Here is a 142,825-nt window from a genome sequence, read left to right as displayed (position 1 = left end):
TCCTAATTGTTTTCTTATTCAAAGGTTTAATCCAATTCCTTGTTTAAAAAAGAAAAGAAATGAAAAATGCAGCATAAGACCACTGGGGTGCCTTTCATTATAGCAACCGAATTACACAATATAAAGAACTTCAATCTTAAGTACCACTCAAATAAGTTTACCAACATTTACCAAGCTGAACAGCACAGTCATTGAACTTTTTTCTTTTTCTTGGGTCATGTACTCTATCTTTTGGCACATCCACTTATCATCATATAACTATGACACTTTCTAGCTTACTGCGTCTTTGTGTCCATTACTTGCAAGAATGCAATAATTGTTTAGACCATTCAATATTGGTCGAATATGTATATGGTGGTGTTGTTGAAATCTCTATGTTCGTCTAGCCAGGCTTTCAGAAAAATATGTGTCTGTATTGTGTTCGTATTCTCTATCTATATCCATGCTTTTTAGCTTCTATTTACTTCATTCTCATGCTTCACCTTTTATCTCATTCAACTTCTCATCTTTGTCAGTCATAGGCATCCGACCACATGCACATCTTATTCACAACATTACGTTCTTGCATCTTTCTCTTTCGAGTTTGTTTTTACTTCTTTTTCCCTTTTTTTCTTTTTTTTTTTCAAATTTTTCAAATTTTGTTTTGCAATATTTTTCAAGTAAACTTTTGACAAAAATTCAATACTTTAAACTAATTTCTATGATATTTACTCAGTCTTTCTTCTTGCATTATCATATCTTTTCCCCCTTAATTACAACCTTTGTAATACAATGTACTAAACGCAAAATTTTCATTAGAGTTCGACAAATTTGAAAGTTATGTAAACTTTTTGTATTTAAAATCCCTTCTAAATGATTAAAACATATTAATCCTGATTTTAACCCCAAAATATGCTTCAAATGCAATGAAAATATTCTTTGTTTATTTTTGAAGGTAATGTTTGTTTAAATGATATTTTGAACATATGTTTGAATTAATACAGAACCAAAAGATGCAATTTTTTTTTTTAATGAAAGGAAATTTAGAGAGTATTTTTTTGTTGCTGCTTCTAGTTTTAAAATCTGTTTAGATTATATGGAATCAACTTTAATTTTTCTTTCAGATAATCATTTTATTGTTATATTACTTTAAGTTAAGACCATGTTATAGTAATAGATGTGGTCAATCGTAATTGTAACGAGAATGAATTGAAAACGTATCGATTTTTTTAATTGACGATGATTCATCTATAAACAAAATAAGTTCAAATTAGAAAGGAGATAAAATAAGTATAATTAGCATGATGCGTTTTTAAATTTGTAGTTAATTTAGAAGATACCGAAATATTTTTATTTGTATTTACTTTGGTCGCTAACAAAAAAATCAATACATTTTTTTTAATAATGAATACATAAAGTTATGAAAAGTGAAATTCCTACCCTCATTAAAATAAACATATTCTACTTAATATATAGAAGTAATTAACAATTAAAAGTTCTATGATTTAGTTGAGACAATATATTTTTCTAATTAGATAATAGTTCATTATTAGACCCCATTAAGACAAATTAATTGGTTCCAAATTTGCTCACTATTATTGTTGTTTCTTCACCTTGATATGACTTTGGAATCAGTTTAATTTCTTTTTTTTTTTGGTGGAAATAAAGATTGTAAATAAGAATTGAGAGAGAAAATAACAGAAGAGAGGTAGCATAATTAAATGCTACATTAAACTTTAAGAAACCCTTTAATTTTTTTTTTTTTTTTTTTTTTTGTTTTACTTTGAAAAAAAGAAGCAAGAAAGGAAGAGAAAGATGGAGATTAAACAAGAAGGGAGAAAAGGTAAGAGAAAAGATTGCCGTTGAGTTGGATGAAACGAGAAGGAATCGTAATTTTAGTTCATATCTATTAGAAGAAATTGAGATTATTACATGTTTGAGAGTAATAAAAATAGTAGAGTTCATAGTTGATATATATTCAGCGAAAAATTTTGTAAATGTCATTTGAATGGAACGAGTCTTACAATTTTTGTATTCTTATCTCTAATAATGATGAACGAAGAGCTAAACAAGGCATAATATTTCCATTGGTCAAATATTCGTACCTCAAACTTAATTATATGGTTTGAAATTATGACTATAATTAACTCAAACTATGTTATTAGTTTGTTAAAAGCAAAATAGAGATTAGAATGGAAAGTTTAAGTATGAAAAGTACAATAATTTTGAATAGTAATAACAAAAATAAGCATTTTGAAAATTGAGAATATATTTGATAATTTGGTTTTTTTTCTATTTAAGTTAAAAAGATGATTGGAGGGTTGATTTTGATTTTTTGTTTTAAGTTTTTGAAAAAAACCTATAAACATTAATTTCATCTCTTTGTTTTATTATCTATATTTTACGAGTTTTTTTAAATTAAAATATACAACAGTAGTTTTTAAAAATATTTTTTTTGCTTTTAGAAATTGACTCAAGAATTCAAATGCTTAATTGTTTAAAGAGGAAAAATATAAAAAAAAACATGAGTAATATAATAGATTATGAAAAATCAAGCATAATTTTTAATAAGTAAAAACAAAAAATAAATGAAGTTTCTGTTAACTATTTTATTTTTTTGTTTTTGTTTTTTAAAATTAAGTTTATTTTTCTTTCATTTTTACGATCGTTTACATTGTTCCTAAATAACATTAGTAGTTAAATTCTCGGTCAAATTCTAAAAACTACTTTTTAAAAAGCTACTTTCTTTTAGTTTTCAAATTTTGGTTTGATTCTTTTAACCATGGGTAGAATATAGATAACAAATAAAAGACAGTTGAAAATGAAAGTAGAGTTTATAGACTTAATTTCTATATTAAAAAAAAAAAAGTGACCAAAACGGAATTCAAAATAGGATTAGTGCAAACTTAAATTTATTTTATAAACGAAATTGGGAAAAAGTAAACAACAATCTAAATAATTCATTATCTAACAATATTAACTTTTAAAAACTAAAAACCAAGAAAAAGAAAGGCCAATAATTTAGGGTCTTAATTTAATAGGACAAAGTTTTGACTATAATAACTCATTTAGGCACGTTTGGGACGTGGAGTGAATTATTATAAGTATGTGGTTATTATAGTATGTGAGTTATAATAGTTTATGGGTTATCATATTATGTGTTTGGAGTGCATGTTATTATAGTTTGAATTATTATAATCTGTGTTTGGGATGAGAAATAGTGAAAGGAGGGAGTGAGGAGTAGGAGAAATAAGGAAAAAAGTAGAATAATATGATAATCCTTGGAGCAAACATAGGGTGTGCTTACTCCTTCATAATCTGAGGGCCAAACGATGCATCATTTTTTAGACTTCTAATTATAATAGCTAGTACCATTTCCAACCATTATAACCCACGATTAACTATACTATTACGTTTTCGTTATTTACTATTCGTTCTCTCGTACTTTTTCATTAATTCAAATTCAAACAATATATGTCAAAAACACAGACTATTTAATCTACAAACTATGAACATCGTAATAAAAATAACACAACGTCCAAACATACCCAAAATTATTACATAATTAGGTCACAAAAATAGAAATATTGAAAATGGAAAACATTAATAGAGGGGATGGAGACTTGAATGAATGGCTATGATTTTGACACCTCAAATTCAATGACTCTAATTGTTGAGGGAGAAGTTTGGTTTGAAGTGGGCCTCCAAATCATCAAACCTAATTAGCTAACAAATGGGAATGGGAAAACCTCTCTATTTAATTAATTTCCATTTCCCCCTTTTCAATTGTTCCATTTTTCATTAACTCCAAATCTTTTATAATATATATTATATATTATTGATAATACCCCATTTAATGCTCTTTGGTCCAATTAAATTTTTTTAGGTTAGAATTGTCAAAATCATTGTTATTAATGTATCTACAATTATTGCTCTCTATTTTTCCTCCACCAATCCCAATAAAAAAAATAAAAAAACCAAAATCAATCCAGTTCAACTAATATTAAGTATGTACTATTAACACATATATCTATCTATTTATATGATCGAGTCGTTGTATTTTTTTTACACTAAACTAAAATTTTCATTCTATCGAAATTTGCCTCTAATTAAATTGTAGTTAGAGATTTCATTCCTTAACTCAACGATATTATTATAGAAGATTCACTAACACTACTACCATCTTAATCTAAGATGAGGCTATTTAGTTTGATGTTGTTATACCTTAATTACATTAGGACAACCTAGAATTAAGGCATCATCTAATTTGTAAGACTTTAATTATAATATAATTATTATTAATTTTAAATAAACAAATACAATTTGTATCACTTTTACCCTAAACTTTCAATTCTATTAAATTCCACCCAAAAATTAAACATTTTTTTTCTTCTATAATCTTAACTTTAATTAATTTTAAAACAGTTACAAGTACTTTTACTCTCAAATCACTTTAGGTTTGAAAGTTTGATTATATGAATATTCTCTTATGATTTTAGTAAATTAATATATATATATATATATATATATATATATATATATGCCACAAATTTGACAAGATTATTTTACAAAACAATATTAATAATTAAGCTACATTTTTGTTTCAAACGTTAAATTTAGGTATTAATCAAACTTGATTTTTGGAAAAGTAATTTTATAATTTTAAACTCAATAAATTGAAAAAAAAAAACTTACATATTATTGATCAGTAAAAAATTAGTACATAGTAAAAATTGCAATATTTAGCTATTGAAGTGTAGGTTTCAACTTTATGAAATTAAAATTTTCAAAATAAAAAACGTAACAACCAAACTTACTTTAGGTTCAAAAATTGAATTTTTAGTTAATTAATTAATTATATATATAATAGTTTTTTCATAAAAAAAAAAAGAAACTATATTATGTGCCAACGGTAGAATAAGTACAAAGATGAAAACATAATTCAACTAACATATTGAAGTTTGTATAATCAACTTTAAACTTAAGAACTTGATTTCTGTGTTCCACAATATTATGAAAAATAAATACACTAAAACAATGTCATAATCTAAGATAAGGCTATTTAGTTTTTGATGTTAGGATGCCCCAGTTAGATTGGGACAACCTAGAATTAGAGTAACAACTAATTACAAAGACTTTTGCTATAATATAATTATTAAACAATTAAATATATTAATTACTATTTAACACATGATACAATTATCAACTTCAATCATTCAAAGTTCTCAACCACTTAAACATAAGTGATGATGAAAGAACTTGATCCTCATTTAATTAGATTTTCTATTATAATAGTTTATTATTCCAATTCACCTATTTATTTATTTATTATTATTTTCCACCAATTTAAATTATGTTATCATTAGCCAACCCTAATTAATTATATATTATCATTCAATTTTATCTCTCTTAAATCGAGTATAATCAATAAATTTATTCTTTTGACTATATTTTAAATTTTGTTAAATTCACTCTTTTATTTTCAATTGTTAAATTTTGGTCTATATATACTTTTAAAAAATCTTACAATTAGTCTCCACAGTTAATTTTTTGCTCATTTTTCCCCAAACAATTTATTCAAATTCAAATATTTTAACAAAAAAAGAAAAATCAACTACAATAGTTTTCTTTAAATAATTATTATTTAAAGTATTTCAAGACTCTCTTTATAATTTATTGTTATGTAGTATGAGATGATAAATGTAAAGCGACTGAATTTTTAATAATTTATGAAAAAGATACAAGTACATAATATTTAATTATTAAAGAAAAAATACAATAGTTATTCTTAAGTATTTATATTAAATAAATAACAACAATAATAATGGAGTGTAACTTTTTTTGAAAAGAAACAAATATGCTAAAATGAGACAAATTTCTGTTTTGTTTGAAATGAAAATGCCCAATTTCACTAACTTTTCTACAATTTCTTTGGTCATTGACAAATTTTAAAAATAAGAATAAAGAATCATTATGACCCAATAATAAACCTAAATTAAGAATTCACTAATCAAGGTTGATAAAAGGTTTGATTTTAATAATAACTTATTTTAGAAAAGATTAATTATTCTATTTTAAAAAGTTTTAAAGAGGTTGATGATAATATTATACATTGTGTTTATTTAATTAATTCTTCATAATATTTATAAATTTTTTAATAAAGTTATATTAACTTTTGGGGTCTCATGTTGAATATGTTTTCACCTACAAGTGTATAACTTAATTTCGATAGATTACCTAATAGTTTAGTGTAATTAGCACTGGTATGTATTTGAAGATTAAAAAGTTATGTGATGAAATCTTTTTTTAGAACTAATTAGATTTTTGTTTAAAGTATGTTTATAAACACACTATTTATCTATCGTTAAATAAGTTATTCCTATTTTTTTCAATATTTTAATTTTAAAAAATTGAATTAAAAATTGAAAATTAGAGACTTATTTCTCTCCATCCTAATCCATTTTTACCAATATTGTAATTTGTGAAGCAAGTTAAAATTTGAAAAGTAAAGAAACATAGTTTATTTTTGAAATTTGAGGAAACATAATAAAGAAAATTTGTAAAAGAAAAAAAAAAGAATATGAATTCAAGCTTCATAAATTTTCAATTAAGATTTTCACATTCATTAAAAAAAAGATTGAGTTCATATATACTTAAATTCTAAAAACAAAAATCACTATATTTGAATAAATTATACGTATATCTTTTAAAATTCTAAAATTGAACTTGATTTTTTTTAAAAAAAAAAATAGTAAAAAGTGTATAAGAAATAACACATAGAAACCTAAAGATAGAAAGAACTCAACGTAGTATTTATAAGAACCATGAAATTAGATTAACACAATTACACGACATCAAAAAAAAAAAGAAAGAAAGAAATTCAAACAGCAGAAGAAGAATTAGAAGAATTGAAGAACTGAATACAATCTTTGACAGCTTCAGCTCGGTGAGACTCTTCCATAGAATCTGAAACCGAATGCGATCTGTTGAACTTGGAAGAACCATTATTATTTTTCAAAGACGAAGAATTAGTAGACGAAGTTGATCTCTTTCTCAACGAAACATAGCGTAGAACTTTAGCCATTTTAGCTCCGAGCCGCCGGAGGAACTTTTCCGGGGAGAATCTGGCGGATTTGGGGAGGCGAAAAACCCAAAAGACGATGATCGGCCTTTTCCTAATTCTTGACTTGGCCGCCGCCGCTTGATCTGAGCTGAAACTCACTCTTCTGCCTGAGCTTAATTTTGTTGACATTTCTTTTTCTTTTTCTTCTGGGGGAATTTGTTTTGATATTTGAAGAGAGAGAGAGAGAGAGGGAAGGAAAAGAAAAAGAAAAAGAAAAAGAAAAAGAGAAAGAGTAATTTAGGAGTGAGTGAAAAAAGAAAACAAAAAAAGACATATAATGTATAGTTTTTAATTTTATTATTTATATTTTGAAAGGTGCCTTTAAGTTAGCTAGCTGTCTCTGACCAAGATCTCATTCATTTATTTATTTTTACAAATATATATATACATATATAAATTTATGGATGGTGTTGGCCTTTTGGTATCTTATATTACATTCAAATTATTGTTCTTATAGATCTATGGATCAAATGATGTTATTCAATTTTCCTTTATTGAAAATTGGTATTATAATTTTATTTTCTATTATATTTATAAATTTTTATTTTTTAAAAATAATATGTTTTAAAATAGTTTTAATCTTTCAACTTTTTAACTTTTATTATAGCAACGCCACATAAGGGTGTGTGAGTCATTAACTTGATTTTGGTGTATAGTATCTTTCATGTTTTGTTCTCTAATTATAATTGTATAATTGTTGGTATGTTTCGATTATTATAGCATGCAGTTAATTACAATATTGCTATTTCAAAATTGTTAGTTTTTTTTTTTTTTTATGACTAGTTTTTAACACGTGTGATGCATAGCTTGATTTTTTTTAAGTATCTTCGATTTCAATGGATTAATTTTCCTCCCAATTGTTGTTTAAAATTAAACTTATAAATAGTTTTTAAAATACTATATGATTGTTAAATAATTCTACTTTGTAATTAGAAAAATAAATTAACTATACTACATTAGTTTACTATACTAAATTACATAAACTTTTTGAGAAGAGAGTTGATGAATGAATAAAATATACAAATTAAGAGAAGATGATAAACTAACTAAAAGTTTTTTTTTTTCTTATTCTTGTATAGGTACATATTTAGATATTCCTAAAGATGTCAATTTATAAATCACATACTATCAATTAAGGATATATTTTTCTAAATTTTATTGTTGTTTGTATTGGTATTCGGATATGTTTTCATTTTTTACCGATCTTTATAGATTTCTTGGATCAAAGCCAACAACTTCTCGATTTGATCATACTAACTCCTTGGTAGAGAGATCGATTGAACAATTGACAACTAATGGAGATGTTCTAAAGTGCATATTTTAGGTATAAATTGAAATATCGATGAAATGTAAAAGATTTTCAAAAGCATGAAAAACCAAAAAAGAAAATGAACAACCCACGAAAACATGCAATGAAATTAAGATATTCAGCTATTTGGAAGGCTATCCAAATTGTATGCAAATTGACGTAGAAAAAGAACTTTTATAAATTTCTAAAGCCTTATTCATTGTATTTTGTATAAGAATTAATAATTAAATGAATTATTAATTATTTTCATTGGTAAAAGTAACTTTTTGACTTCTGAAATTGTTCTTTAGTTACAAATTTTAATTTTAGCTAATTTTATCGAGCTATTATAAGTTGGAAAGACTTTTTGATTTTTTTAAGCTATCATTTATTCCTAAGTTACTAACCTAATAGATTCGTAAAATATCTCTTTTTTTTTTTTTCCAATTAGTATAAAAATAGAAAAGGACAACATTGTCATCTACCTAGTTATAGAAGTTTTTATATATACTATCTTTTTTCTCTTTAAATTACAACCTTTATTATTTTCTACCAAAATTAATATAGTTTATTATAACTAACTATTTTTTAAAGAAATGTTAAAATATTAATCCGAAACAATTTAGTCTGTAATTTGAGCATTAATATTTAAGTTGTTTTTAGAGTGTTTTTTTTTTCTTTTTATTATTAAATGACACATGTAAAGTTTAAAACACATATATATATATGAGGAATGTGAACTACTAAGACATTTCGCTTTAATTTTTATTTTATTTTATATTTTGAAATATATATGAATTACTAAAGATATCAAAGTTAAATAACAATGTAACTTTTTCTAGATCTTATATGTCTTAAATTAAATTATTTTAAAATAATTTATTAAAGATTATTTTTAAATATAGTAAAATGAATGAAAGTATTTATAAAATATCATCGTTTATCTACGACTCGTTGCAATAAATTACTATATATGTCTATTTGTATTAAAATAGATACAAAAGTAACAATCCATCTTGATTTATGACTTATATAGATTGTGATATTTTGCTATACTGGTAAATATATTGAGAAGTTTTATCATTTAAAATAATTTTCTCTTTTTCTTTCCATTTAATTAACTTTGTCATTTAAAATAAATTTATGGTTGAAATTTTATTTTAAATATTCCAATTTCCACAGTGTTTTTTTTTTCCTTATAACTTTTTTTAAAAAAACTGATGCTCTCAAATTTAAACATATTTTGTTCATAGAAAAATTTCTTATATTTTAGAAAACTTAAAATTTGAAAAAATTAAACTTACACCAAATGTCAATTTTAAGTGAAGTAAAACAACAGCAAGTTAATCTATTATGTGATAAAATCTAAAATTATGGTAATTAAGTAGGGTTTAAAATTTTGAATTGAGTACACAACGTGGATGATTTTCCAACCCTACCTTTGTCACTATTTTCATCTACAATCTTTATGGTTGCTCATTAAAATAACATAATTTTTAGAAATTCGAGAATGAGTAAAGTTAATAACATCATCCTAATTAAAATATATTGAATACTTTTCCTTAATTATCAAGGTTAAGTACAGTATTATAACACAATAACTAAGGCATAGAAAAGATTCTATAGATGGATGGTTTGAATTTTATCATTCCATAGTTAGTATACAATTTAATTTAAGAGAAAATGAAAGATGATAAAATTGAGGGCTCTCTCTGTCTCTCTCTAACTAGGTGGTGAGACATAAGTAAATTTTACCATCCCTACATGTCTCTATATATTTATTAATTAGTTTTTTTTATCTATTTATGGCTAGACAATAATAAATAATTTTGTTCAAAAAAATTAGAAAAAATAATAAAGATTGAGTAGGTAACCAATATCAAAATTGCTACCTCTCATTATTTTTCCTTTTTCATTCTTTAAATAACACTTGATAATTGAGAGTCAATTTTTTATTTAAAAATGGAATACTTTTAAAAATAGCAAAACCCTATTTTGAAAACAACTTTGGTTTTGACTTTCTCCGAAAGATTAAAAAAAAAAAACTAAACTAAACTACTTAAAAAAATCAAAGTTTATCTTTTTATCATGATTAAAAATATTTACCGGAAACTAGAATTTCTCTAACATTTTTAATCTAAAATACTTTGTTAAAAAAATTAAATTCGAACTTTAGAAATGTATAAAATGTGGAAGGTATATTAGACATATAATTAAACTATTAGATACTCATTATAGGTCAAAATAAGTTTAACCCACTAGTAATTGACATAATTTTTAATACTATAAATGAGAAATTCAACCCATCATGTAATCATTAATGATGGAGACTTGTTAGATATATAAATTAGAAGTTAAAAGTAACGTAATTAAATTTTAAAAAATTGGACACGTCAACGGTATATTGTAAGTTTAGACATTAAGCTGAAAATGCATAGATTTAAAAAGAGAGGCAAAGGTACAAATTTAAGGTCAAAAGATGAGAGATTTTTGATTTGTTGAACAACCCCAAAAGAGGGAAAATAGAGAAATTCTTTGGAAGGTAAAGGACCTAAGAACTTTTTTGGGGAAGACCCACCAAATAAAGTTAATAAATCTAGAGTTAATATACTGAAATTAGTAAGCAGTTGTAAAATAAAATAATTTTATAATTGTGTAAGTAAAAGAATCAAAATTACTCGATAAATGTGAAAAAGTTAAAAAGATAAAAAATATGAAGTTAAGTTTTTTATCTAAATTTATGAACCAAACTACTTTAATATTTAAAGGATAATGTCTACCTCAATCTTCTCGATCACTAAAGAAAAAGAAGAAGAAGAAGAAAAAAAAAAAAAAGAGGTAAGAAAGACAATCTTCCTCACCACATTCATCATTTTTTAATATTGCTATTGAAAATGTTCCAATTAAGAAAAGAAAGTTTGTTTGGTGAAATACATAATGGTGAGAAAAGAGGTAATGGAGTATGTCCCAATAAGTTAATGGGCCTGTTTAGCATCTGATGGGCCTTCAATTTTGAGCCCATGAAATAGCATTTGGATTGTCATTAAATAATGGGCCCTTTGTTGTTGGCCTTTTCCAACCCTAAAATCTTGAAGCTTAGAAATAGGCAAATGAGAATAAAAGCCAAAAATCTTAACAATTATAGGAAACACTTTACTCAATTACTTTTAGATAGATTGCAACTATTTTACTAAATATCTAGTAATGTCTTTTACATATTTATATTTATCAACTAAATATTATATATACGTTCATTAAATTTATTTACACAAATTTTAACCCTGGTGTAATTTCAATAAAAACTCAATTCCTCGCATAATTGTTGTAAAAGTAACGTGAAGTTTATCATCACTCATTAAGAGAAATGTTGTTTTCATATTGTTGGAAAGAGGAGGTTATATTATGTTTATGGTGAGACAAGTATAGTGATTAGTGGGAGGAGAGATGACTCTTAGCAATAATTATTTGGTTGAGACTTTGTAGAGTTTAATAGAATCTTAGTTATTATATTATAAATTTTGTGCTGCTCACTATAACAAAAGGGGATGTAGCTCAAATGGTAGAGCGCTCGCTTTGCATGCGAGAGGCACGGGGTTCGATCCCCCGCATCTCCATATAATTTTCTAACTTTTTATTTTTATAGTGAAACAAAATCTACATAAAAGAAATTAATAATAATTCAAGGGTGCAAAATATATCCTATTGAATTTCTATTACCTATCACTTTGGTATGCTACATTTTATAACATTAAAGTTATAAGAGTTGCTTTGCTAAGAATAAGTAAATAAATTAATTTAAACATAAAATCTCAAAATTTAATAATTTTGAAGTCGAATTAGGTAAAATATGTTGAGCTATGAGGTTGGTTTTCGTTTTACCTTCCAACTTTGAGCACTTTCATTTTAATTTTAAAAATTCGATAAAAACAATATTTGAAGGCTTTTGTTGTTAAATTCAAAATTGAAAAAAGTTGTCAGTGAAGAAATATAAAGTTGGGAGTGATGATTAACAAAAAGAAAAAAAACACATAAAATTGACTGTACGAAGTTAAAAGAAAAAGATGTTGAGTTCACATATGTGTCAGCATGTGTGTTTTATTTTAATTAATTATTTATTTTTAAAAAAGAATTTATTCAACAAAAAAAACCTTCTTTAATTATATTAAATTTGATTTATAGACGGAGTCGAGAACGATAACCAAAATGTTCTAAAAGAAGAAGAGAGGAAGAGAAAGACGCTCTAACGATACTTAGTGTATGGTTGAGTAATTACAAGAGCACTCCAACACTTCAAAAACCAAATATTACCCAAAGAAGAGACAATGCTAAAATACAATTAAGTTTATAGGAACATTTTAGTTCATAAAACTTGACCATGAATCTCGAGATGTACGAGCACCCAAACTAATGTATATTTGAAATTACTAATTTATTGATTAATTAATTTAATCAAATTAATTATAATAATATTCATAATGGCCAATTCAACGTCAAAATCACTTCTGCAAAAGAAAAGTAATAGAGATGCATATGAGTTGCAAGGTGGAGAAGCACTCACAACACACACACACACACACACACAAACATTTAATCATGGAAAGAAAAGGAAAAGTAGAGGCAACAAAAGCACTTCACTTATGCACACAGTTACACATGTCCCCTTTCACTCCATACATGAAATATTTTTTTAGTAAAATAACAAAATTTATTTTTCCTTTTGATTATTTTATACTATAAATTAAAAAAAGGCTGCCAAAAAAGAAAAAAATAATAAAAAAATGAATATTAGAATATAATTGTTAGTGGTTTGTTATTTTTCATTCAAAGTGCCCAACATATTAGAAAAGCAATCACATAATGTAAAGCCAAATGTAGGAAATGGGACAAATTATGCATCAACTTCAATGTCCATTTTTAAATTTATATACATATATTAATTTCTTTCTTTATTCCCTTTGATACCTGTAAAATGTTGGTTGTATGTGGGACTATAGTCATTGTTTTTTTAAAATTTTGTTTTAGCTAAGATTGTTATTTTAATATATAAGACTATAATTATAATATAAGAATGTACTTCATTCCTACCTAACCCATTAGATCTTGTTTATGATTAATCATCAACTTTTAAACTCACTTTTAGGGTCATTAATGCCCCCATAAGTACTATGAAAATCTCCTTTTTCATCAAACCACCAATGGCATTTCCTCACTGTGTCCCTTATTGTTTGGAACTCCCACACTCTCCAAATCCCTATGTCTTAACTTATCAAACTAATAATATATCATCTAATTCATTTCTATTTGTAAACTTTAGAGATTACATCATTTAATTTAAATCCTAAACTTTTGTAGTTGTATTAATTTTCACTTTCATCTATAATTGAGTCAATTAATTATACTATTAATTAAAATTTTCTATCTAAACCAATTTGGACATTTCATTACAACAACCTTTAAAAATCGTTAGTGTGCATGTTGCATTTTTAAAATGTTTGTTTAACAAAATAGATGATTATAGTAAATATATGGATGAACAATATTCTCCCATAAATGTTTTACTAAAAGTATAATTAAATCGATTCAATTGGAGGTTTGAACAATGAATTAAAATTATAATTTTTACATGAACTTTGTTTCAAGCATATCATAATGAATTAATACAACCTATAAAATTTAGGGTATGATTTTTCGATATTTTCTCTATATAAATTGTAGTAACATCGTTCTTATTTGTAGCCTTCAATGTAATTTAAGTGATAACGTATAAGTTAGTTGCAAGTTCAAATCAACATTCTTTATTGCACTATGGTATCTTTAAAAAAGTTGTTTTTTTAACTAACTTTTTTTTCTTTTTGAATAACTTTAATTATATGGGTGTTTTTCTTTTCTTTCTTTTTTGTAAACCATAAGTTTCTTGATGAGAATTTCAAGTATATAATATGTCATTTGGCCCAGAAATACTCCACAAATGTGTTCTTGAAACAAATTGACAAAGATTCTTAATTATGTACAATGTGTGAAAGAGAGAATTTTAATTAGCTTTTTTTTCTTTTCTAATTTTGCAAAAATTAGGGAAAAAAAGAAAGAAGAGAGAAAAAAAAAGTCTAGATTCTTCTCTATCTTTTTGGGTTCTTTACTCTATTGGGCAATAGTGGTTACAATTATTATAGCCACCTTTTCATTGGGATTCCATTTTCACCAATATCTATTTAATTTTGCTATAAGCATTAAACAAGTGGATGTGAGATTAATATTATGTAATATGTCTTCTTATATTTGAAGTTTTGTATCAAAATTTTTATAGAGCCAACAGATTTTGAAGAAAAAACCACTCTACTTTTTAACCTAAATTCACAGCCATGTGATGAGGGATGTCTCAATACAATATAGAATGGGTTGAAAATGGACATACTTTGGTTTAATTAAATGTCTAACCTTCCCTTCAACTTTTCAATGATGTGTTTTAACTTTACTTCTAAAAAATAGGTTTCTTTTTAAAACATTTTTAAATATAACAAAATGTCATATTAAAATTTATAAAATAACTAAAACTTAAAATGTTTATTTATTAATTTAAAAATATATTTTTTAAGATTTGTTTGTGTAAATTTTCAAAAGATACATTCAGGTAGATTTAAACCTCAAATTCATATAAAAGAAGTGAGAGTTGAAGTGGAGTATGGTTTGGATTTGAGATAGGATATTTTAGAGTTTAGTGATGAGAAGCAGCATTTTGGTTTGGAATGGTTTGGCAATTGGCATCTCTTTGTGTTTCTTTTTATTTTCTCTCTCTAAAAGCTTTTGTGTGAAGAATCAGCTCCCACAATCACCAGACCCACCAATTACAACTCAACACTGTTGACCTTTCATTTTCACTCTCTTTAATTCTCTCTGCATTTCATTCCTCCTTACATAACACAACCTCTCACACTACTCAAAAACTCAACCCCCAATTTTCCCCATCCATTCTCACTCCCATCACTACCTACAACACCTAGGGTTTTCTCATTCTCATACACCTGAATTTCCCTTGCATTTTTCACTATTTCTCCCTTTTAAATCTCTTGGGTCTTCTTTTTTCCATCTGGGTCTTCTTCTTTCCCATTGATTTTGCCTTCTTCGTGCTTTTCCTCTAATGGGTCGACCTCTATTCACTGTTTTTTGATACAAAATAATACCCTCTGTAATCCTCTTCAAATCCCAGCTTTAACTATGGCCATGAAGGATTATTGATTTACTGTAATTGTGTTTTGTTGTTGTATTGGATCTGAAACTGAGCTTCTAGGGTTTTGTTTTGGTCCTCTCACGAATCTTCCTAGGGCTCTGAAAAGTAAAAGAAGTCTTTTCAAGATTCCCCAAAATTTTCTTTTCTCTGTTCTAAGTGAAAAGGCTTCACTGATTCCTCTCAGATGCTCTTGTTTTTAATGCGTTCATGACCTAAAAAGCTCTGCATTTCCTCTTTGGGATTTTGAGAGTTTTTTTTTTTTACTATGGAATTTCTTTCTCCAGCTTCCTATCTTCGAAATTCTAACTGGCTATTTCAAGAAACTAAAGGAACCCAATGGACCCCCGAGGAAAACAAACGGTTTGAGAATGCTTTGGCTTTGTACGATGAAGATACTTCCGATCGATGGTTTAAAGTTGCCGCCATGATTCCCGGCAAAACCATCGGTGATGTGATTAAGCAGTATCAAGAATTGGAGGAAGATGTTAGTGATATAGAGGCTGGTTTGATTCCAATTCGTGGATATGCTAATCGTCATTCGTTTACATTGGAACGAGTTGATAGCAGCCACGGATTTGATGGGTTGAGCCATTTCTATGGCTCTGGTGTTAAGAGAGGAACCTCTACTAGACCTTCCGATCATGAAAGGAAGAAAGGAATTCCATGGACAGAAGAGGAACACAGGTAAGTTTTAGCTCCGTTCTCTGCTTTGTTATCATTGAATGGGAATTTTCATTCAGATTGTTGTTATCTTGTTTCTTGATTCTAAAATGTTATATGATTAGAGGATTGTTATCTAGTTTCTTGATGAAATGTTATATGAATAGAGGGCTGTTTAGGACATTTACCAAGTTAAAATAACTCTAAATCTTTGATCGTTCCAAATCAATTTAACACTTAATTTTGAAGGGTTTCAATACATGTTTTAGAGTAATTTTAAACATGAAATAAAAATTAATTAAACCATTTTATAATTATCCACAAACATGCCCTCAGTGTTTTGTCTTGCTCTGTCTTGATTAAGAAATTGTGTAAATGAATATACATATATATATATATATATATATATATATATCCAATAGTTTCTTGTCTTTGTCAGTTGAGTTTGTGCTTTGTTGGTTATCTCATGGCTGTTCAGCTTTTTGATTTGGGGTTGTTTTACAACTACAGGCAATTTCTGATGGGTCTTAAAAAATATGGTAAAGGTGACTGGAGAAACATTTCTCGCAATTTCGTGACGACAAGAACACCAACACAAGTCGCTAGTCATGCTCAAAAGTACTTCATTAGACAGCTAAGTGGTGGAAAGGATAAGAGAAGATCGAGCATCCACGACATCACGACCGTCAATCTCCCCGATATGAAATCTCCATTAGGAGATAGTAACAGACCTCCATCCCCAGATCCTGCTGCAATGGCTACACACCTCCATCAGCTGTCAAAAATGGTTGACAGCACCGACCAGCAATTCGACTGGGAGTCTTTGAACCAAGTTCTTGATTCGTCAAACGGTAACATGTTTATGGTTATGCCTTCAAATGGAACTCAGCAACAGGAACAGAACTTGCTGAAAGAAACCATTATTGAATCTCCAATTGCACCTTACTATACTATTTTTCAGATGCAACCAATGCACCAACATTATCACTGAACTTTTTCCTTTCATTTCTTTTTCTTTTTTTTGGGAGATTTTTGATTGTTAGAACTTAGGATATGGTTATTAATTAAAAGAATCGATCTCATTTAGCAATCATGGATTGCTCTATCATATGATTATTGTGTATCATGTTGCTCTGATGTGAATATGTTGATGAGGAGAACTAGACACTTAAAGCTAGTGCATTGTTGTTAGGCTTTACTGAGAGATTTGCTTTTGCAGATCATGATTCAGGGTTAACTTTATGAATGATCATTTCTAGTGATTTTGTTTTTCCAACATGTCGAAAATCCAAGGCTTTGATCGAATATCGATTGGTCGAGAAAACTGATTATTGCTACATGCAATTAGCCTTTCACCGTGCCTACTCAAGGATTTCATATAGGAAGCCATCAAACAAGAACCAATCGAATGAAAAATTTCTGAAGGTACAGTAATTAATGTGATCTTCTTCTCTATCTCAAAAATGAAAACTTTCAAACACTGCATTTATGGCCTAAAAATGACCATTGACTTGAACTCAATTATATTGTTCATCATATGCCAATCCATATATATATAGCTATTGCTGGGTCAAACTACATATTTTTTTCACTCATTTATTGTAAAGAGGCAATTTTTAGACCCACATTGATTATTAGTTAGGCTAATACAAATGTCTATCTCCATCCTTTGCTAAGAAAACAAAAGAGACTATTTTCATATTAATATTAATATCTAATAAGAAAGTACTAAATGAAGCTTAGTAAAATGGAATTATGGTTTCTTTAGATGTTATATAATTGTCTTATATTTATTTAATTTGTGGGTCGTCAATGCCCACAGTATGCATATCACTTTAAAATAATAATAAATTTTTGGGGAAAAAATCAAATTATACATCCCAACTATATAAATAAACTCCAAACTAATAATTGTTATTAATTTAAAAACTAAAAATATATAAATAAATTAGTTTGGACTTTGTGATTTATTCTCTTTTCAATTAAATACAATTATTTTAAAATGCTATTTTTTTAAAAAAATATTTACAAATATAAGAAATTAGACCACAATTGATCAAAATAGTCACCAAGTCTATTTGTATTTGATAGACATATTGTAGTCCATTATAAATAAACCATAATATTTTGTAAATTTTTTTATTCATTTTATTGTATTTAAAAATAGCTCTTAAATTGATATAAAATTATCTCATAAGTCACTTTATATTTATACATATACATACACATATATACTAAAGGTCCTACTAAGTAGGCTAAGTTTTCTTTTTAATATCTTGGGTTAATGATTGCATTTACACAAGCTATAAGGATATAGAAATGGATTAGTAATAACATTCTTTTAAGAAAAGAACAAAGCTAAATAATAAAATCTCGAGAAGTAGTTTGGTCGTTTTTTTGTGTTTTATGGACAAAAATAAATAAACAAAGAGTAGACTATTGTGACTAACTCCTTGTAAATTTGACTTAGTGGTATTGACCTAACTCAATTATCTGTAGATTGACTTAATACATTTTATTATAGCAATATTTGGAGTGGAAGAGTAATAAGAAGCACTTATTTACTTTTTGTTACAAGAACTTCAATAAAATATGGAAGTGTTCTGATCTTCATTCTACCACACTAAACATTATTTTGAATGATCATCTAAAAGAATTAATCTTTCCTTTAATCAACCTAATTGAGAAAAAGAAGTTTAAACTTTAAACTTGGCATGTAAAAAGTCGAGCATCCAATACTCAACCCCCTCTCTCTTTCTATATATATATGTGTGTGTGGTCATATTAATCCACAAAGGGAAAAGGAAAAATGCAATTTAAATAGTAATCTAATCTAAATGGAATATTCCTAATAGTGGTTTTAAAAGAGAAGACTTTCTTTTGTTTATTTGTTTGACAAGACAATAACAGTTGTCTCTTCTATGCCCTATTAGCCTCTCTATACTATACTATATATATGTGTGTGTGTATATATTATATGTTCTTCTTCAAAAGGAATCAAACATACCACTTTGACTCCTTTTTAAAGTTTATGAAGTTTCAATAACACATTGAAGAGTTCTAAAAAATGAAAGAATGGTCTATATGTATGTTTAATTATTTATTGCTTGTTTGACCAATGAAAAAATTAATGAAATTTATAGGTAAAAGAAAAAGAAATTTGCATTCCCTACTCGAAAAATTGTAAATATTCTTTAAAGATTAAGTTCATTGAAAGACTTCTTTATTGAATTTAGAAATCGGCGTATAATAGTGAGATCAAACGTTATCTTATAATAATTTTGTTTGGGATAAAGAAATGCTTCTTGACTAAAAAATGAGTATATGGACTAGTAAAAATATTAAAGTTTAGATATATAAAATGAAGTTTTATGAGTGAGAATTAGTATTACTTTCATTTGTTATTTGACATTCTTTGTTTATGGAAATTTTGGTCTCCCTAATTTTTAACATCCATCTTTGTTGGAGTAGTAATATAATTAAGGGGTAGTTGTAAATTTAGTAATTAGATTCAAAATAATTAAGTATATAGCAACACTTTAAAAAATTTGCAAATATAGCAAAAATTTGTCAAATTCTATCAATGATATGAGTCTATCAACGATAGACCATGTTGCAAATATTGGTCTATCACTGATAGATTATACGAAGTGTATCAACGATACAAGTCTATCAGTGATAGTTTTGCTATATTTGCAATTTTTTTAAAATTTTGTTATATCCTTAATTATTATTGCTGAAATGGTTATCCATTCCAATTTCTCTATAATATTAATATATTATAAGTCTATCATCTTTTGTTTTTCGAATTTCTATAATGATTGATGTTACGAAATCAACAAATAAAGAATATAGTTAACGTAAAGAATAGAGAATCAATAAACAGATTTACTTGGCTCGTTAACAATGTGTTAGTTATATCTATAGGATATAGAAGAAGAAAATTTTTAATTTATTAAAGAGAATGTCACATAATATAGAACAATAGCGCATTTAGGGATGAAGAGTTTATATAGTGCATTATTTTAGATTCTAAGATCTAATTGTGTCAGATACAAATTCTAAATAGGGTTACGAGTCAGTGTTGTTCCTTATCATTGGAACCACCATATAACAAATTCAAAACATTCCAATAAATTGAGCACAACATAAGACAATATACAATGCATTCAAATTCCAATAATACTATTTCATCTCTAATTAATATTGATTTTAATTTGTTAGGTTTCCACGACTCAAGGTGACAAGCAAAGCAAAGTTTTAAAGGATCGATATAACCAAGTTTACTATATAATCCATCGGATTAAGTTTCTTTGAAACGAGTCGTTGTGTGATTTAATGCTCTCCTACCGTCAACTTCCGACACGATACTCTATTTGCTCATCATTGAGGCAGCCCTGGTTTACCCTTATTCTATTTTTTCTTTTTAAAAGTATCTTTTCTTATGCTCCAAACCAAAAAAGAAAAAGTAATAGTAGTGCAATATAAAAGGAGTATATAAAATGTTAGGGTTCATATTTAGTCACTATCACTATTTGAATTTAAAATGGAAGTTTGTTGAAATGATAGTGGGAAGGCCCTTCTTCCACCTTTATTGGTTCTTCATACTATTTTCTTGCAATCAACACCACACAATAATCCTCCAAATGTTCCTTTAACTTTTCTTAAAGCAATGAGGCACTGTTTTGTTAAATGACTACAACTCTCTCTCTCTCTCTCCCCTCTCGTTTTCAATAAAAAAATTCTCCATGTAGGGTTTTAGTTGAATTACATTTCGGGTTAAGAATATATATATATATATATATATATATATATATATATATATATATATATATATATATATATATATCTACTTAAGTTAGTAATTCTCAGCTAATACGAACATAGTAATTCTTTATACTCATTTTTCACAAGGGTCGTTAGAAACCTCAATTTTCATATTCTATACTTGTTGTATTCAAGGAAAAAAAAACCAATTGAACAATGTTTAGATCGACAAACATAAACTAAGTTTCATCATAACACGGCCATTATGGATTGACCTAATGATAAAAAGAAAAAAAACATGATCATAAATGACTAAGTTGATTGTCACGTGGAGTAGGTTCGAATCTTTACCTTTTAACTTTAAAATTTAAATATTCTTTACAAAGGGTAGTGTGGTGTGGTAGAACTTAGGTTTTATGCTTTTATTGAGTATGGTGAAGTGAATATTCAACTTCCCAAAGATGTTAGTTCATTAAAAGGAATAAATAATAATGTTGTTTAAGGGTTGGATCCAACTATATATTTTCATATATAAAATGTAAGAGATGGCCTAAAATGTATTATATATATGAAGATGTTAATTGAAATGAAAGTCAACTTGGAAGGTTATGAACAACATAATAAAACTAATAATTAAAGTATTATTAATTGTTCTTTATCCGTCTAGAGTTCATAAAATTCGAATCACCACCAAAGAAATTAGAGTTTAAATTTTGATAAAAATGATTATTAGATAATCAATATATTTTAATTGTTAATATAAATTAATTAGTATAGGTGGAATTGTGTAACTTTATGGTAGTTCTAGAGCAATGCTCTTTACTCATACGTATCTTGAAAAATTTTGAAATTTGTTTGAGAAGGTCATTTAATATATGATTGCTCAAACCTAAGTATGTTTAACTTTAAAGTTTTTATAATTGAGTTATCGGATAGAAATGTACATTTTATTAGTATACAATTTCCATTCTCTTTTAAATCTTTATTAATCATAACTTTCATATATATCTTTTGAATCCTTTTCATTCGAATGTGGTATTCATTCATTTATGTCACCTTCTAACTACAAGGCATATTATATAATAGTTTAGAAATTTGTTTAAGTTTTATTAGTATATGTAAAGAAACACTTAGAAATAATGGGCTCACGTCATGATGAAAGCCTATGGATAGGTAATATTTACTTTACCTTAGTTTTTTATTCCTTTAATTACCTTTAATTAGACACATGTTTATAAATTTTCCTCAATTTTATGTATCTTATGATTATTAGAAAATAATAAAAAAAAATACATATATATCATGGTTTTTCTCCTTGTACTATAGGGTTTCCACGTAGATCTTGTGTTCATTATTCGTCTTTATTTGTTGATATGATATCAGAGTAAGATATTGATTGAACCCTAGACCACACAATTCTTGATGGAGACCAAAGAAAGGAGACAACCACCAGTATTAGCGTCGTCGTCATTGATGCTCGGATAAACACTACCATGGATATGAGTGGTTTCGGTGCCTTTAGAAAATGTCGGCCAATGTGATTCTGTCACCCTTTCCGTCATCCATGCCTCTATGTGCCGCCATTGGAGCTCCACACATAGTGGTCGGAAACCTCTAAACTAGCTTAGTTCAAATCACGTCGGCCAACCCTTTTCTGTCTCCCTTGTCTTTCATTTGTAACTTGTAATGCCACTAAAGTGTGCCGCTCCATGTACTGCCACCTAATTCCATTCAGTCACTTGCTACTTCTAGAGTCGAATCTGTATGCGCTGCTACACACTGCTTCTTTTGCAAACCCTAGTTATTATCCCGAGATTAGGAATCCTTAAATTCACTCAACATTTGTGGTTGGTGAATCTTCAACACATTCCAACCCTAATATGCAAGCTTCTGCCTCTTCTTTGAGTATGACTCACCATCAATTAGAAGAGCTTCAACAACAAATTATAGCACCTTGAGGCTACCTTAGGGATGACATCCAACACTCTTGGTCATGGCCTTCATGCACCTTTACCGATATATTCTAAGAATGTGGTAACCTCGTTCCCCATTTTATCCTCTGCTTATGCGAGTAATACAATGACACAGTTTACAAGATATTTTTCAGGAAAAAAATTGAATGATTATAACTATTTTTCATGGTTTCAGTCAGTGAAAACGATCATTGAAGGATGACACAAATTTTGTTTTCTAATAGGAAAAATACCTTGTTTGTTTCTTTATTTATCAAAACCAAAGGGGGAATATTTTCCCGCGGGAAACCCAATCCCTACGGAATACCCACCTTGTTCCAACAGGAAAATTTGTAGGGATGGAGAATGGGATAGGGGAGAGGCATCCCTTGCCCCGTGCCTTGGCCGATGGACATCTCTAATTACTAGTGATGATTCGCAGGTCATATCTATTCTCTAACATTATTTTGGTGAACATTTTGAGATGAAAGACCTTGGCTCTCTCAACTATTTTATTGGTCTTGTAGCTTCTCGACGGTCTGGTAGATACTTGTAGCCCACTAAAAAATCACTGACTCCAAGACTGCTTCGACACTGTTAATCCCAATGTTCACGTGAATCCTTTTGATAGTGTTTCTCTAGAAGATACCAGCATATATCGACAACTTGTTGAGAGTCTCATCTATCTAACAGTGACTCGTCTAGACATGCTTATACTCTTCATATTGACAATAGAACATAAATAAAATATTTACGCACATAGACTATATAGAATTAGTTAGTTTTTATATCTATAAACAGAAATTAGTTTTATGAATAAATTTAGTAAAACAAACACATACATGCAACTCTCTACCATGCATATTCAATCATAGATATCAATTATCTCAAACAGTTATTATCCATAGGTAAAAGAGAACTATTGAAAAATGGGTGTTGTAGATTGATATATGAGGCGAAGGCCACAAACAAGAGACATACAACAGAGTGGAGGAACAAATATACATATAAAGCGTTGATTTAGAGAGAGAAGAGGAGCGTTCAACAATCACACAAAGTCCTTTTTTTTTATATATATTTTCATGTATTTTTTAAACATAGGATATGACTTTTTTAAACTTCAGATGGATTATTAACTCTGGGGGGAGTAAACGTGGAGTGGAAAGAAACCCAAATGATTTATCAATTCACCAACTTCAACATAAACCAATCAACTACAATATTATATATCAAACCACAAAATCATTCAAAATATTTACAAATATATATATAAAAAATTATAGACTTTAGCTATAAATTTGCTCAATTTGTTGTAAACAACATGCTTGAATTTTCATTTTCAAAAAAGAAAAGAGAGAAAAAAAAAAAAGAGTTTTAGATGGGCTGAAGCCGATATTTTATGGGCCGGATAATGTTAAGAAAGGCTTCAACAGCGAACCATTTGAAAAGGTGTTTCTCTTCCAACCTTTTTTTTTTCAATAACAATTCTTTAATGATTAAATTAAATTATTTAACCACTAACCTCCAACCATATATAATTTCTATGATATTTCAATATGAATATTTACCAAAAACATGGGTTTAGATAAAAATGGTTTTTTTTTTTTTATCATTTTAATTCTATAAAGATTTTGGTAATTTGATGACTTAAGACAACGATTAAGCTAATAAGTGAAGTAACAACAACGAAAATAATAATCATAACACAGGAGAATTAGTAACTTAGTTCAATAATACAACATTTACACATGGAGGGTTTCAGACTCATAGGAAGAGAACATTTATTGTCTTATGAAATAGTTTATGAGTACATGATAATTGTAACTCTATACATATAATCATGGAAGAAAATATAATGGTGTACGCTATCATTCCAGGATTACTGATACTATATCTTTGAAATTTTTCTGCATTGGAACTCGCCGCATATACACCATGGTGTTCTCCCTCAAAATTCTAAGAACAATTATCGCGGTAGCTAGATCCCATACATGAAAAACTCATTGAATTCAGATATACAGTCATATGTTAATTTATGTATTTTTTTTTTTTACTCAACATACACCAATTAAAATAAAAATACAAAACTAACACATTTAATCAAATAAATAAATAAAAGGAAATGGGAGCAACTAACATAACAATGAGCTAAGACAAAAATTTGAAAAATTGGATCAATCAATTGAAACCAACCAAACCCAAAATAAAATAAACTTATATCCAAAATACTATTATTTGCATATCCTCTCATTGGAATAATAACATTTTGAATCTATCTTTTATTTCAAAGTTTCTTCATTTCATCTCTTTTTTTTTTTTCTCTGTCTTCTCTTCACCCTTTTCCCACTTTTATGTTTGGAGTTGTTAAAACAAACAAAAATCAATCGTTCAATGTTACTAATATCTCCAAACTCACATGTTATAAATTAGTTGACATAAGTTTGTAAATCAAAATTAATGTGATATCAACTCAAATAATAAAAAACGAAAATCACACATCATGTAAATCATAGAGGTATTTCTCCTTATCTTTAACTTTAAATTTTGAACTTTAAATTTGGAAAGTTAAAATAGTTAAATGTAGTGATGGTTTTTTTTATTAGAAAAAACAAGAGTGAAAAATGTGTGCAATTAAACTTGACACAGTCAAACTTACAATTATCAACTCAATGATTAAATAGTTCAACTAAGCCAAACAAAATAAAAGGTTTTTTGTTTTGTTGTTGTATGGCAGCCACCATTTTTCTTTTTAAGTATACACACATACATTCCACAAGTTTTCACCTAACCAATATTAACCATTTTTGTTTTGGTTTAAATTATACAAAATACATACATATATATATATTCCCAAAAGTCTTTAAAAAATAAAATATGAAAATGGTGTCAATTAAACATGAGAACGTTAAAAATTTGATTCCTATAATTTCAAGCATGAAAAGCTAAATGGTGAGCCATTATATCATATATGTATTAGTTGTACCGTTACACATATATTTTATCATATATATATTTTGTATTTGATATCAATTTTTTTTGTTTCAATTTCAAAGCCCAACAAAAAAAAAAAGATAGGTTTTTCTCTCTCTCTTATAGTTTCAACATTTGATTAATTAGATTTCAGAAACATTATAATTAATCTAATTAACATGTGATATTCATTGTAATTCTATGATGTAAATAATAATTGTGTTATATATAATTCATATAAATTTGTTCTTTTATGGTAAACATTATTGTAAAATATTGAAACCCACGAACGAAAATGGGTCACACAATTCTCTTTTTATACGTAACTAAAAAAGTTATAGCAATTAAATTAAGGGAAAAGAAAGAGATAAATAATAATAATAATAATAATAATAAAGAAAAAGAAAACAATAATAGTATTTTGCTCCAACAAATTCCACATTCATGTATGGGAAAGTGTGTGTATATACTTGAAGTAGTTTGTTGTCCATTTCAACATATCATCATCAATACTCTTACACACATAACCATAAAATTATTATTACCAACTTTTCTCTTTCAGATACACTTCATAATTTTCCTTTCTTTTTCTTCTTCCAAATTAGGAACAGAGGGGTTGATTCAACGTACACCTTATCAATTTTAAAATTTCAAAAGTATAAAGATTAAGTTATTGTATATATGATCTTTTATTTTTAATTATAAATGTTTTTTATATGTATTTCTTTTTCAATCCTTCCATGTACATTTCAACCAAAATATTTACTAAATATATATAAATTTTTTGGATAGATTTTGTATGAAGTTTTATTATATTTTACCTACTTTTTACCATTTAACCATTTACTATAATTTTTCTTCATCCATACATGAGTTGATGTTGTAAATCACGCTTACAATTACGTGCCATTGAACTTTTGGTTATGTTTGAGTGTAATTTTTTTTTATCCTTGGTTTTTTGGTAAAGATTCTATCGGATACTCAGGCAAATTTTAAAATTTACGTTTTTAGTCACGATTTTAAAAAGTATACATTTTTCTTGGTTAGTGTTCATATCCATTAATTAAATAATAAAAAATTAAAAAATTAATAACTAATTAATTTTCACACATGTTTATCACAATTAAAATTAAAATTAAAATCAAATTTCATAATTATTTGAAGTGAAGTATTTTCTAAACAAAGTATATTAATTGTTTTCATTTGAAATTAATGATAAAAATATTCTTTTAAAAGTCATTATACTATTTATGTTGTTTGAATTTGGTTGATTTATTATCAAATATTTAATTTTAATCTTTGTATTTTTAAATTTAATTAGTCTATGAAAAGTTAATTATCCCATAAAAATATACTATGAAAACGTGTTTTAGAAAATTAGAGTGAAAATGATAATAAATAACAAAAGATGAAACCACTCAATTTAAGATTTATTTAGATTAAAGGAACTTTAAACTACATATAAAAATTAAAGTAGTAATTTAATCTATTATATATAAAAAAATAATATAGGGTTCAATTTATTAAAAAAAGGTATGTGAAAAAGAGAGAAAATAATGTGAAGTCTTTGCATGCACCTACATGTTGAAAAAAGTAGAGCAGCCTTCCAAGTCTTTGCCTCTTCTACTCTCTCTCTCTCTCTCTTATGTTATATATTTGCTTCAATTTGTTGGCCAACAAAAATTGACCAAACATGATCTAACACTTTCTTTTCCTTTTCTTTTCTCCATGTTCTTTGGTACATTCATCTTCCCAATCTCCTTTTTTTTCCTTATCCCCACATTTTATACTTCCAAAACATTCTTTTAAATTTATTCTTAATTTGTTTCAAATTGACTAAGCCATATATGAATTGTAAAATATGGTTTTAAATGATTTTATTAATTAGTTTGATCAACATGAATAGATGTTAAGCATTCTAATTGAGTTCGGTTTATGAGCGATTTGGCAAAAATTCAAACAATTAAAATAAAAGATTAAAAAATAAAAATGAAATTGTGTAAAAAGAATGAAAAGCCTAATTATCTTTAATTGAATGGTATTGTTAATGAAGATTTGAGCTTCTAATTAACTATATATATATATATATATATATATATGAAAAGTTGATGAAGAAGATTGGGTTATCTCTTCATGTGAAAGTTCTTCAAAATATGATATTAATATTTGTTCAAAAGACAAATTTAATTGATACATTTCATATTGGAATGTATTTGTGATTTTCAACTCTTTTTAATGGATTTGTCATTTAATGGTGTCATTATCAAATAGTACAAAAGTTGTACAATCTTTGTAGTGAAAATCAAGTCAACATAATAGTTATAGTTTTAAAAATGATATTGGTTTTTTTATTTTATTTTATTTTTTTATTTTCATTTTCTTTAAAAAAAACCCAAAACCTACAATTTCACAACTTTCGAAATCAACTTTATAGTTCATCAATTTTGAGATGTGCTTTTAAATAATTATTAAAGATGAATCAGTCTTAATATCATATTTTGTTGATTTTAAAAATGTATTTATTTTAATGAAATAATAATATGATATAATTATGGATGGATGAAGCCTAAAATATATAATAGATTCGAGAAAAATGAAATCTTAAATATTTGAAGCTCAATTAAAATATATATATATGAAAACAATAAATCATGTTAAGAAATGGAAAAATCTCATAGTTTTATTAATTAAGTTCCATCTATATGTACGTGATTTATTTTCTTAATATACTTTGGTTGTTAAGATGTCGTTGGAATCTTAACTTAAAATGAAAAAGAAGTTTATATTAGTTCATCTAAATTAACTTTGTAAATTTAAATATGACACAATAATTTTGGTAAAGGGATGATGGGATGGACACATACATTGAATAAAATTATTGGATGATTAATGTTATGAATTCACACATCTCATTTATATTAATTGTCACCTCAAAGATCAGCATCAATTTAAACGATAAGAAACTCTCTCATTAACTACATTTGTTGCTTTTAAAACTTTATAATTTCAACTTTAATTAGCTCCATCATTAATGACTACTATTTCTGTTTGTGTTGCAACCCTTTAAAATTAACTCAATTCTTAGATTATTCTTTTGTAATAGATCTTCAATAATTTTTCTCTAAAATAATATTGTGTTTTTTTATGTTCATTAATCTATATTATTATGCTTCTTTAAATCATATTACATTATATTTTGCATTAATTGCTATTTTGATGTTTAATTTAATATATATTTACTTGTTTCTTTAAGTTATATCTTTTGTAATTCTTTTTAGTTATATCTTTTGTAATTCTTTTTATCGAGCATATTATTTTTATAAAATTTTGGATAATAAAATCTATAAAATTTTGATTTTCTAAAATTTTTTAAGAGAGCAAATCAATCATTTGGAAGGTTGGGATAGATCTTCTATAACTTATATTATTTTTCTTAGATAAAATACTACGACGAAACCTAGAGTCTAACTTTTTAGAATTTATGAGGTGAGGGATCACATTTTTGTGAATTCGTTTGGTCCTAAGAAAAAAAATGATTTTAGTTAATATTTTTTTAAAAAATCCCTTTATTAGAAGGATATTCTTAAGATGGATTTTGAGAAATTGTACTAATTTATCATATTTTCTTGAGGTGAGTATATTTTCTTCAATATAGTCTAATTGATGTAATGCTCTCTTAATTTATTTTATGAGATCGTCATTGTTTTAAATATTAAAATAATGAGAGTACGTAGAATAAGACATTATTTAAAAATATTTTAAATTCAATATTGGTCATAGTTTTCTCAATTGGTGCTGTGAGATGTTACCACATTCCACAAATGACTCTTGAACTTTCAAATATAGTTTTCGCAGATCATTTTTTATATTTCTTTTAAAAAAATGTTTACTTTATTTTGGTGTTCAATCACACCATAAAAAAAGTTTGGTGGCTGACTCATGTTTTTGTTTTATTTTAAAATTAGTTCATTTTGAAGACGTCAATCACTTTACATCGTCTTGAGTCTTGAGCACGTGACGACATGAATTTCTTAAATCATTAGCTTGTATATATAAGAAGTACACTTGTTAAACTTTAATTACAAATTCATTTTGTTGGATATATAATACATTAATGGCCAATGACTCATCTTCACAACTTAAATAAAGAAGGTTATATCATTATTAGAGATGATTTTGGGGCAAAGGCATAATCAACAAAAAGTAAAAATAAAGAGGTACTAAGATAAAATAATTCAGATCGAAGGAGGCAGCTTAGAATCAAATGATTAGAACCTAGAAAAAGGGATTGACTTGGGCAAGTGCTTGGTCTCGACTGAGCCTCATAAAATACCTATTGGCACATTTCTAGGTCTAAAATATAGCTAAAAGAAGGTGATCGATCTTGGAAATACCAAATGGGGCATACCCCAACCCCCTTTTCCCCAACAGATACTCTATGTAAGTACTCTCATGAAGACTATCCTCTGGTGGAGTTCTCCAGTCGTATTGCTTCGCTCCTACACCTAGAACTTCTCTTTAATGCATTTCTTTTTCATTCCCACCTCTCTTTTGGAGTTTGTCATTTTCTCTATAGTTTTTTGGAATGAAAAATTTGACTAATTCTCAGGGTTTCAGGAGTCACAAAACAGTTTAACAAAAGAGCTACAACGTGTGAATAGATAAGACTTAAATCAATCTATCTATATATTTTCCTTGGTGGGAATAGTTTCTCTTTTCCTCTGCAACTCCAAATCCTAAAGGGAAGGACTTAGGTAAACTACACTTTCTTTTAAATATATGTAACCATAGCTCCAACACAGATGTAAGTTCATTTTTGTGCTCAAACTCTTTACTTGCTGAGTAGTTATACTTTTTAACTTAACCATTAAAGCTCATGTGGCAAGAAGCACTACATTGATGTGCACATCTTTTCATATTACATTTATTTTCAAATTACAAGTTTACCATTATTGTCACGTGAATGTGATCAAATGTGTTTTTTCTTGTCCAAATTTTGGTATAAGCAAATATAAATCCTACCTCCAATCTTATCGTTTATCTAAAAAACACTCATAATTTCAAATTTTACAACATTCTATAAACCGTTCACTTCAAAACCATTTTTTAGAAGAAATCCTTACATTTTTTGGACAAAAATCTCATGTCATGAATTGTTAAACTATTCTAAGGTTTGACTCATACTTTCGCATCTCAACTTTCCTCTAAACTTTTCAAGTGAAAAGTACACACCACTTAAAAGATGATCTTGCAACTTACAAAAGAATGAGGATATATTTTAAATAAATGATAAAATATGATGATATATTGTTAAAAATCTAACCAAAAGAGAGAGAGAGAGAAATTTTTTGGGAGATATTCATGGATGTTAGGAAAATTTTCAAATTTTTGTTTGGGTTTGGAGAAAAATCACCAAAAGTGTGGACATGATAATATTTTCTTCTTCCTTTTTGGTTCTTCACATCCTTTCATATTTGAATTCATGCATCCAATAAATAGCCTTAATTTGGCAAGTGTGAAGAAGAGTCCAACTAATCCCAATATTGTAAATTTCATCAATTTTATCTCGCCAAATGTAATAACTCTCGTTCGATATCTTGAAACCGTATTTCAATTTTGAGGTCACGGGTTTGAGTCAGTATATAATAAGAAAAATATATCACTAGAAAAAGCTTTCAATTTTTATCTCTAAACTTTTAAGTTTGTCAAATTCGATTCTCTAACTTTAATAACATTTTGAAAGTTTCAATTTAAACTTATATAAATATTACTATATTCATTTTAAACTTGAATCCACGTCAAAATTGTTCAAATTTAAATATAAAAATTTTATAGTCAACATTTGATTGATAATTGTCTACCCATGTCTATCAACATCTATCGATTATATTTTATTATATATATATGTATTCATTTAGCTATATTTGAAAATTTATTAGCATCATTAACCAAATCATATAAAATCTATATTTTCTTAAAATAAACGAACTAAAATTTGTCACATATGTAGATGCATATAGTAAAGTTCCAATATCTCTTCCCAATTATCTTTTCACATTGCTTTTTTTTAGAAATTAAATAATAATAACAACAAACCATCCTTATTGATGTTCTTAAAAAATGATTTTCTTTTTTTATTAAAAGAACAATAATTTGGATTGAGTCACACAGAAAGACAAAAATATATATAAAGCAATTATTTGATAGAAACATAAATACTAAAAATTTACAAATAAATTCCCTTTTATCTTAAAAAGGCAAGTTGTTAAATCGTCAAATTCATACAACTCCCTCAACTTGCATCAAAGTTTAACTATGAACTTCATTTCTTTTTTAATATTTTCGAAACACGTGTAAAACATACTAACTTTGTATATATATATATATATATAGTATAGCTAGAAAGTTTGAATATATATACACACACATACACTTGTAAGAAAATCTAATAAAAAAACTTTTAACCAATATGGTATAAATATATATTCTTATTTTTATGTTTACACGTTATTAAATAATATGTTTATTGTTTATTTATTTACGGTGTGGACTCTCTATATATTGGTTATTGTATATAATTAGAAATGGTATAGATTGAATTTAATTTACCATGCAAAATTAAAGAGAGAAGCAAGGACAGTTAGCAGAAGATGAAGAGACATGTGTATGATATATTAAAAGTTTGAATATCCTCCATAATTTGTGAATATGAAAAAGAAAAAAAGAGCAAAAGGGGTTGATTTGAGTGGATAAGTTTGCAAGTGAGGTAAAAAAATGTTGAATGTAAGTAAAAGTATCTTGACATTGACATTTTTAATCACATAATGATATGATCTTGGATAAATTCATTGAAACAATATCACATGTAGAAAAGGGAGAAGCATTTAAATTTATTGATGTTGGATTGTCCATTTCACTATTTATGTATTTTGCTACATATATATGCCCTCCCATCCACCTCTCCTCCTTATCCACCACACACTTTCTTTCCTTTTTCTTCTCTTCTTCCTACAACTCATCTATATTCTATAATTTGATGATATGGTCAAACATATGTATTGTTCAAGATGCTCCTAAATATTTTTCATGTCCTAAATATTTTTCGTATCTATATCTATATGTCAAGATGAACATGATTCAACAAAAATAAATATAGATATATTTTAAGCTATTTTTTTGTGTGTGTATTTTACTAAGTTCTTTGGTCATATAATGAACTTGACATATTCTTCTTACTTCTTTTTAGGTTTTTTAATCTCATTATGACTAGCTAAATTATGATGCATAAAGTTTGGTGTATGTTAGAATGTATCAAGTGTTGTTCTAGGTCAACTAGTTAAATATGTATTAAGATCTAAGGATTGGAGAATTGAATTCTCTCCTCTCAATTAATTAATTGTGTGTTTTAATTTATTATATAATAAAAATTATAAAAATTGTTTCAAATAGATTTTGAGAGTGTTTTAAAATTTGCTACAAGTGAAGACAACTTATTTTTTTAATAAACTTAATTTCAAATTAAAAACTAAACCAAATGCCATCTAGAATAGTACATAATGTATTTCAAGTAACATCTATCTTTGTATATCTATTAACTTCTTATCTTCCCTCCAAAATATTTTAATTATTTATTTTGGTAATTGATAGCAGTTTTAGGAATAATAATGAAATTATATATAAACCAACATTTTAAAAGAATTAGAAAGAGTGGATTAAGTTAGAGTAAGCTTAAATATGTATTTACTTTTTGTAAGAGGTAAATGAATTCCATATTATTGAATTTATGTATGTTATAAAATATAATTGGTATATGTAGTTAATTTATTTATTTTGTGGTAGTGGACCCATAGGTCGTCATCTTGCTGATAGAGAATAGAGAATACATATCATCCCTTCGAAACCTGTCGACATTACCACTTACCCTCGTGTGCACAATGCATGAACTAACTACCATTTCTTCTCCTATATAAACCCTCAATTCTCACTCCTCCAAAATTCAAATCATAACTCCCTTTTAATTACTCCCCAATTCTCTATTTCTATTTCTATTTCACAATGCCTTCTTCAACCACCGCCATCCTCTCCAACTCCACCGTATTTCCCGATAGTAAATCCACCATTAAGAAACTCAAGCTCTCCGTCTCCGACCTCCCTATGCTCTCTTGCCATTACATTCAGAAAGGCGTTCTTCTCCCCTCTCCTCCCTCTTCCTTCCCCGACCTCATTCTCTCTCTCAAACGCTCTCTCTCCGCTGCTCTCTCTCACTTCCCCGCCCTCGCCGGCCGCCTCACCACCGACCCCGACGGCGCTATTTTCCTCTTATGTAACGATGCCGGCGTCGATTTCATCGAAGCTAAGGCCAAACACCTTTCCCTCCACTCTCTTCTTTCTCCTCTTGATATTCCGGTTTGCTTCAGGGCATTTTTCGCCTTCGATCGGACTTTGAGCTATTTAGGCCATAATAAGCCTTTGGCGGCAGTACAAGTCACCGAGCTAGCCGATGGCCTCTTTATTGGATGTACAGTCAACCACGCCGTCGCCGACGGCACTTCGTTCTGGCATTTTTTCAATACGTTTGCAGAGATTAACTTCGGAAAGGGGAAAATCTCTAACACGCCGGATTTTACCCGGGACACGGCGTTTAACTCGCCGGCGGTGTTGAAGTTTCCTCCCGGTGGTCCGACGGAGACGTTCGCCGGAAATACGCGGCTGCGGGAGAGGATTTTTCATTTTAGCAGAGAAGCAATTTTGCGGCTGAAATACAGAGCCAATGGAGTTGATGTCCAACGGAAACGAATGAGTAACGGAAACTGCGAGGCCGTTGAGTATTTCGGCAAGCAATTGAATGACAGTTGGAAAACCGTTAACGGAAAGCGAAATGGCGACGTATCTGATGGGAAATTGGAAATTTCGTCTTTCCAATCTCTCTGTGCGCAGTTATGGCGTTCAGTGACGAGAGCAAGAAAATTGAACGCAACCAAAACGACGACGTTTCGAATGGCCGTGAACTGCCGTCACCGCCTGCAGCCGCCGATGCCGTCGCTTTATTTCGGAAACGCAATACAGAGCATTCCAAACGTGGCTCTGGTGGGGGAGCTTCTGTCCAAAGATTTAGGCTGGTGCGGCACTTTGATCCACCGGAATGTGGCAGCGCACAACGATGCGACCGTGCGTGGTGGCATTGGTGATTGGGAGAAAGCGCCACGGTTGTTTCCGCTCGGGAACGCGGATGGTGCGTCGGTGACGATGGGAAGCTCGCCGAGATTTCCGATGTATAACAATGATTTTGGATGGGGGAGGCCGGTGGCGGTTCGAAGCGGGAGTGCGAATAAGTTTGATGGTAAAATGTCGGCATTTCCGGGGAAGGAAGGGAATGGAAGTGTGGATTTGGAGGTGGTTTTGTCGCCAGAAACAATGGCGGCTCTTGAAAGTGATTTAGAGTTCATGCAATATGTATCGATTAGAGTGTGAGGGATTTTATACTTTCTGTTGTTATCATACCAAAAAACTTTATGAGTGTTTTCATAATATTTATACAATTTTTAGTATAAATATAATTAATGGGTTTTTTTAAAATATAATAAAGTAGGAACATATTTCAATAGTATATAACAATTTTATTTTGAAAAACCACATGTCCACATTCGTTAAAATAAGTTATGATTAATTGATCACAAATGTTTGAATTTTATTTTATAATAAGTAACAAATCTAAACAATCTTATACACAGTTTTGACAGTTTTGTATCTTTGTACTAAGTCTAAATGATATTGCATCTTTGTATCAAGTTTAAACGTTGTACTCTTGTATCCGGTCTCTAAGATCTTGTACCAAATCTAAACAATTTATTAGAGCTAAACAATCTAATAGTGATCTGATTGTTTAGATATTGGTACACGGTCATTTAGATCATGTACTACTATCGTTTGGATCATGTATTACTATCGTTTGGATTGTGAACCAAGAAGAACAAAAGAAGATGAGAGACGAATGATGTGTTTGGATTGCATTTTGAGGTGTTTAATTTAGAAAATAAGTTATTTTGAGAAAGGAAGCCACTCATTTCTAGGTGTATTTTAAACAATTTTTTGAAAAATGAGTTTATTGAAAAACATTTTTTTCTTAATTCAATCCAAACGGATTGAAGAATTAGAAGAAATTGCAAACAAGGAGTAAAAATATAAATAAAGAGAAGTAATAATATGAATAAGAGAACTAAAAAATCGCAAAATCGCCCGCAATAATAAAAATCCAATAAGGACAAATATACAATTTATGAGAAAGTGATTGACTTCGTGAGTTTTTCTTAACTTGTTGCACCGACACTTTAATTATATTTATGTAAATTTACCTTAATTCATATCTTAATTTCTTTAAATATGGTTAAAATTAAAAGTGAAATTAATTCAATTATAATGCTGGTATTACTAACAAATTAAGATAATCAAACACTAACTAGGAGAGTAGTATAACCATAGAGTTAAATTTTCTAGTTAAATGAGTTCGAGATTAGTAGAAAACAAGGTTAAGTGAGTTTCTTTGAAGTATGGACAGGCAATAAGGCAAGCTCCAATTGGTCTTGCTCAACCTCAAAACTAGAATTTCTATGCTTAATGGTTACTGTTGCTATCGGTATGACAACCCTAGAGGGGTGAATAGGGTTTAAATAAACTTTTTGACAAATAAAAAGTAAAATCAACTAATTAGCAATTTTTTAATTTAAATAAAGAACTTTGTAAACTTTGTTAAATAACAAGATTGATAAAAAGATATGAATGAAAGTATGCAATCAAACTCAACCAATAAGAATATGTAACTAAAATTGAATTAAAAAATAACTAGAAAAGAGTTTGAGAAGAAGACACCGTAATTTTATAGTGGTTCGGTTAAACTCAACCTACATCTACTTTTTCAAGCACCTCTTGGGATTTTGATTGAAAATCTTTTTTTGACTCTTTCCACGAATTTGAGCCGAACCGATTTTTGCTCTTTTTTCTGGTTCAAGAGCAAACCCGATCCTTTCCACGGGTTAAGATCCAACCGTTATAATATGTTGAAGTTTTTAAATCACACAAAAGAAAACTGTCTAAAGGAGTGAGTATACATTTGAAGCTCACAAATTTAATCCTCACAATACAATAAGAAGCTCTCAAGAATAAGATGAAAAGAATAAAAATTGGAAGCTTTAGTGAGAATAACAATGTTGGCTTTTTGCACTTTTTGAGAATCGTAAAAAATTTAATAATCTTGTCTAATTTAAAATTTGGGAAAAAATTTAATAATCTTGTCTAATTTAAAATTTGGGAAAAGTGAAGTATTTAAAAAGAGAGAAAAGATAATTTCAAAATCATTTTGGGTTATTAGATATAAGTAAAACAAAAATGAATGAGTGAGATTTAAACTTAATTAGCCGTTAGACACAATACAAATAATAATATAATAATATGTCTTTTCAAAATACTTTGTTTAAAAAGAAACCAATAAATCAATTTCACCATTTTTAAAAAAAAAAACTAACCGTCAGACACAAAGAAAAGTAATAATATTAAAGTCATTTTTTTTTTAAAATTCATTTTCTTTATAAAAGCTAATAAAACATAACCAAAAACTACATTTGTTACTCCTCGATTGCTCCAAGTGGCTTTTTCTAATTGGTTCAAATTGAATGCTTGGTGAACCATCTCGGGTATTTTTCGTTAAGCTTCTTTTAGCAATATTTCATTCGTTTGAACTTCGATTTGGGTGATTCAAGAGGCGTTAGAATCATTTTTCTAAGCTCTACGATATGGTCTATTCAAATTAATAAAATTGTCAATAAAAAGAAATCAGATTTGTTGTCATTAAAACATAAATTAACTATAATTAAAATAAATTAATTTAAGATTAAGGGACAAAAAAACCAACAGCTACGACATAATTGTAAACAAATAAAATCTTCACTTCATCCGCTTTCTATACTCATTCAAATACGAAGGATACATATCCAACCTAGTCCATCACTCCAAGAACAAAAGCTTCTTTTATAAGTTATGACTTTATTTCAGCATCTACGATTAGATATGATTGTGAGGTGAGATTTTTCTCAAAATATTGAACGAAACGAGAAAACATTATTCATTAAATAGAAATTGTGCTTCGAGTTTTTTTTTTTTTTTTATCTTTGGCTTAGTTGCTTTATTCAACTTTTATTCATTTTTTACTCTTTCAATTTTTAATGAAATTAGAGCTATTAATTTGACTATGAATGTAAGTCTTTTAAGAGCTTTGCTCTAATAAATATCCTCAAACCAGTAAGATAACTTGGGAGGAAATAAGATAACTTGAGATAATAAATTGCATTGCACTTTTTTTCATTGTTGATTTTTACAAAACATTTTGTTAATTTAAATATGTCATTTAAGTTAGGCATGTACATTTTGGTTTAATAACGTTGAGGATGCTAAAGAAACGTACCAACTTCATAAGAGAATATGAGACTAAGGATCTAGAAAAATAAGACATCACATAATCTAATAAGATATATAAGACATATCGTCAAGACGTATTAAAGATCGATCAATGGTTACTTATATAAATCATAATTACTCATGTAGGTTTAATTATTTAATCCTCTAAGGTGCTTGAAATCCAAGCAAAATAGAAGTTTTACCTGGTTTATAATACGAAAATCGATGTGAACATTATACTTGAGTTGCTTTTATTCTAAAAGTTTAAATTGCGCATTGATGAACCTCCAACTATATATTTTTAATTATCATCTTTTCATTCCAATCCATTTTTTTTTTTAAATTCAAAATTTCTTAAAACGATATCTTGATATTTGATGCTTGTTACTCATACTATTACTTACTGATAGTGTATATACTTTCACTTAATCATCTTTATTTTAACTTGCTTTTAAATCGAATAAAGTGGTACACATTTTTAGTCATCAATTCATTTGGGCACTTGTAAAGCATTTTCTACTTCAGTAAAATTGTTGAATGGTAGTATTAAACATCAACTTGATTTGTCATTGGACACTTCTAAATCAAACACACACCTAATAGTTAGTCTTTAGAAATACTAATGGGACAACATACTCAGGATATTAAGAGCCTTCTCAGTAAAAATATCATCAATCCCAACTTTGCAACCTTTTACATATTGCATATATTAAAAGAAAAGTAGAAGTTGCATACAATGACATAAGAGGAAGATGCCATTTTCACCTCTCAATTGTCTGTGAATACCATTATCAAAATGTTAAATTGTGTTTTTGGTAATTTTAGATACAAACATACATATACATGTACATATAATTGACGTTAGGGTGAGTAAATTTGTTTTAAGAAGACAATATGAATTTGTTGAACTAGATAATATGAGTTTCTCTTTGTTGCAATGACAATCTTGATAATAACATTAGAGTGAGTTGTGTAGGTGTCAAGCAGTAGACGTGTGTAGGTTTTAAATAAATTGAAATCAACATTAGTGTTTTCTCATCGAATATGAAACAGGAAATAATATAGAAAGAAAGAATAGTGTTTTATTAAATAGAACAAGATCCATAATTTTCTCCACCAAATCAAAAGAAAGAGAATGCCTCATTAATGTTGTAGCATGTCGAGATGTACCCCAACCTACCTATATGTACTAATATATAAGCTCACCATATTGTAATGTCAAATTAGAATTCCCCCCTAGTTTTGAATAGTTCATATGAATGGCTAGAAGAACCTCAACATGATCGTACAACTCCAAATTAAATTTTGTATAGAGAAATTGAATACTTATTTATTATATTTTGAAGAAAAATGAAAGAGAGATGTTAATTTTGTGGGAGTAGCCATTACTAAACCTAGTAGGCCGGTGGGCGGTGGGCGGTGGGCGGTGGCCGGCAGGAGGACTCTTTTGCAATTGATTAATTATTGCTTATTTCATGTCTTATCTTTTCAAAATTTTCCAAATTGCTTTTAATTATTTTACTCTTCATTAAGGCTTTTATGTGTCCCTCTCAATTGGGTTTATGGGTGCCACGTCGATGCTTTCAATAGTTCACGTTTTAAAATGCTTTAATTGTTGTTTAGTGTATAAAATTGTCAATTCATTATGACCATTTTAAATATTATCATTTTTGCTTTTATTTTATTCATGGGTTTATATTTATGTTTTTCTCTTTTTATATATACGTTTGATTGATTTAGAGATATGGTTTAAAAGGAGATTAGGTGTTATTTTGACATATTTTAAAAACCAAACCCTAAAATTTAATATCTATACCCATTTCCCTAAATCTACCTTTGAAATCTTAGTAAAACAAAAGTTTTCAAAGATCAAATTTACTTAATTAGGGCCTTTTGTTTGTTTTTCTATCCAACTAATAAGTTTTCTTAAATAAAAGAGGGAAAAAAAAGAATTGGTTATCTCTTTAGTATTGGGCCCTAGCGGCCCATTACACTGCATGCTACCCAGTAAAGTGATTAAGATAGGGTGGCCCAATATGCTGTTTAATGGGCCAGTCATGATGAATCGCTAACCTATGTTAAACGTTAGTTATATGCTCACTTCAACTACTAATTTCTTAATCAATTGAACGATGCTAAAATCACATATATATATATAAATATTTTGCATATAATCACTGCTTTGACTTTGACAATTGATTTTTGATAGAGGCAATGAGAATATTATAGACAAAAGCAGACCTAACATTAAGCTTTATTATCTGCTCTTTTTCTCAATACAAACTCTTGGAAAAGAAAAGGAAGTGAAAGGAAAAAAAAAATGAATTTTTTGTTCAAACAAATAAATTACAAAGTGAGATTTATTTCAACAAGCTTAAGCAAAAAAATAAAAATAAAATGTAGAATTGAAAGAAAAAAAAAAAGAAAAGAAAAAGAAAAAGAGCCAACAAAGGCTACATTCTTGTTTCTCTCTTGTCTTCTCAATGGGCTTTATATTTGATGATGTGATATTTATTATTAGAATTGGGGGAATGGGTTGGTGGTTGTGAAAATTGGGATTTTGTTTGTGGACTCTTAACATTTAGGGAGGTCCTTTGGAGGTGGAATTATTGATTGGTTTGGTCCTTTTCCATTTTCCACTAAGAAAGCCATCTTTAATCCCCATGTTGTGTGCACTTCCAAATGGCAATGCATGAACCAAACTCCTACAGAAGAAAAGAAAAAAACATAATTATTCACATTTACTAACAATTTCTTTTAGAGTTTTGATGGGTTTATACAATTTAATGTTACAATTACAAACATAATCATCATGTTATTAAAACTAATTTCAAATATTAGTGGAGGTTAAATAATTTGTTTGTATTTTGAAAAAATGATGTCAAATAATTAAAAACAAATGAGGTGATGATTTATTTACCTGGATTATCGGCTCTAAATCTGATGGCCGTCCATCCACCGGAAGGAACTCCGACGGTATTTCTCTCAACAGGGTCGACGAGATTGAACGATTTGGGGTCATTTTTAGCGTCATAGTTCCCGATTCCTCTTCCAACCACGAAGAAATTAAACCCATGTAGATGAATAGGGTGGTTTTCTGCGGTGAGGATTCCGGTATCTTGCAAAACCAGCTCCACTGTTGAGTTAAATTTCAGCTTATACAGCTTAGTCCCCCTTGTTGTCTGCAGATTCGACGGCCCACTTCCAGTGTAGTTGAAAACATGAGGTGGGTTAGCTGGGAAGTCAGTTGTAAAAACTCCATTGATGTTGAAGTAATGAGCTTGAAGTAAGGCTGTGGTTGGCATTACGAATGTGACGTTGTTAATGCTAGCTACTGCTCGGCTTCCGTTCCCAGCTTTGCAGGTGGGACAAGGGTTGATTCCAAGCCCAACTGTGAAGTAAAGGTTATGATCAATGGTCAAAGGGACTTTTGCAGGATAGGTGTTTGAGTTAAGGCTTCTGAGAGAATCTATGAAGTTGTTGGCTACTGGGGTTGCATTTTGAGGAGGCGGAGCGGTTAAGGTCGCTGCGGTTGTCGCAAGTGTGCCGGCGTAATGCAGCGTGGCTGTTGCGGTGTTGTTGTCAACCGCGATTGGAGAGTCCATGAAAGGGGAGGCTGCAACCAAGTACTTGCCAGAGGTTTGATCAGCAGTTATGAGGGCATTGGTGGTTTGGCCTGGGGCAATCAAAATAGTGTCCGTTTTGAATGGTTTCACATAGGTAGCATCTACTTCCACAACTGTGAGCTTGTGCCCAGCAATCTTGAAGAAGAGCTCCTCATTGAGTGCAGCATTGATTATGCGCAGTAAGTAGGTATGTCCACTCTTGACAGGTAATGTGAAGCCCCCTGAGAAGAAATATTGATATTAATTTCAAGTATATACAATTCATTGAAGTTTTTGACTTTAAGTTTTGTCGATTGATGTTGTACCTTGTGTAGAACAATTTGAAATGGGTCCTGAATGACCATTGATTGTGTGAGCATCTGATACATTTGGAGCTAATCCTGATTTGAGAGCTTCATTGATCACGGCTTCGGTGTCGGATTTCCACCACTCAGCTATAAGCAGGATCATGTTTTAGAACCAAATCAGTCAGTTTCAAGTGAAGATAAAAAAGGACGCCAAAGATCGATGTTGTTTTACTTTCAAACTTACTTACCTAATACAACGACGACTTCTTTGTTCGGAGCTGGGAATGGATATGGAACGCCGAGCTTGGGCAAGATGACCAAAGCACCATGGACAGTCGCCCTCAGCCAAAGAATATGTGCGTGCCAAAGAAGGGTGCCTCTTTGGCCTGTAACGGTGAAGTTATACAAATAGCTTTGCCCTGATGGGATGGGACATTGTGTAATGTATGCTGGTCCATCCGCCCAACCGGTTCGAAGCTGCCGAACTCCATGCCTGAACAGAAAAAGAAAGTAAGCAAGCAAGCATCATCCTTCACTTACTCTACATATTATTACAAGTCATTTATTCTTATGTTTCATCACATAAGAGAAAAGAAATAGAATTTTTGAAGGAAGACTCACCAGTGAATGGAAAGGTTGTATTGAACGTGGTTAACAACATTAATAAGCACTGTGTCATCTTCCCTAGCATAGATGGTGGGACCTGGAAACTTCCCATTAACGGTGACGATTTGCTTACTGGAACAGAGTTTGGTAGTATTTTTTAAAACCACCTGCCATTAACATAACAGAATAAGAATTTGAATCCCCAAGTACGTCGGGCTTGTCCTTATTTCAGAAAGTACACAGTAAAGATTGACGGGTCAGTTGAAATGATGAATAAAAAAAACCATATGATATGTCGTCAGCATAGATTATATAAATAAATTTGGCCTAAACATTATAAAGTTGGTCATGAAGATCTTTGAAAGTTCTGTAACTTTCTGAAAGACAAACGAAACCTTTTGAATATTTAAAATGAAAGAAAAGCTTATACTCTGTCTTCCCATATCATTTTTTAATTGAAAAAGTGAACAAGAACATGAACAAAGCTAGCAATTGTGTGTCAAAAGGGTCCTGCCTTTTGCTTGTGAATTATATAAAAGAACCAACACTTACATCGAATTTGTAATGCCGAACTCGGCATTCGACCAAAGCTGGGAAAATGCAGGCCAACAGAACCAAAACTCGAAATATTAAACTCATATTTCTCTCTTTTCTCTCCCTCTATTGGTTATTGGCCTTGTTTAGATGTGGGGAATGAATAACAGAGAATCCTCCCTTATATAAAGCTTAGCTGAAATGTCATTTTTGCATGGTAGGTGAATGATAGAGCTATAGTTTCTCTTAGGTCTCAAGATTTCTTGAACAATTTTCTCTTGTTTGTATTTCAATGATACCTTACATCTCACATAAAGTTGCTTTTTTTTTCCTCTGATGGACTAACGGGTGTAGTTCTGGAAGCCAAGAAACTCCCACAGGAAACCAACTCATTCCTGAACACTAATGTATTAGGTGTTGGTTGCTTGTATACTATGAAACAATTTATTCATATTTTATCTACATAATTCACATTTTAGAATGACTCTTGTTCTAGCCATCGAGATAGGCGTATGTTTCCTGTCGTTCTTCACATGACGGAAACGTTATGCTCAAGAATGGTTTTAACTCAGGTAATTCAGATTTGTGAATGTATACAATTACTGTAATATATGTTTGATATAAGCAAATTGAAAAATGTCAGGGTGAAGGAGGTGAATACTGAATAATATGGTTAGAGAGAGGTTAGCTTTAGAGATTAGAAATTAAAAAAAAAAAGTTAGATTAATAATATTTGGTTGTCATTTTCAGAGTTCTGGTAAAGAGGAAAAGGAAGAGAAAGTGCAGAGATGAGATGAAGGTATGTTGCATTCTCAAGTAAGATAGAAAATTGATATTTTGCAAAAAAGTTAATTGAATTTATCCATTCAAATATATTTATATTATTTTGTTGTTGAGAAATGGCTTTCAAGTCAGCTTCAAATTAGTAACCCAACTAATGGTTTCCATCTTGAATGCTTAAAACTAAACCATTGGTGGGTATGTGTGTATCTTCTCTCTCTAGTAAGTGAAAAAATAAAATTAGTAATTTGAATTTTGGGTTTTGGAATTTGGAGTTTGAATTGGTCAGCAGTAGGTCTCTATCTCTAATGTTTCTTGTTCATAAAGATTCAACCCATTAATGTTTTGATCTTACTTTAATAACCCTTTTAATGCTAACTTTATAGTTAATTTAGGATTTAATTACTATTGTTTGTTATCGTCTCCTAATTTTCATTTGAAGGGGAAAACAATTCCTTTTTCTTACCCTTTCATTTGAATTTAGTTGGGTTGGTTAATTCTAGTTTTGATTTCTCTTCCTTTTTTTTTTTTCTTTCAAAATTTTTAATCTGAGTAATTGGTTAGTTTTACATTTTTGGTTAAAAAGTATAAGCTAACTATTTAAGTTAGCTATTTTTAATTCTGTAGCTATTTAGTCCACAAACTTTAATAAGTAAATTTCATTAATAATTTATAAAAATTATGATTGGTGATCATCTCATTTTTTGTTTATATGTTTTCTAAATTAAGTAAATTTCTTCCTCATGTCTTACAATGATTTGATTTGCATTTTTATGTTGCATTTTTTAATAAATAGAATGGTTGAGTTCTTCAAATTCCAAAAATAAAAACAACTTTTTGAAAGCTAACATTTTTAGTTTTCAAATTTTGGATTTTATTATTTATTAGATTTGAAAGACAAGCTTGTTATCATTGTGAAAGCATGTGGATTAAGTCATTATAACTAAAATTTAGAAACTAATAATAAAAGTTTTAGGGATGAAAAGTGTTTTAATTTAACAATTTAAAACAAATTAATTAGACAAGTAACTAAAATGAACAAAAAAAAGCACTCAAAATATGAGTTGGAGATATTTAGATCGAGGCAGAAAGTAAGAAATGTAGGTATGACACATTGGATTGTGACCATACATAAGTTGCCAAAAAAACACTCAAATCAAACACTATAAATTAAGCTAAAAGAGCCCCTAATCAAATTAGGCCGAAAATGGGAAAATATTAGCTACCTAAGAGCTTTATAAATCTTCAAATTTTATGTTTTAGTTTCTTTTTTCTAAAATAAAATAATATCTATTTTCTATCCATTTTAATTCTTATACAATAATTTGCATCTTTCCTATGAATTGAATTCAAAGCCAAATTCCAAAAACAAGTTTCTAAAAACATATTTTTAGTTTTCAAAAGTTGAAAATATTGGTGAGAAATAGACAACAAGCATGAAATTTAGAAATGAAAGGTGTGATTATGGACTTATTTAAAAATAAAAAGAGATTGAAAAAAATCAAATAGTTAATCAAGAAAGCCTTAAATTATGTAGTTAGAGAAATTAATAAAAATATGGATTGACAAAAAGAAAAAGAAAACAATAAATGTAGAAAATAGTTGGATATTTATGAAATTATGGTTGTGAAAAGATATGGATAAATAATTAGTAGATTAATTATAAAGTCTAAAAATGCCATTATTTGTCATTACGAACATACCTATGCGTAGCTTCAAATATCAAATTTGGGCTAAGTGAGGATATTAATTTCATGAAGACTCAAAATTTATAAGAACATGAATTTAATTACTTACCAAACTATGGTATAAAAATCATTCTTTTTCAACTTCTTTAAAATAAATATTTAAAGTAGTCGACATGAGTCTAACTCAACTCATTAAAAAAATATAAAACCAAAATTAAGAGAGTAATTACATTGAGTAGCACTTTTAAAACTAATAATTATATGTATAGTAATATTTTCAAAGAATTATAAATATAATAAAACCTATCAATGATAAACGATATTTATAATAGACTCATTTAAGAGATTTAAATCTAAACTTTGGTATAACTAAATTCTTTGGTATTGTGTTATATTTGTTAATATTACAATCGTTCAATATAAAAGTGATAAAATGAGCATAACGTTTTTTATATGTTTGATTATATTTTCTTTTGAAAAGTTGTTTTTGATGGAGTAGAATGGGTAGTATTGGTTGATTGACATGTATGAAAAGAAAAGAATGAAATATGGTGAAAAATAATGAAAGATTAGGTTGAGAACAACAATCATGTTTGGCCTCAAAAAGGTTACTTCATTGTCATTTTAGGGAAGAGTCAACCTAAGTTCCAAACTTTGTACTTTTTATATATAAATGTATATTTTTCTCTTTTTGACAATGGCTCTCACATGCCTTAATTCACTTGGGCCTATGGTTGCCACACTAAATGCTTTGTGTGAGTAATGACCCATATTTAATGATACCAAATCGATTTTGATATAACATAATATAAAATAAGGATATATTTGTAGCAACATTTTAAAAAATTAATCAAAGTTTATCACTGATAGAAATCTATCTCAGGTAGACTATGTTGTAAATATTGGTATATGAGTGATAAATCATAAGAGTCTATCACATATAGATTTTGCTATACGCTTAACTATTATTCCTAAAAATGCTATCAAATATAATTATCTTCACCAATTTTGACACCAAAATAAGCATAGCTCGATTGGTATAGTAATTGGATGATACGAAAAATGTGAATAGTTTAGATATTTTTAAACCATTTGGAGTTTTAAGAGTATTTAATGATTATTTCTTTCTAATTTATGGGTTTTTTTAAACAAAAGAAACTAATGGTAAAGGGAGTTTCTTTTAATCTTTTGTTTTAAAGTTTGTTTGTAAGTTGAGAAGTTTCTTTTAGCATTAAAGTTATTTAACCATACCAATGTGTGTCAATAGTATAAAGGGGATAAATTTTTTTGACAAGAAATAGTGAAACATTTTAGTCATTTTTCATTTTGGTTTTTACCTCTTATGGGTTAAAATTTTCGTTAGTATAACCAAGAAACGAAATCCGAAGATCCTTTAGCTAATTTGTTTGTAAACTAATAATCTATATTTGTTTTGACATTTATTTTAACGAAAAGAAAAAGAAAAGTATAAAATCTCGACGTATTAATGGAATTTTAATGTACTTCAATTGAACTAAAAGTTAGTCAATCGTAGGATATTTAAATTTATGCTCAATTAAAACGGTGTATTGTCTAAATGGAGTATAAATTTTGTTATGAGATGTTAAAGTTTTGATTGTCTGCTCTACATTTGTTCTATTAAAAGAAATGGAGTTTGCAACTCTTTCATAAACCATTTAATTATGTTATATATATGTTTTTAAATTGATTGAGTTTATCAAATATGTGTTTAAGTGAGGTGGATTAAATAAATAGAAAACTTATAATATGATATATTGTAAATTATTTGAGATGGTAAATGAATAATTATACAAGTTTTTCCAGCTTAAGAAATGTTTTTTAAATGAATGAATAATAATTTATATGTTAAATCATCTAGAAAAGAATGCTCATCAACTTTGTGGTTTCGAGAAAAGAAACACTTCAATTTTTTTAATTTAATTACTTATACTTCAAAAGTAAAAATTTTCATTTCAAACTTTTTTTTTTGTTTATATTATAATTATATTTTGTAAGAGATGCATTGTGAGTAATTAAGAGTGGGTTTGAGAGGAATTATAGAATGGGTCTCTTACATCCTCTATTTTTAATTTTAATATTCTCCATTTTTTCTCTTGTATTCTTGATTACGATTAGATTTATTGAGTTGTTTGATTAGTTAACTTATATGATAATTTAAAGAAAGAAGGTTGATAATCGTTCATGATGCATACAATATACTGTTCCGATAAATCTTGCATAGAAGAAAATCATTTATTATGCCTATATCAACCTAGAAGAAGGTCATCGTGGACATTATGTGATTTGTGATGATTGTCTATGATCGTTGAAACCTCTTACAGTCGATGACTGTCCCTCATACATATTTTGTATATCTTTGCGATGGTGTCGGTACATCACATATTGACCATTGGCACTTTGATGAACCCGTGAAGTTTGACCTTCTTCCATATCAAGCATGTCGAGGGTTGTTCGATAATGTTTAAATATCGATGTTGTTGACATCAAGGGAGTAGGAGTGAAATGACCAACTAAGGATGTTGATACTCATTTGGACATCGGTTTGAACGGAAACGTCCTCATGTCTAGTTGGATTAACTTGTTCTTCGTTGGAAACACCACTATCAATATATTGCACATTATATAGAAATGTTATGTTATGCAAAGCCTTTTTCGTTGTTCTAGCCATCAAATTTCTTGTCATTGTATACATTCTATCAAATAATGTCGTATTTATAAAATTCTCCGTCAAAAGAAAAAAAAAAGTTGTAAGCAATAGTTAATTGTGTAATTAAAGAAGAAATTAAAAAAAAAAAAATTTAATAACCAAAAGTGAAATGATGCTCGGACTTTCATTGTGCATTGCCTACTAATTTCATATTACCATTCAAAGTACTCAGGTTCAACATCTATATCATTGTTGATAGAAGACTCGGTAACAATCAAACTTTCTCTATTCTCCCAAATTGATATTTGGGGAGCCAGATGTTTGATCCAATCTTGTTCATTCATGCCCCGTAGATCGTGTGAATGGAGTCAAATATATGTATCACAAGGTCTAGGAATTTATTGAATCATCCCAAATTGGCACATCACATGATTCGAAAACATTCACTCTGCCACAAAAAAACATATGAGTGGACATTTGGAAGTCCATATCTCATAACCATCGAGTAATATGCTAGCAACCTTTGGATGAGATGAATGCATGACTCCCAAATAATCTACATAATGCAAAATATGAGTCAATCAGTTAAATTAAATGTTATTAATAAATAATATTTAAATGAATATGATCGTACTTGGTAAGCCTTTAGAATGTCTGTGGAAAAACTCTTTACAAAAACCGTTATCTCTTTGTAAAACACATATAGTCAAATTGGTAAGTTATAACATCTTATCTAACTAGAGTTCAGCTAAGAGTCATAAGGTAGTCTATAAATACTCTGTATCTCTTTGATATTTTACATACACAACAAAAACTGAAAAGAAATAATACATGGCTTCCAAAGCACAGTGGACGGTAGGCCTTGCCGAACCATTTTAAAACATCGCATGTTCATCTTCTTCCCTCTTCCTCTCTTTATCTTTTCTTCATCTCTCCATCATCCAAAGAATAAGCAAGAAGAAAACCAGAAATTGCAGTTCAAGAAAGAACAAGAAAGTCTTGAGAGCTTCTTCTTCAATCCTCTGTAAATACAAATCTACACGCAACTGAAACGAAAGGGAAGAGTAAAACACAAGTAAGTACAGAGAGAACTCACATCTTTATGCAATTAGGTGGCTTCCTCGTGTCCATACAAGTGGCAACCCCTTCAATGTCAAATATGTAGCGATAATGGAGTAGAACATGCACTAGGCTAAGCTGACAAAAAATTGTCATCTTTACCATCAAATCATTTTTTTACCCGCACGAAGGGATGCATTCTGACGTGTTCCCAATTCGACAAAATTTCTACCGTTTTTTAAATTTTAGTTTGAAAACTCCTCTATTTTGCTAATTAGTTTCTATTTTCATACCACTTATCCAATTAACTAGAAAATTGTGATAGAATTTGAAAGTATTTAACTTTTAGAATATCTATTATACTTTTAAATAGTTAACCATTTTCATAGTACTTTTGAACCATTTTCGAAATTTAAGGATATCAAAGTTTAAAAGTATTTTAGAGACATTTTTTATAACTTAACCTAATTTATATTTATTTAATAAATAATTAAAACAAGTTTTATGATTTATTAGTTAAATTTTTGTTAACAAACCATGATTAATAAGAGAATTGAAAAAATTGAGAAAATATTTCATAATCTTTTATTAAAGATAATTAATAAGCTTTTCTTAGAAAAAGAAAATTATTATTATTGAGTTTGGCCAAATGAATTAGACCACTGGAAACTATGGTATGACTTCGGAATGGATAAGAAAACGATTCAAACCCCAATATGAATCAATGATCAATATCTCATATTTTTCTAAATATAAAACTGATAAAATAACATAAAATGAGAGGTCCAGAAGAATTCCAAACTTTCTCCATTTTCTTCCTCCCTCTCCCACTGCTCTTTCTCTCTCTCTCTCTCTCTCTCTCTCTAAACAAAGATAAACAAAGATGATAGTTTTCAAACCAATTCAAACCTCTTTCACAGTCTACAAAAATACCTTCTTATACACACCAAAACTCCCCATTTCAAAGAACTCCTTCTCCTGCCTTTGTCAGTCCAACACTTCTGATTCAGCTCCTTCCACACCACCACCTGAAGGAGATCCCCAAAAGCAAGAGATACTTGCTAGAATTGCACAACTTCAAACTCAAAAACTCCGTCTCACCGGCTTCTTAGACGAAAAATCTGCTGATCTTACTCAGTTTGCTGAAGAGGCCGATGCAGAGTTTGAGAAGATTGGTGAAGACGCCCTCAGAGGGCTCGACGAAGCCAGTGCACGGGTCCGTTTTATGTTCCGTTCCTCTCTCTCGTTTGTCATTGAAATTTGTGGTTTTGAATATGACCCACTTCTTGGTTTTTTCTTTCTTTAATAATGGACAGATTATGGGGAACATTGAGAGTCAGATGCAGGTCTTTGAGGAATCTGTAGAGTTGAACAGGCAGGAAATAGAAAAAAATGATGATATGTTGGCAAAATTTGAAGGCCAAATTGAAGAAGAACGAAATGAAGGTCTTTTCTTTCAGAATCTTAGGCCGAGAAAGCCTGCAGACAAAGTGAAGGCTAAAGTGGAGATGGAGAAGATTAATAAGCTTACGAAAGAAAATGCCGGTTCGAAGACGAGGCGATATATCTATCTTGCATTCATTGGCCTGCTAGTCGTAGCAATTGCCGAATCATTCCTTTCTTCACCTGATTGGCGAAAAGTCGCTGTTCTTGGAGCAATGCTTATTGCTTTGATTTCTCAATTTTCTTATGAGCAAAGGATGGCATCTGAAATAGAAAAAACAGAAATCAAAGAGCAATCTGAGGAAAAAGACTGAAGAAGTTTGTCTTGTTACTGCTGAAAGCACGAGGAAAAGAAAGAAAATAATAACTATAGCATGAGACATAAACCTCAAGCGAATCCTCTCTGCTCGGGTCTGATACATCAAGCTACTTCACTTTTGCATCGATAACATTTGGTCTTGGTGATTACGACTTCAATCACCACGACCTTTGTATGAACTACAACAATTGATGCTTGGAATCGACATGACTAATATTTGGAAAGATCTTGTATCAATATCTTAAACATAATTACATGAACTATTTTTGCACTAGTTTATTTAGTGCATAAAAACCCCTTTTTATATGTTTCGAGTTCTTTCACTGCAGAGGAAAATCAAGTGCAAGTTCCAGAGCAGCTAAATAAAATAGAACGCAGATCATATTTTTCCTGCCATCAACCCATCAATCCAAAATTTATAATAGTGAGAAAATAGAAAAAGTAGGACGTTGGTGCCTAATTGAAGAGCTTTTAAATTTGAATCAAAATTGTTTCTTCTAGTAACATAATTATTAATAATGGCTTTATGAAATATATCACATTAGAAATGAAAATTTTGAAATCCTTGAACATCATTGGCCAGCCATCAAAACTAGAAAATAAGAATCGAGTTCCCTTGAATGATGGTGTTACCACTACGCCAAAGAGCTTACAAATTCTTCAAGTACAGTATGCCAAGAAAGTGCAGTCTACTAGTTAAAAGCATATGTACTAGCAGAGCTGGCACAACTACCCAGCAAGAGAGCAAACAGCCAAAGAAATTAGTATAAATTATTGGAAGATATCTAATTGAAAATACTATCATTTGGAGGGAGGGGAGACTTACTTTTTAATTCATTTCAATCAAGAAGATCAAGTTGAAGGTCTCTCATCAATCATGGTTAAAATGTTGAGAATCCCACGGAAAAAGACCAAGGAAGATTTGCACTCTTTATAAGATAGATGGGTTACTCTCTCATTGCTAATTAGTTTTGCGATGGAATCCCATAATATCAAATAATAATTTCCTAGCAAGAACAACGAAGATCTGCATCACATGAGAATCACATCACGTCCGGGACTCTGTATTAAGAGCATATTCCATTAAAGGTTTGTCATCGACAACTGCTCTTACAAGAACGTTCCATGTTGGGGCATTTGGAAGAATTCCACGATCAAGAGCATCATATAGGAATTCAATGGCATCTGAAACTCTAGCGCAAGAGCAGAGTCCCTTAAAAGTAATGTTATAAGAAATAATATCAGGCTGAAGACCCGCTTCCAAAATGCGGTCCCAAATTTTCAAAGCCTCTACGCAGTCTCCAGCTTTGTAAAGACCTTCCATGATGGTGTTGTGTGTTACAAGATCTGGAACACAGTTGACCTGCCTCATTTGAGTAAAGATCTCCAGGGCCACATCAACTTTTTGGGCAGTACAAAGACCGTGAATTATTATATTGTGCATTTGCAAATCGGGCTTAAGACGCTTGTTAATACATTGATGCCACAAATTGAGTGCCATGTCAACCTTTTCTCCTCGACATAGACCATCAATCAACAAGCTATAAGTAATCATATCAGGCTTCAAACCCTCTTCCAGCATCTCCTTCAGTGAAAGATATGCATCGCTAAATCTTTCTGCCTTACACAAACCGTTAATAATAGTGTTGTAGGAAACTACAGTAGGGGCACAGTCTTTGCTTTTCATTTCCCTAAGAACAGAAATAGCCTCTTCAAGTTTAAAAGCTCGGACGTATCCATTAATCAGTGAATTGAAAACATGAGAATTCAGTTTACGTCTATTTTTTTTCATCTGATGAATCAGTTCTACGGCTTGTTCCAACATCCCTTTTTTGCATAACCCGTGAACCATTGATGAATACGCAAAAGTATCCAAATCAGCTCCCTCATTTTCTGCTTCTTCTAATATCCTTAAAGCCTTATTCAAGTATCCATTTTTACACAGCCCGTTGATCAACAGTCCGTATGTTGTTGAATCTGCCTTTAAGCCCCTCTCGTGTAAGAGCTGCCAATAACAAATCGCTTGTTCCACTTTCTTGTTGTCAAGCAACCCTTGAATCAGCATGTTATAACTAACAATGTTGCAACAGTTATTTTTACTCATTACGTTCCACAACTCAAAGCATTTATTTAGTTTCCCAGTTCGAAATAGACCACTGAGCATTGCATTATATGTTCTCACATCAGGGGATAACCCACTTTCAATCATCTCCTGAAAAACTTTCTCAGCAGCATTGAAGTTTCCTGCTTTGCTCAAGCCGTGAATCATGGAACTAAAAGTAAATAAATCGGGTGACTTTTCATTCTTCTTCATTCTATTCCACATCTCCATACTTTCATCGAGCTTTCCGAGCTTACATAAACCATTTATCATAATGTTATATGTTTCCACACTCGGATAAACTGAAGACTCTGTAAGTAATCTCTTCCAAATCTCATTAGCCTTCACAAAATCTCCTTTTCTGAGAAACCCATCAATCAGAATATTATAACACATAACATCAGGGTTCACACCTCTCACAGACATTTCATCGAACAGCTCCACGGCATCCAATAAGTTACCACTCTTCGCAAGTGCATTAATTAATGTACCATAGCTTAAAATATCAGGGTTCAAACCATTCTCGAACATCCATGTCAACAATCCCTTACCCTTCTCAAATTGCCTCTTCTTGCACGATATCTTGATCAAAATATTATAAGTCTGAAGATTGGGCGACATGCCCGCCGTCTGAAAGTACGTGAAAAATAGTTCAGCTTCGCGCCACTGATTAGATTCAATGAACGCGTTAAGCATAGAATTAAATGACCTAATTCCCGGGTTACACCCAAAAATGTCAACCATGTTCTGAAACAAATTGAGCGCTTGATCGGGCATTGAACATTTCGCGTACGCCTTGATAGCCGACAGTGCAACATCTTCGGAGCAGGTGCATCTTTGAGCTCGCATCAGGTCCACGATCCGACCAACGTGAACAACGAGCTTCGGGTCCATAAGTCGCCGGAGAATATGATGGAATACGAAAGGTGGGTGAGCATAACCAGGATGCTGACAGGCGGAGTCGAATATAGCGAGTGCCGCATTGGGGTTTTTCTCTGCTTTCAGAAGCTTTAGAACCAGTGTAGGGGATATGACTTTTGGAAGCTCAACCATGGCAAGGCGCTAATAATTGGGGTTTCTGTATCGATTCAGGACATGCTATGATGATTAGCTGATACTTCGAGATCGGTAATTGCAACCGGCGACGAGTCTCCGGCGGGAAGCATTGGTTCCCTGATACTTCCTTCTCGTTCTTCTTTTCTAGCTGGCCTTGGGCATGCTAGCCACAACCATAAGTTCCGAGAAGGGATGTAAATGGATGTAAATGGGTGTCCATTGGTGGATGAATGAATAACAAATTGGGGGAAAATGTTAAAGCACCCGATGGTTTTAAAATCTTTGCCCACCGTAAATTCGAGTAAAATTAACGAAAGGAAGGATGTGAAAAAAAGTGTTGCTCAAAATTAAATTAGTGTTCCTCTTGCTCAACTTTGGTGTCTGCTTGCATTTGTTATTGTCTTGCTAGTTTCACTCTCTGTGCTCATGCTCACCCTCTCCCACTCCCTTCCTATCCTTCACCCTCTCTCCTTTGATTTTTTTTATGTTTTTTCTTTCAAAGTTAGGATGGGGTTGGGTTATATTAACCCTAAAACCAATCACAATTTTTAACCTTTTTAAAATATACATTAGAATTTGTAAATATTATAATTCATACCTATATCATATAAAACTTTGTAATATCAAACCTTGTAATAGATATGTTAATTTTAATATTTAACCTATGAATTTTATGAAATTTTAGTTATTAAAATATGTTGGAGACAAATTTAAATATTTTAAATTAATAAATAAAATACTTTAAAAAGATAAAATAAATAAATAATGTAGTTGATCCAAAAATTCTTCCCAATCCAATTCAACCTATTTAAGTATGTACTCTCTCATTCTCACTTTCCCTAACTCTCCCATTCTCTTGATCTCTTAGGATGAAAATGTAGAGGAAGAAAAAGAGATGATCACATCATACGGACATTTCACTTTTTTTCTTTTCAAAAATTGGATCATTTGTGGTTTGGGTCTTTAAAATGGGTAATTGTATATGATGATCCATACAATTATTTTTATAGAATTGTTATAATTAATTAATAGAACTTTGGTGTATTTTAAGAAACTTTACAAAAGTCATGAATGATAAAATTTGCTATAAATATGTACGTAAATGTTGATGCTACGACAAAAACTTTAAAATGAAATTAAAATTTGATTTTAGGTAATGTATTACTGATGTCACTACGTCGATCAAGCAATAAGTATAAAAGAGAGCTTTCACATTTAAAATTAATCAACGTGGAAATGCACTTGAGAATAAAATAATATTATAATTTCCTTTCACAAAATTTTCATCCAATAATCTCTCATTCTCACAAATTTTCTTCTAAATCATCGTTTAGGAAACCAATTTTGACATCCATATGATGGATTAAGAGATTGTTCATGGCAACTATAGAAATCAACATTCTAATTGAAGTGACTCTGGTAACTTGGGAAAAAAGTATTAAAGAACTTTATGTTTTTCTTCGGCGTAAACCTTTAACTACTAATCTAGCCTCATACTTTTCTACTGATCTATCAAACATCATGATTGAGTTTCTTCATTAATACACCCATTTACAACTTATTGCGTTGCACAGGTCAATCAACTAGGTGCCAAGTTCTATTGAATTCAAGAGAGTCCATTTCATCATGGATAGCTGCCATAAGTTGGCGTCAACTGAGGATAAAGCTTCCAGTGGATCTTTCAGGTCTTCGTTATACATTTCGAAGTCTTCTCCAAAGTTCTTTATGGTTCTAGCTCGCTTCTTCTAGGTTCAAGATCTACTTCATTTTCTTGAGTTTGGATCCCTAATTGAAAGTAGATTACCCTACTATTTCTAGATTTAAAAGGAAATCTATCCTAAAAAAAATCTAAATCATTTGATTCTATGATTACCTTGTTTTCTAAGTAATAGAATCTATAGGCTTTGTTGTTTTCATCATATCCTATGAACACACATTCATAGGCTCTACTAGCTAGTTTTCTTCTTTGTTTAATGAGTTTACCGGATACTTTGTTTAATGAGTTTAGCCAAATAGGTACCGCAGTTCTCCTTCTTAGTTAGTAAAATAATGAGATTTATTTATATTAGTTGTAATTTAAAATGTTCAAATTTACTTTGAAAATTAGTATAACGTATAGTGATACATTATAATATAAAATTTATATTTTAATTAAACTTTATTATATAAATTATGAGAGAATAAATTTTAAATATATTCTTAACGTGAATAAACTATAGGTTAAAATTTAATGGGTATATGATGCCCGACAATATTGAATGGGTATAGCGGTGTTACCATTTTGTTTCATTTTAATTGTTAGATGTCAAAATTTTCACTTTTAATATACCCTGATTAGAGAATGACTATGTGGTTGTAAAAATATAAGTTTCACTTTTAAATGCAATCAATTTTTTTTTCATGTTCTCACCTCAAATAACACAATGCAAATGTAAAGGTCCTCTTGATTTTTATAGAAGTTTGATCTTCAAACTCGTAGAAAGAAATTTTAAATCCTAAACTTTTAAAAATTCAAAAATATGTTTTTAAATTTTCAAAAATACTCTCAATTATTTTAGATCAAATTCTAAGTTTTGTTTCAAAAACATCTCCAACTATTGAAACGTTTCATAAATATTTTTAAACATACTTACAAAAATTAAAAGTACTCTCGTTAATTTAATTGTTTTTATAAAAAAGTTAATTTGAAAAATGTGGTAGTTTGGTTTTTGGAGGATTTTTTTATGCCATGCAACCACAACTAGACGTGTAAACCTGGCCTAATTTCAGTTTAAAGGGATGAATATTGTATTTTTTAAAATTAATTAGGTTAAAATCAAATATTATTTTTATAATATTAAAAAAATTGTTAGGAATATAAAAGAATTGAAAAAGAACTTAAATTGACCAAACAAAGATTATAAATTTTACTATTTTGAAGAATTTTTCAAATTTTTAACTAAAAATAAATATTGTGGTATAAAATTGGATCTTTTTTTAAAATAATGTAAAATTTGAAACATATGTCAAAAATAAGTTGGGTGCAAGACTATTTTTAAAAGTAGGTGAGTTGAGGTGAAAGTACAAGACTTTCATATAGTAGACACTACATCTTCTATTTTTTCCTTATTTTTATATATATACTACACTGGAGCCAACATTTTTTTATTTTCTTATTATTTATATATATGGATCCCACACATTTCACTTTTTTTCATTATTTATATATATATATATATATATATATACTCACATATAATATAATATATATATTAAACATTCAAATTCTAAAAATATCTTTTTTTTATTAAATTAATTTATTATTTTTTCTTTATATATATTTAAATATCTCAATCTTTCATTTTTCTTATTAAATTCATTTTTTCTAATTTAATTTAATTATTACTTAATCGAAATTATACATTTTATTCCAAAAAAAATCCATATATTAACAAAATATGTTATTAAAAATATATTAACCAAATGAAAATAGTAATAATAATAATGGTTTCAAGTGCATCGGTGGCTTAAAGTGTTATTATTATTTTTTTTTTGATGAGTAATTTCAACTTCTCTCCATTATTATTATTACTATTTTTATTTGTTTAATATATTCTTAATAACATATTTTGTTAATATATGAATTTTTTTAAAAAAATTGAAAATTGAAAAAAAATTATATGTATAATTTTGATTAAGAAAGAATTAAATTAAATTAGAAAAATGAATTTAATAAGAAAAGTTGAAGATGGAAGATTGTGACATTTAAATATATATATATATAAAGAGAAAAGTAAAAAAATAAATTAATTTAATAAAGAAATATATTTTTAGAATTGGAATGTTTAATATATATATTATTATATGTGGGTATGAAATAATGAGAAAAAGTGAAATGTGTGAGACTCACGTATATAAATAGTGAGAAAATAAAAAAATGTGGAGCGCAGTGTAGTATATATAAAAATAAAAATAAATAAAAGTTGTGAGGTCCGCTGTATGGAAGTTGTGTACGCGATATACGACTTCATCTCAACTCACATATTTTTAAAATAGTTTTACACTCAACTTATTTTTTTACGTATGTTTGAATGTTTCCATAAATTTTAAAAAAATCCTATAAAATATAAATAAAATATGTGTTTTGGATGACTTACATTTTTTTTATAATAGAAAACAAAAACACATTATTATAGCTATAATATATTTTAAAGAAACCATTTGTATATATAGAAAAAAAATGCTCTGTAAATGTTTTTGCCCAAAGTATAAAATTTATAGGTTTTTTTAAATTATAACTTCTAAATTATCCTGATTAAATATTTATCTAGTCAGCTATAAAAAAATATTTATTTTTTAAAAATGATATTCATGGTTGATTTATCAATTTCATTTTCATTTATTTACTTTGAACATCCAATTTCAAGAGATTATATATATAAGTCAAATAGTTAACGTTTTTTAACTCTTCTTAAAACTAATTGATGTTTATTATTAATAATAGAGTTGAGATAGAACCTCCAGATGTTACTGTATCTATCCAAAAGAGCATTGTGTCTGTTCCTAAATACACATGCAACTATGTGTGATTTAGTACAGGTCCAACGACCTCAACTTAGTCTTACTTATGTAGGTTTTTTCATGTTCTCCTGCTTTTAATAACTCTTTTTTACCTTATATCTACTAACAACAATAAAACCACCACTACTTTTTAATTTTCTCCCACCTATTTGAAATTAATTTTTGGATATAAATGTGAACAAAAATGTAGCACTTCACATTTTGGGAAAAGCCCAATTCCAAAAATTGGGCCTTCTCATTGGGCCTGTGGTCAGCTACATTTTCTAGCAACTCCTTTTTCCTTTTAAATGTTCATTTTTATAAATAAAAAAAAAAACTATTTTTATTACGTCATCTTAACTTTGTAGTATCTATTTTTATTTATAGATAATTAGAATGGGCAGTACTAAGTTAATAATTTAGGTGAACAACATTTTAAAAAAATTAATCAAAAGATAAAATTGAGTAATAATAGACTATATGAGAAGGTGACCTAAATTATATACTATTTTATCAAATACTTAAGTGAGAGTTTGATTGTTATATATAAAAATTTGAATCTAAAATGTAATATTATAGAAAATTGGCGCTATTGCTAAGGCTTTCATATGTGTGTGTGTATATATATATAAATTAGTAGTATGTGTCTTTTTGACTTTAGACACAAAATTGTCTAAAGTTTGCTTTTTCAGTAAAACATATAGGAAAAGGAGAAAAAATATTATCTGAAAATTTGATTAATATTATAAATGAATAAAATGTCTGATTGCTTTGACTCTTCCATCTCTTCTGTTTACAATCAATCTTTGTTTTTCTTTTCCTTTTTTTCCCTCTTTTTTATTTATATATTTTTTCAACACAAAATCATTACTTTACCTTTATTTACTGTTTATATGATGGGATTCGAGCCCTTCCCTATCAAAAATCCTTCCTTTATCAAAGATTACCATTACTTATGTCCAGACTAACACACATTTTTCTATTCTAAATCTCTTTCCTTTCACCATTTTACTCTTTTCTTTAACAACTAATTATTGTTTGATGTTTATTCCAAAAGATTATCGTGAAAATTATTGTGATGACTCATTTGACAATACTCAAATAAAATATCACATACTTTCTTAAAGTTTGTGTTTTTATAACCTTTTCTTTGTATTATCATATAATAAAATTACGGTATTAACATGTCGTGGCTTTGTTTATGTGTGTTGATACTTGACTCTTGCTTTTGTTACTCGTTAAATTTTCTTTCTTGGTTGTCATTACGACATAACATAAGTAGCAAGTAGTGGAAATCGAGAATGAAAAGCTAAGGGTTGAGTATAATCACACATGTGTAACAATGTTGATTTCATGATCTCATTTACTACTGATGGTGGGTTACATTTTGTTTTAACCTTAGGGAAAGATAGTAAAACTTGAAGATACAAGATAGTATAATGAAAATCAAATTTCATTCTCTAAAATTGTGTGATAATGATATTTCAAACTGAACATGCATTGTCTTAGTAATCAATCTAATCTATGTTTTGGAAAATTTTGTCCACTTGAGTTGAATTAATTGACTTTGAATAAATTGGCCGATAAAAATACTCAACACCATCTTAAAAAGAGATCCTCCTTGAAAACAAATGCATCATATTTTCAAAGAGAACACGTACAATAATTTGGGTATTGAACAAGAAGACAATAGTGTTTAAGAATAAAGTAAAATTGCAAAAAACTACCTCTAGAAATAGTTCCAATTGAACCATCAAACTTAATGATATAAGTTGAAAGTTCTAATTTGTATCATATTGAATTATGTTTGAAGATGTAATTGCAAGAAACATGTGAAACTTACGTTAAAGAAGAAGAAAAAAATTGATCAAAAGGGTCATCCTTTACACCCAAACCATGATTTTATGGAATGTAATAACAATTTTAATAGAGGAAAAAGAGAAGAAAAGATATACATATTTGAAGGAAGAAGAAACACTGAAATCTTTGTTATTTCAGTAAATTGAGAATTTTATGGTAAAATCATAATTAGCATCAGCATCAAGAGGCAGTTTTGTTCTTCTTTTTTTTTGTTTTTCATGGTGCTTTTTTTTTAATCCAATTCCAACAAAAATTACAAAGAAAATTCACCACCAAATTTAACAAAAGCACTAAAATCTTCTTCATCATTATCTTCTTCTTCTTCTTCAATTTCTTCAGTACAATCTCAATACGCTTCTAGCAATGGACTGAGCAGGACTCGGCCGGTTTTTCATAATTCCCCCTCGCCGGCTTCCCTTCATCGGCGCCAAATAGAATCGTAAAAGCCCATTATCGACGACTTCATTCGGTGAAAATCTCGCACTCTGATTTCTCTCCAGTACAAAATCTTCTTTCTTCTTCCTCAAGAATCCGCCGCTTGTTTCCACATTGCTCCTTCTCATACTCCCAAACGATCCGCCACTGTTGCTCTGTGAGCTCCTCCAACTCACACTGCTATTGCTTCTCATCATTTTTGGATTAAACCCCATTCCTCCGATTCCTCTAACCTCGCCGTTTCGTTCGCCTCGAAATTCTGGCCATGATTCCGATAACGATCTGGTCACGCCGTTCGTTCTGCTGCTGTATCTGTCTTCGTCTTCGTATTTGTTGCCGGTTCGACGGTATATGAATGCCCAAATGTTCCAGCCTTTTCCCCACCGGCGGGACTTTTTCGTCTCCTTTCGGTCGCCGTTTCTGAAAGGGATTTCGAAGGTTTCTGAACAATCGTCTCGCAAGGAATTCGAGTTGGAATCTCTTTGGAGTTTGTTGTCTGGAACTACCAATTTCGGGCCGGAAAAGAAATCGGCTGTGGCTGGAGAAACTTTGGCGTTGGAGGATGATTTAATGTCGTCCATATCCGCCACGACGGCCGCTGCTGTTTTCCTTAGCGAGCTTGATCTGTCGAGGCTTCTTCTCCGGCGAGAGGAGGAGTCAGAGTAGTAATCTCTGGTTTGTTCCGAACCACCCGGGACAGTTTCGTCGTCATTGCAGGAATTTGCGGGTTCTTCGACTGGAATTTGAGTATCGGTTCGAGAAACATGAATAGGAGCATCTTCAACAACAGAGAGCATCGTCGGCATTCTGGTGAAAGTACGGCTTACTAAATAGCCATCCCAAGAGGCTCGTGGTTCATCGAAGGAGTAACGAGGATCGTCGAACGACATTCGCCCGGCGTCGAGTGAGAATCTCGGATCGGTATCACAGGACCGGCGACCATAGCCATAATCCGCGATCTCCGACTGTGTTTCTCTAAATTGACGGCCGATTGGCTTCTCCACCGGCAATGTAGCGGAAATATCGCCATTTCTGCGCTTCTTGAGCTTCTGCTTGTCTCTCCATTTCTGCCATTTCTTACTGAAAACAGAAGCAGCCGACCAGAAACTTCCGGCTATCTCCTTGAAATCCCGGCCGGAGGGTTTCTTGGGTTGAGAATCGAGATCCATGTGATCCTTTATGCTTTTGAAGTCGTCTTGTACAGCTTCAATTTCAGGCCTAATTGGTTCTTCATTTTCCTCTTCCTCTGCTTCTTCTTCCTCTTCTTCTTCCTCCTCTTCTTCGAGAATTTCGTGAACTCTATCCTCCACTACATTACCGGCATTGGATTCCTCAAAAATCTCAATTTCTGGTTCAGTTTCGTCATCGTCTTCTCCTTCATCATCAGGTTCCAAAACCGGACCTCGAACAAGAGAAGAAGCAGCAGCCAAAATTCTAGGGTCGCGTTCATCCTCAATGTGAAGACCAGCAGCGGCATTACTAACCCTGGGAGCTTCATTCTTCAACGGGTTCCGTTCATCATCCTGAGTAAAAAGAGTCCAGAGAGTATTCCGAACCCTGACGTCACAAGACTTCCTCTGAGGCTCAAACACACCAGAAAACCCTTCATTCTTAGACGCCGAAAAGGACTTAGTCCGACGAAGCTCAGGAAGAAACGAAGAGGGTTTATTCCGACCAGAAAGACCTCCAGGTCCAGCTCCAGTAGCAGAAGGCCTGAAAATAGCCTTAAGAGCAGCAGCGGCAGCAGAGGAGTTAATCGGAGGCTTCCGAGAGGAGGTGGAAGAAGAAGAAGAAGTAGAAGGTTCGAGAACAGCGAGACGCTCGCATAGACATGAAGGGCAGAAACCAGTGAAACGCTCTTCGGGATGACGGTCACAGGAAGTGGAAGGACGGTGAGGTTGGGGCGGCAAGGGTGGTAGCGCCTCCGTGACGGGATTCATTGCCGGTGAGAAAAGGAACAGGGGATGGTCATGTTACAAAGAGAGAGAGAGAGAGAGAGAGATTGAGTGTAACGGACAGAAAGAAAAAAAGGAAAATAAGGTTAAAATGAAGTGCAAAATATTGTAGAGAGAGAAATTCTTTAGGAGTGGGGTCCAGAAGCTGCGTGTCGCTTCCCTTCCCTTTTTTTTTTTATAATTTCTTTTTTTCCCTTTCAGCGTTTGTTAAAAGAAGGGAAAATTACTCATCTAGGGACATGCGCCTCTGTGAAATTACCATTTTGTACCCTTTCTTATTGCCCCCAGGCCTACACTTTCTAGCTTCTGTATGGCTATCTTTCTTTCTCTCTCTCTTTCTTTCTTTCTTTCTTTCTTTCTTTCTTTCTCTCTTTCTCTCTCTCTTTCTTTCTTTTTTTAATTTAATGAAAAGCAATTCATTTTTGAACAACACATTTTCCTTTTTCTTTCTCATCTAAACTCTTATTTTTATAAAAAAATAAAAATAATATAATGTACCACTTATGTTATACTAATTGGTTGGGGTTACCAAACAATGGTCCTCACATATAAAACAGACTTACAGATTTTCTTATAAACTTGGGTGCAATGTACTTATATAATAAAATTAATTTTGTTTATTATGGATTTGTAAAATTAAATATATGATCATATTTTTAATATTTTTATATTTTAGAAACAGATAGAAAGTTAATTTGGTAATTCATAAAATATTAAATTAATTTGTAAGATCATTTACAAGTAATTAATTATTCTCTCTTTATAATATTTTTTTTACAATTTGAGTACAGTATGTATAACTAATGGATACAGTTGCATTGAATCTCTTTAAATTAGCCTATGTGACAAATATTTGCATTGATATTTACACTTTTTCACACCTTCAACGTCAATACACATAAATTGACATTTCTATTACATTACAAGGGTTCGTATATGTGAATTCAATATAAATAATATAAAATCATTATTAACTTTGTTCTTACAAATATTCTAAGAATATCCACCAACATTACACATTTTTATCGATCTGTTCCTAAAATTGATATATCGTTGTAATCTTAGATTCGTGGGTGAAAACTTTTTCTTTACCGATAATTATAATTGGTGACTTTTATGATCTATTAGTGATAGACTAATTTATCATATGCTAGACTTCTAGCATTGATAGATTATGACAGATTTTGCTATATTTGTAAAAAAAAACACATTGATGTAATATGGAGCCAAAACATACTCGTAGGATGTATTGAGCTTGGGTATGATCTCATCTTGAATAACGTTGAACGTATAATTTGTATGGATAATAAATTATTTTAATTAATTTGAAAGTTAGAAGTTAATAATTAATAATAAAAGAAAAGAGTAATATAATCAATCTGAATTTGAAGTATGAATGAGTAGATTCCTTTATATATAGATTTATACATAATGTTAGGAAAAGAAGTAGTAAAAACATAATTAAGAAATGGGAAGGAAATTAAAGAAATAAAAAGGGAAAAATGATCATCAACTTTAAGAAAAAAAAGGAAACTGTGTGAAGGAAACACTGTACTTTCTTTTAATTACTTTTTTTAGTGAATATTTCTTTTAAAAAGATTCTTGAGATGAGATGATAACAAAGGTGAAAATAAAACAATAAAACAATAAATTTTAAATAGAGTTGGGTTTTAAGGGTTTGATTTTCTTTTCCACATTGCTTTCTCATCTTTTCCTTTTATTTCTTTTCCCACAACCCTTTTTCTTTTCATGGTTTAGGGCTTTCTTTTTGGTTTTTATGGCTTTCTCACTCTTTTTCTTTCAATTTTTCTTTTCTTTTTTGTACCCAAACAAATAGGGTTGCTTCCCAAATCCCAATCTTTCATTTTGGTTGTGTGTTTGTTTTGTTTTGCAATAACAAGTAAACCAATTTTGATGTTTCATCCTTCAGTTTCAAGGATCCTTCCCTTTTCTTTTTTACTTTTCCTATTTTATCACTCGTCAATTCCATCGAATTTTGAACTCATCAACTTTAATATTAATTACTAATAGTTTTAAGCTTTTGTATTTGTGTCTAATTTGATTTTGTTCGATCATTTTAAAAAGCTTGTGTCAAAAAAGGTTAGATTGAAAGTTTAATGTTCTATTTGACACAAAATTTAATTTCATGAATGACAAATGAGTTAATTTATTTAAGCAAATGACCATTATTGTAAATACTTAGTTTAATTTTCTTCATTCCATGGTGTATGATTTCCTTTTTGCATCGAGTGGAGTTGAGACTTGAGTATGACCTTCTAATTCTAGAGAGTTGGTTTAATTATAAGAGTAAGTACGATGTTAAAGTGATTGAAGAGGAGAGGAAAGATGATGAGACTTGACTCCCTTGTAATTAGTTGAAAGTGTTTTTTTGGATACTAATGTTTGAGACTTCTCCCATCATATATATGCACGTTGAGGTGCCTTAGTTTAATCTCCTTTCGTTTGGAGGTAACATCTCCAAACATGCTTTTATTGCATGGCTTACTATTTGGAAATTGCTTCAAACGTGTGATCGTATTGGCTAGTGGTGTACTTATATATCTTGAATGCATATGTTCCTTTGCACTAAGGAGGTTGGGTCTTGAGACCATTTATTCTTTGATTATCCTTAGTCGGCCTATTTTAAATGTTTTTTTTGTGAAAAAAACGTTTTCATAAGATATCTTAATAGGTCATAAAATTTGATTGGATTAATAGTGTAAATAATCAAACTACCAACAGTAACATTATATGTTGTTATCTTACAACCCTCGAGTGACTGCTCAAATTGTGTGATCTAATTTTTTCTTCTTGTTAACTAAGTTGCTTGTGGCTTCTTAATTAGAGGATTGCCTCTTTCTCTTGGGACCATTTTTTCTCAGGTTGTGTGAGCTTTTTGATGTGGTGGGGTGTCCCCTTTGCTCTCATACATACGTACGTATGTCTTATGATTTATTGGTGACGCCTCCAACTTAGGTTTTAAGGTTCTTTATCTTTGTTGCAATTTAACACACTTGCAATATGATAAGCATTTTACTTTCTAAAAAGATGATCTTTCTGGTACCAAAATTAGATGGAAAATCAAATATTGGTCTTAGAAATAGTGCAGTTAACAAACTAGTTAGTAATATTTTAATTTTTATGAGTGTTTTTATTTTGTAGTAACTCATAATTTCAAGTAAAAAGTTACATGAAAATCATCACACTGAGATCTCTCTTTTTGAAGTCATTATTTAATTTTTTTTTTTTTTTTTTTTTTTGCCCTTTAAACATGTACTAAGAAATGTAAATAATTTTAAATTTTAAAATATAAACAAATATCAAGGTAATAACACTTTGCCTATGTACTTTTTTTTTTTAAATAAAAAAAGAAATTACCCTATGAATCACCCAATATTAACAAGTTCAATTTTAATAGATTCGTGGTTTGTATCTTTCCTCTTTATTTAATTTGTACTAAAAAACTAAATAATTTTCTATATGATTTATAAAAAAGAAAAAAAAAAAACAAATTTAGATAATTGAATCTAGGCAGGAATCACAATAAGTACGGCCTTCAGACTCTATAAGGAATGAAATTGGAATAGAGAAAAAGGGGTAATGTGGTCTTTTGGCTTAATTAAATTACTATTCTAAAACCTATATATATATATAAAAACAGACATGAATTAGCCCACGACGTCGTTTATGTTATTTTGGCTTTGATATGCCTTTTCATTTTTTCCAAACAATCCAATTGGTTTTATTTTCATTTAAAACTCAAATTAGGGTTGTCATCAACTCACTTTTATTTTTAACTTTTCTTTCTTAAAAAACTCACTTATTAGGAATTAGTTTCAGTAAAAAAAAAATCATCTTTCATTTTAAATTCTTCTAGTTTTCTTGTGCTTAAAAAACGAGTATTACTTTTTGTTTTAAATTATTTTATTAAAATTAACTTTTTTACAATTTATTAAATTTAATACTTATTTGTTCCCTCCAACTTTCAACTTTAAATAAAATTTAAATTTCTCGTTAAAAACAACTCTTTCATATATTTTTTCTTTTTGTAGTTTCTCAAATTTGGTAAAACAATAAACAAAAAAAAATGTTAGTAGTTAATCATTTTGTTACTTTTAAAATTAATTCATGTTTTTTATTTCTTAATTAGGAAACTGAATTCTTAGCCAAAAATTTAAATAATAATAATATCAAGTTCCCTTTTTAAAATCTATATTTTTCTTTCAATTTCAACTTGTTTTCTAAAATTATTTATAAAATAGATCATAACTAGTTAATAAAAAAATGTTTATAAGCTGAATTTTTATAAAAGAAATGAAAAACCAAATCATTATTTGTATGAAAGGGTCTAAAATCTTTTACTTTTTTTAAAAAGTAATCTTATAAAATTAATTTTCATAATTTTTTTAAAAAAATAATCTTATAAATTTAACTTTTACAAGTTTTTTTTTTAAAATTTACTATCCATATATTTGAAAGTAGATTAAAACAAAAACGTTAATACTTTTCTTGGACGTAAAAATAAAATTGTATATCCCTTTTCTAATCTTTACAAAATCTCATAAATATAAAAAGAATAGAGTTGTGAAAATGATAGAATAAAAGACATAACTTCATGCTAAGTTGGCCAAAATAAAAGCTTAAATAATTAGACATTGGTTTCTTCATATAAAGGTTGTTAGTTTGATTTTGAATCTCATTTAATCTTCATAGAAATTTTCATATTAATCTTCCATTAAAAAAAACTATGTTTGTTTGCTAATATACATATATATATATATAGATACATAATAATATCTTCCAATCTATTTTTTTTAAGTATCAACCATGTCCTTTTAATTATTAGCTAATTGTTGATGAGTAAGAAAAACAAATAATATGGTTAGTTAATGAATTTCTTTAACAAGTAGAGTTTCTATTAGGAGTTTAAATTCACCTCTCATTATTTACCTAAAAAGAATTTGTGGGATTATAATGTGAAAGATGCACCTAAATATTTTTTTATTTAAATTTTGGATTCATATTCAAAATATTAACTTAGATTCACCTTGTATGTGTGATAAACTATATTATTTGTATGAATTATGAGTAATTGATAATAATATATATTTTTGGTTTATTTGTCATTCTAGTTTTAAAATGTGGAGCATATACTTAATTAATTATTCTTGAATCTTTCATATATTTTTTCTATTATTTTGAAAATGATCACCCTATTTATTATAAATTTCATATCTGTTTTTTAAAATATAATTAAGTATGTGTATTTGGAATTGATTCTATTGGTATTAGAAGTCCTTACAACAGAATCTAAACTATGTTTAGTATTGGTTATTTTTAACGTAAAACTATTTGTCTTTTTCTTCATTTTCATTTTCTTTCTAAAATCATTTGTAAATTAATTACACTATTTACTATCTTTTTAGAAGACTTACCCACGAAAAACAAATCCAAATAAGGAAATGTTTCTGTCATAATTAAAAACATAATATCATATTTAATTTAACACCTAAGAAATCATACCGTATGTCACGTACGTGATTTTAAGTACAATAATATTGTAGTGTTGGTATTCATCTAACAAGTCTCTTCTACAAAAGATCTAACAACAATAAAGTTGATCTCCTCTCCCTCTTCAACAATCTTATAATTGTCCGACTCTACTCGATTTCAAAGCCTTTATCCCTTCCACAAATGACCCACACACTTTCAACAACAATAAATCAAATCCCTTCACCAATTAATTTTCCAATGAATAAGATGTCTCGTTTGAACGTTTTGTTAAACAAAAAAACAAAAAACAAAAAATACAATGTCCACCGTTCTTAGGGAAGTTGTGCATGTATACACTCTACATGAGAGCTAATAATAATTCAAATTCATGATTTTGATCACAATTATTTAGAAGGTGTATAAGTGCATAAATTTGAATAATTCTTCGCAACCTATCGTGAAAACAAATTAAACTCAGATTATTTTTTTAAAAAAAGTTAGAATAGTAATCATAAACCATAAGAAGAAGAAGAAGAAAAACAATAAATTGTACAAACTAAAAATAACAAGGAGAAAAATGAAAACTCAAAAGAAAAAAAGAAAAAGAAAAGAAAAGAGAATTAATATGTAAAGAATAATAATGAGGAAATGAAAGCGCACACGTGCATACGTAAGGATTACGTATGATTTGATTATACAAAAGGGGTGAAGTCGCAATTTCATCAAACATCACATTTTGGTCCCACACCCAAACTCATATCTACTTCCATGTACCCGACCGCACCTGATTTTTCTTCTTTCTTCTTTTCTTTCTTTTTCTTTTTTTGAAAACAAAAATGAGGAAGCAGTGATCTCTCTCACGTGCGGTGGATATATTACAATTACAATTACAAATATTCTATTCATTATTCGAACATTTTTATTAAACTTGGTCAAGAAAATCATCAAATAATTCCCCATTCATATTTCATAATTACAACTTATAATCATCTTCACACCCAACCTCTCAGTTATACGTGTTTAATTACTTGGCTATGAACTTCTACTATCATTTGTAAATCTTCACTAAAAGTGAGTCAACTTTAATTTTAACATAAATTTTAAAAGGGTGTTTTTTTTCTTTTTTCATTTTCATCGAATTAGATTTTAATCGTAAAGGAAAAGGTTGGCTTATGATTTCTTTTATTGCCTTCTCTGTTTTGCAAAATTTTCCTTCTTTGTTCGTTATCCAAAATGTTTCTTTTCCTTTTCATTCTACAATTTATTGGAAAAAAAAGATGTTGCTATGTTGAATGAGGACTGAGAAGAAGAAACAAGAGAGAGGAATAAAGGAGACCTCGTGAAAGAGTCGAAAGAAATAAGTTAGAAGATAACTTGAAGATTTTAGACACATACTTGATACGTATTATGAGCATGAAAAATAGCCCAAAGTCGTCAAAACAAAATCCCAAGAGCTCAAACATCAAACCTCCAGTTTTGATATAGAATTAAATCCACTAAGGAACTAAAGAAAAAGGTTACCTAAATGAGTTAGGACAAAAACAGTATTTAATTTGAAACCATTGTTTAACATCGTGTAGAAAAAAGGGAAAATGAAGTAAACAAAACAAAATTTAAAATTAAATGAAAACATATAAAGAAAAAAAGGAGAGAGGTGGGAGAAAAGAAAATAAAATGAAGAAATAGTGAAATAAAAATAGCTTTTGAGCACCGCAAAGTCACGAGGAAGAGGAGGCGGTTGGGGGCAGCCCAGCCATGGCATAATCCTATTAGACCGTTGCAAACAATCACATGAAAGAAAATTTTTAAATAAATAAATAATAATAATAAGAAAAAAGTGTAAATATATATATATATATATATATAATATATATATATTTGAGGTTCAAAGAGGAGGGAGGGGTATGATGGTAATTAACACCGACTTCATTGATTGGGGGGGTGGGAAGAGCAATTTTGTGGGTGGATGGGTGGGTGTGAAATTTTTTTAATATTTGGGGAGAGGCTGAGGGTGGAATATATGAGGCGTAAAGTGTGTAAATGTCCTCTATCTTTAACTTTTCCTTTATTAATAAAGCAAGAGTTTTCGTTCTTAGAAAACAATAATAATAATAATAATGAAGAAAGAAATAAAGAATTTTTAAGTTTTTTAGGGGAAAAAATAATAATAAAGGATTAAGAGTTTGTCTCTCTCTTTCCCTTTTTTTTTTTTTTTCTGTCTAAGTGATCTGTCTTTTAGGGTTTTTTTTTTTTTTTTGGATTATTGAAAATCATTCTCATATGACCCATAAGGATATATTTTGCATGGAAATTCGGAGAGAGAAGTAATTTACAATTTGGGACCAAAATTCTTCAACTTGTGGGGATAATGGCCCACATCTTACAATAATCAACCACATTCCCATCTATGCTCCACTAAGATACAATTAGATTTTTCTCCTTTTTTTTTAAGAAAAGTATTTCTCTCTCTCTCTCATTTCCAAATTTGTTGGTCTTTTGAAATTTAACAATCCCAATGATTTGAGTTTTCTCTTTTTTGGCATAAATTTTTAGATGGGATGAGAAAAATTAATAAGTAAGATATAAGTTTTACTTGAAATTGAATTATCAATTAGATGAATTATAATAAGATGAAGATTAAAATTCCACTATGCTTCATTTATACATCTTTAATCAAATAATATTATTTAACCTGAAATAAACACATAGAACTTGGTTAACTTCAACCATTCTATCTAATGTTCAACAAATTACTATTGTCTAACAAGCATAGCCACTTTAAATTGGTTAGCTTGTCCCTCTTCTATACATATTTGAACACTTGTACACTCTAGTACTTGTTATACATATATCAAACACTTGTTTGATGCTTAGTAGATGGATAAAACGCAAACATGATAAAAAAAGAACAATCTTTTTAAACATATAAATGCATCAATCCATATCTTTATAAAATTTATTTTTATAAAAATGTATGTTTTAATGAATATATCTCCGCTTCTTAAGAGTACGTACCACAAACCCACAAACCCACAAACAAGATCACTGTGGTTTTATCTTCTTTCGCCTTCTCTCTCTATAAACTAATTAATGAGTATAATAATAATAACAATGATAAAGAAGAGTTTAAAATTGTCTTACATGGATCTAAAAGAGTATTAATAAAGCAACTCAATCATTTCATTTTGTTTTCTCCTTCCTATGCTAATGGACAGCAAAAGAATCTGGCAAAGATTTTTCTCACACTACAATCTAATGGAATTATTATTATGATCCTAAAAACAATATTAAAACTGCCTACAAAACTTCAATCACCTGTGCCCAGAAAACACCAAAATAATAATAAATTCATGCATGCCTATGGATCCACACCAAGACTTGAAAAAATAAAAATAAAAATAAAAATCAGAACAGAGAGAGAAAGAAACGAAGCCACAGAAATGTAGCTAAGCTAGCAGTCAGATTTGCAAGGGAAAAAAAGATAAGAATTTCAAAGGCCTGGCAAACTGAGATTAAGAAGATATAACAGATTTGGATTTGGCAAAAAGAAGGGAAGAGATTGAATTAGGCTTTGGTTTGTGTTCTTTAGTGAAGGGGGGAACTGCAGATTCTAAGGATCAGAGTGTGTGCAGTTTTTGTCTCTCCCGTGCTGCTTTATGCAGTGAGAATGAGCTTTCTTCATTTCTTTAATTCTTTGTCATTTTCTCTATGCAAAAAATAATAATAATAAAAAGATGGCATAGAAATCTGAAACAGTTTCCCAGTTTTGTTTCACATACTCACCCACCACACTCAATAATATATTCCAATTGCAACCTCTCCAAACAACACATAGTTTCACCTAACAACAAATATATGGGTTTTTTTTCATGTAAAGAGCAGCATAATCAAGGCAACTTGAGCATAATTCAACTCACTTAGACATGTACTAAACTCTAAACTCAAAAAAGAAAAAGTAGTACACATTCTATTTTCTCATCAATGTTGGGTTTTTTCTATTTAAACAGTAGCATAATCAAAGCCAAGTTGAGTTTTGTTAGCATAACATCAAAAATAAAAAAGAACAAAAAAGTAGCATAATCAGTTCATTTTCTTTTAATCACCAAAATACTCCAGCCAACTTGAACATTACTCAAATCGCTAATATCTATACCATCAATTAAGTGCTACATATCAAAATCCTTTAATCCCAAAGGATGTTGAATTCAAAAGAAAAAGAAAAGTATGATCAGTCTTTTTTCTCTCATCAATATTAGGTATTTTTTATTTAAATAGCAACGAACTTGAACATAACTCAATTTTGTTAGACATTTACCGAAATTAAGAGATAAGATATTCGAATCCACAAACCCAAATATTGTCAAACTAAAAAAAAGCAGTAGCATAATCAGTCCATTTTCTCATCAGTGTGACACAAAGACTTGATTTTGTTGTTATTTTCATGATCAGTGGGGATTAACAGTAAGAGATAATGAATGCCAAGCTCTTTTAGAGTCATCAACTAAAGATTTAATTAGTTGATTGAAAGGAAATATACATTCTCATACAATCCAATGTAATATTGCCTTTTGTCTTTTTTTTTTTTGGGGGGGGGGGGGGGGGGGGGGGGGGGGTTAATTTTTCCAATTAGTTGATACTTAAAAGTTAAACAGTTGTTAATTTTTTTAATTTAATCAACACGCCAAAGTTGAAATAGGCTAAAAGGGTAATAAGTAGAACAAAAGTAGTTGGCTCCCATATTAGTACCTAGGATACCTGCTTCTTGATGATATTAATTTATAAACTTGAGTAGAATCTACTTATTTATAAAATATAATAAAGTGAACTACATAAAAAGATACCTGTAAAGAGTCCAGTTGTGTTGAAAAAAATGTAAGACTCTGGCAATCATCTCAACTAATAGAGACCAAACTTGTGGGTTAAATGGAGAAATCTAAAACTGCAGAATGGGATTGGGCCTCTGGCACAAGCTGAATTTATCAATAATTAGAGCATAAAAGATTTCACAAAAGGAACAACAATGGCCTGATTGCATGAATGTATAGCAGACTGTAAACAGTATAATTAGAATACTAGGTAACGTAATCTTGGGCTTATGAAAGTTACCTTTTCCGATTCATAATGAGGGTAAAATGGTGTGGACTGTGGAGCGCATATTACAGCGACAATCCACCAGTGGTAATAAAAACTAATGAGAAGCAGATAGAGCATAAACATGCGCATCTAAAGATTTCAAAATTTTCTCCAAAGCTATAATATCAAATAATGTTGTCTAATTTAATGCCTAGATTATTATTGCCCATAATTAGGCAAGGCAACCCATATTCACACAAAAAGTGAGTCCCAAGTGACAGTTCCAAGTGGAATAACTTCTTTTCCTTTGGTTATTTTTGTTGTTTATTAAGTAAAGAGAAAATAGCATACACAAACAAGTCTAGCTGTGAAACAAAAGAAGAGAAAAAAAGAGAAAAACCCATCATTACAAGTGAAAAATGAACGCAAAAGGACAATCAAATGAAGTCCCTTTACCCCCATTCCTTTACCCCACATACATACAGCTCATATAAATCAGAGGCTTTTTCCTTTCCCATTTTGCTTTCTGATTAAAACAATGTATAAATAATAGCCGACTTTAACAGAGAACCTCCACCTTGGACCCCATATACATGTGAAAATTTTCAATTCAAAATTTACAGAGAATGAGGCTTATTTTCTTGGAAATATTTGTTAATGAAGTAGTAAAAAGGAAATTCTGGAAGGCTTTAGGCTGTGTGAACCGTTTTTTCTTCCCCTTTTAGATTTAAAACGGGAAGGAATAAGAGAAACAGAGAAAAGTAGACTTAACAGATTTTAATCCTATATCCTGAAAAAGGAATTGAGTATGTCATACTCAAACACATTCATTTCTTTCAATGCCTGGCATTATGTGAGGGATTTTCCGTCTTTTGGTCCATGATTACTCGAAAAATAATAATAATAATGACAACGACTAATTAGTATAGTAATCATTGATTACTGATCAGAGTGTGTGTATATGGGGGAGAGACGATAACCATTAGAGGTTTTCTTTTCTGGATATGTTTTCATGGTCCCTATTATTCATAGTGCCTGAAATGGTCATGATGAGCCCAAATTCCAGCATTACATGAAATGGATAGACCTCTTATTGCCACTTCCTCGAGGCAACTACTATGATAGGCTTATAAAAAACACTACATCATACGAGTGGAGTGAAGGAATCCCAAGAAAGTATATGGTTTTTGGCATGTTACTATGGAGAAAGCAAGGCAAGGGAATGAGGATACTAGAGATTATTTTCTAGGCATACCTTCTTAGGGATTTGTATATATTCCAACAGGCCTTCGGTATCTGTAAGTTATTGGGGAGATAATTATTCACTAGCATACCTAGAGATTCACAAAAAAAAGGTGCTTCTAAACATTTTAAAATTAGAAATACATGAAAATCAGAACTACGAAACGTGTTAAAAGTGAAGGGAGAGAAAAAGAAAAGCTTTATTTTTTTTTATTCAGGAGGGAAAAAAGAAAAGTTGGTCTTTGCCTTTTCCTTTTTCTTTATTTTTTAATTCCCATTTCATTATTAAATGTTACAAAGTTTGGAGAACAAGAACTATGCCTACAGAAAATGAAAGAAAATAAGGAATTCTACAAATAAAAATGAATAGAAAAGAAAAGGAATAATGCAGTTCATTTTCCTTTTCTTTTCATGGAAGTATGGTTCCTTATGCTAATAAGGAGACTAGTATATTTGCAAATTAGCCCTCTTGAAAAATAATATACTATTATTTAGAGTTCTCACCCTTGATGTCATGCTTGGCTAGGAAGTGGCATCTTTGGCAAAATTTCGAAGAGCTCCGTCCTAAAACAAGAACTCAAGACAAATGCGATTAAACAAGTGGAAAAAGATTTAACTGTCAACGGCTTTAATATCCAAAGAATTACCCCTGAATTTATTTACCACAATTAGGCGGTACTTCATTGTACATATGTATTTATTGAAAACTATGAATTCCTACCAAGATTCATCCTCAAATTTCAACCTTTTCAGAATGATTCTTAGCAAATGTTTCTAAGAGAGGTTTAGATTCTGTAATAATAACATTTTTCGTACTTTCACATTTATCTTTGTTCTTGCATTGTACCAACTTGGCAACTGCATTAATTTTCTCTAAAATTGCGGGAAGTAACATGGCTGCTTCGTCATAGAACTCCAATCCAGATTCCTGTAAAGGTAAACTATCTTCATGACAAGCCGGGGTAACTAATCTTGAGAAGAACTGAACTGCATTCTCAGCTGCAGCATCCAGACCAAGCAGAACTTCCCTACAACTAGTTCGTTTTTCCTGCATTTCACTTGGAACTGGAAAACTGTCATTATTTCCTTCTTTTGTCAGCTTTGCTCTTATTGACTCTTTTTCACCTGGATAGCTTTCATTTTGTGTAAAGTGTGACGACTTTGACCTTAGCAAGGTATCTGTCATTCTTGTAATACACTGCACAATTGGCAACTCATAACATGAATATTGGTCCATTGAAGTCATTTTCTAACTAAAAGAATTAATATATGAGAAATGAGAATCTTGATCGGCCATAGCTCCTTTCATTCATTCAGTTTTTCTTCGTTCTGTTTTTCTTTATTTATTTCACAACAACAACAACAACAACAAAAAACAACAATAATATTAGTTAGAAAGAACCTACCAATGGTTGCTCTGCCAAAACCTGACTTGGCAATATCTCTGATGGAGAATGATTAGTTGCTTCGTCCACGTAATTCAAAGTTTTACTACCACAGTCATAAGGAAGCATTCGAAGTCTTTTAGTGCTTCCAAGACAGTCCTGCAAAACATATTTGGAAGAGTATCTTCCCCTTGCTGATGATTTCTTTCTCTGCATAATAAACACCCATCAATTAAATGGTGTAGTATGGATTATAAGTAAGAAAAAATTGAATTACACTATGAAACTAATGAATATGTGCAATCCAGGTTGCTTAAAATTCCACTTCCCATCTATTTTCTGATTAGAATTTATCGCTTATGTTTAAACAGAATAACATTAGTTAACGCTATAAGACCATTTCTTTAAAGGCGGTACATTATCTGGAAATATCTTCAACTATGAAGAACTCTTAGATGTTGCATATAGCTCAGACTAATTGAATGTTTTAGTTTGTCTACGATGAGAAATTGAACAGAGATTTACGAACAGAAGCCCCAACATACTTGACAATAAAGCTTCCCCAGTTTGGTTGAATTCCCAAACATTGACTGCTAATTTTACGAACTCAAATTTCCACTAACCTTGTGTGACATTGACAAACTGCCGAAATGTAGCTTGAATAGATCACTATCTTCAGCCTTACTGCGGCACGGACTACTATCTCCAATTGCTTGCTTTTCACTTTCTACATTGCTGGAATGAAGCTCTCCCATTTCCCCAGAATGAACCTCATTCACTCTCGTGTGAGATTCATGCTTACTAGGTACAGGTTTATGAAAAATAGCAATCTTACTGGAAGTCAACTCTCCCCCAATATCTATATGATTACTAGCTTGACCAGAAGAGCATCCATTAGAAGCTGGTAGCTTTGCTGCATCGTGTACTGCAAAGCACAACCCTCCTCAGAAGAAAAGATAAACAAATTTTACTGCAATAACTCATCAATCGTCATAATAGTAACTAAATACAGGTGAAATTATGTATAAGACTTTCTACTGCCCGGTGACTGAAACTGTAACCTAGTCTGCTGTTTAAATATCTCATGTCTAGACCATAAGAGTCAGTTTGCAATCCAAACCAAAAAAATACAGATATATGAGAAAAGGCATTCAAACTTGACGGTTTTGTAACGGTTCTCATTATACAAAACATCAAACTAAAGATGTAGGCTCAGAAGCATAGAATGACACACCATACGCCTCCCTGCAATAACCATTCCTTCTGGCTGTTTTCTATTGGCTGGAAGTTTTTTCCATATACATCTACATTTAAAGGGAAAATAGCATTCTATCTTCCAAAAAAAGGTTGATTGAGAAAGTAACAAATCAACTATCCCACATACCAAACAAAATCAGCATACTTTTTCTATTTTCAAAAACACAATTGCCTCCTAATAATTAATAACAACACTCTGGAGTCTCTTGCATGGAAGAAACTTATTGCCTTAGAATGCAACTCATGCTTCAAGACGGTCGCTCTTGGTGTAGGGACAGGATAGACAACTAGTTCCTCCCTGTTACCCTCTATGTTGCACACTAATATAAACTAAACTTTATAAAAACAACCAGAAGGGAGTACTAGTAACAGATAACAAACACAATACCTTGAGCAACCAATCTAAATAATCAGAAGTAAACCATTCACATTGTTAAAAAAAATACAAGCCCAATGACATGTGAAAGCAGCCAAAAAATATCAAGCTCAATAACACGTGAAAACAAGCTGATCCTTATGAAAAATCATTTAGATTGTTAAGATTCATAGGCTATAAAGCATTTCTCCTAGTGATCGAAGCTGCAAGTATCTTTTGATGCAAACATTGAAGTCATTCACGAACAAATGAATCAATTCTCAAGATAGTATTACCCCAATCAAGATTTAGCAAAAAAGGGATGTGACCTTACGTCCATTAGTGGAAGACACTGATTTCCTGTCCATAAACTTCTGCATTTCAGGAGAACTCGGTAGATCAAGACACACGTTATAAATAGAGAGCCAACGGTTTTCCATGCCAGGATGGCCACTGAAGTCAGACATGCACTGTAAGCATGGAGATTAACAAACAGATTCATTTAAAAGAAAGATGACTCAAAGTTTATTGAACCCATTACCTAAATGTTTCTTGAGGCACATTAGAACCATTAGTATCACCATAATCAGAAGAGTTTCCGGATAAGCTGCTGGTGCAGGAGTCAACTGATCGAAGGATGTGGTCGGAAGATTCACAACAAATTTGAAATTCTGGAGGTGGAGAAGCATTTCCTTCATCATCAACAACCAAAGAACAGGGACTTTTCTGTTTATAACACAGAAACAGAAAAATTGGACCGAGCATGAAAATGTCAGATATTTACTTATGAAACCTTGCTAAACTAAGTGATTTTACATTGGACATGCAATCATACAGAAATCAAGTTTGATTCTTGATGGTCAGACAACCACGCTGAATCATTGAGAGAAATTTTCTATTTGTACACCTATGAATTGACCTTATAATGAAACTGATTTGTTAAAATAGAACTCCAGTAATATGATATTCTTACTTCTGGAAGTCTGTGTATCCCTTGTTCAAGGACAAGTTTATTGTGCACAAATGTAAATAGTATGTGCATGTCCATTGCATGAAGTATTGATGTGAATGAAAAAGCATTTTTAATATTAGATATTACATTACTATGCATTCCATAGTTACATATGTCACATCTATAAAAGAACTAAATAATACTCAACGCAATGATATTAACATCTTGATTCTGAAGCAAACGGGCCAGTGATTGGAAATGACTCTGGACAGAATGGCTGCAAGAAACTTCGTCCACAAAAATCTAGCATTCACAAGTGTTGACCAAAAAGACAAGGCATTCCTTAGTGAACATATTGAAGGCTCCAGCGAATCTAGGACTAGGACATGTTTGGGACTAATCCCCAAATAGTTAAAATCACCTTTGTCGTACAATCCAAAATATGTCTTTAATCATTCAAATTCAATTTGATGTTCTATTCTATACTATCAAATATAATTTTAATTCCATCAAAATTGGTTTTGAATTGCTAAAGCTTATTTCAAAGTGATTTAAAAGATGACAAACGATTGTAACAGTTTCAACCACTCCCACACGTGCTACAAATTGAAATTTGAATCAAAATTATGCATGCAAACAGACATTCTAACCATGAAATAAGATCAAGGAATGAGAATCCTTATCAACTTCCCCTCACATCAAACTTTGAAAAATAAATTACAAATAAAACATAAACAACTACATGCAACACATCCATGTTGAACGTTTGAGCTTGTACTTGCTAGATTTTGCTTTTAAAAAAAGGTATAGGAAATTTCAACAAAAGCACAGAGAAATTTGAAAAACCATAGGGAGAACTATTATAGAAAAGAATTCAAGCAAAATAGTTACTATTCTAAGATAGCCAGTGAAGCGTAAGCCAACAAATGCGAATTAAACATGGCAGAATGTTAGTCAACAAGTATTGAAGTAAACCATCAAAATGCTAACAAGTCCTTCAGAATTCAAGCAACAGAGTATATTCAGGAAAACAAGGCTCTCTCCTGATTTGTTGAACAAAACTATATCTCAGAAAAATCCTAACTTCTTATTAAACAAAATTATGGTTAGTACTTAACATGTCATCCGACATCTAACTAAAGATTTTAGAACTCCATGTACCTGCAAAGGTGTGGACTCATGATTTATTCCAGCACTGTCAGAGTTTGTTACTTTATATTGTGCCCATCTGGGCAGCCTTGAAATGCTAAATCTAAATGTTGCCTCCGGAGCAGCTTCTCCTTGATGATGCACTTGAAAACCATTTTGCATGGAATCATCACCAGAATAGGTTGCATGTTGCTTTGCTTCATTTCCATCCTCTTCGTAAATCATGATTCTACCAAAAGGTATAGGCTTAGTCATGATTCCTGGAGACAGTGGACCAGAACCTTCATTCATTTTCTGATGCATACTTGAAGATAAAAATGCAGGAAGTCTCCATACAAAAATGCAACCATCTCCTCCTATCTGTGTGCATAACCAGAGTAAGAAAAATAAGAGCGACATTTCAACACTAAAATATTTAAAGGATTTTATTGTAACCTTGATTAGTATGTCTAAGAGAGTTTAACTTGCACACAAAGGTGAAAGTTCATACTATAAACTGCTCAAATATGATAGAAGTTCCAATTTCACGATGCAAATGGTTGTTCTAAATTGACCATCCATCTTTCCAAGGACAAATTTGAGACTTCCAAGAAGAACTTGGAGGAACCAACTGGAGTTCTGTCTATGTAGCTTCTTATCTGCAGTTGAACTTTTTTTCAGACCCAAGACTAGAAAATAGGTAAAAACCATTAAATAAATGTTAAGAAATCCAGTTAAAAGAATTTAGGATAATTAGTCTAACAAAAAAATTGAGCGATCAAAAAAAGCTATTGTTCAATACTTGGACCAGGTACTGAGACCACAATGTGGTCACATGGTTCTAAGTACAAAGGAAAAGTATCATCGTTAATGGAAATCTTAAGGTTCTAGATATGTCAAAATAAAATCTCTTTAGCCACCCTTCCCTATTCAACATGCTCTACATCCCCTCCTCAACATCCGTTACAAAGAAAAAACCGGATTCAAGAATGTTGGCAATCTTGGCAACATTTCTCTGATGTTTCACAGTATTGCTGTAAGGTAACTTTGAAATTTCAGCGGTATTTACTTGGAGTGGGGGAAAAGTTTCTTCCTCACCCACTCAATCATCAATATGATGCAAATCATTTTGCACGTTGGTGTTTTATAGTTTTATAGTTTCTATTTTAGCATTTTCCATGCTTTTATCTTGGTTCAAGGTTAAGTTACTATTTGGTTTAGTTACTCTTATTTAAGGAACCAAGGCTGGGTTTGTAGACTTAAAATAGGGGAGTCCTAGGATGTAAGAGGTGCTCTTCTTCAGATGAATACGAAGAATTCTTCATGAATTGTCGCAAGAAAATTAGTTTGCACTACATTATCAGGTAAGTCCAAAGTTTCTATTGATTGGCAATTTTGGCAATGATGTCCATTCATCCCTTCCTATAGTTAAAATCACAAATAAAATGAGAACGTAAAAGTTTAAAACAGGAAAGTAGTCAGAGTCAAGCACTGAACTAAAAGCATGTAAAACAGGCTTACTACAAGAAGTCGCACAAGGCCAAAAAGAAGATGGAACTTACAGAAATAATGCGTTTACAGTCTGGTGTGAAAATGACACCAGTAATAACTTCACCATGCCCCATTGCCTGTACAACCATTTCCCCCGTCATGAAATCATGCATGCATATAGATTTGTTTGAATAGGAACAAACGAGGTAACTACAACTCGGATCCACAGCAACCTGTACACAATCTTAAGTTCAGCACAACACCAAGATGAAAATCTGACAAACATCATTTAACTCACTTTTATTGGTTCTCCAAAATCTTTCTCCAGCCTGAAAGATCTTATTAGCTTCCCGGAAGCAACATCAAATGTATTGATCTTCTTATCCTACATGTTGGATAACTAACGGAGTTTAACAGATAATCTAAACAACTACACTGCAATGCAAATAACATACATACCTGCCCAACTGTAACAACAACATCTCTTTTCGGATCTATAGCCATATCATAGACAGTGCCCTGAGATGCCATTTGGTGATGACTGCGGGATATCATATGACCACTATCTGTGGTCGTGAAATCACGGAAAATCAAAGACCTGCATGTAAGAGTCAGTTATGGTTGACTGATGAATGCAATTCAATTTTGTAATTTCATTGCCTCTTGAATCAAGTCGATAATTTGTCTTATATCATGGAGAAGACATAAGAAACATAAAAGACTAAATAATAGAGATTAGTGAATAGTGATTAGAACAGTAGACGAGGGCTCTCAAATTTCCTTCCCAGTCTATGACATAATTTCTTTATTTTAATACATGTATCAATTTGGTACAATCAAGCATCCAGCTTATAAACAAAAAAGTCAAAAGCAAGCCCAGGATATTCAGTAAACAAATTGTAAACTAACTAGCAGCAAGTTATAACAATAAATTTCCTATATCAAATAAGTTATGTGCGCACAAAGTAAAGCTTTTACGATTATACCTGTCAGCACTGCAGCTTATAATTTTGTGTCCATTGCAACTGATCTTTACTGAAGTTACAGCTGCTGAGTGATCAACAATACTATCAGTGAGATCAAAATTCCTGACATGAAAAAAAAGTAGCATTAAGAATACAGATCGAAAAGTAGGAATACAATAAAAGAAATTGTACCTTTCAACATTGTAAAGATGGATAATTCGGTCTCGGCTTGCTGAAGCCAGGTAGTAATGACCTTGCACAACTTCTTTAGATATAGCATCATTTCTACTCACCAAGCTAAAGCTTAATGATAGGACCTCTGCATCATGAGCACCCTACAAGAATGAAACAAGTCCTATTTATTGATTAATTCATAAAGGACATGGACGCCTGTGCCTGCCATTCAAGCAGTAAATATTGGGGCTTGCCTGAAGACATGTATAATCTGAAGTTAGCAGGTTAAATATGTGAATGTTTCCATCACAGTCACCAGCGGCAAGGTATTTTCCATCTGAACTTGCTGCCAGAGAACGAAAACTTTGAGTGCTACAACCAGCCTCCACAGTTTCTCGTTCAAATATTCCAGCACTCTCTGTTACAATAACCCAATAAAAGGAATTTTAAAATGTGACAACCATGATTTAGTCTTTAGAAAATTCACTACATAGAACATTGAGCATACATTTAATATTTAATAATTATCTTTAAAGCTTCCTTTATATATTTGTTTAGAGCTTATGGTTAAAATAGATTCTACCGAATCGTGTAGTGCTCGCTCGTCGAACTTGCGTGTCCATTGCATCTTCTGAATCAGATTCCAAAGCTAGATCCCACAACCTTATAGTACCATCTGCTGAGCATGTTGCAAAAGACACTCCTCCTGAACAACCTCTCGCAACACAGGCAAGAGAAGGATCGTGCATGTTCTCACAACAAAGAACCTTGATATCCCATATACAAGCAGAATGTGAAACTAGCACACAAGTCCTAGTAGCCTGAGAAAATGTACAAAAGAAATATGAACGAACTTAGAAAAACTCCAGCAGGACTCTGAAACCCACAATAAAATTGTCGCTACAATCAGTGAGCTAAAAGTTGTCGACCTCAATTCGAGTCTCAATGTAATAATTAATAAGCACCTGCTTCGAGTCATGGATGTCCCATATGTTAAGAAAGTGATCTCCATAAATAACCACTGCAAAGCAGAATCATCAGTATTCAAACAAGGGGGATTTGATTACTCTAAATTCATTACTCAAATGCGCACCAAGCTTTTCTGAGGTTGAAAAATAGCATGCAATTGCATCAGGAAGGGCAGGTAAGTTTTTTAGAACATTTCCATCATCTTTCATAGGATAAACAATATTGCCTGCACCGTCGAATTGCTTAGATCTTGAATAGACTAAACTTCCACCATATTGAAGATTCTCAGCATCAAAAAGTTGTACTATTCCGTTGCTGCAAGCACAAGCAATTAACTTGCTAGATGCAGATACAGCGAAACTTTTGTCTACCTGATGAATATCATGCTTCAAAAGAGTCAGGAAGCAATTCGAATGTGAGTTCAAACATGCATCCAAAAGATACTTTTTTCCTTCAGATGACAACCTCGATAAACTTGTATTTTATGTCACATGCATTTTGATTCATAGACCCAACTGCAACTATTATTGCAGGTGTCTATTTAACACCCCATTTTATTACCGCGGTATGTAGCCATAAAATTCCCATAGTCCCTCTCCAGTGATCATTATTAATTTTGTTCGTCAAAATGTAAGTTATTTTACGTAACCAGTGTGAAATATTTGGACTCCCCAGCCCTTGAGAAAGTAAATTAACAAAGGTAGGTTTATATAAAATAATTGGGGATCATTGATCCTCCATAACTGAGCACATTAGCCTCTCAAAGTAAGTATCTTCTTTTAATTTTGAAAGAAAACTGTGACCCTCCACAAGTAATCTCAGCCTTCCAATTCTGAAGATAAGAAATCTTTAAGATAAGATGCAGAAGCCCCATGTACCTTTAAATTGACGGACTTTGTTACTGAAAATCCAGAGTTCACCAGGCAGAGTTCACCTATTGATGAAAGAAAAGAACGAGAATGAAACAAGGCTCAGAAACATCAATCGAAAAATGTACATGCCATGCAGAGCAAAGCTAACCTGTTTCAGTCAGTGCATACATCGGAAAAACTTCACTTGAACTACCATCCTCCCAAAATCCAGAGGCAATAGAAACAAATGAGCTTCCTTGATGTGGACCAAGATTAACAGGCTTTCCATGCAAAGACAGTGAACTTGTCCCTAAATTAAAGTGGGTCTTAGGAGATGTAAGTGTCCAGAACTTCAAGTGCTTCTTCCCAGCAGTTAAAAGGGATTTTGAATCTGATGAGAAGGAAACAGATGAGATGGCCGTACAAGATGAACTTGCTTTGAGCTTTGTTAGCAACGCTGTAGTCCGCCAGTCCCAAATATATATATATCCCCCCACAGACACTAAATATTTACCTGACATAAATAAAGAATAACGAATTCTTTAAGATGGGAAACGAAAAAGTGAACAAGTAGCAGCAGAGCCAAAATCAATGTAATTTTATAACTACCATCAGGTGAAAAGGCAAGGCAAGCAACACCATACAGATGACCTTTTAGTTCTGATACAAAGACCATGCCACTTAATTCCCACACAAATACTGCAGGTTGTGGCCCTGACTGCAAAACCAATATAGAACATGGGGTAAGAAAAGTACGTATAATAAGCAAATCATTTGATCTTTCACATTGCAAACTGCAGAACAGAAAAGGCCCGTGTCTCAGCTTTTGATTATGTATATAAATATATATCAACTGTCTTGAAGGCGTCATCTTCAAAGACAAATTCCTTAATCAAAACGTCCTAAGAAACAAGAATCTGGACTTCCATCATAACCCAGTCAATGAAATTTGATCGTTGTTTGGTGCTGGTGCTGACTACTTAACCACTAAATATAAAATCCCCAGGATGCACCCATGCACATCAATCATATCCAACAAAACCATATGCACTCAAATTCTTAAAGCAGGTAAAATCATTTGCCTAAACAAAACCAATCTATCGAATAAATCTATTATTGCATTTACATGTACGAACCAGAATATCCAACATCTCACATCAACATTATCTCAACAATCATGTCCCAGTTCAGTTCATAAAACTGCAAAAACAAACAAACAGTCAGGAGAGAGAAAATTTCACCTCTCCAGCAGCCACAAAGCGGCCATCCAGGGACATTGCCACGCAGCTCAAAGGTTTACACGACCGATGAGGCACCACGAGATGTGATTGAGTACCAGAGTCAACATTGTGCACAACCACAACGCATCCGGCCAAATAGACGCAGATTGCAGAATTAACGTTGGAAGCCAATCCATTGTTGTTCTTTGTAGTGGTACCAATAATTTCCTCCAATACAAGCTAGCAGAGACAACAAACGGAAGGGAGAGTGAAACTAATGAGCTTTAATAACAGCAAATTGAGGAAGAGAGATTGAAATGGATGATACCTTTGAAGATGAATCGGTTTTCTTGAGCTTGCGATTCGGTTTCATATCAAAAGAAGAAAAAAGAGAAGAGACGATTCGGTTAACAGTGGACGATCGGCTTCGAGAATTGGACGGAGGTTTTTGCTGGGAAGGAAATTTGAGGAAACAGTCGAGAGTGAAATGGATGAACGACGGCGGGAAATTTGCGGAAATTGAAAAAGAAAAATAATGGTAATAAAGATTCAAAAATAAAAATAAATAAATTAGGAAATACGTGGACAAGTGGGTCCATCCCTCTTCATTGATTTTGCCGTTTCATCCTTTCGAAGGTTTTTAAATTCTTCCCATCTCTCTCTCTCTCTCTATATATATATATATAATTTGAAACTTTGAATCATGCTTCTAAATTTTTGTAATTTCGATTTATTTTAGACATTAATTTTTTTAAATGTCCTTTTTAGTAAAAGTATCTATTTTGGTTTCAATGATTAAGTAAATGATGTTATGATTGAAAGATTGAGTTTTAATGTTTTTCAAAAAAGTTGTTTTTAAAATAAACTTTTCGGGATCTGCAATTATCAAATATATATATATATAAGTAACTTAAATTTAAAATTAAGCATTTGAAAAGTTAAATTCAATTCACATTAGCCAGAAGAGTTGCCATTTTATTGATTTTATATCATATGAATCGGGTTTTTCCTCAATGCTCATTTGATCGAGCTTCGTGTCAATAGCGTTTGATAGTCATCACATCAGCTACATTTTTCCATTAATGCAATATTCGTATATCTTAAAAGTATATATAATATTGACACATGATTCCCTTATTTGACGGCACATTTACTCGGTCATCTAAATTTTAGATCATATCATCATTCTATTAACTCATTAATGACATATTTACAACATGAATCAAATAGATTTTTTTTAAAAAAAAATTGGGGTTCCAAATTGATGTTTTTTTTCAAATTTAAGGACTAAAATGGAACAAAATAAGTGAGACTTGATTTCAACCAAAAAACAGTAGATTCATTTCATATAATTGAGAATATAATTTGGCACCAAATGGATTTGTTGACCAATGTGTTGGAATAGATCTAGGTCAATCCCAACAAAGTACTGCAGTTCATACAAGAATAACAAATGAAGTACAGGTCAGCAGAAGGACATAGATTGCATATAAATATATCAATGTATCGCCCACTTAATCCTTTTGATCTTGAAATCCACATGATCTTGCAACCTTTTCTGATTGTCTAACTTCCCAATATATGTTCATAAGAAACCCAACTACTCCATCATAAAAAATTTCCAATCCGACTCAAATCCGAAGGGTCGGTAGATTAGATGAACAATCAACACTAAACACATGTATTACAAAAATTTGTGCATAATCCAGCTCTTGGTTTAGGGATACCTCGTCCATTCATGTTAATCTGTCTGTATGGGCCGGTGATCATAGGTTAGTGTTCCGGGAAAATGATGGCAATGGTACGGGCTCTTGCGGACGAAGGATCATGAGCACACCGAACATTCCAAGCATTGGGAGGACGAGAAGCCACTTTAGAAGCTTATAGTAATACATGTGGAATGTGAGGGAGAACTCGTCCGAAAAATAGAGTCCATTCTTGTCAACCATCTCCACCAACACAGTGCCTGTTGTCCTAACACTGACCATCGGAAGTTTTATCCGGTGCTTGCCGGGTTCTTTGAAGATTTGGTTTTGTCTTATTTTTCTCTCCCCCTGGTAATTGCCAGGAACCATCAAGGTTGTCTGCAAGTTTTAGCATAATATTCTAATTAAAATCACAATTACAAAGGGAATGAGTAAATTCTCAAAGAATAACGCAAAAGTGCAAAACTTGAAAAATAAAAGCATTGAGGTTGGGACTGAATTACAGTGACGTTATATGGTGCTTGAGTCCCTGATGGATTTCTGTAACGGTCTACAATCTCAATCTCCACCCAGAAGTTCTTGCCTTCCTCATCACGGTAGGTTCTCGATGAATGTGAAACAAAGACACCTTCACGGTTGTGCCGGACTGCTACATTGTTTCTTCCTTGATTATTTGATCTCCATGCCTAAATCAAAAGAAGTAATGTTAAGTTTATGTGGGAGAGTGAAAAAAGAATTCAGTAAAGCAGATTGAGATCATCATATACATTGAGAGGATGATGAGGAGCAGGAGTTGAAAAGCAGAAAACATTTCCGTTCATGGTGGAGACAATAAGATCAAGATCATCACCACCATCAACATTGTCAGCAAGAACCATGCTATATCTGTGATGGAAGAAAGTATCGATAGTGAACTCGTGATGAAGGGAGAGCAAAAGAAGATATTTGTTTGCAACACCAATAAGTTTTAGAGAATATCTTACGAAGTCTCGCCAATGTCGATAACATCAGCACATGATGTAGGTCCATCAATAAGATACAAATACCCATCGAACGATGATGTGACAAGAGTAAGCCCCTTTTTCTTGTCATCACGTTTGTTGAGATCAACAAGAAGAACTTGATTCATCACTCTTCCATGGGTTCTATAAGGGTAAGGACGAACAAACGAACCATCCTTGCCACTGAGAACATATATATTTCCTGACACTGTCGGCACCACCACATCAGTATGACCATCCCCATCAACATCGCCAATGGATGGACCCTGAGAAAATAAGTTATGCATAAAAACAATGCTAAATAAATGCTGACCTATAAAAGAAAATATCAGATACTGTGCAACAAACAGAAATCTCCATGAAATAGACACACAACTCCAGATCAATAACCCAGTATAAGGGACAGTTTGAATTAACTTTCTAAACGCAAAAAAGTCTTTTAAGTACTTAAAAAGTGAATCCAAACAAGCTCCTAAATACAAACACTCAACTCACAACGATCTCTCGACCTCTCTCTCTCTGTAATAGCTAGTTCTGTCATTATCATTTTTTTTCTTGTCTCACTTCAGCGCTTCTCAATGTAAATTTTTTTTTTGTATGAGCATTAGGAGAAAAACGTCCATCTCAACACAAGCCATCTATCTCAATTAAATTTCTCCATATAGTAAGATTCGGCAGTAAACCACACGAACCTATGATCGATATCATGGCTGAGAAAAGCCATTTCCAATCGTTGACTTAAACAGAGCTCAAACTCGAATAAAATAAAAACAAAAGAAAAACACAAGGGATTAATAAACGAAATGAATTCCCTAAGCGAGCGTTTCACCATCTGAAAAAGAGTTTCACCATCTGAAAAGTTAGAATGAAAGTAAGTTGGAGTATAACAGCAAATGATATAATTGAAATTCAGTGAAAAATGCAAGCTCGATCTAAACATTACGCCTTCCTATCTCAAATTTCCCTAAGCGAGCGTCACCTCAAGGTAGTGTGAACAGAAGGCATAACTTTACTTTCTATTATTTTGCAAAATCGCACATGTTGATAACGTGTTAGCATCCAAGTATGCATTGATTCAACCTAGGTTATGCATGAATGTTACACCAGCACATTGATATTGGCATCCTTTCATGCAGAGAGTAACTAGCAAGAAACAGGAGGTTCACCTGCGGTATAAGGCTCTTTAGATGCACTTCCCAAATCTCTTGACCTTGAGCAGTCCAAGCAGCAACATTTCCGTGTGTATCAGCAGTCACAAGTTCAATTTTCCCATCATCATTGATATCAGCTGCAACAACAGCTCCCTGAATATCAGCCATTTCAAGAGGAAATTTTTCTCTCACCTTGCCTGCAAAAATAGAAATCAAGATTCAAATTACAGGAAATTAGGAAGAGAGGTTACACGTGAAAGATTGCAATTTGAAGAATGAGTGAACAAATTTAATAATTAGGTACTATGAACCAGCAACAGCAAGCCATGGACTGCACATGCAAGAATGAGCAAACAAATTTAATCAGCCTACTAAGGGAAAACCAGCAAGGCCAGGGGCCCATAACAGAGGACATACTGAACATTAGTATACTATTCAAGAGATAAATGTCATCTCCTAAAAAGGAGGAAGAAGAAGAGTGTACGGTAAAAGCCTGCAGGGGGTAATCAAGTGCTAAGCATCAGAAAGATAATTTAAAGACGAGAAGAAACAACCACAAGCTACTTTAGGCCTGTACATTATTTGGAAGATAAGATATTCATTAAATCTTTTCCAGTTGACAAAAGTGTATAAAATTCGAAAACATGAAAAATAAAAGGGAACCAAAAGAAAAACCGATTATATCTTCCCAAATTTATATGCATTAGGAGCATATTAAGAGTACACGTATATAAAACAATAAAATAAGTATTCAGAATCGATTACCATGATGGTCCAAGACATAGAAAAAGCCGAAGGATGTGCCAACAAGAATATCCAGATTCCCATCACCATCTAAATCGATGACTGTAGGGGAGGAATATATATAAGCGCGAAAGTTTGCAGAATCTGTGCTCAAGTCTAGTTCAGTTGTCCACTTCACTTGCTTTGTATCCAGATTGAAAACAACAATGGCCCCAGCTACATATTTCCCAATATCAAGATCACCCAATTCTTTCTTGTGCTCTGGGTTATCATAGTACCTATTATATTAGAGGTCATTAATTTCCTCCACAATCAATACCAAAATAATAATTGAAGCTTCAAGAAACTACAACACCAAAAAGCACCACCCCCCTCCCAAAACAAAGACACACACAGAGACAAGAAAAAAAAAACACATTTGTAACTGCCAAAAGGAAATGAAATTGTCGTCTATTTACACCCAGAGCATTGGTAAAGATTCCAAGTAAATATACCAAGTTCTTGATCCCCCAAAAAACACTGCAAAAAGTGCATGGACATACAATTGAATATACACATCGAGAAACTAAGTCCAAATAAAACATAAAACTTAAAAGTGTCATGATTTGAGTTTCCCAATCATTACAATCTAATATCTGAGAAACTCATTACAATCTAACGTGTGAAAAACAGAAAGCACCAAAGACAAGAGACAGTATCGAAGAGAACTCACTCATGATCAAAAAAGTACGAAACAGCTATAATCATTTCAGATACCCCATCGTTGTCAATGTCAGCTATGACCTGGAAATTAGTGGCCATTAAAATATCATTACCATGAGTCAAATGATTAGTAAGGAATCACACAGAACTTCATTTGAAGTTACAAGAGTTAACTTACAGGGGTGCACAATAAATGTGCATCAATATCCACATATTCCTCCGCTTTTTCATGGTCAACCTCAGTCCACTCTTCATCTCCCCACATGGATTCATCAACATAATCATCATAATCATAATTATACTCATCAGCCAGCTCATCATTCTCACGAAATATATCAAATGATGAATCAGCCTCTGCTTCCAAAGGTTCCTCATTTTCAACTGTGGCAACATGCTCATCTCCATCACCATCTGCCTTGGACCTAGAACCATCTTCTTGAGATTGTTTGGAGTCACTAACTTCCAGAAGTCGTCTACTTGTCCCAGTTCCATTCTTATTATCGAGTATTCCAGTTGTAGCATTCATAGAAGCATTACTGGCTAAGCTTGTAGGCAGGACAATATCCGGTTCAAGTTTGCTATCATTCACTGTACTATTATTCACTGTGTCTGAAATATTCAACATATGAGTTGGTATGGTAGACGAAGTATTTAGTTCAGTCACATTTCCATTCATTGTGGTCTCAATTGTATGGTTCAACTCTGGGACACTTCCATTTGTTTCTACAGGAACGATATTTACACCGTGATGTCAAGTGCCTCATCTCATGAGATTCATAACATTGTTTTCAGCCATAAAATTCAATATCCACATAGATGAACAGTAGATTTCAGAGAAAGTAAGGCAAACCAATAGTCCAAGGGATGAGATATACTCACGAGAGATTGATTTTGCCTTAGTTGCTTCTGTGATAAGTTGTTCGTCATGAACATCTGGATGAGACCGGTCCACTGGATCAGGATTTAAACTCACATACCAATTCTTGCGCACACGACGACGTGGTATCTCTAACTTATCTGTCATCATATATCCTGACACCCTAACAACCATTGACCTTTTTAGGAGTATATATACACATCCTTTTTAGGACTGAACTATAAAAAATGTAAGGGATGGTTTGTGTGTGAAAGGATGCAAAGATAAGCACCTGAAAAAGAGTACTTCCCCATTGTATGTGGCCAAAGCTATTTCCCTCACACCATCTTTATCTATATCATATAGAAGAGGACTAGCGTGCACAGTCGACTGATGGAAAGCAGGCCACCCTAATAAAAAATCAATAATTTAGGCTGATAGCTTGGTACATTCCACATGAACATATGATCAACCAGATAAATTGGCATTACCAAAAAAACAACCACAATTTTTACCTGGAATTTTGTCTCCATCAGAACCTTCTAGAACTTCAAGGTAGTGAACGAAAGATGGAACCACTATCTCAAGTTTCCCATCACTGTAAAACAGATAAACTAGAAAAATAAAGCTTAGGTAAAGAGGTCGCACCCCAAGTATAATTGTCATAGCATTTAAAACTCTAAGTAATCCTTTACATATTGGTTAAGCTTCATGCCAATAAGGAATTTACTAGTGAGAGGCTTACTATACCTATTAATATCAGCGATCAAGGGGGTAGCATATATGCTAGAACTCACTTCCGTTTGCCATCTCAGCTCCAAATTCTTTGGACATTGTGTATTCAGCAAAGCTTCCTCATCTCTAATGAAAAGATCGAAAGTAAAAAAAAAAAAAAAAAAAAAAAAAAAAGTCAAATCTTTAAATTGAAACGAATCATTCCCCCAGAAACCCTCCAGCCAATTTTACAGCAACCGAACCACTTAAACCAAAAATCTCGATTCCAATTTAATCTCAAAGAACTAACTTACTGCAGGTCACAGAAGACGAACAGTGAAAACATTTAAACAACGATACGAAACTTACATCTCAGGATATCCAAGGGCGTCATCCGTGGCTTCTCGTTCCCGAAATTTGTTTTTCTTAGCCTCCTCCTCGCCGTGAATGCATTTCAACGGAGAGAAGAGAATTAAACAAATCAAAAGAGCTGAAATCACCGAGAATTTCATGAATCTGCCACCACCGAAGCCTAATGAACAAGAGAAAGAATCGAAAAAACTCGAATTCGACTAGAAGATCAATGGAAATTGAGGGAAGGAAGGCCTTGGAGACCCTCAATCGAGACTCCGCAAGATGAAACGCAAAACCAATAGAACACCAAATTGCCAAAACCCCCAAAAAAACTGATGTGTGTAATTCCAACTGCAGTGGCGTCTTTCCGCTTTGCGAGTCTGAAATGAAAAATATTTTAGAACGAAACTTTTTTCTACTTTTCTATTTCAATTTCTCGGGTTAATTGGCATTAACACCTTTCATTTTTATGTCGTCATTATTTCTTTTTTATCTAAGCAAACAACATATTTTATATTTATATATATACACTATTCATTTATAGTAAAATATTGAACTTCTAACCCTTAAAAATGAAGGTTCACCAACATCATGTGTGACTATATCAACAATTACTAAATCAAACTCACTTTCACAATCACATTTTTCTGCTTTATTTATCTTATTCTTAATGTTGTATAAGACGTAGGTATATGATAAAGTGGTTACTTATTAGACATAGCTTCAATTCTTATCTTCAAAATTACAATTGAATGACTTGTGGGAGAGTAGATGTAATTGGAAATTTTAGTTTCAAGTTTAAGTTAAGGTTGACTTACTATGTATCCTTTAATCTTTCTACTTTTATTTTAGGATACTATGTGATGATGGTTGGAGGATCAAATGGGTTAGTTTTTAAATATAAATATATTTAATCATTCAAAGATTCAAGTTAGTCTCTATCCTATGTGATGGTATATATTTACTTTTTGAAATTTTAAAAAAGTGTCAATTTATAAATTACAATAAGACTACATAACAAATTAACATTTAAATTGACGAATGGCGAAAGAGAAAAAGAAAAATATGTGCATCTTTTATGTCACCAAAGTGGAGGTGTATGGTTTGCTCTATCAAAGCATTTGAGGTTAGGTACTTTAGATTTTCGTTTTGGTGTTGGTAGGCTATCCACCCTTTGTTTGATTCTTACTAGAGATCATTGTCATTTTTCAATTTAGCTTAAATTTTGGTTTGAAAGTTATGTTCTATAACAATTTGTTGTTGTATATTGAATGTGAAAAGTTTCACTTCATGATAAGGTTGGCAATTTTCTCCATACTAGTGAAACTTATAATTGATATTCTAACTTAAAAGAGAGCTCGTTGATCTCTTCAAGCATGTATAATCGATTGTGATTAAGTTTAGAAGAGGGACTCCTGCAACCTAACTCCCCTACCACTCACAAATATTTTCCAATCATTGGTGCTTGGAAGTCCTTGTACCACAGGCATCTTGTGGTGACTTGGTCTAACCTTCTTTGATTTAGAGGTAATATTTCAAAACATTCTTTCATTTTTTTGACTTGAGATTTAAAATCGATTGCACATCCATGATTGTAGCATCATGTAGTACTCGTATTCACAATGATGTGTCATGTGCACTAGTAGAGATTAACGATCATTCATTCTTTGATTGCCCTTTTAATCCGGTTGTGTAAAGGAACATGCTCTTTTGAGGAGTGTGTCCACACAAAATCACTCAATCAAATTTGTCATTTTAATGTAATTAATTGTTTAAGCCGTAAAGTTAAACAAGGTTTTTGGTGTGTTACTGTCTATTAGCACAATCATAACCTTTAGCTATTCAGCACCTTCCTCAAGTGAGTTATAAAGTCTAAGATTTTTCCTTGTTATTAGTGATTTGAAACTTTTATTTAGGGGAGTCTGAACAATCTTAGGTTTTAACCATTTCCACCAACTCATCTATTCAAAAGAATTCCAAAGGCAAATGTTAATTGACTTAATACTAATTATCAATGTTTGAGTGCACGCACACATTTTTTTACAAAGCATAAAAAAAGCTCAATATTTCAACTAAAGAAAAAAAAAATATTATTATACCGCCTACTCAACATAATATTATAATATTCAAAGTAATGGCAGATGTTAAATTAGTTACAAGGGTATTTGATATGTATGCATTTCCTTGCAACTATCTAATATATTTTGAACGGAAAAGAAAAGGAACGAAGGGAAATCTTTTATCACATGATAAATTGTAGTTTGGATTGGCAAGGAAGCATGAAGATACCTTAAACCACCTAGATTTTACCAAATGAACCAGAATATATATATATATATAGTGAACTCATTTCTCATCCAACCAAGTCATGTGACCAAAACTTGCATCTCCATTCTCGAGAACTAAAATGCTCTCTTGTTACAAGCCGATGACTGATTTTCATAGTAAACAACCGTGAAGATGAGAAAGCAAAAAAACAATGCTTGTTTTGTACAAAAATGAACGATATGAAGCATGTGATTGGAACTTGCATTTTTCCATTTTGATAGCAAAATCCAAGAAAATGAATAAAATTGTCGTCTTCCATTATTTGGACATAATAAAAACTTGGAACATGTTGAATGGAGCTCCATTCATAATGAACCCCATTTTCTGACTTATTTTCTGCAAAGAAATGGCAAACAAACCGTTGAACAATATTCAGGAATTGAAACTGAGATAACAGATCGTGTTCTTATTTCTCAGCTCAAGAACCAGTTCAAAATATGAAAATATAGTAAAAGGGAAACCAGAGGGCAAAACAGAAAGAGAGGAAGAGACATGTTCATTAAGTAAAAGGCTATTCACAACAGTAAAATGTAAAACCTTGCTATAAAAACTTGGCTCAGATTTACTTAAAATGACTGCCTTTCAATTTGCTGCTTAGCAATTGCTAAATAACGAAAGTAAAAATAATACTAATATACATGATGGATCCTAATCCTACATCTCTTCACCTGGAAAACTAGAAGAAATGGATTTTCAAAGCCCTAATTGAAGACATCTATCAAGTGCAATGACTGGATCATACAACTCACCAGGCTTTGCACACACTAAAGGATAACACAAAGGAGAAGCTAATGGCGGACATCTTGGTCACCTTTTAAATAATATATATGCACAACTTCTACCAAGGAGACATCATAAATTTAGCTGGCAACAGAGATGGAACAAGCAAGACACATATAGGAACCCTTTTTGAGCATCTCATCCGAACATTACAGACTAATACTGCCTAATTTCTGTATCTGTGCACCATCTTCTAGCTATCACCTCCGTCGTGTTGAATTCGTATGTTGAGCCGCTTTACTATCATTCCTTATCCTATCTGCATACATGGGTAAGCGTATGATCTCATGAATCTCTTTCAACAAATCCTCCTCCGTGATATTGTCTCTAATGCTCCGCATTACCTGTTTCCAATATCAAGAAATATCAGTTGATGCAGGTTTTAAACTATCAACAAAACTTTATATCAAATTGGCAGCAGTGGAACCTTCTTATAAGTATTGAAATCATTTGGAGTTGTTTTGTCTGTCCGAATACGCATGCAGACCCATACTTGCTCATCAGAATCCCAAGAGCACTCAACGATCTTTCCTGAATAAAAGGAGGGATCGCCATCTGCAAAAATTTCAAAATAAGACTTAAAATAATATACACTGAAGAAGTATATCTATTGACTGTTCATCCCCAGTCCATCAAAGACGTGAATGAAACATGTGACACATCGATGTACTCGTGTCTCAAAAAAAAGGCCAGCCGATTTGGACTTGAGACTATTATTCAATCTTCCACTATTTCCTTCAAAAATAGAATCTCATTCAACAAATCCAAGGATTTTAAACCAATGACCTCCCAGTTATCTGGGAATCTAGTCATATATTATAAAAGCTTGAGAAAGATAGATAGCTTGCTAGCCAGAAATAGCCAACATATGCAAGAGCTTGTGATGATCAAAGCACTCGACTAGCCAAGATTCAGCTACACAACCCTGGTCCTATCTATAAAACAATAAATGAGTACAAGTGTGGGTTCATGATTTTATTAGCAGAATCCAACAGAGCGTCAGACTTGTAGTTTAAGGAAGAATGGGAGAGAAGAAGTTCTATAGTGATTAGATTGTGTAGCAACACTGAGCCAACATATGGTGTCAGCAGAAAGGTTCTCGAGTTAATGAAAGAATTTGCTTCATGATCTAGTCCAGTAGGTTCAACTTAGAGGGCAGGTCAGACATTCCTCTCACTTATAAACTTCTCAATAAATTCTCTTCAGTTTTTCCTTTTTAATATTAAAAAAATAAAAACACTTCAATTTTAAAAACAGAAACGGATGAACCTTGGAAATAATTTTCCACCATCCCCCAAGTCTTTGACAATCCAGATGATTCACAAAAGAATTGCAGTTCTGACCAATGGGTGGCCAAGTGTTCATTTGTTCATTTAAGTTGCAAATAACCATAAAGATCATTAAAATGAATTAAATGATAATAATGCAAAGAGAACTCGAGTATACAAAGTAAGAGGCAGAAACTATTTGCGTCAACCTTTGAACTTAACCCTATTTCCTTCCATGGTTTTCCTCTTTCCTCGTTCAAACAAAATAAGAACCTGAGAATCATCTTCACCCAACTGCCGAGACAAATAACTTCAAGTTACTTCAGTGTCAACTACAGCAGCAACAATTAAATTCAACGCTCAAGAAATAACTTACAACCTCAAACAAGAAGTCGACTGAGTTCATTTCTGGATATTTCCACTTCAAAAGACCCTCATGTGTTCGAGGAACATAAGCATCATCCCACCCCTAGAAAAGAAAAGTGAAAAATCATTTAATCACAATGATAGTAACAAATTTCCAAATAAAAAGTAGGGAAAACATAAATTTATAACCCCAAACTTCCCAAGTTAACTCATAAACTCTGCACTAATAATAGTAACAATTAAAACCCGAGAGTTTCATTGGTGAATCAATTTAGACCAGCCATTTTTATTTTTTGTTTCAAAATTGTTAATGAACAACTCACATGCCTAAGACCTATTCAAATATAGAGATAAACAAATATTAGATAAAAATGATTGCTCGATAGTAGCAAATCCCATTATAATATGGCCATTTTTCATTCTCTCCTACCTCAATTTTGTTATTAAAAAATAACTACGTGATAATTTTTTGTGCTACTTTGATAGAATTTTGAAAGAAGAATAGAGATATTTAGGTAATGATGAGTTAATTTTAAATAGACATCCAGTATAAACAGTTATGAATCACTAACCAGGGTCAAAATTAATTTACATATAAAATGCTTGAGATTTTAATAGTCAGCTTGAAATGTTTAAGGGTACAAATGGACTGTCCATAGTCTCACCCCAAACAAAAGACGAGAGTGTAAAAAATGCCATATTTATTCTTTTTGATGAAAACGACTTTCATTGAGAATAAATGAAAGAAGCAATGTTATTAATTAGAGGTGTTACAAACTTATAAGGGATTACATGCTCTTAAAATTTGAGCAATAATATGAGCATCATATTTCCTTATGGATTATACCACAACTCTATATTTGAGACAATTTTCAATTTCTTTGAGCTATTTAATGAAATTGATTACTTTGCAAGAAGAAAACAAGTTTCCTGGAATAAAAGACGGTTAGAATCTTACCAAAATTGGAAAAGTCATCAATTAATATTTTAAAATACCAAAAATCCAACTTACCTGAAATATTAGACCATCGGCATCATGAGAAAGCCTCGGTATGAACTCCTTCAAAAGTTTGGTAACTGTAGAGAGCAACCAAAAATCTTTTCTCCTCACCTAATGAATATTTATTATTTATTTATTTTGAACAAATAGCCACTTCCGGAAGAAAGGAATAACTAGAAAAGTATGGATACAAACCCTGAATGGCTCTAGGTCATATCTATAATGCGGGTTTCTGCTTTGATAAATATTCTGGCGCTCAAAATTGCGAGGTTCAATCACTTCTTTTTCAAGCATCTTCCACCGTTCATAGAAAGGGCGCTACAACAGTGGCAAGCTATTAGAGCTATAAAAAGAAAATAACAACTTATCACTAAGACATATATATGCACAATTTGTTGGACAGTAGAGGAGGGGGAGGGAGAAAACCCTAAACTTAAACAGTCAAGATGGAAGTTTTATAAAGTCGGCCATTGACCATACAAACCAAAAATTTTAAATATCGTTGACCATTTCTTAAGTACATATTACCAGGTGCATCTTGAATGGTAGAAATAGGTGCATAGTTGCGTACATGAATTAAGAGATATAGATAAGAGTATGACACATTAAGTAAGGTCAGAATAGTAAAGGAAGGAAATGATCAGCCTACCACTGAACATGGAATTCAAAGATTTTAAATTATGGGCGAAAACACCTTTTCAACTTGATGAAAGCTTATGTAGCAAACTAATTCCCAATGCTCAATTCCTAGCACTAATCAGATCATAAATTTATAACAGGACATTTTGTTAGAAACTTAAGCACCTTAAAGAACCACACCCCAAAAGCTAGCTACAAAGAAGAAGCCACGCCACTTAAGTATCATATCGTCATCCCATTCTAACCAACTCAGAGACAAAGGCAGCCCATACTACCTTGATTCCTAACGCATTTCTTCAGAGAAGTAACTATCTTATTGGTGTGAAAGGACAACAAAGAACAATCACAAGAAAACATCATCAGTAGCGCCCAAAGGAGCTAAGGTTTCCAAACTGATTATTTAGCTAGATTTGAACAGCAGAATCAAGCATCAGAAGCCATGGTTAAGTTTGTAATCACATTAGTCTTGTAAGTCGTGCAATCAAATAGAGGTGGCAAAAACCCAAAGTATAGATGTATGTGTGTATACACACACACTGACACACATATATACACAGATATACACATATGAATTCAAGCAACATTTTTTGGTTAAAAACTACATAAAGAACACAAGGTTCCCTCCCTTTTAAAAAAAACACGCACATGCACAATTTCATCCATGAGAAGCACTTTCATCATTAACAAATATATAAATCAAACCTCAATGACCGAAACATAATTAGTCGCCATCATATCATATATCAGATATCTTCTCTCTTGCTTCTGTGAGTCTGGCATAGTATCAATTATCATTTCTCCATCAAGTAGTGTATAGTGGTGAATCTTCTCAACTTGGCCCTTGAAACCAAAATGAGTAGAGTATATCAGATTGAATGCAGACACAATTAAACAAAAGAGAGAGAGAGAGATCTCCAGTGAAGGATCAGGCTAACGTACATCATTTGCATTTCTGTACGGAAATCTCATTTGGACTCTTCTAAATTTAAAACCCCTGTCAATCAAGTAGCATCCATCCATGGTGATTAGCATCATATATCTTGTTCCATCAGCTTTCCATGTGGCATAATAATAGCGTTGCCTTAGCAGTTGAAGATTGTCTCTGCAAACCATAAAATAAAATAGAACTCAATATCATGAGGCTAAATTTAAATAGAAAACCAAATAAAAACATATAATTAATGGCAGTGTACAAATGATTGCTAAATTTAAATAGAAAACCAAATAAGTTTTTCAGGATAAGAAGCATTAGTATCACCAAAAGAAACCGAGTGTGAGGCGAGAAAAGGGGGTTAATTTTCAAGATTTATATGCAAGAAAAGAAAGAGGGGGGTGGCAGCTTTTAAAAAACAAAAGAGAATGCTTCTAAATCTCTAAAATAGCTCTAAAAGTTCTGTGTTCAACATGTTGAGAAAAGATTAAATTGATCCTCTACTACTAAACTAACATTTCAAAGCACAAAATGCTAAAATTTATTATAATAGTTAGAACTCTTGAATTACAATAGAAGATGCAGATTATAATAACATAACAAAATCTTTGGTGAGTTAAGCAACTAGACGAAACAAGACCTGTTCAGAGACACTGGATGCGACCCTGGAAATTGCAAATTTGCTCTTGCCTGTAAAATAAAATAGTTAAATATTGAATAAAGTGCAATCACGAAATATGGGCTGTGCATTAGCAATCTAAACATGCAAGTGCTTCAATTACGTAATATATCTTGTAGATACATTCCAATTACAATTTTTTATAAAATATTGTTGCATAAACACATGAGTCATGCATGTTGCCCTCAGTAATAGGTTCAAACTGAACAAACCCGAAGGATGGGTTTGATAGAGCAAGGGTATCCATATTGTTTAAATGGTAATAAGGAAATGGTTGTTTCAGATAAAATAGAAATAAGTTTTACTCTCTTTTCCTGCGCTCTGTCCCCCTTATCCACTAAGCATTAGCTGCAGAAATTCTGAGGTATGATAGTAGGGATGAAGTTTCGGATTAGCACTCTTTCCTTCAGTGATGAAATGAACATCTTTTAGCCTAGTGTGTGTGGCACTGGAGGAAATAATTGCAAGACTCAATTCCATACTCTGACCAAAGATTTGTCTAGAATTTGTCAGCAGGAGGGGGAGGGGGGATGTAAATCCTCGATAGGCAACACGGAAACCAATTTCCTGGCACTTCCACTAGTAGGAAAATGGAGATTAAAAGAATTCAGTATCTCCATATTCAAACCACTATCGGAGGTAAAAGAGCTTAAAGCCTTGCTAGAGGTCTTCTTTTTTATATTGCTCCTTTTTGGAGGGCCTGTAAAGAAGACTCAATTACCCCAAAGCAGAAAACCCACCAAACCGATTAGGGAGCAAGGGCTGCCCTCTCCTTTTTGGATCATTACAAGCGTTGGTAAACATATGATTTCTAAACATTAGTTGCAGCAAAGAATATCAATGACCAACAATCCAAACAAAAGATAATTTTATAGCATAAATTACAAATTTAGTCCTAGAACTTTGAGGCTTGTGTCTATTTGATGCCTGAACCTTCAAAATTATAAATTTGCTCTTGAGCTTCCAAATTTTTTGAAATTAACAAATCTATCAAACAAAAAATTAAAAGTTTAGGACTCCATTAGACAAATTCAAATTAATATCAAATATCTATTAATTTTTCAATTTTTCAATTTGTTAAGGAGGCATTAGACACTAAATTTTTAGAGACCTATTAACTTTTGAAACTTCATGGACTAAACTTGTAATTTAACCTTTCTAAAACTAATAAAGAATGGTTATAAAAATAAAAATAAAACATTTCCCTATAATTTTTAATGAAGCTTTGTAATTAGATGGTTTGAGTGAAAATTGCAAGATTGTCCATTAAGGAGCAGAAAAAAACAGCCCCCCATGTAAAAATCCACAGCAGTCTTATCCGAATATTAGATGGAAGAAGCGCCATAGATTCAATGAAGGAAGAGAAGCAATGATTATCTTGGCCATAGTCTGGTATAAAGTGCCGGCATAGAAGAAGATGATGAAAAAGGGGAGGGGAAAAACAAAAAAAAAAAGGCTAAGAGAACATACTCCAGGATTCAATTTAAGCATTTGATAGCAAAATTGTTTCAAACCACGTTCTTGGTCTTCAGGTATCTCATCACCCAAAACATCATCATTTGTCATCACTTGAGCACCATCATCATGATTTTCCTGGAAAAAACCAAAAAAAAAAAAAAAAGAATCTTCTAAGAAAAATTCAAGTAAGCTAAATTCAAACATTTCTTTAATAAGAAACAAGGAACTATATTAATCACAAAAAAACATCCAGACATTAATTAAGGGCATGGTTGATAGGGAATTTGAAAGCTAAATTTGAAAACAAGAGATTCAATAGAAACATAGTTGTATTTCATATATGAGTTTGGAAGCAAATTCAAAATTGAATTCTAATTTAAACAATTGTTCAAAATGTATTTAATGATGTATTTATAAACCATAAAACTATAGTTACCCAGATAATATTAGGTTGACTATCAACTAATATTAATTAATTTATGCACCCATTTCATGACAAAAAACTGTATAATTATTGTTTTATTTCATATAATTTATATTGCATTCCATATATATTTATTTAAAATAAATAATTTTTTAGAAAAAGTTGAATCTACAACATGAAATACTATAAATGTCATGAACTAGTTCTCTTCTAATTTCCTTGCCTGAGAGGGTTCAAGAAAAACTAGAGTACCATATAGGTCGAGAGCTTGGGACGTGGCCATGGGAAAGCAATACACCATGTCTAAGGTCTGTCTTTCCATGAACAAGTAAACTGAGTGCAAAGGTATGGATTACTGGGATGGAGCCTAATGCAAGAATTAACAAAAAGAAATTGAACGAGGTGGACTCCTGGGTAGATTCCATGTGAAATCTAACTATTCAAATTGGCAGGTCAGAAAAAGATTTAGATCCATGGAGGCTCAAGGTAAAAAGAACTTTCCTTTCTTTTGCTCATAGTCTTTGAAACTAGTTTCACAAGCAGCGACTTAGACAATTAGATTTTCTGATCTTGTACAGGGGTTCGCAGTTGGGATAAGAAACCAAGGGCTGGCTCACACATGTTCCCGCAAAACACAGGATTCCATTTCCACCCACCTAGAGAGAGGCTAAATTTGTGATTTACGCCCACGTGTCAAAAGGAACTTTTTTCCAAAAACAAGTGAAAAAGGGGAAAAAGTTTCAAATTGGTACTCTTCAATGACAACCATTTCCTCTGTCGTGTTAAAAAGAAAAGGGTAAAGGTCTTGTGACTCTATCCATCTAAGCCTATGCCATAGGAATTTTGCAAATCCATTCACCCTACAAGTTTTGGATCCTAATTAGGGTTACTCTAGATACAAATTCCTAATAAATTCACAAAAAGAAGTTATCATTTTTTCCTATCAAGCAATTATGATTTCATTTCTTACTTGAAAAGACAATTAAGCACAAAAAATCCATATACTATTCACTATCTAAAGATGTATATAAGATTCTGTACACTTCTTACGTATCAGCTCCATTAATAAGAATGAGTACTCCTTAAATATTGCTTACATTCAAAAGAGCAGCAGGACCTCCATCATCATCGTCATCTGGAACTGCTTCACCGTTAAGATCAAGATCTGAAGATCTCTTCCACTCAGGTGTGGATGGGCAAACAACTGCATCAGGTTTTCTTTCATGGTAAAAGGTATATAATGCATCAACATAGTCTGGCTTGTAAATTCCAGGAGGGCGTGCATCAGAAAACATTTTAAGAGCCTGTATAATGAAGATAGCCCAACACCCCCTCTCGAGGGGTAGCAAATCGAAACGAGAGATGAATCAATGAGACGAACAAAACTAAATTAAGAAGCAATCATGACACTTGAATTATTTTACAGGTATACTGACAAACCTGGGTAACAGAAATGGACAGCGCACGCACAAGATAATTTATGATCATATATCCAGTGCGATTATGGCCATGTGTACAGTGGACAAGAATATACTTCTTCGATTGTTGTTTCTGACGAGAAATGAACTGAATGACCTGAAAAATAAAATAAAATGAAATGAAATATGAAACTGTGCATGCATGCCACAAGCCACCATACTTTGTTTTTTTCAAATCAAGCAGATATAGTGGATAACGTATTCTAAGACCTGATGGGCATTGCAAGGACAAAGATGCTGCTTCCTAAGGAAATTGGTGGACACTATGATAGAAATTTCGTAAAGTAGCTAGACAGCAATACACCAGAAACAAGTATTGATATTGTTCAGTTCCTCATTTCACGTTGTACCCAATATTCCAAGGAAAAAAAGATCAAACAAAAGCTAATCCATCCCCCTCAAAATCTAATTACGAAATCACTTCCAAGGAAATAACAAAAGCTCCTCAGTGTGTGCGCAGAAAAATGGTACAAACCTCGTAAACGAATGTATTGACTGACTTGTTGTCAGGTACAGAATCCCTCCCCTTGCAAGGAATCTTCCCCCAACAAGATGAACAGAGATCACGGAAGATTAGTAAAGTTTAATCCCTACAATTAGAATGTACAATTAAGATACTATACCAAAATCCATGACTCACCTTAACATACTTGATACCCTCTTTATTCAAATCTGATGTTGTATAATAACGATAAGAATTTGTCAAATCAATCACCAAACCGAGCTGAAAATATAGTTCAAAATAATCTGTTATTTCAACTTGGTAAAATGAGCAAAATAACAAATCCTTTATTACCATGTACTGCATTTGGTAATCCATAGACATAAGAACAACTGGACATATATAGATTTCTTTTATTTCCTTTATGATTCAATATTAAGACGCTACGGCCCTAAAAAATTGTGGTTCTTTTCTCTTTCTTTCTCTGGTGTATTTTCTAATGTGCGCATGTGTTTAGGGGCGGAGGGTGAGTAAATAGAGACTTACTTTTCTTCCCCAAACTCTCTGCTGATGGATCACTTGCTTAAATGAGTATCTTTTACCAGGTGCTATACAATCATTGAAGGATTCCCCCAAAGGAACCTTGGAAGGAATCATCCAACATATTTCTTGACCAAATGCAGGGCAATCCAGCCAACCTACAAGTGTGGTTAAAAAAATGGTCACGACAAAATGCATAGAAAAGGAAGTTTCCTGACGGAAATGTTTGCTTGACATGGTCTATGTTTTAGCATGAGCACTCAACTCAAAGCCTCAAATATTAACTGAGATCCAGAAAAAATTAATGAAACAATAAACCTCTCGTGAACCTCCTCTTGTTTGATCAGTTGAAAAGTGAATTATTTACAGACAGGTACATCCATCGAAACCATAACATTGGTAAATCTTAAAGCATGAGTAAAAGAAGGAAAAAGGTGAAATTCAAAGAAAAAGGGCCTCACCTGGAGGAAGCCTGTTTCTATCAGATTTTTGGTTTTTAGAAGGGTAAAACTGATCCCGTGCAGGTTGTTGGTATTCATGTACCGGTCTCTCGAGAGAGCGATCTCTCTTCAACCGCCTTTTTCTTTCTTCTCGCTCCTAAAACAAATGAATAGATGCACAATCAAGATGGAGTGCACGTCCAGATATCAATGTGTATGCATGAATACTGCTTGATTTCATGCAAGTACAATATGATGCACTCACAAAAAGACAAAGTTTCATCTCTCAGTTATCCGTAAGTATCTCCTTTTTTTCATCGCTATATTCTAGCATTTTTCTTAACGAGAGTTGGTATCTTCGAATATCAAATCTTACTAGAGAGAACATAGAAAACCAACAACCTTATCTCTATCCACTAGTCCGAGTAAATAGTTCTAAATTCTAATGAGGTGTCGTATAAAGAAAAACAAAGAGGAAGTTAAAAACAGAATTTTCGCACAAAATTTTCCTTCATTCTCCACAATCAACATTTACATTTCATATATATATAAAAATCTATATATATATTAAAAACATAAGGCAGAAACAACACATACCCGCCGTGCTATACTGACACCAGTCACTATATGTTCCTCTGGAGCTATATACACCTCTTCATGCCTCTCAAACGTCTCTTCGTCGTCTTCAGGCACCGGCGATGCATTTAAGTCCATGGAAACAATCATTCAACGTCCACCAACCAACATTTAAACCAAACCTCCCAATTCCTCAAACACAGGGAAAGTCCTGAACTTCACCAACAGCCCAATTTTCTGCACAAGCCTACAAGTCCAAAAAAAAGCCCAAAACAACACAAAATTAAAATCATAATAACTACCGCTTACCCCAACTAATAACCGCATTACTCATATAACGAAAACCCACAACCCTAGCTGATGAAACAACCTGAAATAAAGCAAAATCCCATACTCCCGGTGTTTCGATTCTGCAAATTGACAGCAAATAAGCAGCAAAGGAAGAAAATGATACGTAAAAAGAACAGAGGAATAAAAGAATAAAAAAGAAAAGTAGTAGAAAACGAAAAGAGAAAAAGAGAAAAGGAGGAATAAAACCTGAGGTAGCAATTGCAATCGAGTATGAACCCGTGCCGGAAGTAAGATCCAGCAACGGCGGGGATGAAGAAGGAAGTAAGAGAAAAAAAAAAAGGAGGGAAATCAGAAATTGAGAAGGAGGCGTAGTGGAAGAAAGATTGAGATGGAAAATCGAAGAAGAAAGCTACATAATTGAGGTTAGAAGAGGAGTGGAAATCGCATTGGAAACCCTAAGGAAGAAAGAAAGAAGATGATAGTTAATAATCAATGTCACGGGGGAAGAGAGAGGAAGAAACGTGGGTGCAAAAAGATGAAGGGACTATACCAAATCAAAAATATTAAGGAGCTTGAGAAGCTTACTATTATTTTTATTTTTTGCCTATTAAATGGTAACACTTTCTTTTATTTTCTTTTATTTTTTTCTTTTTTTCTTTTTGGTCTATTTTTCCCCTTCAATGACAAAATTAAAATTCTATAGATATTTGATATTTTTCTTTACATTTTTAATATAAATATTTTTTTACAATTTTAATTATATCGTTGTTATTATATTCAAAACAAAAATAAAATAAAATAATTTTAACTATATTTGTTTTGTTGGTGTTAAATTATTGTTTTAGTGTAAGCGTGATCTTTTGTATCTATTTGGCCTAACGAAGATATCAGATTCTTTTCTTTTGTCAAATTTTTAAAATATAAGCATATATTTTTTAGTACATTGATAGTTTGGATGTACACAAATTCGTATTGAATCATGTCACCTTTCACATAGTCGAAAATTAGATCCTCCATCTCTTTCTCGTTCAAATGGTTTAAAATTTTAAATTACACCCACACTTAACTCGAGTAAAAATTGTATGAAAACCTTAACTGTAGTCTTACTATTTTGTTGTCATCATCTCTCCATACACTTTATACAAGACCGGTATTTTCTTTCATTATGTAATTTTAATAAAACAAATCAACAATCTGTTTAGTTTGTAGAACCACGTGACACGTAAAAAAAGCTCACAACAAATAAATTTCGAATTAAGGTGTCACATAACATATATTTTTAACTCAACAATAGAAGGTCGGAGATCAAAGCAACAACCACCTTTAGAGTAGCAGCCTTTAGTGTATAGTTCAATGAGTCACACTCGATTTAGTTGTCACGCAAATTTTACCCGTAATGAAAAGCTAAAACAAATATTGATAAACATCAATACTATAAGCTAATTAAGGGAGTCTCTTTCATTTGGGTGTGTATTGTTTTGGTCCCACAACAAATATACCTAATAACCAAAGTCTACTTTGTGTTAAATTATTACACCAACCCCTCAAAAATAGAAAAACAGGCATATAAATATATATATATAAAACATTGGAATTTAATTAAAAATGCAGTTCCTTTATTGTTATTACTGATAAGTATCATTTTTAGTAAGCAAATAATTTATGAAAAAATTGTACAATTAGTTCTTTAGAAAAATTACAAGTCAACATTGGTCCTTACAGTACTAATTAGTTATAAATCTAGCCACTTGAATTAAATAGGTATGACCTATTATTGCGTGGCATGTTACATTTATTACATAATAATTAAATTTTTAGACAAGTTAATTAATGGGCAGAGAAGAAAATGTAGTTTTGATTTTAAAAATTTATCTTGCACGATACCTTTTTATAACAAAGACAATAATTTTTTACAGTAACAATTTACTGACTAAGATTATTGATCAAAATGCCTTTTCAGTATTTCATTATTGAACTACTACGCAGTTGGTAATTGTTGGGTGACGTCCATGTACTTGTCAAAATAATAGTAGTAATACCATTGGATGATTGGTAGAAAATATTTTAACCTTCATACAATGATAAATGGTAAATTTATTGGAGGAGAGAAAGAATGTGACATACAAATAGAAAGGGAGAATTGCATAGTAGTGTGATGATTGTCGTACACAAATTGACGTTAGGTTAAAGAGCAAGAGTGTGTTAAAGTTTTATGATTTAAAAGTGAGAGTCTCTTTCTATATGAATAGATGACTTAAATATTTGATTTTAGAATTGCGTTAAGATAATCATTCAAACTCTCTAGATTGACTCATCCTTGACCCCTCCCTTCCCCTAGGCCCATTTTGGTCTTAGGATGATGTTCTTAGTGTGAATGTTTCGTTAAGTCTAACTTGGACGATCATGTTGGCTTTGATCTCTCTTATACCTATTTTGGTCTTGGAAGGCTACATTTTTTGCCCAATTTTTGTTATTTTCTTCCCTACATCAATTATATGTTCATGTTTTTATGTTGATTATGTCATGTAGTTCAAAAGTACTCATAACAACAACAATAGAAAGTAACACAACGAATATGTTGATTTCATGGTCGATGTCATTTCATTTGTACAAAAAAAAAACTTGATTGATAAAAGAAAGCCTCACAGCCTTGTAAAAGATCATGATATACGTCATTGAAATCCATTAGAACTTCCAATGGATTTTTGTAAAATATTCATAAAAAATAAAACGCAAATTGAATTCTCGAAAGTATAGGAGATATGATTATAAATAAATGGAAAATACATTTTTTTCAATAAAAATACATGATTCTTTTATTTATAGCTCAGTGAAAAACAATCCATAACATTAACGAGTATCAAACTTCAAAACAAGAATTTAAATTAAAAGGAAAAAAAAAAAGACAGATGTGAGTGAAATCTACTATCAATCATCTCCATGGATGCATTGCAGCACATATACGATTTTTGCCGACTGAAATTGCATAAAGATGACAAAGGATAAGTAAGAACACAACAAAACTTTTGTAAGCACGTAAAGAATACCGAAAAGATAGTTGCAAAAGCTTCTAAAAGTAGAGCTTTGTTGAACCAGTAGTCCTTTTTTAGTTCAACGACACCTAGGATGGGAGAGACAACTTTTTGATCAAGAGTATACGATCAAACCAGACGACACATCAGTAGAGTTAAATGTGTAAAAAATGTCACATCGCTAGATACAATAGAATTATCACAAAGATAAGGATTCTCTCAAAGGTAACAGATGAAACTTTCATTAAAAAGTTTGAAACAAGTTGAAAAAGAGTCTAACAAGTAACAGCTATCACAAGTATGGCTGAGCTGACCTGCTTGTTTGAGCCCAAATAGACTGTAAACCAGCATACCTCAAAGGCAATTAAAAGAGAAGCTGCTACTCTTGCATCTGGAACAGACCATTAAAACCCTTTTGTCCAAATTTAATGTTCTAACCAGGGTGGATGTTCAGTTTCTGAACAATCATGATCAATCATCAAAAGTGGGAAATGTGTCATTTTAAAGAGTATGAAAAGCATTATTAGCCTCCAAGACACTATTGCAATCCATACAAAGCTATTTGGATCTATTCATGGAAAAATAAGAAACACAGCAACAACAACACCTGAAGCCAGATTAAATAACTTAAAATTCAAGAGATTCAATTTCGACAAGAAATATCCCTGAGAACAGGAAAAATGAAAATGTAGCTCTGCCGTGTCCTTCTCCTGCTTCTATTTCATTTCATGCTACATCTTGTAACCTATCAAAACCATGCGATGTTGTATTCGGGTTAGAAGCAGAAATGTCTAACTTGGTTTTCTGGCCATTGTAGAAGCTCTAACTAATTTCCAGTTACATCAAACTTTTTCTTCTTAAACATGGTCCTGGTCATGCGTACTGGTGATAAAAGCCACTGCAAAAATTTGAAAAGTTAACATTAGTAAAACTCTTCAACGTAGTCATTTTGCATCAACCAGCAAAGAGCTGTTCCATCATCCGAAGTCTACTTTTTCTTGAGGTTAAGAAAATATGTCACAACTATTGAGATATTGGTATTTTTCAATGTTGATCAGAAACTGAAAAAATGGGAAGAGTACTTCGTTTTCTTTAAAGCTTTTGATGCACTAATTAGCCTTTCAAGTTTCTATGAGTATTTCTCTGTATTAAAATGTGCGGTTAAAAAGATTAAAAAACTCACATTAAGCGAAGGTATGTTCAGCACCTGAATTCGTCTGAATTCCAGCATCACCATACACAGAACTATCACCTTCTGTAGGATCGAACCCTGATTCGGTGGTTTCTAATATCTCTTCCCTCAGTTTTTCATGTTTCTTCTTCAAGTCTGAAGAATCCAATGCAGCAGCAAGCCTCTCCTTTATTTGCTGCTCCAAAGCCCAAATTCTGTTTTTCGAGGTTGCATCTGGCATCTTTCCAGCCTTAGCTACCTCTAATTTCAGTAATTCAATCATATCCTTTAGGTCTTTTCTGTTTGCAACACTTTCAATCCCCTGATTAAGTTCCTCATTTAACATTTCTATCTTTGGTTTGAACAGTGACAATGAAGACTGCTCGCTAGGGACTTGCGCTTTTGATGTTAATACCTCAATATGTAAACCCAAGGAGTTGAGGGCAGCTGCCAACTCCCCTTGTATTTCCTTCTTTACTTTATCCATTTTATTTTGCAGTTCAGGGTCTAAATCTGTATGTTTAGACGCCCCTGAATTTTCAATTTCAGCCCTCAGCATTTCATATTTCTCCTGTAAATCAGGTCGACTCAGAACCTCCGCAAATTTTTTGTTCATTTCCTGCTTCAATGAGGCCTTAGCATCCCTTGCCGAGTGAGCCTTGAATTGAGATAAGTCTTTTAACATGTCAAGTTTGATCTTCAGATTCTTGTAGTTAGGAGCTTTAGACAACCCCTGGTCGAATTCATCTCTAAGTTTCTCAATTTTTTCTTTCAATTCTGGATGGATAGGTTGATCGGATGAATTGGCTTTCGAAAATTCTTCTCGCAATGTGGCAAGTCTGTTCTTTAGTCCCATGGCCTTTACTGCCGCAGAAAATTCAAAATCAACTTCTTTCTTTAATTTTTCAATCAATTCATTCAGATCCACATCTGCTTGCCCATCGGAGGATTCCTTGGGTTTCAATATTTGTTGTTTCACTTTTTCCACCTTTCTTTCTAGTTCCTGAACTGAGGTCTTCCCAACGGCAGTTTTTTCCTTCTTTTTCATGTTGATTTTGCTATTTGGATCAACTGGAATGCCTTCTTTAAACCCACCGATTTTACGGAATTTCAGCATTCGATGCTTTAATAATTTTTCTGTGTCCATCATCAAAAGTTCCTGAAATGAAATGTGCAGAAAAACTCGTTAATGTACAAGCTACCACGAGCAGGTTTCATTGTTTTAGAAGAATTCAGGAACCTACATCCATGGTCTCATTTATTGCAGATTTTATTTGATGTGAGGTCCACGAAGGATCTGCATGCGCGCCGCCCAAAGGTTCCTGGAAACAATCATGCTTAAAATCATTGGAGATACAAAATAATCATTAAAATGAAAAAACGGGGAAAAGCAGACCACATTTCTCAAAATAATGAAATATACAAAGGAAGCCTCATCAACCTGAGGCTAAAAGAAGTTACGGAGAAACATCAATTTAAAGTTAAATTCAATGCTCAATGATGGTTGAAACTATTACGAGCTATGTTTCTTAAGAAAAAAACAAAAAAAAAAAAGAAAAAAAAAACAATTAACATACAACCTTTCATCCAAACAATAAGATGTAAGAGGAAAGCCTAAATTCAAGACTACAGGAAGTTATAGAAAAGCAATTCAATTTAGAGTTGCAGTTATTGTGGAGGAGAGAAGAAACTAAAAGAAAAACAAATTAATAAAATTTTGAAACGTTTGAATAGCATTAACTATTTTACTTTCACCTGTACTCATTTCTAAGAGGTTACAAATGGTCCTGTATTTAGGATAGAACAGAACAGAAAAGAAAAAAGCATGCAATTAAAAAATATGTGCAGGAAAGCAAAAGCATAATTACTGGGATTATGCCATCGGCAATTCCTAATCTGGTCAACTCAGATGCAGTAATTCTTAACTTCGCTGCTGCCTGCAAAGAAATATCAATAAAAACTCAACAAATAGATATAAACCTTCAAATGACAGATCAAGTGACTGTTCAATGTAAAAAACCTTTGGGGCAGCTTTTGCAGTCTTCCACAAGATTGCAGCACAGGCTTCAGGACTAGCATAAAGAATAGACAATCACAGAAGAAGAAAGCTTGATCATCATGCATGTTTACAATTTTAAGATTTCACTGGTTATCAGTAAACGATAATCCAGCAATTTACAAGATATCATAGTGAAGTTATCTTAATTTAATAAAGCGTTAGGCATGAAATACACCTGGCAACGTAGAAAACTGCATTCTCAAGCATTAGCAACTTATTAGCACAACCGATTGCCAGGGCACCACCAGAACCACCTTCTCCGATGACAATTGAAATTATTGGTACCTTGAGGCCGAACATAGTCAATAAATTGTGAGCAATAGCTTCACCCTGCAAATGTATGAAGCAAATCAGTTCTCCAGATAAAGGAAGAGCTCCATGGGAAAAAAATGTTACATACTTGACCCTGTTCCTCAGATTTGAGATCCGCATAAGCACCTGGGGTATCAATGAAAGTAACAATTGGGAGACCATGGTGATCCGCATAGCGCATCATGCGAAGTGCCTTCCGATAACTGTTAGAAAGTAAGCAAAACTTATAATCAGGACTAAATATCCAATACCCAAACTTCATGTTCTCCAACAAGTTAGCAATCAACTAGTAGTAACTCGTATTCTTTTCTACTTTAAACTTGTATACTATTAATATAATGTATAACATAGGACTCTATGACTCAACATACCCGTGTGGTGTAGGCATTCCAAAATTACGACGAATATTTTCTTTTGTGTTTCTACCCTTTTGGTGACCCATGAACATGTACCTTCTCCCATCTATAGTTCCTATACCAGTAACAATGGCAGGATCATCATACCCTGCCCGATCTCCATGAAGTTCAACGAACTGTAAGTCAGAGATGTAAAACATATTTCTTGCATTAACATGAGGAAATCCACAATCCAAAACTTTCAATATCACTTTCAACACAGTATAAAGAGCACCAAACCTTCTCAGTGATATTGAACACGTGATCGAGAAAAGTTGGCCGGTTAGGATGCCGAGCTATTTGGAGACGTTGTATAGGAGTCAAATGAGTGTACAAGCTCTGTATACGCTGAAGCCAGCCACAAGAAAAGTAACCAAATTCATTGAGGATAATTTATGTGAAAAAGATCAATTTCAACACTAATTGGAATAAGAATTCTTTGAATAGTAAAAACGTTAACAAACCCGTTGATATTTATTTTCTAACAAAAGAATCTGATCACCGAAGTCTAGACCAGTATCAAGAGCCATTTTCCGCAACTGTATCCAGAATGAAAAGACAATCATTGTCAAAAAAGATGACAGAGACCCCACTAGAAGAAGCAACTTAAGATCAGTAAATGGAAATACTAACATCACTAATCTTCTTCTCAATAAGATGAAGTGGTTTTTCAAATTCAAGAACAACAGGCTTCGGCTTTTCTTTCAGAGGCTTGAAATCTGAGAGGTGGGTTAGAACTCCACCCTTAACATTCGCATCCGCATCTTTGGGCCATGGATACTCATGCCTTTTCCCCTTCCCTAACTTTGCACTGACTGACATATCCTTCCTTCTTGGGTTGAATCGTGCTCTCCCCAGTGCCCTCAAAGGAATACCACTAACCCCATTACTCGAGCTACGAAGAAGATCAGATGCCGAAGAACTGGAGAATGAAGCTGGAGGAGCAGAAATAGACGCCATTCGCTTCTCCAAATCGCCCACAAATTACTTTTTCAGCTAAAAACGAAAAAAAACAAAAAGCCCACCGACGATATCTCTAACAAACACAATATATTGCCTCCGGAAATACAAATCTGAAAGGAGCAGGGAAAAAATAATGCAGAGAGTATTAGAAAGAGTGCCCAACGGAATGAAAACTCAAAATCTTACCAAAAAAAACAAACTCCAATCAACCAAATCGACGATTCAGCAAAAGTAAGAGAAGAATTGAACAAATTCCAAATCCAAAGGAAGGCCATTCCCCGATCAAGGAAACAGAAACAAGCCAGTTGGATTAAGGAATGCATGAATCAAAATGAAAGAAGAGAGTGAGAAGTGAGACAAAAATGAGTAGACTGTGTAAGAAAAATACCGGAAATTGGGCGTGGGAAAAGCGTGAGATCCCCGGAGGAAAGATGGAGAAGATGGATCTGTCTTAAAAGCAACGAAGAGGGAGGAACCAAACTAGCATCGAAGAGATCGTCATAAACGAGGGGCGTTGTGTTTTGAGGTTAGAGAGAGAGAGAGATGATAAAAGAAGTGGCGATAGTTCTTAAGGAAGTGAGGATGAGAGGAAAAGGGCTTTGTGGTATTAAGAGGCAGTCTTTTTCGGTTAGGCAGTTGAGCGAGAAAGAAAGAAAGAACGAAAGAAAGAAAGCAAGGAAGGAAGGAAAGAAGGAAGGTCTTAGAAAAAAATGAAGGTTATACTGGCACGTGTCCAGTACAACTCAGGCACGTGCCTCTCTTTTTCGATGATTTCGATGCTTCCCTTCCTAGGGCTTCCCTTCCCTTCCCTTCCCCTCCCCTCTCCCTCCCCTCCCCAATTATTGGATTATTTCATACATTCTTATTTCCTTCTTTCTCTCTTAAACCTCTCTTTGTTTCTTCTCTTTACGCTCAAATTAATTACGAAATAAAAGTCACAACACCTTCTAAACTATCCAAATTAGAATAATTAAAGATATAAAGAAGAGTGTAAAGTTGGAGGAAGTCAAAGAAGTCAAAGAATGCAAACTCCACTTGCATGAAATGAAATGAGTAGGACATCAACCACTATCTATGTCTCCTCCTCATTCAATACAGAATGCAAAATACATTTTCTTAAGTTTTAAACAATTGAAACTTCACATATATTTTTTACACAAAAACTATCCACCTCCCTACCAAACTAACAATAATTCTATTTTTTAACCCATACAACAAGTTTGGGAGCAATTTTAAACTTTTGAAAGTTAAATAATATTTTTTACAGAAAGTACAAAATTAAACCTGTTTTTTTTTTTACCCTCTTGATTTGTTAGGTTGAGGAGAATAAATTAATTTTTCTAGTAGTTTTTTTAGAAAAAAAATTCCGGTAGTTTTATTTATTACTTCATGAAAGAAACACATATAATACAACAAAAATGGCAACTTTGTATTTGCTTTTCAATCAAACATATCCTCTAAAAAAAATTTGAAGTTAAATTTTCATTTTAATTTTACAGGATATGAAGAACTAGTAAAACTTAATTTATTTTTATATTACCATTATAAGTCCAAGTATTAGAATTATTTTTTCTAGTAAAATTGAGTTGTGTAAATGAACTCGTAACATTTTGAAACATCCATTTAATTGAAATTAAATCCAAAATTTATAAGTTGTTTGGACGAGAATTATGTAAAATAGCATTTAAAATTATTCAATAGCTATTTCAAAATCGATCGTTTGCTACCGTTTTTAATATTGATCATTTTGTATTCTTAGTTATACGTTATTTTCTTCTTCTTCAACTACATAATCTACTCTACAATACATATTATTATAATTTAAACTCGAAAATAAATGATTATAACTTCACTATTTCTTACTTCAATTAACAGCTACTTCAATTACTGATAGTGTAGCATTTGAAACTTACCATTCAAATATAAACAACTAAATAAAAAGTTTAAAGTATCATTTATGCCTTGAATTAGTGCTATAATTAATATGAATGGACTTGGTCAACAGTACTTAATTTATTAGGAATTTAATTTATTCCCATATAACCGGGAGATCATTTTGTTTAATAATAATAATAATTTATTATTATTATTATATATGTTTTGTATACAAAGAGTTGTGAGATAATTCCCATTTGGTACGTAACTTTTAATAAATAATATTATGTTAATTTTCATAAATATGGCAAAAATATTTTCCGTCCATATAAAAAGCATGAAATTAGTTTTTTTTATAAAATATTTCAGATTTGTTGTTTTTTATAAAATATTTCAGATTTGTTGTTTTTTATGGTCTTTTTTTTATTCATCTGTAATTTTTTCTTACTTCCATCGTCTTTTTCTGCAGTTTTTATTTTTTGTTTTTCTTCTCTTTGTTTGCAGTTCTTCTATTTGTATGTGGTTTTTCCTTTCCATCATATTTTTTTCTTCCATAGTTTTTCTTTTATTTTTTTTTTCAAATTGTTATATGATTCGTTTTAAATATAAAATATATTTAAAAAATGGTTAGAATATTGAATAGTCAAATCTAAAATTGTGTAAAAAAAAAGGAAATCGTGGAAAAAATCTTGAAAAAATAGTTTAGATTTGATACACAGTTACAAATGTAAAGGTGTGTCAAATCTAAACGTTTTCGTACGCCAAATATCTGTAAAAGAAGTTTGAGATTTCGTTACCCAAATCTAAACGATCATAGTCACATCAAATCTAAATGATTAGACGACCCTAATTAAATTCATTTTTCAAATATATTTACGAGACATTTTTTGTATTTTTCATTGGGGTTTGTGGGCTTTTTTTTGTTTTCAATTCTTTTTATATGACTTCATACCTACTATCATGCACGTGGTCAAAGAACATAGAACCATTTTTATAATAGAGAACAAAAACATATTTTTAGGGTCGGATTGGGCTAGACTCGTCCATTGACTAATTTTTTAGGAAGGGTTGATCATAGAGTTCATAGAAAGAAAAAAGAATCCTAAACTTTTAAAAGTTTTAAAAATATCCCTAAACTGTTGAGAAGTTTCATAAATGTTCAAACTTTTAAAAAAATTAAAAATACTCCCATTAGCCAATTTTTTTTATAGAAAATTAATGTGGAAAAATATTGTAATTTTACTTTCAAATTTAAAAAATGTACTATCTTTTAGGATTTTTTTAACTATTTTAAAAATTAATTAATGTTTATCCATAATAGGATCGGGACAGAAACTCCTCATAATCCATATTACAAGAGAACATTGTACGAAAATAGGACACCACCAAATACCATGCAACCACCGCTACAAGACATCACGGTGATGAATGTCTAAACCCCTGAGGTCGGGTCACTTGAACACTAGTGGTGTAGGAAAATGTAAATCTGAAACTCTTGAAAGTTTAGAAAATGCTTTTAAATTCTCGAAAATGGTTCAAAACTACTTCAATTAGTTTTGGATAAAATATTTAAAAATTTTGTTTAAAAAATATCTCTCAACTATCGAAAAGTTTCATAAATATTCTAAATCGTTTGTTTATTATTATATATATCACGTTTGAGTTACATACAAAGAGAGTTGTGAAGTTATCATATCTATGATGGTTGAATAAGAAATTTTGAGACCAATCATAAATTGCCACGTCAGTTATTAAATTAACGATAAGAATTGAAAACATAAATTGGTCAATTCTAATAATGTCACATGTTTTCATCTTAAGGGTTGGATTAACTTAATCATTTTAATTCAATAAATATTATTTAATTGTACTAAGTTAAATTAAACCAAAAAATAAACTTAATTGAGTCCAAAAACTAAATATAACCTAAATCAATATGGTTGAGACTAGACTCAAGCCTATAAAGTCCCCTAATGAACTTTATAAATATAAATGGGTAATTGTAATGGATGACCATTTGAGAAATAATAATTAAGGATATAGCAACATTTAAAAAAAATGCAAATATAGCAAAACTATCGTGGATAGACTTGTATCACTGGTACACTCTGTATGATCTATCGGTGATAGACCAATTTTTACTAAATTTGCAATTATCCCTTCATAAATAGAGAGCTCTCCTCATTTGTAAAAGGCTCCAAATTTTTGATTCCATAAGAAAACTTCCTAACTACTGCAGTCGATCATCCTCAAATCATCCTCAAAGATTGGAGCTCCTTTAAAGATACAAGATTTATTCCAAGACTCCAACTTCCCTCGAAGATTGAAGCTCCTTTGAAGATACAAACTTTATTCCAAGACTCCAGCTTCAAGAACATCACGTGTTTTGCTTCTTCATGATGTGTTTTGCTTCTTCAAATCATGCGTAGACATTCAACCAATTTGAAGAACATCGCGTCCGCTTCATGCGTAGACATTCGCTTCATGCGTAGACATTCAACCAATTTGAAGAAGATCGCGTGCTCCGCTTCCCTAAATCAAAGGTTGGCGTTCAACAAACTTCAAGAACATCACATGCTCCACTTCCTCCATCTTCCTCCACCTCCACCTCCAAATCAAATCAAGCGTAAGCATCTAGTCAAGAGAAAATCAGAGGATCGAACCACATCGCATCAAATAAAAATAATACAACATCAACTCCAAGTTCAACACCACAAATCAAATTTCTCAAGAAATCTCGTGCGAACAATGGTAAAGCAAAAACTTAAAACTCACTATACAAATTTATCAATAACTCTTTTTTGAATGAACTATGAAAAAAATATTTTTAAAAGATGTATAAGAAAATTTCAACCCTCCAACCCGAGACCCAACCTAACTCGAAAAAAGAAAATAATCCAACCCAAATTTTAACCTAACCAAACTCAACCATTATAATATGGGTTGGGTAGTCCGGGTTTTTCAGGTTCAACTCATATTTGTATATCCCTATACCACTATGTCATTATTATACATCCAAAGATCACATGTATCATGATCCAACTTTATTATTGAAAAACAATTGTACTTTATTATTGAAAAACAATTGTACGCGACACATGAGCTTTTTTTTTCAAACTAAACTTCAAAATCAGAACATCTCATAAATAAAGTTCAAAATTATAATGTATCGAGTGAAAAATTATAAAACACTAGAAGAATATGGATTTATAGTGACGCCAGAACGACATCGCTCAAAGAAACGTCAACTTTAAGTACCTTTTGGAAACATCCACCCCAAAACGTGGCATATTACAAAAATAAAACAAAACCCCTCACAATCACAGTACCTTTACACCATAATTAGACAACCCAAGGATGGAATTCTCAGGAACGGGCTCCATACTGAGCGGCCCGCTTCAACTTAGCCGGCGAGAGTTTTGAATCGAAAGCCATGCAGGGAGTTGGGATTTGACGGTGGAGTATTTTTTTTGGAAGACTTGGGTTTTTGAGGGGTCTTCGCCCTTGATTCTGGCCGTTAGGGCTAGGAGAAGAAGATGGCCGTAAATCGACGAGATGGGTATCTGGCAAGATAGGGTTATTTGGGCTGCACAGTGAAAAACGAAGAATAGGAGATGGGTTTCTAGCAAGAGACGAAGAATACGAGAGCGAGAGAGAAGGGGAGAGGAGAGGGAGAGTTGCCGTTAGAGAAGAAAGAGGGAAAGAAATTTGAAAAGATCTATTATAACAAAACAATATATATTATTAACACATTTTTATTTTTTGATTTTATTGGTTTAAAACTTTGGCATCTCTAAATATTTGATTATAATCTTTACTTAATTAGAAAAAATCAAATCAAAATATGAAAGTATTTTTCTCTATTAGTAGCTCTTCTTTTTCTAGTTTTCACTTACACCCATTAGTTTAGGAGTTTATATAATAATTTTTACTATTTTGTTTCATTTTTCATAGAAAAAATTATATGAAAATAATTGAATATTTTCTTTTTCAACCGGGAAAGAATTATTATAGAAGTTTATACTGAGAAGAAAACAGTAAAATTCAATTGAGGTTTGAAAAATAACAAAAAAAATTTACGATAATAGAGTCTATGTCATTTGCATTTGTCTGATTATCATTATATTTGTCAAATTTGTAATATAAAAAAAGCGTTATAAGCTGTCTTTTTTTTCTAAATTCTTTGGTCAGTTTTCCAAAATTTAAAATAAGTTTTTTAGAAGAAAATGTCCAAATTGTTTTCGTATTTAAATGAATGGGTTGATTATTGTTTTGAAACTAAATTAATTAGCAACTTGTTCAAATAGATTTAAGTTGATTTTTTTCATGAAATCTTTTTTACAAACACGCAAATGTCCTCTTCTCTAGACATTGTATCCATTTTGATACTATCAAACATTTGGATTTGGACGTAAATTTTGATTTGGAATCAGAATGGACCAAATCACCCTCGTTAAGCTTTAACGATGTTTAGTCCTTAGGTATGTTGCGATGTCATATTCAATCCTAATGAATCTCTCCAAGTTGCTCAACTTGAGTTAGATGATGATATTCACTACTTTGGATTAGGTTTTAGGCTTACAACAAAACAATTTAATTGTTTCTAGTTAGCATAAGTGAAACTAATCTAACCATAACCCATAGAGGCAACGTCATTCTCCCTCCTCACATGTGACCACTGCTTACTTGCTCTACCCTCAAAATATAGAAACTGTTCTCCAAATTAAATGTAGAAACTGCTCTCCAAATTGAATTTACCGTTGTCTTAGATCTTGATCCTTGCTCCACCTCTCATGTATCCTTGAAGCAATTGGCAACGCTTATAACTTTTTTTCATCAACCCAACGATTTGTAACTCCGCCGTTCAAGTGCGGAGAATGTAAAGAAAGATTTGTGGATTAGAGAATCCACCTCCCATGTATCCTTGAAGCAATTGGCAGCGTTTATAATTTTTTTCATCAACCCAACAATTTGTAACTCCGCCATTCAAGTGTGAAGAATGTAAAAGAAAGATTCGTGTATTAGAGAATTCGTTATTGATGACATGCTAAATAATCGAGACTCTCTTACCCTCATCAAAGCCTCTAAGGATGGAGAGATATTGTGTATGGTTTAATTGTGACTTTTTTTATTGGTATAATCAGAGGAAGAGGATCGTAATTAAGATTCAAAAGAAGTCTATAAACATATGTCAAATAGAATATTTGAATTCCAGTTTGTTTAATTTCCATTTGCTCCAAAACATTAGAAGAAGAGACCAAAGATTTTAGTATTGATAAGCTTTTTTTTCCTCATTCTTCCTTTTATTGAACAATGAACTCTCTCGAGATTATTTATGATTATATTTAGATAACGTTGCCTTTTGTTTTCTTTTTAAATTGACGTAATTTGCAAGGTTCACAAATATAGGAACACGTTAAAATATACCTATCTAATTATGTTGGACAACTTGTTTAACTCTTACGACATTGAAGTACTAAAATAATTGTAAGATATTAAATCTTAGGTACGTAATCACCATAAATTAAAGTTATTTATTACACCCACCTAACTTGTATAGACATAAACTATGGTTTGATTATACATAAACTCGAGCTTCCCAACTGAAGGTAAGAAAAAAGGCCAATTATCAATGAAACTTAAAAAAATATTTGTTTAAAGATGTTTCAAATGGACTAGAATACAATAAGATTGTAGTCTAAACCATTGCACTTGAAAATTGGAATACTATTTAAGAAAATAGTTTAATAAGATTAGCAGAATGACGAATTCTTTTGTAGTACAGAAAATGAATGGCAACATTGAGAAAGAACCATCGGTCTGAGGATTACTTTCATCTTATTCTCTCAAATGGCCGGAGCAGAATATTTCACGTCATCAATGGAATCAGCACATAAAGTAAAAGTTATTCCTGTGGGGTGCTTTTTATTCTCTAAGCAATAGTTTGAAAAGGGAGCAATCCAGCTTACACAACACTTCCCCCATAGCTCACGATGAAGATTCTATATTTCTCACAAACTTCTTGGCCTATCACATGACAAACAATTGAATCACAATAACTCATTAGATTACATGTATGTATTGCCTCTTAGAAGAAAATTAGATAACAATGGCTTTGATAATTCTTGGTTATGTTCAGACAGGAGAAAAAGAATCAGCAAATTCTTTCTTTTTGACGTATTGCTTCTTTCCTAGTCTAATTTTCAATCATTTTGGTTCTAACACAAATAAGAAAATAAGGTTTTTGAGAAACATGTTTTATTTTCTTTAAGTAATTCTTAGTAATTGTGTAGCTGATGACAATTTGAAATCAAGGGCATAGGGGTCGAAAGTAAGTACCTGTTCTAGAGTTAGGAACATGATCACATTCCATGATCCTAGCCGACCAAAATTTGGGATAAAGCCCTTATAAAATGCTAGAGGTCCCTGCAAAATGCAAATCCCATACAATATATTTACATTTTTTTAATTTAAAAAACTGATCATCAAGAAAACAGACTCAACTAAGTTAATGGGAACAAAGGAAGAGTATGAAAACATACATCATTTCTTAAAGTCTTGACGAAACAATCAAGTGTGCTTTTGTAAGTTGAATCTCCCATCATTCTTGACTTCACCTGCCAAAGAAGTATATGATCGATCATGTGCAAATGACTTAAGAGTCCCATGAAACGGCATGAATTATATTTGAAAAAGGGTGTGAGTGTGACACCTAGAAATTCTTAGAAGAAAACCCTTATGAAAGAGGCAATATATCATAGATATAGAAAGATTACCACATCGACCGGGGAGCCAATGCATACAGCAAAAAACCCTGCTCCAAGACCAGCAAGAAGATGAGTAACAACATTATCCGTGAAACCTGGAATTTTCAAAATTGTCTGCAACAAACAGAATAAGATAAGAATTGGCACAAAAAGTCTAATGCTTTTACCTATTTCACGTGATGCGTTAAGGGCAGGAAACAGATTAGTTCTAAGAACACAAATTTCAAATGCCTTTACCTGTTTCACTTGATCGTAGCTTGCTAGTTCTGCAGCATTTATAATCGCATTTCTTGCTATATTTGGCCCAATGCCAGTCCATAGAGCACCAACTCCTTCCTATATGTTAAATGAAAATCAAGCTAATGGAAATGGCAACAAAAAATTTTCTGATCTTAAGGTCAAATGGCTAACCTGTCTCACAATGGTTGAATAAGCATTCAATGCCCCAGAATAACGCCTAGGCGCACCAGGAGGTAATTTTCCTTCCGCTTGAAGTCGAACTTTCACAAGATCAGTTGGATTAGCTATTGTGATCCCTAAAGCACCTGTTAACAGGAGGATAGGAAAATTAGTAAATTAACTTCCACTCCTTCCTTTTTCGGATGATTTTAGTTGACCAGACCTGTATGGAACATCTTTTTAAGTACTAAAAGAAACCATAAGTTTTAAAAAAATGTTTTCAAGCCCTTGGAGATCATTCTGACCAGATTTTTAAATCGTCTCATTTTACTACATCAAATTGGTTGAGTTTCTAAAACATGAGCGAGAAGTTGGATACAATAACCACTTGGAAGAAATGTTTATGTAGCACCCCGATTACTTCCAAAGCCAATGAAATCATTTCTTCCTTTTTTTTCAAATTTTCTCTGGTTCAATCTTGTCAAAACATCCTCATATTCATAGTTTTCTTTTAGCTTAAAGGCAATGAGCGTTTTATGGGGACATGACTGCATAAGAGTTTTAACAGACTATTATAACTTGGAAGAGGAATGCCGAAGAGCATGTCTTGATCAAGAATTTATAGGCCAATTCTTTTCCTTTATGGATGGTTTATTTACTGTTATTGTTATTATTTGACATTTGAGAAACTCTAAATCCTGATACTTTGAAGTTTTTCTATCGTTCTCAACAAGAAACACAGGCATGAATGCTAAAAACAAATATTGCAACCATCAACATGCGATGGTGGATTCAAGAAAAACTGTTCCACATGGGAAAAAAGTTTAATCCATCCTCACCAGTTGTCAGTGCAGCAAGAATCTTCTTCGACAAAGGAACATCACCCACAAAGTCACTGCCCACATAAAAGTTTTTGACCTGTGATGTAAACAGTATAAAAGTTTGTGTTAGATATGAGCTAAAAGACAAAACAGTAGAAACGGCCAGACAGGACTCGAAAACTTACAGGCTCATACATCCCAATCCTTAAGCCTCCAAATAAGCATTGGCGATGCAATCCAGGAACAATGCCTTTCCACAAGGACGCCAAACCTTCTTCTCTGGCTATGGTTGCAACTGTGCCCAGCATGCCCCTATATTTTGGTAAGACATCACCAGCAACCGCTTTCTTTTGCAGCTGAAGCCTAACCTTGGCAGTGTCTAATGGAATGGTGCATATCTGCATCAATATCAAATGCATGCCAGTTATTGTCAAAAATCATTTCAGATCCAACAGTGTAAGGTGGACGAAGATCACAACAGTTTCGTGAGTGCATAAAGCATAACAATTTTATTTTTATTTTCAATTACCTGTTTTCGATCATTAAGTTCAAAATATCTACTCGTTACGTAGCCATGTTATTTGTTTAGCATTCCACCTTTTAAGAACACTTGTACAATTTTAGCAAATTTCTAAAAACAAGAAACACCCCCTAGCAAACGTTAACAACAACATAGATCGATTTCCATGGTTTCCCAAACAAACACAAGAAAGCAAATAGTAACAAAATCACACTTTCAATCAATAAAAGTAATAAGAAATCAGTTCTAACTGTTAATGATGGTTACGATCCCTCCAAACAGCAGTCAAACTCCAACCCCATCCAACAAAAAAAAAACCTTTTTAAAACCAAAATCGCTTAAGCCAATCCTAATACATTATCAACCAAAGTTCAAAATGGTGAAGATGGAGATAAAATCAGCCAATTATCTCACAAACCCATGTTTATCATTTGACTTTGACAACTACAAAACACACCAGACACTAAACTCATTAACCCCAAACAAAAAAATAAAAAAAAACAAAATTTCAACAAGAAACTCTACAGAACACAAACAACAAAAGGGCTTAAGAAGATGCAAAGCAGAATATGTATGTAATACATTACCTCAGCGAAAGAAGCAGCAAAAGCACTGCTGGCAAAGGTGCCGGCAAATGAGATGTCCGATTTGCCTTTCGAATCGGCAACCATGGCTAAATCGGGAGCAGCCAAGGGGGAAAAGAAAAGAAACCCACGAGACTGAACCGGAGAGAAGGAGATCAAGAGGAATTCGGAGAGAAAAAACAAAAAAAAATGGAAATAGAACAAAGGAATGGAAGAAGAAGAATAATGGGTCTCGTCGTTGAGGTGGGAATCTGGGGAAAAGCAAAGGAAAACGAGAAAGAAATGGCTTAGGGAAGCTTTGTTTGTTGGTCTTGGCAGCTCCTTTTTCTTGGGTTTCGGCCTACTACGCCACTCTGACAATCTCTGTTATCAATTTTCCCTAACAAAAAATTAATACATTTTATATTGTTTAGAATTTACGTTTAATTAATTTAACTGTGTTTAAATTCTCATTTTAGTATGTGAAAATAATATAGCTATTAATGATTTTCCTTTTCCTTTTGAAAACAAAATCTTTTTATTTTTAATTTACGAAAATGATCCATAGATTCATAACAAAATTTAGAGTGGTTTTTTACAATGAAGGTTATGAACATAATATTAAATAAAAGTTATGGATATAAATTTGGGAAGTTTTAAAAAATAGAACAACCAAATAAAAATAAATTAAAAAGATATATTGAAATCATAGGTAAAAAATTTAGAAAAAATGTAGAATCATAATTGAAAAATGGTTAAGTCAAATATGAAATTTTTAAAAAAACCAACTTTAAAAGTTTTTTTAAAATCTTAAATCCTAAATTTTATTTTATTCAAAATAAAGCATTGAGATATTAAATGCTGGAAATATTTTCCCCTAAATTACTGTACTCATAGGGGAGTAATGACAACAAATTGGAGCATGTTCTTGAATGAGAAAAAATCAACCAAAACACTTAGAAGGGGAAGAAAAAATAAATATTCTCCTCAAATTTCAAACATTGCCCATTTAATATTTAAAAGTATTTAAACCTTCTATTATCTATGAAATTGATCAATTAAGTCAACTAATTTTATCACATCAAACCCAAAATACAGACTAGTAATTTAGCATAAAATTTCGTGTTTAGTTTTCAAATGTTATATTTATTATTAAAATCACTGATTTAAAGGTGATGGTTCGGATATTTTAATTTTGTATTAATTTAATTCTCATATTTCAAGATTTTATATTTCTAATTTTAAGGTTTTGCTATATTTGAAGTGGTAAAAGTAATAATAATTAATCCCAAAAAAATCAATATAAAAATGAAAATTTTAAAACGGTAGATGAATTTGAATCAGGACGTGTAAGGTTGGAAATGCAGTTGATTATTACATTTTCTTTTTAACTAAGGTATAAATATAAATCAAACAATGTTTTAGAATGTAGAGTCGATTAAAAGGTGGATTGGTTTTGGATGCCAAAAAAATAAAGTTTTTTTTATTTTAAAAAGAAGTATATATTTGTATATTTCAAAAAATATATTTTATAAAAGAAAAACAATAAAGAGGGTTTTAGGCTTTTAAGCTAATTGTGTGGCACATTATAATGGAGTATGGATCAACATTGACTCACAAATTTAAAGATGCTTACGTGGAAATTGACAATCTTGACCATCCAAGTGGACGAAGGAAAACTGAGTTGGAGATGACGTGGTTTGATGTGCTAATTGGAAAGTTCAATTTTTCAATTATACCATGTCATGGGTTTGGATTGGAATGTGGCGGAAATTTTTGGTAATTTTATGATTCCTTTCCTAACATTTTTCCTTTTATATTTTCTGTTTTTTTCTCTAGAGCAATAAATATTAATGTATTTTATAATTATTTAGGTTTATTGTTTCTTGAAAAAATAAACACAAACATAAAATGTCGTTTCATGGTTTTCTTCGATATTTATTTTTTTATTATATTTACGTATATTTCAATTAAACATTACACTACTCACTTTATCAAACCTAGATATAAAGGTCTTATAGTAATTTTATGAAAATCAATATGAAGATTGAGACCGGAAGAGCAAAGTCAACAAGGAGGAAGACGAAAACCCGGGAAGAATAGGAGGATTAAAATCCACGGCGAAGAGGAAGACAAAGACCCATGACAAAAACACATATTTGAAGAAAACTCACAACAAAAATCCATATCCACACAAAGAGAAAGAGAAAAACCTAAATCTAACAAAGAGGAAGACGATGAGAAGTAAAGAGGAAGATGACAAAGACGACGAGAGGAAGAAAAGAAAAGTCACATGGATACTGGTTATTTGAACAAAAATAAATCACCTATGGAAAAGTGGAAAATAAGAAAAATAGAAAAGTAATTGAGAAAAGATAAAATTAAACTAATAAAAATAATTCAGAAAAAACAAAAGAATAAATAAATCAATAAAAATAATTGAGAAACACAACAACTTTTAAATAATTTTTTTTATAAATTATAGTTTCCATGTTTTAATTTGAAATTATTGTAATATAATTTAAGGTTTACCATTTAACTAACCTTTGTTTTTTCCTTTTAATGGAAACACTTTCTTGGTTGCCAATATTTTTTTATTCTTCACTTTTGTTGCTTATTTGTAATTGTATTTTCCAACTTTACTTAGAAGTATTCTAATACTATATACTACTTATCTTCAAACTTACCAACATGCAAATACACAAACCATCCAATATATTTAACTTAATTATCCATCTTATTATTTTTTAAATACATTTCTTTCCTCTTTAACGAATCTATCTTTTCGAGGTATTTTTTAGTGATGAAAAAAAAAAACAGACTAACATGTATTTTTGTTGTACGAATAATAAAAATATAGACTAAACATTACCGCTAGAAACTTTATTTCGATTAATCATTTTTCACGTTGAATTACCTAGTTTTAGATATTGTTTATGAGTTGTTTCTTTTAATCAGCGGATACTCGTTTTCTAAAAGAATATTTTTTAGAATAGCAAAATATTGCAAAATTTATCGTTTAAATTTTTTCAATCTATTTTTTAAATAGTTTTTATTTTCATATATAGTAATATAGTAATAGGGATTTTCCCTATTCTGAAACCAAAACAGAGAGTGGGTAGATGGAAGGAAATAGGCCACTAGTAAAGGCCCAAAAGAAGGGCTGAAAAGTTACAATCATAGGCCACTTGCATTTGCATTGAAAGCAGGGCCTGCCATATTCAGGAGCTTTTTGGATGAGAATTCATTCCTATTTCCTATTCTCCTTTGATGTGTTAGGCATATGATCCATTTGCAAATATTTGCTTGCACCTTATGTTAAATCAACATTTATGCTCAATGTTTGATATATCTCAAAAATAAAGACAAATAATGTTTCCTCTTTGAAGAACCGAATATATTAACAAGCCACTAAGAAGTACAAAATCCAACTGAAGAAGACACAAATCCAAGCACCAACCTAAAAAGTAACACCATAGTTAACAAACTCTAACTTTATCCATATTACACACACTAATACAAAATTCAACCAACTTGTAAAATCTAAAACTCGATAGCTACTACCTTGAGTAAAAAAATTAGAGTAGTTGTTTAACAAATCTACCACCTCTCTCCAGTTAGATTCAACCACAGAGTAAAAAAATGAGATGTAAGAGGAGATAATCGTGCTTCTAGTAGCTTCATAGGCCACTCAAACCATCGTTGTTTGAATTGCTTTTCAAGGAGCACTATGAGTAATATTCGTCCTTGTTTAGTCCATTTAATTATCTAATTGTATCTTTTTTTAAGTCCAAATTGTTTATATTTTCATGATGATTTTTGCCTAATTAAAACGAACTATACATAATGTATAGAAAAAATTTCGTCATCAACTACATCTCCAACGTTGTCATCATTTTCTCATTTGAGTTCTTTACAAGTAGTTATGGTGGAAGTTGGAAATTTTAAGTATCCTCTAATATATACTGGTTGCTTATTATAAAGGAAGGGAAAAAAAGAGAGAGAAGTTTGAAATGATAAAAACAGAAATTTCACTCACTTTAAATTCAAAGATATTTCTTCTTTGATCTTCATGATACGAAAATTGTCATCGTCCAAATAAGATCGATTTTTATTTTTATTTGTATTTAACATTTTCTCACGAATGGGAAGACCAACAACCAACGGAAGACGACAGACATGGAAATAACTCCATCAATACGTGGACCAAACAAAAAAACAAAACAAACAATGGAGGAAGTCTATCAAGATCATAAATCCTATAGCATCACCAAAAATTTGATTGATTTCTTCGCTATGAAGGAAACCCACTTGTTATTACGCTAATTTCTTCCGTCCAAAATCGTGTCCACCAAGATACAGACATGGAGGAACCTTTGATTTCAGGTACACTCTCATTTTTCTTTGCGATTGAAAACTATAGACTCCCAATTGGCTTTGCTGACAGTTTTTGTTTGTGGGGTTTTCCCCATTTCTTATTTCCCCATGGTTTCGAGAAGAAAATCGAAGCGAATTGGGAGATGGAGGGAGGGATCAGTTGGATCATTATCAGTATTTGAGAACAACTGGTTCTGCAAACCCCATCGATTCATTTGCAGGAACCCAAGTTAGCGTTGAAGAAATTCGATCTGCGCCTAATGTTTCTCATTATTACCCGCCTTCACTTCATGGCGCATTGCTTAGTTCGCCAGAGCCTGATCCTAGAGGTACGAAATTGATTTTTACGGAAGATCAATTTGTGGGTATTAATGATTTTGAGCTTTTATGGAAGCTTTACTTAGCGCTTGTAGAGGAATTTGGACTTGGATGATATTACTGATTGCTTGAAATTTCCATTTAGATTATGAATTGCTTCTTGTTAAGTATGGGTAGAGATTTGACACTTTTTGTTTAGAGATTGAGAGAAATAATGAACATTGCTTACAATCAGAAGAATTTGCTGCTGTTACGAACCCAATTCGAAATTCAAGATAAACGAAAAAGAAGGAAGAAAAGAGATTATAATAAAATTATAAAAATGATCACAAACTCATTCGAGCGAGTCTAAACCTCAAACTTTTGAGGAATCCCAACCTCCCCAATTGACTTATGGAGAGTTCAACGTGTGCAATTCTCTCCTGTTCCTTCTGGATTTCCACAATTTAACTAAAAAAACTCAAAAACTAAGGAAAGCACTAACCACTATTATAGAGAATCACACTACCTACCATTTGACTTAGTAGGAATACAAGGGATAAATATTAATTGATATCTAAAAATTTTAAATCTATAAACTAAATAAAAATAAATAAAATAAAATCTTTAGGATCGTAACAGTTGTGTTTGTTCTTGTGAAAATCATAATGGATGTGTTGATGAATAGCTATTTGTTGCAGATCAAGGTCTCTTTTATCAAGGTGGCTATGGAGGAGAGTTTGCTCGAACCGGTAATAGTTTAGGAAGGTAAGAAGGCTAAAGGATTTAGTTTCTTTTTTGTACAGCACTGAGAAATGAAAGTGATCACTAGATAATGAATAGGTTGATAAATATGGTCGTTGCCTGAGTTAAGTATTACCATCGGTAGACAGTACTAATGGTGGCAGGGAAAATAGTGTCAATAACAAGTTCCGTTAATATTCACATACTTTATGTTTGATAACTATTCCATTTTTTTTATTTAAAAGGTAAGCTTATAAACATTACTTCCACAAATAATTTTCTGTGTTTTGTTATTGTCTTTCCTAATATGTTCAAGTTAAGTTTTGAAAACTATCTTCTAGGAATTTGACAAGGAAATCAAGTGTCTATTTAGGATAGGTCAAGAGAGAAATTGAGAAGACAAACATAAATTTTCAAAACAGAAAATTACAATTGAAATTGTTTTCGTATGGGACCTTAGTTATCTCAAAGCTTAGGGGCTGTATTGAAAGCAGTTTTGTTTTTGTTTCATGAAATGCATTTGAAAGGATTGATTTGCCAAGAGTTAATTTTATTGTGTATTAGAATCAATATTTTAAAAAAGTTTGTACTTGTATTTTGATGGTAGAGGTCATTTATGAAAATACCCTAAAGAAACACAATCAAGGGAAAATAATTTTGAAGAAACCTTCATCCAAACATGCTTTTACATAATTTTTGTTCCAATAAAAATTAAAAAAGTTGTAAACTCTTTATCCAAAACAGTTTTCAGACAACCCTTGCTTTCTTTGGTGACGAGTGAAGTCTATCTTTCAATAGCAAATCATTAATGTGGCTCCTCAATGGATTTATGTGCAGACAAATATTGGATGAAGTAGAGATAAGAGAACTGCTTATTGATCATGTTGGTCATCGTTGTTGCTGGGGAAGTCGTCCTGCTCGTAGGTGGAAGATCAGTGCTGTGGAAGACTGTAATGTTTATGTGGGAACTCTGGATACTTTTATTGAGGAAAGGGATGTTATAAAAGAAACTGAGCCATATAGAGGTGGCACAATCGATGGGAAAAACAATGGACCTGAACTTGGAATCTGGGAATTGGATTTGAAATCTGAGTTCCCACTTCTTTTTGTACCTTCCCATGAATCAAGGAAAAGGATTCCCCATTCGGAAACCGTTGAGAAGTGTTCAGGTGATGACCCTGGAAGTTAAATAAGTAGTCGTTGGAATGTTTTTTACACTTCATATTTGATAGGAATTTCTGATTTAACCCATCGATGATTCCTACTAACTTGAGTGGAAATTTTACGGGTCCAAAACCAGTGCTAAACATGTATTAGACTCACTATCATTCGATTTTAACACTTGTATTTGAAAAACTCTGCAGTCTGTGCAGGACGAGGAGATCTTGTATGTCCGACATGTAATGCAAATCAAGAACCTGGATTTTATGTTGAAAATCATATGGTTCAGTGCCCTTCTTGTTATGGTCGGGGTTTGATTGCTCATAGAGATGGATCTGACACCATGTAAGTTATTTAACGGTAGATTCTCATGTCTTGTGCGGTATTAGACTAGTGGCTTCTTGCACAATACTCTTTGTAAATCTTTTGATGTATAGCTATGATATCATCGCCTTGAACTCGAAATGGCCTTACCATTGTATTTGATATTTTGATAACTTTTGTTTGAAATTTTATTATTTTTCTATATGCTGAATAATTCTTGTCTGTCACGTGCAGATGTGCAAAATGTGATGGGAAGGGAAAACTTCCTTGTGCAACCTGTGGATCTCGTGGCCTAATCAAGTGTGAGACTTGCCAGCATAGCGGTTCTCTTTTGACTCGGAGTGTTGCCGTGGTTAGATGGTGTGCATACTAATTCTGATACATCTTTTAGAACTTGCTCTTCCCCTAGCTATAACTTTTTTTTCTGATAGGAATCAACAGTAACATTCATACGATCAATAAAAAGAGAAATTGAGACCGATCCAAAGCGGAGGAGGAAAGGGATTACAAAGAAAAAATTCCAGTTGGTTAGTTTTAGTAAAAGAAAAAGAATCCTTGCCACGATAACAGTGCAAAGAGATCCAAAGAAAACCTACGAGGACTATAATAGTTTCAAATATTCTACATGCTTCTGAAATTTATCATAGAAAACCTACGAGGACTATAATAGTTTCAAATATTCTACATGCTTCTGAAATTTATCATGGATAACTCTTCAGTTTTAATTCATACTTTCCAAAAGAGATGTTTAGCGGCTATATTAAAGATTGAACTGGAGCTTACTAAAGGGGCGTTTGAGGCAAGTGATGGAACTGCGAACTTTTGGAGTCCACGATATTAAAAATGTTGATAAGATATAAAATTAATGTGCGTTAGCAATAAGACCCACAAACTCCTTGAGCCAACAAGAAGTGTAGTCACAACTCTATACTTTCCAACTCCCTTATTCCCCAAACACCTTCTAAAGGTGATAAACAAAAGCCCCACGGTTCATGACTTTTCGGTAGAATGGCACTGCACAAGCATATGAACTTGAGTTTCTTCCCCTTTACCACAAAGAAAGCTGCAAGAAGATGAAATCTGCTCCCACCCCACGTTACTACTTCTCAAGGCATAGCCCCACAAGAAGAATCCGACTTTTTCCATTGTTCCTTTACCCCATATTTTCATGGCTATAGTACACATTTTTGTCAGTCGACCTTCTTATTCTCCTCTTATCATGATTTGGGATTTGGAATATGGAACACATTTTGTAGATTAATAGGACTGTAACAGTAGTGTAAACAAATTAATTGGAATGTTTATTAACTAGATTCTATTTTATCTTTTGTTGAAAGATGTGTATAACAACAACAAGAAAGGAATTCTTCTTTTTCAGGAGGACACTTTCAACTCGAAAAGTAAGCGCTATGAGCGGAGCAGCATCTGTACCCGACGAAGTGTTCCACAGAGCCAAAGGGGTTCAGTTATGCAACACACAAGCCTATCAATGTACACCAGCTTTCTTCGCAGATTCCTTCTTCCTCAACAAGTTCTCTTCTGAAGTCATAGTGGATCGAGCACCTGTCTCTCCCACTGCACGTGTCATATGCGAACGGCATATCATCTCAGTTGTACCTGTGACCCGTGTCACAATGGCTGAGCGTGGTAGATTTTTCAGTTTCTACATTGTTGGTTTGAGTAAGGAAGTTTACTTGAAGGATTACTACCCTTCAAGATTCTGTTGGGGGCTGTGTCCTTGCTTGGAGTGGTTGAAGGTGTAAAGATAGATAACCACCACATCACATGGGTGGCTACTGCCATTGCCAGTTCATAGATTTATATTGTGATTCTGAATTCTCATAATGGGGTGGCTTCTTCTTCTTTCTTTGTTGTGTAAATTTATTTACTTTGGCAAATGTTGCCTTCTGTCGTGGGTTATCTTTTTGGCCAAACCTTTACTTTTTGGCTTTGTGCTTTTCAGAGTGAGTGTGAGAACCCTCTCGGTTTTGCTTTGCTTCAAAGTTTGGCTTCATATACATCACTCTCTCTTCTCTTTCAAACTATATTTCATTGGATGAGAATCTAAAATCATTTTCACTTTTTTTTATTAATATTAATTACAAAGAGGGGAATTCCTTGCTAGTATTGAGCCGGTAAAAAGGCATCTCTAAAAAGCATCATTTTATATTAGTCTTTGAGATTGTAGGTATTAGTTTGTTAAGTGACTTTTAAATTGATACAAATCATTAAGAACATGTCTTTATCTCTCAAATTTTAATTTCTTTTCAAATGTATGTATGCTTTTTGATTAAGTCATTTTTGTTAATGTGAAAATCACTCCAGAAGAAGAATTTTAAGATGGTAATTTCAAATTAACTTAAAATAGCATCCATTTAACTAAATTAATTCACTTTATCCAATTGATTATAAATAACAAAACTACTAAATATTTTTTAAAATACCCTTTCACTTATAAACATTTATACTTTAAATTTATATATATAACTCTCATTTTAGAGTTTTAATCCATCCATTGTAAGATCCAATTGATTTTTTTCCATAAAAGGAAAAAAAAAGGAATTATTGGAAGAATATTATTGTTTATCAAATTATGTGATTCGAAGGTGGAAAATTAAAACTATGACAGATAGATATTTTCATTATATATATCATACTCTAATTACAATTTTCTTCATGTTTTATATATATATAAAAAAAAAAAGGTTGCAAAAATGTCCCTCTCCATTTAAGAGAATTGGGGTATACGTCCCTATATAAGGGGTGGGTGCTAATTTTAATATCAAATAATATTTTTGTCTAACTCTTATTATTCTATTTTGGGTAACACACTAACATAGGATAAGATAAGGTGGGATGGTAAATCATTGGATTGTTAAATGACACATTTAACCTTTGATTTTTTTTAAAAAAAATTTCTATGACAATATTAAACATCCTTTCTCCTCATTTCCTCCTATACAAATAATAGCAATAACAACCCAAATCAATGGCTCAAAATTTATTCCACATATATATATATATAACTACTAACATGGTTTGATATAAAAAAGATAGATGAGTACTAAATTTTTACTTTTGAGAGAAGATAATGTAAATGTCTTTCAAAATAAAGAAAATAAAATATTTGAACATAAATAATAGCATGAGAAGTTTAGTGTACATTTGTTTTTACAAAGTTTCCACGTTGCCAATAAGTGGACATTGTTGTGTACTTATACTTGCGGTGCATTATTGCCATTTTCTTAATCTTTGGATTAATTGAGTTTGTTTAGATGATTATATTGTCGATAAAAGTTTAGTGTATATTTGATAAGTTGTCCACATTTTTTTAGATGGATCGTACTCTTTTATGTAAATGATGCTTTGAGTAATTAATTAGTGTTGTCATTTTTGTTGTTGAAATTGTTTAGTTTGCCCAAGTGGTTACACTATCATCATTGAATCTCGTGATTGATCTTTAAATGTATCGTTTATGTTTATCCAACTCTCGACACTACCTTTTGTGGATTCATCTATTAAAATTTTGGACTATTAACCGAGTTCAACTATCACTTGAATTATCGTAGAAGTCCAAAGGTCCTCTACAATCCTTCAGTATATGGATCTTCCATGGAATTCTAGAGGTCACCATATCCTTTTATGGAACTGTAAAGGTCTTCTACGAGTCATTGCAAAGGTTCTCCATAAGATGACAAGACCCTCTATGAGTCATGAAAGGTCTATTATGAGTCATTGTAGTAATTTGGAGGTCACCTATTATTGATTCTAATTGTCGAAAAATTAACTCAATAACATACAATATTGAATATGCAGTTTGTAACAGCGAATGTAGAATGAGAGAATGAAGAGATGGATATTTAAGAAAAGTTTTTGTTAGTTCAACAAATACTGAAAATTCAAACTTCTATATTCTTTTGAGGAAGTATACACTTCTTGTTAGTAAAGTCATGCCTAAGTGTTTTATTTATTTACAATATTTAGTATTGGTGGATCAAATCTATGATATTCAATAATATATGCACAATGTTATATAGTTGAACTATATATATATTTTTATATAAAATTTCATATTATTTATAAAATACCAAAAATTTGATAATTTATTTTAATTTTTTAATTATATTTTATAAATAGTTTCAGTATTTTGCTATCACATTTTTTCACTGGACAGAAAAAAAAAAAAAATTAAAATCCAAATTGACTCATCACATTTATTATCATTATTACTCGGAAGAGTATAAACTATTGTCTTTCTCCACCTGAATTCTATTTTTTTCCCCTAAAAAGGCAATCTAAGTTTGTTCTTGATTTTCATTTTAATTAATTAATTTATTTTTACTTAGAAGAATGGAATGAGAAGTTACCTTTTATTATCAAAGAATAAAAACATATTATAAAATCACAAATTACAACTCACATTGAGAGCAACATTTCTCCTAATTTCTTATTATTTGTGTCTTCAAAATTAAATAGCACATCTCGAAACTATGAAGCTGTCTCTATACTTAGGTTTTGGAAAATATCAAATATATACCTAAGTAGTGTATGATAAGAAAAGAATACAAAAAGAAATCTATGTCACCATCTCAACTTAGAAAAATATCAAACAAACACTCCAAATTAAAAATATATATATAAGAAATGAAAGAAATAAAATTAAGAAACACCCATTTATAAAAACAAAACAAAACAAAATATTCAAGTAACTATAGTTTCAAATATCTAAATTTAGCCCACCCAACAAAGTTTAAAATTAGTTAGTTTATTATCAAAATCTAATACATACTTATCCTCCAATGATCAAAATCTAATACATGGACAAGATCCAAATGCAAACTACAATTACTTGAGGAATTTTGATATAGTTTACCTCTAAAATACCGATCCTAAAACTTATTAAAAATAGATAATCTAATTTTACTACCCAATTCAACAGCATTTCAATAATTTTTTTTTTCATAAAGAATTTTTAAACTTAACAAAAACAAATGTTCAAAATGACATTTTGTTATTATTATTAATTTGAGTATACAGATGGTGTGTTTAATTAGGTCATAAAAAATGTTGACACCTTCACTTCACATATATCCGAATATTTAGTTATTTATTTAAAAAAATTAATAATTTAATTTTATTGGATTTGGAGAAAATTGCCGGGTCTTTTCCAGCTGTTAAATGCAAATTCAAAATTCAAATTTTGAAAAAGCCCTTACAGCGCATTTCATTTACCGTTACCACTCCACCAGGTAGCCCGTTGCCATTTCACACCTCATCTAACCCTTCAAACAAACAAACAAACAAAAAAAAAAAAACCCTAATTTCTCACTCTCTCTCCTCCCCTCTCTTTATAACCAAACCCTTCATTTCTCTGTGTAAAGAGATTTCTCTTCAATCTCTCTCTGTCCCTACAAACCCCATTTCATTTCTCTCAATCCCCTTTCTTTTCTCCTCCCAAAATGAGAGAAATCCTTCACGTTCAAGGTGGCCAATGTGGTAACCAGATCGGTGCTAAGTTCTGGGAAGTTGTTTGTGCCGAGCATGGCATTGACACTACCGGAAAGTACCAGGGAGATTCTGATCTTCAGCTTGAGAGGATCAATGTTTACTACAACGAAGCCAGTTGTGGTAGGTATGTGCCTCGTGCCGTTCTTATGGATCTTGAGCCTGGTACTATGGATAGTATCAGATCTGGCCTTTATGGACAGATCTTTAGGCCCGATAACTTTGTTTTTGGTCAGTCTGGTGCTGGAAACAACTGGGCTAAAGGTCATTACACTGAAGGTGCTGAACTTATTGATTCCGTTCTCGATGTTGTACGCAAGGAGGCCGAAAATTGTGATTGCTTACAAGGTTGGCTTTCGACCTTACTTTCTTTCTGTTTTTTTTTTTAATGTATTTATCTCTTTGATTTTAGCTGAACATTGGTGTGGTTTTGGGGTTTTTAGGGTTTCAGGTTTGCCACTCTCTAGGAGGAGGAACTGGATCTGGAATGGGAACTCTTTTGATTTCCAAGATTAGAGAAGAATACCCCGACAGGATGATGCTTACCTTCTCTGTCTTTCCATCTCCTAAAGTGTCTGATACTGTTGTTGAACCTTACAACGCTACTCTATCAGTTCATCAACTAGTTGAAAATGCAGATGAGTGCATGGTTCTTGACAACGAAGCTCTTTATGATATATGCTTCCGTACTCTCAAGCTCACCACTCCAAGCTGTAAGATCCGACTTCGTTTTAATATCTCGAACTTTCTTCTTTACTTTAATCATATTGTTTAGTAGTTTGCTTTCTATTTGTTAATCTGTAGCATGTTCTGAGTTTCATACGCTGATCTGTTGATAGTTGTTGTAAATTAACGATGAGATCTAGTGAAATGCGTCTTCGGTTCAAGAATATTTTTAGCGTATTGTTGGAAAGAAGTTGATTTAATTTATTCACTAATTTGTTTAACATGTGTGGTTGGAGCAGTTGGTGATTTGAACCATTTGATCTCTGCAACAATGTCCGGTGTGACTTGCTGTTTGAGATTCCCTGGACAACTCAACTCTGATCTCAGAAAGCTAGCCGTTAATCTCATTCCATTCCCTCGTCTCCACTTTTTCATGGTGGGTTTTGCTCCTCTCACATCTCGTGGTTCCCAACAATACAGAGCTCTGACTGTTCCCGAGCTTACTCAACAAATGTGGGATGCCAAGAACATGATGTGTGCTGCTGACCCACGACACGGACGCTACTTAACCGCCTCTGCTATGTTTAGAGGCAAGATGAGCACTAAGGAAGTAGATGAACAAATGCTCAATGTGCAGAACAAAAACTCTTCTTACTTCGTTGAGTGGATTCCAAACAATGTCAAATCGACTGTTTGTGATATTCCTCCAACTGGTTTGAAGATGGCGTCTACCTTCATTGGAAATTCCACATCAATTCAAGAAATGTTCCGCCGTGTGAGTGAGCAATTCACTGCCATGTTTAGAAGGAAAGCTTTCTTGCATTGGTACACAGGAGAAGGAATGGACGAGATGGAGTTCACTGAAGCTGAAAGCAACATGAATGATCTTGTTTCTGAGTACCAGCAGTACCAAGACGCCACAGCCGAAGACGAGTATTACGATGAAGACGAAGAGGAAGCTGAAGATAATGTGTAAGAAGATAGAGTGTAATGATGGGGTTTTATGAATGATGTTTGTAGGGATGTATTACGTTGCAACTCTTGCAACTATCTGTTGCCAGTCATATGGATTTGTCTATTTTTCTGTTGTCTTTTATTATGTGCTTGACTTTTGAACTGATTGTGTCTTCAGACAGTTGAATTTTTAACCTACATAATATGAATTTTGTTCGAATCCCATATGTGAACATCACCACTTTTGATTTGAATAGCCGCCCGCACAGTAGGCTTATGTTACTGCTCTTTGTTCTTGTTTTGAAAGATTGTTGTTAGAGGTGACCTTCTAAAGGTGTTGAATTATTAATCAAATACATTGAAGGCAACTGATGATTTATTGGTTTCTCTATTATGGCTAGCTTTCATGGCGAAGTTGTGTTATTTATTATGGTTCAGATATATTTGCATTAAATGATGGCCTTAACTCATCACATTGTCCTTGGAGTGAAAATTAAAGGAGCCCTTTAGTAGCACAATAGGAATGTCTCTTGGACTCGTGATCTTAAGGTCACATATTTTATAAAGTCTACATACTAGAGTTGGATTTTCTAAATAGGTAATAATAATATTGAGTGAAAAATTGAATTCAACTCTAATGAAAGAATATGATTTATTTGGAGCTAAATGAACTCCCATAAGTACACACGCTTTGTCCATTCAAGTTGTGTTTGGATTAAACTTGTAACTTACACATCTTTGTTTGGGTGGGAGGGTATGTCACTATGTGTAAATAGAGGTTTTGGTATGGACAACTTATTTCTACCACCTAGAGAATAAATAAAAACTGATGGTTTGTTGGTTATAGAGTACTACCTCGACTTAGAATTCATGTAGAATGGACCTAGAAAGTAAATGAAAATTGACGTTCTATTGCACTATTGCACCTGTAAAGAAGTAATAGAAGAACTAATAATATTTTTTTCGTTCATTTTTAAGAGTTTTTGTTTTGTATATTTGACAACAAATGTTTATAAAACTTAGCTTATTGTCCAACAGACAATGGAATGTAAAACAGTACATTTTTCTTTTTCCTTTTAATTGACAACCTAACAAACTCTTTGATTAAAATAAAATTTGTGTTAGTGTTTGGAGGTAGTGGTAGAGTGCTATGTGACATGACATGAGTGCGCTGAGTTTTCATTAGTTTGTTAGAATGGGTAATTGCAGCAAGAATTGGATCATTCATAAAAGAAATCCCACCGTTGAAATCAGCCCAGATTGAGGGGTGGGTTAAAAGGACTGGTTCCATTAAATTGGTAATTACATTCACAGTACAATTAGCCAGATTGGCATGGCTTTCCATTTGCACATAATGTAACTAAAAAAACTACATCTTTAGACAATTGATACCCAAATTACAACAACACAAAAAAGAAAGAAAAAAAATCCCTCTTCAAATACAATAAAACAAAACAAAAACATATTTGAATTTTTACAACACAAATTTCTTCTTTTCCCTTCTTTTCAAATTCAAACATCAACGTTCTTCTTACCATTGTCATCTTCAATGGCTTTATCCAACACCACGACTTTCTTGTACTTAACATCCATCTGCTGCACAGCAAACTCCTCAGGTACCACTGGCCTTCTATTGCCAAAGATTGTCCATAAATACAATCCAACAAAAGCTGTCAATGCCCCACATCCAGTACCAAAAATCGTGGCTGCTACCACTTTCATCAAGCAATTCCTCCCCTCCTCTTTAACAACACTTTCCGGTTCCGACTCCCTCGCAACAGCGATTGTCTTTGGATCGAGTGGCTCAGAATGCATCCAATTTGGTATGCTCTTGACCTTGAAGTTCCATGAATAAACCAAACATGGCTGGGATGAGTTCCCTTTTGATGAACTCAAACCTACCAACACTTCCTCATTTTCTCCCCAAATTTGAGATAAATCAACTGGGTATGAAAGCAATGGCGCAAATGGTCTTTTGTTGTTACTGTTTCCAGCTAATCTTACTTCTAATTGCCTAGAACCCACCTGGTAATCTATCCAAGCGTGTAAATTCTTCCCTCTAATTGAGGCCCACGAACTGTTTGAAAAATTGCCTGAATCCGCTAATGATTTATTACTCTTATAACCCACATCAATACCCACGAAAGTTTTAATCAGATCACCATTTTCAGCATCAGAAGAAGTAGTAAACTTAACAAGGATCATATTTAACTTCTGTTTCATCTCCGATCCAAAATGAAACCCAAATGGTCCATCATCAAAACCACTAACATTAAAACTACTAGGAACAATAACAAAACCCAGTCCATTCTTCCCTGTATTTGGCGACAAAGAAAACGAGAAATCTGTAGAGAAAGACATCAATCTCCTGGGTTTACCTCGAAGAAGCCTAATCGGTTTGTTGTAAATGATTCGTCCACCACTAGAACTGGCAAGCTGGAGAGCACCGCCGCCGACAAGAGCCGCATCGCCGTACAGAGCAACATTCAGCTCAAACTGTGGATCTCCGTGAAACCCAGAAAGGGAAAATGAGGGGGATGAAAGAGAATGGATGGATTTGAAGAAGAGGAAGAAGAATAGGAAGATGGAAATGATGGGTGAGGGGAAAGGGTTAGAGAAATGAAAGGCGGCCATGGATGAAGTGTGTAAGAAGTTGAAGGAGATGATTTGTGGGATAAGGAGATTAGTGCGGTTGCTTTGGATTGTGGAGTAAAAACATGTTCCTCAACTGAGAATGAAGCTTTTGCCTTTTCTTTATTTCTGCAAGTTGTTTGTATTGATTTTTTGGTTCACTAGGGTTTGAAGATAGATGGAAAGCTGAAGAAGAAAGTAAAGAATATAGGACATTGGCTGTTGGGTGGGCTCGGAGGTTGAGCAAATTAAATGCACTCTTTAACTTCATTCTTTTTGCCACTATGCCCCTCATCTTCTTTTCACTTTTCAAATATGCCCCCCTTTCATTTTCTAATATTCGCCCTTAACCAACCAAAGAATAAAATTTATAGTTCAATTCCTCATGTCAAACTCTTCTAAAATCATTTACGTGTATCAATATAAGTATAGCTGAACGGTGTACTATCGACTTACATGCAATAGATTAGATTCGTCTCTTCTTCACATTAGGTTAAAA

The 142,825-nt window shown here is 31.7% G+C and overlaps 14 protein-coding genes, 3 long non-coding RNA genes and 1 other non-coding gene across 23 annotated transcripts; 7 read left to right on the top strand and 11 right to left on the bottom strand.

The window, feature by feature from the left end:
• The first annotated feature begins 11,931 nt into the window (after positions 1 to 11,931).
• Positions 11,932 to 12,004, top strand: TRNAA-UGC. Its single transcript has one exon. It is a non-coding gene; the product is annotated as a tRNA-Ala (tRNA).
• A 3,116-nt stretch (positions 12,005 to 15,120) lies between these two features.
• Positions 15,121 to 17,553, top strand: LOC101209227 (transcription factor DIVARICATA). The gene is made up of 2 exons (XM_004147841.3): positions 15,121 to 16,299; positions 16,786 to 17,553. The coding sequence occupies exons 1-2, from the start codon at positions 15,881 to 15,883 to the stop codon at positions 17,264 to 17,266; spliced, it is 900 nt and encodes a 299-aa protein (XP_004147889.1). The 5' UTR covers positions 15,121 to 15,880; the 3' UTR covers positions 17,267 to 17,553.
• A 16,360-nt stretch (positions 17,554 to 33,913) lies between these two features.
• Positions 33,914 to 35,571, top strand: LOC101209472 (BAHD acyltransferase DCR). The gene has a single exon (XM_004147842.3). It carries the CDS (start codon positions 34,020 to 34,022, stop codon positions 35,433 to 35,435), a length of 1,416 nt encoding a protein of 471 aa, XP_004147890.1. The 5' UTR covers positions 33,914 to 34,019; the 3' UTR covers positions 35,436 to 35,571.
• A 5,066-nt stretch (positions 35,572 to 40,637) lies between these two features.
• On the bottom strand, positions 40,638 to 43,611 carry LOC101217849 (laccase-4). Its single transcript, XM_004147875.3, has 6 exons — positions 43,483 to 43,611; positions 42,946 to 43,097; positions 42,573 to 42,817; positions 42,343 to 42,471; positions 41,332 to 42,258; positions 40,638 to 41,116 (listed from the first exon to the last, which is right to left on the bottom strand). The coding sequence occupies exons 1-6, from the start codon at positions 43,567 to 43,569 to the stop codon at positions 40,986 to 40,988; spliced, it is 1,671 nt and encodes a 556-aa protein (XP_004147923.1). The 5' UTR covers positions 43,570 to 43,611; the 3' UTR covers positions 40,638 to 40,985.
• On the top strand, positions 42,052 to 44,512 carry LOC116403465. 2 transcript variants are annotated; one of them, XR_004216224.1, is made up of 2 exons: positions 42,052 to 42,224; positions 42,352 to 44,512. It is a non-coding gene; the product is annotated as an uncharacterized LOC116403465 (long non-coding RNA). The 2 variants fall into 2 exon arrangements; XR_004216223.1 differs by having other exon boundaries at positions 42,102 to 42,243.
• A 5,864-nt stretch (positions 44,513 to 50,376) lies between these two features.
• On the bottom strand, positions 50,377 to 55,061 carry LOC101218324 (pentatricopeptide repeat-containing protein At3g09060). Its single transcript, XM_004147877.3, has 3 exons — positions 52,248 to 55,061; positions 51,191 to 51,366; positions 50,377 to 51,018 (listed from the first exon to the last, which is right to left on the bottom strand). The coding sequence occupies exon 1, from the start codon at positions 54,573 to 54,575 to the stop codon at positions 52,470 to 52,472; it is 2,106 nt and encodes a 701-aa protein (XP_004147925.1). The 5' UTR covers positions 54,576 to 55,061; the 3' UTR covers positions 50,377 to 51,018; positions 51,191 to 51,366; positions 52,248 to 52,469.
• On the top strand, positions 50,509 to 51,727 carry LOC101218084 (hypothetical protein). Its single transcript, XM_004147876.3, has 2 exons — positions 50,509 to 50,875; positions 50,976 to 51,727. The coding sequence occupies exons 1-2, from the start codon at positions 50,543 to 50,545 to the stop codon at positions 51,414 to 51,416; spliced, it is 774 nt and encodes a 257-aa protein (XP_004147924.1). The 5' UTR covers positions 50,509 to 50,542; the 3' UTR covers positions 51,417 to 51,727.
• Positions 55,062 to 61,075: 6,014 nt separating the features above from the next.
• LOC101218563 (protein OCTOPUS) lies at positions 61,076 to 63,507 on the bottom strand. Its single transcript, XM_011655379.2, has one exon. It carries the CDS (start codon positions 63,350 to 63,352, stop codon positions 61,313 to 61,315), a length of 2,040 nt encoding a protein of 679 aa, XP_011653681.1. The 5' UTR covers positions 63,353 to 63,507; the 3' UTR covers positions 61,076 to 61,312.
• Positions 63,508 to 73,462: 9,955 nt separating this feature from the next.
• On the bottom strand, positions 73,463 to 74,399 carry LOC116403547. Its single transcript, XR_004216337.1, has 2 exons — positions 73,967 to 74,399; positions 73,463 to 73,830 (listed from the first exon to the last, which is right to left on the bottom strand). It is a non-coding gene; the product is annotated as an uncharacterized LOC116403547 (long non-coding RNA).
• Positions 74,400 to 75,776: 1,377 nt separating this feature from the next.
• Positions 75,777 to 86,451, bottom strand: LOC101218798 (mitogen-activated protein kinase-binding protein 1). Of its 2 annotated transcripts, none has more exons than XM_031884787.1 (20): positions 86,251 to 86,451; positions 85,944 to 86,162; positions 85,312 to 85,420; positions 84,872 to 85,216; positions 84,730 to 84,785; positions 83,976 to 84,222; positions 83,812 to 83,903; positions 83,466 to 83,703; positions 83,137 to 83,300; positions 82,901 to 83,043; positions 82,730 to 82,831; positions 82,203 to 82,341; positions 82,042 to 82,128; positions 81,815 to 81,976; positions 80,286 to 80,633; positions 78,714 to 78,898; positions 78,507 to 78,625; positions 77,184 to 77,485; positions 76,582 to 76,770; positions 75,777 to 76,373 (listed from the first exon to the last, which is right to left on the bottom strand). In XM_031884787.1, the coding sequence occupies exons 1-20, from the start codon at positions 86,293 to 86,295 to the stop codon at positions 75,909 to 75,911; spliced, it is 3,756 nt and encodes a 1,251-aa protein (XP_031740647.1). In that variant the 5' UTR covers positions 86,296 to 86,451; the 3' UTR covers positions 75,777 to 75,908. The 2 variants fall into 2 exon arrangements, with proteins under 2 accessions (XP_031740647.1, XP_011653680.1); XM_011655378.2 differs by having other exon boundaries at positions 83,848 to 83,903.
• Positions 86,452 to 87,239: 788 nt separating this feature from the next.
• LOC101209717 (protein DEFECTIVE IN EXINE FORMATION 1) lies at positions 87,240 to 93,547 on the bottom strand. Its single transcript, XM_031884308.1, has 13 exons — positions 93,166 to 93,547; positions 92,833 to 92,943; positions 92,598 to 92,680; positions 92,375 to 92,492; positions 92,106 to 92,266; positions 91,405 to 91,949; positions 91,237 to 91,307; positions 90,546 to 90,802; positions 89,796 to 89,977; positions 88,612 to 88,895; positions 88,396 to 88,513; positions 88,132 to 88,314; positions 87,240 to 88,006 (listed from the first exon to the last, which is right to left on the bottom strand). Exons 1-13 carry the CDS (start codon positions 93,306 to 93,308, stop codon positions 87,689 to 87,691), a joined length of 2,574 nt encoding a protein of 857 aa, XP_031740168.1. The 5' UTR covers positions 93,309 to 93,547; the 3' UTR covers positions 87,240 to 87,688.
• Positions 93,548 to 95,957: 2,410 nt separating this feature from the next.
• LOC101209960 (mRNA-capping enzyme) lies at positions 95,958 to 107,367 on the bottom strand. 3 transcript variants are annotated; one of them, XM_004147843.3, is made up of 19 exons: positions 107,037 to 107,367; positions 106,870 to 106,909; positions 106,521 to 106,746; positions 105,945 to 106,080; positions 105,490 to 105,641; positions 105,142 to 105,225; positions 104,977 to 105,039; positions 104,464 to 104,598; positions 104,121 to 104,327; positions 102,612 to 102,734; positions 101,103 to 101,152; positions 100,471 to 100,633; positions 100,234 to 100,371; positions 99,088 to 99,210; positions 98,905 to 99,003; positions 97,906 to 97,995; positions 97,736 to 97,820; positions 96,686 to 96,813; positions 95,958 to 96,602 (listed from the first exon to the last, which is right to left on the bottom strand). In XM_004147843.3, exons 3-19 carry the CDS (start codon positions 106,647 to 106,649, stop codon positions 96,459 to 96,461), a joined length of 2,049 nt encoding a protein of 682 aa, XP_004147891.1. In that variant the 5' UTR covers positions 106,650 to 106,746; positions 106,870 to 106,909; positions 107,037 to 107,367; the 3' UTR covers positions 95,958 to 96,458. The 3 variants fall into 3 exon arrangements, with proteins under 3 accessions (XP_004147891.1, XP_031739977.1, XP_031739978.1); XM_031884117.1 differs by lacking the exon at positions 106,870 to 106,909 and having other exon boundaries at positions 107,037 to 107,334; XM_031884118.1 differs by lacking the exon at positions 95,958 to 96,602 and having other exon boundaries at positions 96,708 to 96,813; positions 97,705 to 97,820.
• A 2,854-nt stretch (positions 107,368 to 110,221) lies between these two features.
• LOC101210209 (acetyl-coenzyme A carboxylase carboxyl transferase subunit alpha, chloroplastic) lies at positions 110,222 to 115,407 on the bottom strand. 2 transcript variants are annotated; one of them, XM_004147844.3, is made up of 12 exons: positions 115,111 to 115,407; positions 114,393 to 114,832; positions 114,224 to 114,298; positions 114,000 to 114,107; positions 113,736 to 113,896; positions 113,453 to 113,567; positions 113,228 to 113,382; positions 113,014 to 113,065; positions 112,862 to 112,930; positions 112,238 to 112,315; positions 111,030 to 112,152; positions 110,222 to 110,720 (listed from the first exon to the last, which is right to left on the bottom strand). In XM_004147844.3, exons 2-12 carry the CDS (start codon positions 114,717 to 114,719, stop codon positions 110,680 to 110,682), a joined length of 2,304 nt encoding a protein of 767 aa, XP_004147892.1. In that variant the 5' UTR covers positions 114,720 to 114,832; positions 115,111 to 115,407; the 3' UTR covers positions 110,222 to 110,679. The 2 variants fall into 2 exon arrangements, with proteins under 2 accessions (XP_004147892.1, XP_011653676.1); XM_011655374.2 differs by having other exon boundaries at positions 111,006 to 112,152; positions 115,111 to 115,403.
• Positions 115,408 to 118,732: 3,325 nt separating this feature from the next.
• LOC116403293 lies at positions 118,733 to 120,292 on the bottom strand. The gene is made up of 2 exons (XR_004215973.1): positions 119,927 to 120,292; positions 118,733 to 119,231 (listed from the first exon to the last, which is right to left on the bottom strand). It is a non-coding gene; the product is annotated as an uncharacterized LOC116403293 (long non-coding RNA).
• Positions 120,293 to 122,226: 1,934 nt separating this feature from the next.
• Positions 122,227 to 126,077, bottom strand: LOC101210461 (mitochondrial uncoupling protein 1). The gene is made up of 9 exons (XM_004147845.3): positions 125,692 to 126,077; positions 124,770 to 124,982; positions 124,603 to 124,681; positions 123,776 to 123,909; positions 123,602 to 123,700; positions 123,374 to 123,478; positions 123,140 to 123,214; positions 122,937 to 123,023; positions 122,227 to 122,624 (listed from the first exon to the last, which is right to left on the bottom strand). Exons 1-9 carry the CDS (start codon positions 125,773 to 125,775, stop codon positions 122,586 to 122,588), a joined length of 915 nt encoding a protein of 304 aa, XP_004147893.1. The 5' UTR covers positions 125,776 to 126,077; the 3' UTR covers positions 122,227 to 122,585.
• Positions 126,078 to 129,805: 3,728 nt separating this feature from the next.
• LOC101210948 (protein SSUH2 homolog) lies at positions 129,806 to 134,657 on the top strand. The gene is made up of 7 exons (XM_011655372.2): positions 129,806 to 130,053; positions 130,167 to 130,373; positions 131,043 to 131,109; positions 131,923 to 132,254; positions 132,450 to 132,591; positions 132,805 to 132,930; positions 133,949 to 134,657. The coding sequence occupies exons 1-7, from the start codon at positions 130,032 to 130,034 to the stop codon at positions 134,331 to 134,333; spliced, it is 1,281 nt and encodes a 426-aa protein (XP_011653674.1). The 5' UTR covers positions 129,806 to 130,031; the 3' UTR covers positions 134,334 to 134,657.
• A 3,248-nt stretch (positions 134,658 to 137,905) lies between these two features.
• Positions 137,906 to 139,936, top strand: LOC101210703 (tubulin beta chain). Its single transcript, XM_004147846.3, has 3 exons — positions 137,906 to 138,423; positions 138,519 to 138,788; positions 139,041 to 139,936. Exons 1-3 carry the CDS (start codon positions 138,030 to 138,032, stop codon positions 139,715 to 139,717), a joined length of 1,341 nt encoding a protein of 446 aa, XP_004147894.1. The 5' UTR covers positions 137,906 to 138,029; the 3' UTR covers positions 139,718 to 139,936.
• A 986-nt stretch (positions 139,937 to 140,922) lies between these two features.
• On the bottom strand, positions 140,923 to 142,558 carry LOC101211691 (L-type lectin-domain containing receptor kinase S.4). The gene has a single exon (XM_004147850.3). It carries the CDS (start codon positions 142,327 to 142,329, stop codon positions 141,208 to 141,210), a length of 1,122 nt encoding a protein of 373 aa, XP_004147898.1. The 5' UTR covers positions 142,330 to 142,558; the 3' UTR covers positions 140,923 to 141,207.
• Positions 142,559 to 142,825: the final 267 nt, after the last annotated feature.

This window comes from Cucumis sativus, chromosome 4 (genome assembly GCF_000004075.3).
Source record: "Cucumis sativus cultivar 9930 chromosome 4, Cucumber_9930_V3, whole genome shotgun sequence".
NCBI classification, from domain to species: domain Eukaryota; kingdom Viridiplantae; phylum Streptophyta; class Magnoliopsida; order Cucurbitales; family Cucurbitaceae; genus Cucumis; species Cucumis sativus.
This window is presented reverse-complemented; position numbering and strand designations above follow the sequence as displayed.

Excerpts from the sequence above, each read along its gene's own strand:
- LOC101209227 (XM_004147841.3), top strand. The coding sequence starts at position 15,881 with ATGGAATTTCTTTCTCCAGCTTCCTATCTTCGAAATTCTAACTGGCTA. Across the intron at positions 16,300-16,785 it reads TGGACAGAAGAGGAACACAG|GCAATTTCTGATGGGTCTTA; the intron begins GTAAGTTTTAGC and ends TTACAACTACAG.
- LOC101209472 (XM_004147842.3), top strand. The coding sequence starts at position 34,020 with ATGCCTTCTTCAACCACCGCCATCCTCTCCAACTCCACCGTATTTCCC.
- LOC101217849 (XM_004147875.3), bottom strand. The coding sequence starts at position 43,569 with ATGAGTTTAATATTTCGAGTTTTGGTTCTGTTGGCCTGCATTTTCCCA. Across the intron at positions 42,259-42,342 it reads TTCAAATTGTTCTACACAAG|GGGGCTTCACATTACCTGTC; the intron begins GTACAACATCAA and ends ATTTCTTCTCAG. Across the intron at positions 41,117-41,331 it reads ATTTAGAGCCGATAATCCAG|GAGTTTGGTTCATGCATTGC; the intron begins GTAAATAAATCA and ends TTTCTTCTGTAG.
- LOC101218084 (XM_004147876.3), top strand. The coding sequence starts at position 50,543 with ATGATAGTTTTCAAACCAATTCAAACCTCTTTCACAGTCTACAAAAAT. Across the intron at positions 50,876-50,975 it reads TCGACGAAGCCAGTGCACGG|ATTATGGGGAACATTGAGAG; the intron begins GTCCGTTTTATG and ends AATAATGGACAG.
- LOC101218324 (XM_004147877.3), bottom strand. The coding sequence starts at position 54,575 with ATGGTTGAGCTTCCAAAAGTCATATCCCCTACACTGGTTCTAAAGCTT.
- LOC101218563 (XM_011655379.2), bottom strand. The coding sequence starts at position 63,352 with ATGAATCCCGTCACGGAGGCGCTACCACCCTTGCCGCCCCAACCTCAC.
- LOC101218798 (XM_031884787.1), bottom strand. The coding sequence starts at position 86,295 with ATGAAACCGAATCGCAAGCTCAAGAAAACCGATTCATCTTCAAAG. Across the intron at positions 83,301-83,465 it reads AGCGAGCACTACACGATTCG|AGAGTGCTGGAATATTTGAA; the intron begins GTAGAATCTATT and ends TTATTGTAACAG. Across the intron at positions 82,342-82,729 it reads ATAAGCTGCAGTGCTGACAG|GTCTTTGATTTTCCGTGATT; the intron begins GTATAATCGTAA and ends TCTTACATGCAG.
- LOC101209717 (XM_031884308.1), bottom strand. The coding sequence starts at position 93,308 with ATGAAATTCTCGGTGATTTCAGCTCTTTTGATTTGTTTAATTCTCTTC. Across the intron at positions 89,978-90,545 it reads CTATGTCTTGGACCATCATG|GCAAGGTGAGAGAAAAATTT; the intron begins GTAATCGATTCT and ends CTATTTTTGCAG. Across the intron at positions 88,007-88,131 it reads AAGCACCATATAACGTCACT|ACAACCTTGATGGTTCCTGG; the intron begins GTAATTCAGTCC and ends TAAAACTTGCAG.
- LOC101209960 (XM_004147843.3), bottom strand. The coding sequence starts at position 106,649 with ATGATTGTTTCCATGGACTTAAATGCATCGCCGGTGCCTGAAGACGAC. Across the intron at positions 104,599-104,976 it reads TCAATACATTCGTTTACGAG|GTCATTCAGTTCATTTCTCG; the intron begins GTTTGTACCATT and ends TTTATTTTTCAG. Across the intron at positions 101,153-102,611 it reads TGCTTAAATTGAATCCTGGA|GCAAGAGCAAATTTGCAATT; the intron begins GTATGTTCTCTT and ends TTTATTTTACAG.
- LOC101210209 (XM_004147844.3), bottom strand. The coding sequence starts at position 114,719 with ATGGCGTCTATTTCTGCTCCTCCAGCTTCATTCTCCAGTTCTTCGGCA. Across the intron at positions 114,108-114,223 it reads TAGAAAATAAATATCAACGG|CGTATACAGAGCTTGTACAC; the intron begins GTTTGTTAACGT and ends GGCTGGCTTCAG. Across the intron at positions 112,316-112,861 it reads TTGCCGATGGCATAATCCCA|GAACCTTTGGGCGGCGCGCA; the intron begins GTAATTATGCTT and ends GATTGTTTCCAG.
- LOC101210461 (XM_004147845.3), bottom strand. The coding sequence starts at position 125,775 with ATGGTTGCCGATTCGAAAGGCAAATCGGACATCTCATTTGCCGGCACC. Across the intron at positions 123,024-123,139 it reads TCAAGACTTTAAGAAATGAT|GGACCTCTAGCATTTTATAA; the intron begins GTATGTTTTCAT and ends TGCATTTTGCAG. Across the intron at positions 122,625-122,936 it reads TGTTCCTAACTCTAGAACAG|GCCAAGAAGTTTGTGAGAAA; the intron begins GTACTTACTTTC and ends GTCATGTGATAG.
- LOC101210948 (XM_011655372.2), top strand. The coding sequence starts at position 130,032 with ATGGAGGAACCTTTGATTTCAG. Across the intron at positions 130,054-130,166 it reads GGAGGAACCTTTGATTTCAG|AAAATCGAAGCGAATTGGGA; the intron begins GTACACTCTCAT and ends GGTTTCGAGAAG. Across the intron at positions 132,931-133,948 it reads AGTGTTGCCGTGGTTAGATG|GAGGACACTTTCAACTCGAA; the intron begins GTGTGCATACTA and ends CTTCTTTTTCAG.
- LOC101210703 (XM_004147846.3), top strand. The coding sequence starts at position 138,030 with ATGAGAGAAATCCTTCACGTTCAAGGTGGCCAATGTGGTAACCAGATC. Across the intron at positions 138,424-138,518 it reads AAATTGTGATTGCTTACAAG|GGTTTCAGGTTTGCCACTCT; the intron begins GTTGGCTTTCGA and ends TGGGGTTTTTAG. Across the intron at positions 138,789-139,040 it reads CAAGCTCACCACTCCAAGCT|TTGGTGATTTGAACCATTTG; the intron begins GTAAGATCCGAC and ends TGGTTGGAGCAG.
- LOC101211691 (XM_004147850.3), bottom strand. The coding sequence starts at position 142,329 with ATGGCCGCCTTTCATTTCTCTAACCCTTTCCCCTCACCCATCATTTCC.